Source organism: Amblyraja radiata, chromosome 46 (assembly GCF_010909765.2).
Source record: "Amblyraja radiata isolate CabotCenter1 chromosome 46, sAmbRad1.1.pri, whole genome shotgun sequence".
NCBI lineage: Eukaryota > Metazoa > Chordata > Chondrichthyes > Rajiformes > Rajidae > Amblyraja > Amblyraja radiata.
Window position 1 is genome coordinate 6,142,753 of NC_046001.1, and position 144,179 is coordinate 6,286,931.

Here is a 144,179-nt window from a genome sequence, read left to right on the forward strand (position 1 = left end):
ATCAGAGACATTTTAAGTACATTGCAAACTTCCAAGAGTTCTGATGCACAAATTCAACTGGGATAGACATGGTTGGACTCCTTAGCAGTGGGAATAGGCATAGGAAGAAGAAACAAAAACCAAGAATAATAACAAAGCAATGTATTTATGTGCATCTATGAAGGCTACAAATGCCCCAAAGATACCTTGCAATCTGGATGACATAGCTTTTCACAACTTGAAAGCACATTCATCATTTTATTGGATTGCTGTTTTTCCAAGAGTATCAATACAAAATTCTCAACAGCAAAATAAACCTCATAGGCATACAGAAAAGTTAAATATAGAAGTAGCTTGCCAAAATCAAAATGCCGCATCTACCAAAAAGAATCTTGATGTTAAACATACATATTTTAAATAAGGAAAGACAGAGATTGAAATCTCCTTGTGCAAAATTCAGTGTTTCATTCCATTGAAGGTCTTAACATTGGAGACCGAAGTGCTTCATCAAACCAACAGCCCAATTAATGCCCAAATCTTGTGTTAATAAGTAGTTTTTCTTTAACGATTCATTAAAAACAAACTTCATGACTAAGTTGGGGGGGGGGGGGGGGGGGGGGGGGAAGCTTGGTTGTTTCTGATCATTTCCTCTACATTTCGCAAATCTGGATAAAACTCATGGCTTTACATTCATGCTTTTGCAAATGAACTCAAAAAGCCCTTGCATATATTCACCACAGTCCAAATCCATGTATGTGCAGCAACATACAAGTCACTCATGAACTCAATACATGCACTCATCAAATAAGCTCACTATCCAGAGATCCTCCACGATCTTCAAATTATCTCCAAAATCAAAAGGCCAATTGAGATTTTTATCACCATTTTACGAGGGTAGTTTAAAAAAAAAAGACGTAGCATGGAAACAGGCCCTTCCGCCCACTGAGCTCACGCTGACCATCAATCACCCATTCACAATAGTTCTATGTTGTCTCGCTTGCTCATCCACTCCCTACGTATTGGAGGACAATTTACAGAGGGCCAATTAACCAACAAATGTCTTTGAGATGTGGGAGGAAACTGGAGCACTCAGAGGAATCACAGGGAGAAGGTGCAAATTGCATACAGTCAGGATTGAACCCGGGTCTCTGGCGTTGTGAGACAGCAGCTCCACCAGCTGCGCCACTGTGCCGCCCAGGATTTGAATGACAAGATTCCTTGATGTGTATTCAGATGTGCAAGACAGTACAAAATGATTTAGAAAACAGAGAAAAAGCCTGCATAAAGGTCACAGCAGTTACTTACAAGGTCAAAAAGATGAGGTCATTTTCACTGAAGATGAAGTTTTGCTGAAAAGAGCAGATTATCTTCACTGAAGCCAAGATTTATCACAGTGTCGAAGCAATGGTTTTGAGAAACACTTTGTTCATAATGGTTTGCGCAACTCTGAATACTTTCAATATAGAAACAAAAATGGTGCTGCAAGGCACTGTCTCGCAATCAGAAATCTTTTTTGTGGGAAACACATATTCAACCAGGTCCCTTTAATTAAAGAATAATAGAATTGCATCTGCTTATCTCTGGTGGAGACAGTCATATCAGTGTGACTAGGTGGGGTAACTAGATCAATGATTTATGATCCATAGTCCCACGTAGGGTTGAAAAATACACTAAGATTACAAATACAAAACATATTACAATGCTCTATAATTAAAGGCACAAAGGATATTTGTTTCAGGTTAAGATCATTTTGAAAGTGCTTCAAGATTACAATGAGATAAATTAAAAATAGTCACACTTGAAAAATGGGTTTCTTTCACATCGTACAGGGAGCCACTTTACTGGATAACTGACATTGGGTGAAGGCTGCCGATTCTTAGGGGGAAAATGCGAATCTAGCCCAAATGTACATCACCTGATTCGGACACTTACTGGACTGCTGGTTTGGTGCAGGATTTCCACCTTTACGCCACAATATACAATCATTTTGGAAAGGATGCTCAAGTCAGCCTTGACAATGCGCCCGGATTCCAAACATCCAAATATGTTGATTCTGAGGGTAGACGTGCCCCTTTTGTAAATGCTTGACCATTCTTGCCTTTTGCAGTAGGATTGCAAGTTTAGCGCAACACTTAATTTGCAAAACAATAGTACCATTAAGCGACAAGAGCAAGCACACAAAAAAAGGCGCATAAAAGGCCTGTGGGGAAGATGAATTTACAGTCTTAAGCACAAACATCTCCTTCATTGAACCATCATCCACCAGCACTGGCTGGGATTTCCTGCAGTTCAAAGCAACCTGCTGTCTTCATTTCCACAAGCAGCAACTTGTTCTGATTTTTTAAATCTTATTAACAATTTAAAGCTTGCTACCTTTGCGTCTAACTGAACTGATACAGAACAATAAATTTCATTTCCCTGGTTTCTGTCCCAACAGCTTAGAGGGCGGCAGCAGTAGAGGGACTCAAGCTCTCCCTTGCTAATTTGCAGTCAGACCCATTCCTTCAGAGACCAGAAACCCAAGACTGTATCAGAGCTCAGGGGTACATATTTCTACTAATGCAGCAGGGCTCCTTAAAGTAGATTTTAAATAAATGTAATTTGCACAGATTTAAGTATTAAATCTTAATTAAAAAAAAGGTGTGTTTGACATAACTGGAACGAGAAGGAAATGAACTGTGACTTTGGCTCTGCAGAAGAAATAGGAAGCTAACAAGCTGCCTGAACAGTGTGCAACATATGTGTGCATTAGAAACTAATGTGCAAAGATAATTTAAATAAAATCAGAAAATAATTCTAGAAGTGTCAGTTCAAAAGAGATTAAATAACTGAAAATCTTTTTAAAAACTTAGGGTTGGACAAAAAAAATCTACAATCCATGAAGCCCCTCTCCTCCTCAAAAAAAATATAATCTAGACTTTGCACTGATGTCTTGCAAACTGAAGATGTCACTGGGTTTCCTACTTTACAAAAATCTATTAACTCCATAAAACCATCCTGAATAAACTCTTGCATTCCATAATGGCTGTGCCCCTTCATCCAACATCCTTTACTAAAGACAAGCAGAATAGTCTCCTCCCAGTTCTCTTCATATTTTACCCTCCCCTCAAAGCCCAGCACCAAATATTATTTCCTGCATCTCACCACAGTGGAGCAGCTGACAATATCCAACTCCCATCAGAGATCATATCCAGTCAGTAGACTGAGAATTAGTTATTATTCACCATTAACGTGGCCAGTATGCACAAGCCTGGGACATGAACCTACAACCACAGGAGTGTGAAGTTTTTATGCTACAGAATTTTTAAATTATAAATATGAATGCAGACACTATTTAAAAGTCAACATCTGGAAAAGTCCTTTTAATAGATAAGAACACATTAATTGCTTAAAATATATTAACCTTCTTCCTGTAAACCTCATTTGGTCCAAAGTAAAAGTATTTATTATATGATTAAAGTTTCAAAAACTGCATATTCCTAGATAAACACCCAGACTTCATCACAGCTTCTTGGACAAATGCTGCTCCAGTGTTGGTGAGCATGAACACAGATGGCTACCTCTTCCCACAGAGTAAGAAGCACTGCAGTGTTTCAGCCAAAAAAAAATAAAGAAACTCAACATGCATGTGATAGTTAATGGATTGGAATCCTGACTTTGGAGAAGGTTTGAACTTCAGAAAGTATACACAGAAACTGTACTGTCGGGCTAAAAGTCAACATTTTATGCAGACGGGGCACTGTTTTCAAGCACAGAAAGTACTGAACAACAGACACCATCATGCACCAGTAAGACTGAGCATTTCAATTTGTGTACACTTTCTAAGTGGTTGGTGACACTGTGACATCTTCAAACAGCTTGGTGAGGGGAAGGGGAATAAGAAAGTCACCATTAGCCACCAATTCAAAGCCTCTCATCAGCCAATGTTGCGTCATGGTAGTTATTAGATCCAACAGCTAGAACGAGGTAGTTTGGATTGCTTATGACACTAATTTCATAAATTGTCTGAGTTCACCACAATAGTTCCTCAAATCCCATTTTCACGCCCACTGACAACCCTGGCTTAATTACACTACATAGTGCCAGGGTAGTCAGTGGCTCAGCATACAGGCTGGTCATTTGACACAGAACTAGATGGTGCATTGGTTCAACCCAGAATTTGCCAAACTCAACCAGACTTTCAGTAGGCAAGTACATGTGAACCATTGACAGGATATGAATTTGTAACCACAGTGACAAAGGAGGCACATTCACTACTACATTATTGGGCATCTTCAAACTGAAGCAGTTAAAATCTTCTGTTATTTTAAATTTCTTCTGTTATTCTTGCCAATAAATTACCACTGAGCCTGTGCTCACCCCTCCCTCCCCAAAAATGCTTTCACAGAATCTGGCTGGACACCCTAATTGTGCAACTGATAGCCAAGTCACAATGGTCTGGGATTAATCCACAGTTTTTCAACTAGTTTTAAGAAAACAATTACAGGCATCATCTATTTCACCATAAAAAAATGTCAAAATGCCAAGATGTTTAGATAGTTCAACTAACCTCATTAATGATTAAAAAGGATGGGCATTTATAAAACATCAAACTTCAAAGACAAATTCCACAAAGGCATAAACATAGGTAGTTTTCTTTGATACATGTCATTTGGATAAATTACTGCTACTTATCTAGGTTAAGAATTCATACGACACTAAAAGGGTCAGTAGTTTCCACTGGATGATTCTCTTCTAAAGTTACACAAGGTCTTTAGTATTAAAGAACAGTTGAACACTTAATTATCTAGAAGGATAAAATAGAGTTGAAGTCCATTAATTAGGGAGCTTTGATAGGAATTAAAGCCTCATTTTGAATTCATCCCTATTACATAAAATCCACCTATACTGCCTTATATACATTACAGATAAATCAGTGCTTGGAAAAAAAAGGTACCATAAGTCATTAACTGTAAAATTGGGCCCCCAGAAATATGGATTTTTCCTCCTCTGAAATTCAACTAAATAGAATTTAATTAAGCATATTTTTGTTAAAGATGCAACAAAAAAAATCCAGATGGAGTACACTTAGTTTTATTTGGAGCCGAATTTAACCCTCGTTATTCTGTAGATTAATCCCTGAAAACAATGATCTTGTCCAACCCTGGTAAGAACACCTCCTTCTTTAGATGAAGTCAGTGCAAGGGGAGTAGAAAAGTGTAGTCCATGTGGCCCTCTCTAACTCACTTTATGCTCTCCTCGGACAATGTGCGAGGAGAATTCGTACCGATCTTGGCTGTGGTGGCCACAGATGTTGCACTCAAAAGGGTCTCTGAATCCATGGCAACCCATGTGTATGGTAAACATTACATGGTCAAGAAAGAGAACCCGGCAGTGGTTACAATTATAAGCCTTAACTTGTTCTCCATCTTCATTTAAGACTCTAAGGACCTCTTTGGCTGAGCTTTGAGCTGCTTTGGCAGATGACGGAGGCTCCTGTGCCTTTGGGTCCTCTTTGGAATAGGCCGGGCTTTGCCTTGTGACATAGTTACTAGGAAAAGCATGGGCATTCCTGTCTTCATGGCTGCTTTCTGTATCTGTGGAATCATGACAACCATTGCTTGGAGACACCCCAAGCTCAACCAGTTGATTTTTTGCTCTAGAATTCATAATTTCTGGCACGTCTTCATGACCTTCTGCTGCCTCTCGCCCTCCCTGTGCCTCAGCTCGGCTGTGGATCGGATGTACATGGGAGTAGACAGCACTGATCACAGGCGTGATCTCCGGCAAACAACTGGTTATGGGCAGCCTCGGAGGCCTCATTGCTTCTGTTCCTAGATAGGACAGTGCACTGCCCAAATTCTGGTCCATGGGGTGAGGAGCCATCATCTCTACATCCTTCTCAAAACTGGAGTTCATCTCAAAGTGAACATCGGATAGGTTGAGGCGTATGTGTTTATCACCTGAAAAGAAAGGATTAGGGTTTAAAATCAGAAAGCTCAGAAAAATAAATCAGTCAGGCAATCAAAGGGTAAACTTAATTTACAATTTCACCCTCCCACCCACCAATTCTGTTGGATCCATTTGGTTTTAAATACAATGCTACAGTTCAGGCAGCACAGTGGTACAGCAGGTAGGCTGCTGCTCCAGCAATCCAGGTTCAATTCTGACAATAGGCTTAAAAAAAAAAAAAATTATAATTGAGTTTGTACATGACTGGGTTTCCTCACATCCCAAAGATACTCTGATGGGTTATTTAGCCACAGTAAATTATCCCTTAGTATAGATAAGTGGCAATAGGACAAAAATGCAGGCTAATGAAAATGAATTGGAGGGTACAGAGGACTGGGACTAATGAGCAGCTCTGCTGGAAGCAGACAGTGTTATTTTAGCACTTCATTGTGACCTACAGCATCTGTAGTTCTTTGCTTCTCAATAACTGAAACTACCCATTTCCAAATTAAATTCAACAATGTCCCAATATTCATTCAGAAATATAAAGTGCCTTCAAGGCCAAATGGTCTTGTCATTAAATTGATGATGTCTAAATTCAGGACCAAGAATGACTAAATTCTTGTCTGAAGAAGGGTCTCGACCCGAAACGTCACCCATTCCTCCTCTCCGGAGATGCTGCCTGTCCCACTGAGTTACTCCAGCATTTTGTGTCTACCTATGACTAAATTATTGTTGGACTTTTGTGTTACCAATGCAATGAAGATAACTGCAAAAGCAAAGTACATTGAAATCATGATTTTACAAAGGAGAATCTGTACAGTAATCAGGGGAATATGGATGAGCCAAGCTAAGGTTAGATAACGGTCAGGAATTTGAAATAGCTCTGGAACAAAAAAACAACCAAAACTTATAAATATAATCTAAAAGCAGCCAGAAAGATTTCACATTTCTACCTGGCAGTGACAGAAAACTTTGAAACAAATAGAATTCTCCAAATGTAGTCACTAAAGGCCCCACTCTAAATCCAAACAGAAGGTATTTGAACAGTGGATGATTAATATAACTGTTTCATTTGGGTCTGGGGTATTAATGAGCTTTTGTAATATTGTTGAGAATTGCATTGCATATTTAATATTTAATTTAATACAATCTAAATTTGTGCTTTTGGAAACCTTCAAACCAAGACTATGTTCATCCAAATGAGTGGATTAAGCAAAATGCCCAGAATGGCGTTGTTTAGTTTGTACAAATTAGTACAGGTCACTTCTGTCGAGTTTAGTCCCTCAAAATCAAGTTTCAAGTACAGAAAATCATTTATGTTACTACTGAGCAAACATCTTTAAGCTTCAAAAATGTGGAAAGAGTTGTGCAAACCCTAACCATCCACTGTCTTTCTAGCGAAATGAAAAAAATATAAATGAGTTCTTACCAACAAATTTCTGTGGAGTAGATCTTTTTCTTTTTGCAATGCTGTTAGCAAGCCTATCTATAAAAGAAGGTCTGTCAGGGACGGGCTGAAGAATATGGTCTGGCATCACGTCGATGTCACGGCACTCCTCCCCTGCTGATAAGAGAAAGCACCCTAAAATCTGGTGATCAACTGATGCACATTGTACAGGCGGCATTGGGAAAAACAGTGGAACTTGCTTTGCCCCAGCTTTAGCGATCATTTTATATTGCATAACCGTTTAAGTTCCTGTTAAGGAATTTGACTTTGGCAACAATCAGAGCTCCATTACATTTTAGAGGCATTTTGCGCATTTGCGCCATAATTAAGACGGCCAATGAACTGTCGGCCAGTCCATAGTTTTGCCAGCTCCTAATTTTAATGGTCCAAGGGTGTCATACAAGCAAAATTCATTTTAGCTTTCTTTAGAGAACAGTGCAGCATAAGAGATATGCAACATGAAGCTATAGTGAGGGCACTCAGCACATTCACTCCAAATGGCATGCATTTTCAATGCAGTTACAAATTATTGACTTATTTCATTTGTGCAGCGCCAGGTCTTAACTAGGTCCTTTGTGAAAATGAGTTTGAACCACTTCAATGTGGTTTCAGGTAGCTATGGACCTACAACATAAAACATTCCCATTTGTAACCTTTTAACACGTAAACTGCCAAGGAAAAAAAGAGATTGCTTGGGTGTGCTTGCTGCCAATACTGCGTGGAAAATGGAAAGTGCTCCAGTGCACAGCTTAAATATATTTTACCTTGATGAGAACTATATATATTTGCAACTTTCCAATATCAAAGTTATGCAATCTGAACTAATTCTGTTTAAAAACAAATTTTACAGTCTCCATTAAGGACATTAAATTTGATAAAGGTTCTGTAAACAAAGGTAGACCATTAAAAGACTGGAATGCTCAATCCTTATTTGTAACATCCCAAATAATGTTTCACCAATAACTTGGTGCCTTTCCAGTTTCTTTAAAAAGCTACAAATAAGGCAAGAGCTGCAAATTTGTATTGGTCATTATAATTTCAAATTTATGGCACAGCTTATTTCATTAACACTATATAGGATGACTCTCTTAAATGTCTGGGCCACACTAAACTGAATCAACTCCTAGGCTTAATTTCCAGTTTGGACTAACAGCCGGGGCTGTCACAGTTGAAGAGAGAAGGGGAGGAAGGGAAGAGAAAGAAGAATCGAGGGTTCCAGCTGCTAACTACAACTCCTGCCTTAACTCGCACAAAGAAACAGCAACTGCCAAAGCATTGGATGGTAGCGAGCATTCAGATCCCCTTTAAATCTTTTCATAATCACCGTGAATGTATACTTGCTAACTTAATATTGCTCAATGCGTGAAGGAAACAAGTTACGTATTCAATAAAAGTAATGGAAAATGTGATCCAAAGGGTTCAACGTGGTTATAACATAAACCATATCTTCAAGACAAACGATGGACCAACTCAATGTTGATACTTTCTTTGTAGTTCCAATGTTCAGATGTGCTATTGGATATAATTGGTGGGGTACGTTTGTTTTGATTTCCCCTCCAACCAATCCTGCTGAAGTTACAGACTCGTGCCTGCACACACCAGGTATCCTTTGCAGGTTCTGGAGAACTTGGTCTCTCAAAGTAACTAATTCATTTGTATGATGACAAGGGCAGCCCTCAGCTACCTCCGCCAATTGGGTCTGTTTAGTTCAGTTTAGAGATACAGCTAACTTATATGGACGGGAAAGGAATGGAGGGTTATGGTCTGAGCGCAGGTATATGGGACTAGGGGAGAATACGTGTTCGGCACGGACTAGAAGGGTCGAGATGGCCTGTTTCCGTGCTGTAATTGTTATATGGTTATATGGTTTACAGCGTGGAAACTGGCCCTTCGGTCCACCGAGTCCGTGCCGCCCAGCGATCACCCATACACTAGTCTCAATACTAGGTACAATATACAAAAGCCAATTGACCTTTCAAATCTTTGGAATGTGGGAGGAAACTGGAGCACCCAGAGAAAATTCACACGACCACAGGGAGAACGTACAAGTTAGCACCTGTAGTCAGAATTGAACTCTGGTTTCTGGCGTTGTGAGGCGCCACCGTGCAGCCAGTTCTTCAGGGATAACCCTAGACTGAATGTGAATTGAGTTCATGATTGGCTTTGCCATAAGTTTCACGATTGAGCACAGAACAGCAATCAAAAGCTGGAACCATGACTGATATTCCCTGTCTCTAAACATGTTTTTTTTCAGAAATCAACTGCTCTGGACAGCATTTTGCAGCAAGCAGCTTGAAGATTTAAACAATGCCATCAGATGCATATATTGCATTATATTACAGCATCAGCTGGAGCCACACACAGATATTTCCAACGGTTTTTTTGCGGCTTTAAATGTCCATAAAACAAATGTTAAAAACAATGTAGTGCAGGGATGAGAAGTGTTGTTGATGTTCCACTGCAAAATGTGCCAGTCAGTGGGAATATGTGCCTAATCACACCTGTATGCAGAAAAGTCCTTTAAAAGGGCTATGATTTTAAAAGTGGGCAGACAGTAAACAAATAACTCGATTCCAGAGAATCAGTGACAACTGTGAACTACTCAATTTCCAAGGAGTACAGAGAAACCAATTTATGAATATACAACAATTTCGAAACTTAATTTCTGTGGATAAAACTGTAAATTATCAATATTCTGATATCTTCATTAGTCAGTGGTTAAAAACTGCAGAAAACTTTCAGTTAAAACCATCATAGTGACAGCCACAGGAATCTTAGTAAAACTCAACTGCTCACTAATATTCTGTTTAGCAGATTCCTAAACACCAGTGCAAATATTCAAAATATTAGTAACAGTTTACAACTATGTTTGTTAATGCTGAGATATTACATCCATAGCACAGGTTTACTGCAAATGGCAATTACATTTTTGGTGTAATCTCAATTTATTGGATATTCACTAAAATGTCACACTGGAATTTGAATGTATAGTCTCCATCTTACTTGTCAAATTTATTATTACTATGCTACCACTCCTCCAGATCATACTGTAGATAATAATTTATTAGCTTACACGTGTTTTCACCAAACAGAACAACTTTTTACAATCATCAAATCAATTACTTATACAGTGTCATATGGTCATCTGTTCCCTCTTCCTTACAGTGGCCATATCCTATTCCCTGGTTAAGGTGGTGAATGGGCAACTAAATGTACTCACAAGACTTCAATGTGGAAATTGTTAAGGCAACAGTAATTTTTCTGTTCCCGTGTCCCCTCCTGTCAGAGACTCCTTCAACATTGCTGAAATGTGGGAGTCACAGGCAAAGAAAAATGGCCGACATTGTACAGTCTCCTTGATTCTTCACATGATAGCAACCCTCACAAGCCATAGGGGCTTGCCCATTCTGGATTTGTCCTAGAAATCACATTCTCTTTGATTAGGGCATCATTGAGAACATGGCCCTTGTGACGTCCTGCTCCTGCACTCTTTAAAAGGTCCAGGACCTCGGTAAAAAAAATCAGCTTTTTTTGATCTACAAAAACTTAGAAATGATTCCATTAACATATCCCCAACCACCTAACAAAATATAACGGGTAAGAGGGGATGGCAATGTACGAAGAATGAGGACGACTTTACCAGGTCACAACTTCTTCGACATTCAAGCAGCCCTCACACAATGAAGGAATCACATCAGCACAGCACTTGCAAAGAAAGGCCCTCACTGCAAAGCTATACGCTCTACTGCCAAAACAGACAAGAAAAACCTGAAGGCTGACCAAATTTCACTGTGTAATGTCTGGTAAATGTGCAAGAGTGCAATATGCCAAGAAAAACTGATGAAGAAAAGCCCAACATGGTTTACAACAAAGCAGTTTTAAAGCAATCAGTTTGAAAAATGTTTCAATTGCAGTCCATGGACTTTTTTCTTGAGAAACACAATGGACTGCGTCTCAAATATTTTGACAGACTTAAGCAAGGAACATTCCTGTAAACCCACTTTTGTTTTAAATAAATGGATGACCTGAATAACCCAATATTTATTTGCCATCTCCAGGAGAATCGAGTCAATAAAACAGTTTGAGACATATAGACAGGATTTCCTCCTTTGAAGGACATGAATGAAGCAGATGAGTCTTCACAAGAATCCTGCTGGTGCTAATCAATAAATTATCAGCAACTGAAAGATATCAATTACTTTCTGGGCTGTCTGGATTAACCAGTTGATTAAATAAGAATATACTACAGGTTGATTTACACAGAGGCAGTTGTTAGGTACTCCATAAAGAAGCTAAGAGGGTGAGAAAAACTAAAGGATCCTGTACACAATTACGGGTAATTGAGCAATACCCAAGAGATGATTGATTGCAGGATTAATGCATTCACAGGGATCAACCTCAAAACCAGAAGGGTTCTGTCACTTAATGCAAGCAAACAGGATTTTTGAGGAACTGATTGTTTAGCCAGAAAGTAGTGCAAACAGTGATTGTTGATCCAGAAAGTAGTGCAAAGGTCGTTTGACCAATTGGCCACAGGTTATAGGTGTGAAAATCCAATATTTAGGGCTAAAAAAAACATACTGAAAGTCAACGAATTTCAGAGACACTTTGTTTCGGATAGCGCCTTGATCAGAAGTGGGTATGCCAATAATTTAAATGTATAACCCATGAAAAAAAACTGGTGCAGAATGCAAATGAAGACAGCTATACTGGATAACTTCCCTTTAAGCTGATGTCCAATACTGACTGTGATCAGTTATGGTGGGTATGTGAGCTCAAAGTTGTAGAACTCATTAGAGTCTCATTAAAATCAATGGTGGGATAGATTATGCTGTCTTAATGCCACTGTAATTCTTTAAGTCATTCAGGACTGTGACAGAATGGCTCTCTAAGGCTGTCAGTAAGTGAATTGCTCAACAGGTTCCCCAAGGGGAGGACCTCTTTACAGATTTCATTAGAATCTGAAGCCTGAACACAGTAGAATAACAAGTGTTTTGAAAGCCAGACATGTTCCTATTTTCACCAAAACTGATAACAAAAAAGTTAATAAAAATAGCGAGTTGTGCACTAAACATGCATTACTGTATGTAATGAAATATACTTGGGGATCAAGCACAGCTCCTGGGACCATGCCAGGAATTTAGGTTCCCTACTTAATGCAGATTTATATATTTACACTGCCTTTTCAGTATAACCTCAAATTAAATTATACTGAGATATCTGTCCATATTGTAACAACCTTGTATTAACATATTAGAGTTATTGAATCTAAAATTATGTCATGGCTCAGCGACCTGCTTATTTATCAGACACCAACCATAATTCACTCCTTTGGTGATGTACTCTACCCTTCATGTAGCATAATGATTGGATATGGTTTTGTCACTGCACTATCAGGGAGACATTGGGTTTTTATACAGTTTGTACAGTAAGGGGTTAAAGTTTGTCACCCAAGAGGTGTTCTTAATAATGCCATTAAACACCGACACATTTGCAACTCCATTGTATCAAACCAAATTGAGACTGAACGAGCTCCTGTGATTTGCGAATTAATCCTGAGTGATAAAATGCACATTTTCAAACATGAATACACTGCAATGTATCTAAAGAAGTAGCTCTTGTTGACAAGGTATATAAGCTAAAAGCAAAATTATGCTGTTGGCTCAGCAACGGTTAGTAAACGGCTCACTATCCCTCTATTACCGACATTATTATGTACAGTCCTTTGTGACACTGTGATATTGCTGGTTACAGACCTTGCTGAGAAGATGGCTGTGGGGGCTCAGCATTCAGACTCTGCAGGTAGTTGTGGCAACGTTCCTTGTGCTCTTCCAGTGAACTCTGCTGCTTGTAACTCCGCCCACAGTAGTTACATTTATAAGGTTTGCCGACAGTGGGAGAAGAGACTAGAAAGAGAGAAAATGATCAGATGAGCATTAATCACGCACGGTCAGATTTCATTAAGATGCCACCTTGAATTGGACATTACGTATGAAATTAAAACAGAAAATGCTGGACATTCCAGGCTGAAAGCCTTCATTACCATGCACATACTTTCCCCTCGTAATAAGCATGTTCTAAAAAAAGCAGCATCTCTGTAGATTAACACGAGCTCTAATCAATGAGAACATTTATTAATCAATCCAAAATATGCAAGTCTCTGGTCAAGAGGGGTGACAATAAAATTCATAAGTTTGTCATAGGAGTAGAATTAGGCTGTTCGACCCATCGAGAATGAGAAATAAATGAGAATAGACAGCCACAGAATAAAAGGAAATAGAATTGTGAGGCAAATGATGATTCAACATGTCAAGGGACTGATGATCAGCAAAAAAGAGGTAGAATATATGTTACCAGGGTAGAATATCAGAGGTTTTTTTTTACAAGAGTTTAAGGAAGGATTGTCCTTGGTGTATTCTGAGAGTGTCATTAGGGCCTCTACAGAGCTTATGGTAAGGAAAGAAAGCCAAGCTCAGAAGTTTTACATTGTGACTGTGAGAAAGACTAAAGATGAATTTGGGACGTGACATCCTATTCTCTTGAGAACACAGTCAGTTATACCACAGGCAGTCATTGAAATTGACAAGCAACTGCATCTACTGACACTGGTGCAACTTTACTCTATTAAACAATGTATCATAAGTACTTTAGTATTTTTAGCTTGCAGTAACAAAAATAAACTTAAAGCTATTAAAAAGACCTTTATTTCTGAAAATTCTGCAAAGTAAAATAAATTGGTTATCGTGAGTCTGAAACTCTCTAGCATTCAACCCCCCATTACCCCAAATTACACTTGTTTTTAATCATGCGATTTTCTATAACACACGGATTCCTAGGAACGTGGCTAACACATTATAACTACCTGTATGCTAAAATGTGATACATCTCCAAAAGAACACAAAAGAACAAAAATCCAATATAATTCAATGCTCTCACTGTAATAGGACACTAATGTGAATTAATACAATGACTGGAAATGGATTTTGTTGTTCAGATTCAATCACATTTTTGTAACTTCCATAATAGTTATTTGTCAATTGAGAATCAGGGAGTTACATATTTAAGGCAAGCTGCAGAATAAAAGACCACGATATTAGAGAGAAACAGAAGGTAGACAAAAATGCTGGAGAAACACAGCGGGTGAGGCAGCATCTATGGAGCGAAGGAATAGGTGACGTTTCGGGTCGAGACCCTTCTTCAGACCCGAAATATTTTGTCTACCTTCGATTTTTCCAGCATCTGCAGTTCTTTCTCAGAGAGAAGCAGTGTAATAGTGCTGCAAAAATTCATTTTTCGAACAAATGTCATTGTCAGGCACATCTGAGCTCATTTGCTCGGGTGCATCCCAAATTCTCGTGGCTAGATTTCAATCTTATAGAACATAAAAAAGTGATAGGAGTTGAATTAGGCCATTTGGCCCATCAAGTCTACTCCATCATGGCTGATCTATCTTTCCCTCCGAGCCCCATTCTCCTGCCTTCTCCCCATAACCTCAGACACCCGTGCAAATAGTGCCATGTACACGGATTGATATTTCTGTCGTGCAGTATCAGTTCCTGATGCTTAGATATTCTGATAATATTTCAGGTCCGTTTCTGCAGAATTAGATCCAGATTTAAACGACCACATAGACATTCATCCTTAAGGTTTAACCTCAACCAACTTTTTCTTTCGAACACTTTGAGGGTGGGATTACTTTGGAGGTACATTAATGTGCATAGTCGTTCATCTCTAATTTAATAGACACTTTATCTCTAATTTTGTCATCTTGTGCATCTATGATTTTACAGAAACTACTCAAAGGTTCCAATTCAATAAGTAATACTAATGTAGCAAGTGTCACCATTTTAGGGAAATGCTTTTATTAATTTTTAAGCAATTAAAGCAAAGACAAAGCTGAATAATATCTGAATTTTTTAGGTAATTCACAAATACACACCATCTTGTCAGTTTTGAAAATCGTGTTCACAACATAAACATTCTGTTCTCAATTAAAGTTTATTCTTCATTTTCCTTTGTACTCCAAATCAATTAAGCTAATTTGAACAGGAGAAAAAATACCCCACTAGTTTTACTTAGTTTAGTTTTAGTTTAGAGATGCAGCGCGGAAACAGGCCCATCGGCCCAGTCTGATTCAGATTCAGATTCAATTTTAATTGTCATTGTCAGTGTACAATACAGAGACAACGAAATGCATTTAGCATCTCCCTGGAAGAGCGACATAGCAAATGATTTGAATAAATAATAATAAGTGTCCGGGGGGGGGGGGGTGGGGGTGATTGTCAGTCACCGAGGTACGTTGTTGAGTAGAGTGACAGCCGCCGGGAAGAAGCTGTTCCTGGACCTGCTAGTTCGGCAACGGAGAGACCTGTAGCGCCTCCCGGATGGTAGGAGGGTAAACAGTCCATGGTTGGGGTGAGAGCAGTCCTTGGCGATGCTGAGCGCCCTCTGCAGACAACGCTTGCTTTGGACAGACTCAATGGAGGGAAGCGAGGAACCGGTGATGCGTTGGGCAATTTTCACCACCCTCTGCAATGCCTTCCGGTCGGAGAAAGAGCAGTTGCCATACCATACTGTGATGCAGTTGGTAAGGATGCTCTCGATGGTGCAGCAGTAGAAGTTCACCAGGATCTGAGGAGACAGATGGACCTTCTTCAGTCTCCTCAGGAAGAAGAGACGCTGGTGAGCCTTCTTGATCAGAGTTGAGGTATTGTGGGTCCAAGAGAGGTCATCGGAGATGTTGACTCCCAGGAACCTGAAGCTAGAAACACGTTCCACCTCCGTCCCGTTAATGTGGATGGGGGTGTGCGTGCCACCCCTGGACTTCCTGAAGTCTACAATGAGCTCCTTGGTCTTCTTGGAGTTAAGGGCCAGGTTGTTGTCAGCGCACCATGCTGCTAAGTGCTGGACCTCCTCCCTGTAGGCCGACTCATCGTTGTTGCTGATGAGGCCAATCACCGTTGTATCATCTGCATACTTGATGATGGTGTTAGTACCATGTACAGGTGTGCAGTCATAGGTGAAGAGGGAGTAGAGGAGGGGGCTCAGCACACAGCCCTGTGGAACGCCGGTGTTCAGGGTGAGGGTTGAAGAGGTGTGCTTGTCTAACCTAACAGACTGGGGTCTGTTGGTTAGAAAGTCCAGTATCCAGTTGCAGAGGGAGGGGTCGATGCCCAGGTTACCGAGTTTGGTGATCAGTTTTGATGGTATAATGGTGTTAAATGCTGAGCTGTAATCGATGAACAGCATTCTTACGTAAGTGTCTCTGTTGTCGAGGTGGGAGAGGGCGGAGTGAAGTGCCGTTGAGATGGCATCCTCCGTACTCCTGTTCTTGCGGTAGGCAAACTGATAGGGATCCAGTGTGGGGGGTAGGCAGCTTTTGAGGTGTGCCAGGACCAGCCTCTCGAAGCACTTGGTGATGATGGGGGTAAGTGCAACTGGGCGGAAGTCGTTGAGGCTTGCCGCAGTGGAGTGTTTTGGCACTGGCACGATGGAGGTGGTTTTAAGGCACGTGGGGACAACTGCTTGGGCAAGTGACAGGTTGAAGATGTCAGTCCAGACGTCTGTCAGCTGCGCAGCACAGGCCCTGAGCACGCGCCCGGGGATGCCGTCAGGGCCAGCAGCTTTACGTGCATTAGTCCTACTCAGTGCCATGTATACGTCGTAGGGGGTGAGTGTGAGGGGTTGGTGATCGGCAGGTAGCACAGCCTTACAATACAATACAATACAATTTATTTGTCATTTGGACCCCTTGAGGTCCAAACGAAATGACGTTTCTGCAGCCATACATTACAAAACAAAAAGACCCAAGACACAACACAATTTACACAAACATCCATCACATCGCTGTGATGGAAGGCAAAAAAAAACTTATCTCTCCACTGCACTCCCCCCCCCCCCCCCATGTCAGAGTCAAAGTCAAAGCCCCCGGCTGGCGATGGCGATTGTCCCGCGGCCATTAAAGCCACGCCGGGTGATGCAAGGTCTTGTTGTTAGAGCCCCTGGCGTGCGCTCGCAAAGTCCCGCGGCCATTCCAAGCCGCGCGGGGCGGTGCTGTAAGGCCCCGCTCCAGGTGCTCTTCAACCCCGCAACTCGGGCGGGAGAAGTCGCCGTTGCGGAAGCCCCGAAAAGCGGTCTCCCAGCAGGGAGCCACGGGCTCCCGGTGCCGCCGTCCGCCAGACCCGCAGTTGCAGCCTCCGGAGCTCCGGGGGTCGGGTGGCAGCAGTGCTCCACCACCGCTCCACCTGCTCTGGACTCGGCCAGCTCCGCGACGGTGAGGTGAGTAGTCGGCAGCTCCACAACTGGAGCCCCAGGTCATTCCTGTTGGAGGCCGCTCCACGTTGCAGCCCCAACGACAACGGAGACCCGACAAAGAAAAGGTCAGGTCTCCCGTGCAGGGAAAGATTTTAAAGTTACCCCCTCCCCCCCACCCCCCCACACACATACCCCAACAAAAAAAATAACAAAAACTACATAAAAACGAGACAAAAAAAAACCAAAACAGATGGACTGCAGAGGCCGCTGCTGATAAGAGTCGCGCCGCCCACCGTTAAGCTGTCACTTGATGGCTGTCTCTAGATTGTCCCTGTCGAAGCGGCCATAGAAGTGATTAAGCTCCTCAAGGAGGGAGGCGTCGCTGGATGTGGGGGTGGTGTTGGAGGGTCTGTAGTCCGTGATGGCCTGGATGCCTTGCCACATGCGTCGGGGGTCGGAGTTGTTGTTGAAGTGCTCCTCAATCCTGAGCTTATGGCAGTGCTTGGCCTTCTTGATGCCCATCTTCAGGTTAGCCCTGGCTGAACTGTAGGCTCGAGCATCGCCTGACCTGAAAGCGGTGTCCCGTGCTTTCAGCAGTAGCCTGACCTCGCTGTTCATCCATGGCTTCTGATTCGGGAATATGGTCACCTGTTTGAGGGAGGTGACACTATTGATGGTGGAGTCTATAAAGTCCAGAACAGAGGATGTGTAGGAATCAATGTCCGTGTGGGAGTCAAGGGTGGCCTGGGCTGCAAACGCCTTCCAGTCAGTGTTTCCAAAACACTGCTGAAGTGTGAAGCCCGCTTCCTCTGACCAGACTTTAACTGTCCTCACAGTTTGTTTAACCCGTCTGATGAGTGGGGAGTACTTAGGGAGCAGGAACAATGAGACGTGATCAGACTGACCAAGGTGGGGGAGGGGGATGGCTTGGTAAGCTTCAGCCATGTTGGTGTAGACTTTGTCCAGTGTCTTGTCTACTCTAGTGGGGAAGGAGACATGTTGGTGGAATTTGGGGAGTACAGTCTTCAGGTTAGAGTGATTGAAGTCACCCGCAACAATGAAGGCTGCCTCGGGGTTGTGCGTCTGTTGATTGCTAATGGCAGTATGCAGCTCTTTCATTGCAAGCTTGGCATTAGCATCAGGAGGGATATAGGCTGCAGTCACAACAGTGGAGGTGAACTCTCTGGGCAGATAGAACGGTCTGCATCTAACCAAGAGGAACTCAAGGTTAGCTGAGCAGTGACTCTCGATGATGGTGGAGTCCGTGCACCATGCTTTATTTACATAAATGCACAGACCCCCACCTCTGGTCTTACCGGATTCTGATGTCCTGTCCGCTCGGAGTAAATGACGCCCCGATAGCTGGATGGCGCTGTCAGGAACGTCAGTGTTGAGCCAAGTTTCCGTGAAGATCAGGATGTTGCAGTCCTTGATCCAGTTGTGGGAGGTGATCCTTAGCCGGAGTTCGTCCATTTTGTCGTCCAGTGAGTCCGCACTGACTCCCACACACTAACACTAGCGTACACATACTAGGGACAATTGTACACATGCACCAAGCCAATTAACCTACAAACCTGTACATCTTTGGAGTGTGGGGGAAAACCGAAGATCTCGGAGAGAACCCACGCGGTCACGGAGAGAACATGCAAACTCTATAGAGACAGCACCCGTAGTCGGGATGGAACCCGGCTCCCCGGCACTACAAGCGCTGTAAGGCAGCAACTCTACCACTCAACCACCCTTGTGCAATTTGTGAAATAAAGCAAATATTCTACTTGTGCAATAAAGGAAATATACAGTAAATTCAGCTAATAATAATAATAATAATATTATATTTTATTGTCATTGCACATAAGCGCAATGAGATTTGGTATGCAGCTTCCAACCGATGTCATAAGGTGAATTTAGTGCAGTTAGAAACACAACCTTCCCACCACCAATGTGTTCAACATGTTCAGGAAATATTCTCAGGGTTCCCATCTGTCACTTATCAAGAAACTTAAATCCCTTTTCCCCTTATCAAGGCCACATCTCTCTACCTTTGTCTTTCCAGAACGGTTCCAAGAAAGGTCACCTTCTCCCATCCACGTGTAACAATGTATTCTTGTCTAATCTTTGCTGACCTAAGAAACCACCCATTCCTACACTTTTGTCAATTATGTGCCACCAATGGTCCCAATCACCCCCCTGGCACTGCCATCTCAGAGCCTCCACATCCCCGGAACAAACGTCCATTTCCCCCTCTGCCCCAAACAAGCATCTGCATCCAACAGCCCTTTACCTTCATCACAATGGTTAGTCCTAGAACTGCCATATCTCAACTCACCTTTGGCACTTTGAACAAACCAGTCTCCCCTATTCCGTATCTTCAGACACCCACAACTTCATCCAGTGTGCCTCCATGTACTACAATTCCTTTCCTGGTTTAACAACATCATCAGAAATGCTCCCACAACCCACCAACCACTCTTCAATAAACTCTCAACTACCAATCAACAATGCCACATCTACCACATACAATTCCTTCCAGTGGCCAGCATCACCTGCCTTAACTATCTTAAATATCTTGAATATTCTAATGCCTCAATATTTTGATCGCTCAAAGAAAATGATTGGGAAATGAATTCCAATGGTAATCAACGTGACTGATTTGGTTTCCACACAAATAACCACATAGTCTAATTTTACTCCAAAAATTCTAATAAAACAGGACACATTTTTCACATACCACCCATCTTTGGCATGTTATTTACCATCACACAATGCATTGCAAAAAATGCCACAGGACAGTCCCTAGTAGACGAAAATACTTTGGAGATGACTGGAAATCCTGATAAGAATCATGTTTTTAATAGCTTGTGAACAGTACACACGAGAGGAAGATAATTTATCGGAAATTTCAGTATCAATAGAGGATTGCATTAGAGACTGACCCATGCCATTGGAATTTGCATTTGACTCCAACTCTCAAGGACAGAAGGATGAGCAGTTCAAATGACAGGAGTCAGCCAGTTCAGACCAGGTCAGAGCATTGCCTTACTGAAATAAATGTCAACAAAGTGGGATGTATTAATAGCTTTAGAGCAGGCACTGGAAATTATTCTGCCCAGTTTATGGCCCTGTCTGGTGAGGATCATAAACTGATTTACTATTATAAACTAATTACAGGCCACTTTCCCAACTAATCTCATGATGCCAAATAACTGGATTTTTCATAGGCATTCTTGTCCAGTACATGTTATGTAGTAGTTGGCCAAAACCTCATCCTATGCCTCTACTCCGGAAAGGGGCTTTGTGTGGGCCAAGCACTTCCCATACCCAATGTGAAACGGTTTAAGTGTTTAAGAAGGAACTGCAGATGCAGGAAAATCAAAGGTACACAACAACAAAAAATGTTGCCTATTTCCTTTGCTCCATAGATGCTGCTGCACCCGCTGAGTTTCTCCAGCATTTTTTTGTGTACCTGTGACATGGTTTAACGTCTCTTTAAAGAAAAGCCCAACTAATTTACACTGTAACGTGCAATAGGAACAACACATTGATAATTTGTTGCACAAAGGGGACATGCAGGGTTATTGCATTTATCCAAAAAAGAGCGTGTCATACACTCCCTCAAACCTGCTCTGCCACTCAATACGATCAACTCTACTTGATTGCCAAATTCCAATAACGCTGGATTGCCCTGCAATCCAAAATCTCTCTAAACCTTGGAATATACATTAATTGACTTGGCATTCAAAGCTCTGAGCTAGAACATTCCAAAGATCTGCACAAACTATTTAAAAGATGCATGTGGTACAAATTCATCCTTAAAGGCTTTCACTGAAAAAAGACTTGACCAACAACAATTAGAGAGAGGAAAAATAAAACTCTTGTAATGCAGAAATTTAAATTAGGATAGAATAACACTGAAGAAACCAGCTGTAATCTTCAAATTTTTTTTTGCAATTATACAGATTATAAACTGATCTGCTACTTGAATACAACTCTATCGTTTAATAAAGCTCAAACCCCTCTATACCAAATTCCTGAGGAAATGCGATCTCACAGATTTGTTAAAAATTGTTATTATGGCAGTGGGAGCCCAAATGGCCTGTCTCTAGGGAAAGAGGAGGAAATACAACACGGGCACTGATTTCTATTTAGTAATTCACACAGGGCTAATAAATTGCATGTTGACGTCTGCTGAGAGCAGAATCAGGCTCAGCTGTCATGCTACTGCACTCAATTACTTTGCTAAAACCTAGTGAATAATCTAACACGTAGACACAATCACTTGGACAAGAAAGAGGATGTGAAGTCACATACATGTACACCAGCGTGAATCAGCATTCACGGGAAAATACGGGGGAAAAAACTAACTAGAAGACGAAACCGAAGATTTATTTTAAAAAATGGGAATAAATTATAAATTCAAATTTTTAACGTTAAACCATAATTTACAAAAGCGACAAAATGACAATGCTGATTAAAAACCCCAGATAGAAGATAGAATAGGATTAGTTGTAAAGAATTTGCAAAGATAGAAAGAATCATAACACCGAGCAAAATAGCGTACAATCTTGTGGTTGCATGCAAAGAACTATCCTTCACGGTGAACAGGCTGTCTGAATTTTCAGCATCTTCTGAAAAATGTGATCTTTGAACCTCATGTGACACTGATATGACACTCACTGGCTTACAGACAGGTAGGTGACGCATGATAAAGTGCACAAATGGCAGAAAGTACCATATATTTACAGTAAACTTTCACCAATGAAGGCAATGTTATCATAAAGTGATGAACAACAGTGTGACAACAGCACACTCAATTGAGAATGAAGTTCTTTGCTTTTTATCCCAAAATAATCGTTTAGAATACCGAACAATGGAAGGTAGTGCTGAGAATACTTCAACTCAATCCTCTGTCTCGCTGGTAACATTTAATATCGTGCATTCAATTGCACTGTATTTTATCTGGTTTGCGCATTAAGTTTAAACTTAATGAACATTTTAAATACACCATTAGGCCATAGTAGTGGTTAATAAGATTGGTTAGTTGGAATTGTTTTTTGAAAAATGACCTCCTGCGATTGCACAGAAGATGCTGCAGGAAATGCAGTGAATATTGGGAGCGATTGAAAAGTTGGCCAGCTGGTCCCCTCAAATTCAGAGGGGGGAGAAAACGTTTTTGGTATTGCCACTATGCTGGAAGTTGCAAAAATGGCATTGGATGATGGGATGAATAAGTGTGGGAGCTAACAGCAGGCAAGGTCCATTATGGTTTGGGTAAGATATGACAAAACAGCTTTGAAGACCACAGGCATAAATAAGTCTTGTTCTCCAATTAATTTCACTGGGAAAAGACAATTCCAACACAAGCTGGCGGGTCAAACGAATGACATGAATAAACACCTTTCCTTCAATAAATTCCAAATAATCACAAATGTATTGCATTCACTTTTGCCAATCACAAGGTGGCGTTAGACAAATTCATGCAGATTTGCTATAGAAGCTCGGTTGATCAGCAATACAAACCCGCAAAAGGAACAAGCTGCATTGAGTAATTGTATGCCAACTAATTTAATTAACTAAAACACATATTGAAGTATTCTAAACAATGGCCTGCAGGAGTCACAGATCATTTGCACAAGCGTTAAATGATCATCTACCGCAGGTAGTGAACTAACTATGAAGTGCTTTAGGATGTTAGTTTCATCAGCTATGAAAGGCACCATGTAATCTCCCCAAATTCGGTTTTAATGTTAAGCCGGCAATTTTCCCCATTCTAGAGGTAGAAGAGGCTCCGGAGCATTCAATTCAAAGAAAACATCTCACTGGGTGTGGGCTCAGCCACAATAAAATATACAGGTTTCCATCACCCAGCAAATCGGCCATTTATCATCACCGCCCACCCCAATGCACAAACGGTATTTAAGACAGTGGCAGCACTTGCATTAAAGGTTAAAGAGCACTTTGGCTTACCTTTTTTTTCCTAAAGTAAATCATGTATTTGTAACCCAGCTGATTTTATCTTGTGAACTACCACCTAGCATGGCTGTATAAGGTAAAACACAATAATTTAGGGGATTTTAAATTTAGGGGATTTTTTTCTTCTCAGTCTGTTTTTACAGAAAAAAAAGTGGCAAGAAAGAAAAGACCACAGATATCTCCATTTCAGAACTGCATATCACAACCAACTGGCACAAATCAGTTGAGCTGCTACCCAAGGGCATATTTACGTGATTGAACCTTGTAAAAAGATTCCAACGAGAAAATATTCTTAATTTAATTTCCTCCCTTAAAAAATATGTAGATCTAAAATTGAGTGTTGGCAGTTGATGCAAAAAATTGGGACGCAAAGCTACTTTACTACCTAGCTTTCTTTCAACAGACCAGTTAATATGTATTCTTCAGAAATTCTACTCAATTTCAGTAATTCATGTGGAAATGGGAAACCAGAGAAAAATAGGCAACAAATATCTCCCAGGGAGTTAACAGCAAACTTGCAAACCTCCCAGACATCAACCCAACACATTACAATTTGCACTCTTAATTGTAGCTGCTAATGTTAATTGTGTGTAAGAAAAAGCTATAGATGCTGGTTTAAATCAAAGATAGACACAAAATGCTGGAGTAACTCAGCAGGACAGACAGCATCTCTGGAGAGAAGGAATGGGTGACGTTTCAGGTCGAGACCCTTCTTCAGTTAATTGCGCATGTTTTCATGTCCTTTGTGGCACAAGAATCATCAATTAATTTGTGGCACAAGAATCATTATTAATTTTCCAGGTATGTCTGCTCTTACCCTTGACATTCTTCAGTCTGGTTTTTGTTTGGTTATTTAATGAAGCTCCTTTACAAGTATATCAACGAGCTGTGAAGTGCCTTTGCCACACCTATTCCACTTATTCTATGTGAAGGATTGGGCATGGAAGTTATTTTACTGTAGTCTTATGCTCAAACCAAGTTCTAAGTTTACCAATAATTACACACCAATGCACCTCATCTTCTATCCTGTAAGAATTACTTATTATTCAATCGGGGTACTGATTGGGGATGATCATCTCTGATCCCTCCCACCCAGCTCACCACATCTTCCACCTGCTGCCATCAGGAAGGCGCTACAGCTCACTGCCCGCCAAGACATCTCGATTTAAAAACAGTTTTTACCCACACGCAATCCGAATTCTGAACACACTATGATAACAGCACATATCCTCCCCATGCATGTACTGTATATTGTATGATGTTGTGTTTTATGTTATGTTTGACGGGAATCAGCCTACCTTGTAACATCCTGTACTGAACCTGAATTCCACCAGCTTGACTGTGTGGTCATTAAATAATCTAATCTAATCTAATCTAATCACATTGAATGGCGGTGCTGGCTCGAAGGGCCAAATGGCCTACTCCTGCATCTATTGTCTATTGTCTAATCATGCTCCCTGCAAGATTAGATAATCAATTTTTATCCCTCTCATTTTCAAACTTAAATGTTTGCAGTTGACAATTGTTGCTTGAGCATTGACAAAAACAGGTTGGCAAGTGCGAGCTTCAAATGTAAACATTAATATACATCTTGCCCTGGTAATGTCCATATCTACAGGAGCCTCAAACATCACCTCATGGCACTCATAGAGATAACAATGTAAAGAGGTTTCATGGGGATATAGCTAACATATGCTAATGGATGAGAGTACAGCAGATAGAACATAATACGAGATCTTTAACTTTGGTAGATAAAACAAAAGAGCAGATTTTTTAAATGGTGGCAGATTAGGAAACATTACTGCCAACTATTCAAGGAAAGTAAACGTGCAGATGCAACAAGCAATTAGGAAGGCAAATAGTGCGCTGGCCAATATTACAAGAGGATTTAAATACAGAAGTATATATGTCATGTTTCATTGTTTTTGGAGTGTATTAACTTCCCTTTTAATCTTTGAAACAGCTGCTGTACAAAGAATTTAACATGAAGTTCACTTGTTGCCCCTCTCCGAACAGGATTCCACCCACTAACCTGCATGTGTTCTGAGGTGTCCACTGAGTGCATCCCTTCTCCGACAGGCATAATTACAGAAAGGGCATTTGAAAGGCTTCTCCCCAGAGTGTAATTTGATGTGCCGCAGGAGGTTTCCTTTCTGTGTGAATGAGGCACCACACTGGTTGCAATGGAAGGGGCGTTCACCTGAGGAAGAAAGATAGGCAAAAGGGTCAAAGAGTGAAGCAGAAAAATAGGTTGAAAATATTACCAGCTTTTCAACAGAAAATGTCTGCGTTCAATGAAGTGAAGGATGACAAGGCTTGAAAGCAAAGGATTTTTCATTTTCTGGAATTCAAAGTGATGTAGAGCTGGTACATACTTTGAAATGTGAAAGACATTTTAGAACGTGTCAAATAGACCAAGTGGCAATAGTAAACTAAAGAAATAATTTGTGTGCAGAAGACATGATCATATCTCAGGGCACTCCAATTAATTTCTATGGACCACAGACACTTGTTTAAATGCAGCAGCCATTTTATGCACAGTAAAGATATCACATACAAATGAGCAAGCAGTTGACGATTTGCATTGCAGCTAGATACGCTGGTTACATTTCCTGGCTTTTAACTGGTGCCCTTCGATTCAACATCCACCTGCAACACTTAAAAATGTGCAAGTGTGATGCTGAAGTGTAATGCAGGAAGACTTATCCAAAGATTTGACATTGTGGCACCTGTCTGGTGCTGCATTCCAGACTTTGTACTCAAGTGTTGGATGAGGTCTAGATAGAGAACCTTCAGAGGCAAAAATTCTGCCATCTAAACCAGTGAATGGAGATAACTTCCAGATAAACCAAACACACCAACGTGATGTTAATGTCCAGTTAAATAGTTGGTCAGACTGTCAGGTACAACCTGGCCCTTATGCTCTTGACAATAGCAGCATTTAAATATCTACAAGGAACACAGTCAAAAGATATCGAAAGCGCCAACCGAGCCTTTTAAGATGAGTAGCATCAAAAGTGGCTACATATTTACGTCAACCAATCTAAGAGATGCTCAATTCCAATCATTTCAAGTTGCAATTAGATGTAGACATAAAAATACAGGTGCTGGAACCTGGAACAAAAAATTTGAACCCGCCAAGGAACAGTGATTTCAGCGTTCTTACCATAGATCGGTCAAAACTGAACAGAAAACACAATTCATTAGCAAAACACAAAACTGCTGGAGGAACTCAGTGGGTCAGGCCACATTTGTGGAGGAAAAATGACAGACAACGTTTCAAGCCGGGACCCTTCTTCAGACTCTGTCAAACTAGTTGTCGCACAGATCACAAGATTAAAAATGCACTGGAAGTATTTATATAGTGCTGGCTCAAAATGACACCTGTGCATCTCCCTCCATGGATGCTGGCTGGCCTGCTGAGTTCCTCCAGCAGTTTGTTTTTTTGCTCAAGATTCCAGCATTTACAATCTCGTGTCAACACGTTTCATTAGACATCTTTCTGTGAACACAGCATGGTGGTAATAAACAATTCTAAATTTCTTCCAGTAAATTTTGTGCTCATGCTGAGGGACACCAATACTGGGAAAATAATTTTATTGAGGGGAAAAAAACCTTGCAATTGACAACCACAGGTCTAATATTGCATAGGTCTGGCACAGGATAAAACCTTCTGCCTCAACAACTACATAAGAACTACTCCTGCTGTATCAGTAATTATTTCCATTCCCCATGCCGCAAACCTTCACTGAATTTAATGGCAACTCATTGTAGTCGTGCGCTGTGAAACCAAAGCGGCCCCAAATTGGTTACATTTTATGTCGTAGTTACGTTGCAGATGTCCGCTTATAGGTCAAGAAAGAAAAAGCAAAATAGCAAGAACCAAAAAAAAGATGCTGCAAGATCATTTGCAGGAGGTTTTCACAAAGGAAATGTATATATGTGCAAGCTGAATTCTATTGTCCTCAACAAGTTCAGCTGCCAGAGCTGATTGAACATAGCAACTTCCATCTGTTTGCTCCAATAAGTGCCTACATTCTGCTCCCAGGGGCAGAAAGAAATGCCCAAACTTCATGGGAAAATAAATCAACAAGTGAGTTCAAACAACTGCCACCACAGATAGAGACTTTAAATCCCCACGATACGTCACTCCATTTCCTTATTTGTGTAAACATACTTACCAGTGTGGCTCCTCTTATGTACCATAAGAACATTCGGTCCGATGCAGACCATTCCGCATAGATCACACTTCAGTTTTCCATTTGGAAGGCGAATCCCTCCAGGAGAATGAGGTCCCTGCCCCGTCCCCTCACAGAATCCTAGCGGCTCCGTCAAAGACTCATCCGCAATGACTGCTTCATCTTTATCACTAGCGCCATCCTCCTGTGCCAGAAGTTTCCCTGCCTCTTCATCGCTGCACATCTCAACCTTGATGGAGTTGGCTGCAAATGAACATCAGAAATGTCAGATGGAGCCATAAGATGACAGGGCTAGCTAGACACACACCAAGTACGGGTGTTGTTCAAGGTGAGCCAGGTGGCAACACGTGTGCAGCAATCAAACTTTCAGCGCCCTCGTGGAGTCAAATATCTGCAAGCTTGAAGCAAGAGAGGACCCAGCACTACAGGTGACCCAATGCCAAATCTCACACGGGAGATGACTGCTCACAGAAAATGTGGGAAGAAAAAAAAAATCCAATTCTACAGTACTGTTGTCCTTCAGCTTACGAGCACACAGTGAACATCTATCTATATATCTATATCTATATATCTATGTGTATGTATGTATACGTATATGTATTTATGTATGTATGTTCCCGAAATATAGCCAAAACGGTACATGATAGATAGCGCAACAATTTTAGGGCGCCTTACTCACCATTCGCCTGCGGTGTGCAGTAGCAAGTTTCGTTATATTTTAAATCACTTTATAAACTTTAATGAACTTTATACTGTGAATGGGACAAGTTTCAACGTGGCAGTCGCACTTGCGCAGTGCGCTCCCACTTGCCGGGCCCATCAGCCCCGCCTGCGCAGCTGTGGGAAGGGTTGCTGGGCCCGGTGGCGGCACACACAGAAGGAATGAAGAGACGGAATTTGCACAGCCTTTTAATTGAATTGAGTAATTGCAACATTTTAGCGACTTTGGATCATACCACAGCAGACCTAAAATCCTTCTTCCTAGAATGAAGCTATACACAGAACAAAATACACACAGATCCATTCAAAGTTCGGAAATGGACAAAACTGGACTTGAGTATATGATAATAGCAAGTTGAGAGCACCAGAGAGCACTATGGGGCAGTTACAACAGCAGAAGCATATTGAAATGAAGACCACTTGCTGAGAAAAGAAAAATGGAACTTTCTACAACTGCCAGAAACAACTAAGCCTGGAACACTTGGGTAGCTTACAACCCAGCTGTATGACCTGCTTATGTAGCGTACAATCCAATGGTATGCACAATAAATTCTCCAATTTCAAGTACTATCTCCACTACACGTCACCCCGTGCACACACATTTATCCCACTCCCACATTCACCCTACTCCTTCCCCTCCTTTGTACATTCATTTCCCTTCTCCGGGTCCCACATTTTCCTTTTATCCCTTCTTTCCCCTACTCCAACCAACCCAAACCTCCAGATTTACATTTCACTCCTTTTCTTTCCACATCTGACACCCTTTTGTCCCTCTTTCATCTCCAGCTGTTGTCACTATTTCCACCCATCTGCCAATCTACCCCCTCGCCTGTATCCACCTCTCACTTGCCAGATTTTGTCACACCGCCACCTCTCTCTTCCAGGTTTAGCTCCCTCTACCCATCCTCCCCACCACACTCCAATCAGTCTGAAGAAGGGGGCCGACCCCAAACGTCAGCTGTGCATTCCGTCCACAGAAGCTGCCTGGCCCACTGAGTTCCTCCAGCACTTTTTTTTTTTAACTAGAGCCTTTGCCTGTTTACTTGCTCATTGCCTCGTGTTCTCAACTGCTTATCAGTGATTATCTGTCTTCAGGTAAGAGGGAATAGGTACGGAGCAGTAATTTTCCCACAACCACAATAAATAGTAAAACAATCTAAAAGAAGATTTGCACAGAGTTCAGCATTTGAGATATGGCTTATTTTACATAAACACGACTATGCTAAAAATGTATATTTTGTTCTGGTCATACAAAGTAATACAAAACAATGCTGGGAAATGAAACATTTCCACCTTTGGAAATCTCTTCTCTGCATCAAGCATACATATTGCGAATAAAATTATGACCCCAGTATGGCGCCCCAAATCATCATCAAGGTAAATTGTCGGCTTAAAGATCCCAGTAAGAGGAGCTTACAAAATGCTAGTGCTTTAAACCTATACTGCTCAAGAGATGTATAATACATTTGAAAATGATTTCAGGGGGAGCAGGTAGGAGGAGGTTGGGGTGGTGGGGGGAGGGGGGTGGGGTTACTTTTAAGGTTTGAGCTGTGCGGTAATCAGTCTGAAGAAGGGTCTCGACCCGAAACATCACCCATTCCTTCCATCCAGAAATGCTGCCTGACCCGCTGAGTTACTCCAGCATTTTCTGTCTATCTTCAGTGTTCGTTCCGACACAATCCATTCTTTGATTTGGTAGTAACAAATCAGCTGTGAATATGTGTTACTCAAGAAACAGACCATTTCAGAAATAATCCACATATCCAAAAGAACACTTTTACAGATTAAATTGTTCCAGAGAACTTCACCACCCACTTCCCTGCTCCCTCCACCAGCATAGTGGCCACCTATCAAAGTTCATCTTTCAACCAGGAGATTGGTCAGTTTGGACTAAAACCTTCATTACAGCAACATGTACCACCACTCAGTAGTCAGAAAACAGAGCTTCAGACACACACACTACACTCCTATTTCTTTCACCTCCTATGAACAGAAGCCGAGCATTCACTATATTAAGTTCAATCTCGAGAGCAATCACGTGACACAATTAGTGCTGTATCTGGACTACAATAACATTTTACACAAAATACTTCTTTAATCTCGACTGCTTTCGACCAACACAAAAAACAAGCAAAATAAATTTAAAATAACCCAGGTTAAAGATAAAACATTACCTGCAATTTGAAATTTATTTTTCTTTAAAATTCGATGAAGATTCATAATTGGACTTTACAAGCAGCTCGAAGGTCAATGAAATAACAGGGGATTACAATTGTAACAGCTAAATTTGAAACAAAAACACAAAAATGCTGCTTCATAGAATTCACATTGCTTTATAATTGTCCAGGAGAGAATTTATCCAATTTAACTTCAGGGATTAAATTCACAAATGCATTCAGTTTAAAAGGGAAAAAAAAAGATTCTAACAGATTCAATCCCGTGGATGAAATGCATCCATGTAATTTATCATTGAGCTCGAGTCATAAGCCAAACTGACAGAATCAACAAACCATCCCCATAGTACAATTCCCATAATCCTTGGCCTTTCAGTTCTACGAATGCAAAATTAGTCTGAATAAAAAACAAAGACTTTCTACTTTATGTATTAAAATATCCAATTCAAAAACTGTCATGGCAACCAGTGGATTTGCCATGGTAGCAGACCACTCTGGTCCAGTAGTAAATGCCTGCTGAGAACCAACTGGAAGTCTCAAACATAACGAGCAAAAACAAACTGCCATTTAAAATGCAGGTCATATTTTCCATCTGTTTCTTTTTATCTATTTGTTTCTTTCCAATTTTCTCCTTTTGTGTATTTGCTAGGATACGATTCTATTGCTGATGCAGTACCTTGTCCAGGTGGCTATTCATTTGAGAGCTTTGACAGGAAGTTAACAGCTTATTTATTGAATTTTAAAAAAAAAGATTCAAGAAGAGGCAAGAGGAAAGTGGGGGTTCGAACAAAAAAATGAATATTACAGCTGAGCTCAATTTGCTTTCACCATAAAGGAGCATCCGGACGGAGCTGGAATCATGACTGGTTTAATAATACCCTCCTAATCACAGGAGCACCAAGGCTCACATTACGGCAGTTACGTTCACTTAATATGGCATATACTGCCAGTAAAATCTGGAACCCTGTGTTTGGTACAGCTTTGGATGACACCCAAGCTGTGCCCAGATCCATCTTGGTTGCCAGGTGGGACCCATTGTCCTTTACCATTTTAAAACCTCTCTCATTTTTGTTTCATCATTTTGATTTACATTGCCCAACTTTAGTAAGACTGCTCTTAAATCAGCAAGGAGTCCCAAGATCATCTTGGGGATGATTCAGCTGGACATTGGCATCCCACTCAAGCACTATCCAACAAGGTAGCGCATATTTGAACTTAAAGCTTTCATTAGTACAGAGGAAGAGCAAACCCAGGCTAATTCCATGCAAAACTAAGCATAAGGAGCAGAAGTGCACCATTGTCCTGTCGAGATCACTCTATCAATCATTACGATCTTGGCCGATCATGTACCTCCGCGCCATTTTCCATCGTTACCCTCATAAACCTCGATTCTCTTGATGCCTAGATATCAGACTTCTGTTTTGAATTAACATAATGATCAAGTCCACATAACATTCCGTGGCAGAGAATTCTAAAGGTTCACCACCCTGAGGGAAGAAATGTTTCATCTCTACTCACCAGTAATTCTAAAAAGCTGCCAATCTCAGCCAACCTACTACCATTGCTGGCAATAGACACAAAATGCTGGAATAACTCAGCGAGACAGGCAGCATCTCTGGAGAGAAGGAATGTGTGACGTTTCGGGTCGAGACCCTGGCAACTATATATGCCTCTTTTAATTTAATACCACCCGCATTCTCAAGTCAGTCTACTGATGAATTACTTGCCCTGTTGTTTTTTTGTGCATTCACTTTTTTTTTAAATGTGCACTATTTCTTTAAAATGCTAATCACTGTCTATCCACCATCCTGCCTTTCAACGTGTTCTCCCAATGTACCACAGCCAACCCTTCTACCCTCATGCCTTCATTGTATTCTTTGTTTAATTTAAACCCCTAGTTTCACAATGTTTTACATAATTTATCACATTATGGTCACTCTTCCCCAAAGGCCCCTTGACAAAAGTTGTCTAACCATTGATAGACACAAAATGCTGGAGCAACTCAGAGGGTCAGGCAGCATCTCTGGAGAATAGGAATAGGTGACGTTTCGAGTCGAGACCCTTCAGTCTGGATGAAGTCATCAGACTTCATCACTCATCAACTATCTAACAATTGCATCAAAGGAGATCTAAAATAGCTTTTCCCCAGTTGGTACTTCAACATATTTTATCTAAAAAATCTTAAATACATTATAAGAATTCATCTTCCATCTTATTAAAGTAAACTTGATCCGGCCTCTATGTAGGTTAAAGTATCCCACAATTAAAGTATTATTCTTGTCTCACATTTCCAATTTCGCGATTCATGACATGACCAACATTACAACCATTTTGTGGTCAATAAATAACTCCTTCCAATGCTTTTCTGCCTTTTGTTATTTCACCACTCAATCCAAATTGATTCCAATCGTACAATATCATGATCTGTTTTGTCAAGATCATTTCACGCCACTGCACTAATCACTTCCCTTATTAGTGCTGGATCACTCCTTTCCTTTTTTTGCCTGCCCTTCCACAAAGTCAAATCCTCTGGACTAATTTGTTTCCAGTTTTGGTCACTCTGGAACCATGTTTCTGTAATGGCAACAGGATCATACCAACATTTGTACCTCATTGCAAATGCTGCAAACATTCAGATGCCATGTATTTTCTGTACTTTAACCCCTTTGTTGTTCAACTTTGTTTTTACCATCAAGACGCAGTCTTCGCAGTATCTTGTCCTAGCACGCCTGAAATTAGTGTTTAGAATTTCAACCACAATCACGTTATTGAACTGTTACACTCACTCGCTCCCCTCAAAATTATGAGCACTATCATATTCTGGCTTGCTGAATTGAATTCAATGGTCAGTTAATTTAAGGCCTCTGTAGGACTTGGACACCCATGTTTGGCTTACACTTCAGTGCAGCACAAAGGAGATGCTGCAGAGCCAGAGGAAAAAATCTTTGGATAATCTGCAGAATTGTGATGGCCATCATGATTATACGCTAAGCATTGAAAAGCAAGAAGTTTATCATGAACCTCAGTTAGCTTTCTTAATAATAGCAGCTTAATTGATCATTTGTTGCACTGCGGATTGTCAGCTCTCACTTTGTATAACCCACTTCATCAGTTGCCTGCGTAAGCAGTCAAGGCACTTCAAAGGGATTGATTGTGTCTGAAACACTGATATTTCCAAGAAATGTTAAAACGTTACATGATTGTTTTTTTGTTCTTTTGTCTTCCTTGGTGTATAACGTTGTTTTGCATGTTAAGATTATCAACAGCAAGTAGGAAGCACTGTTTGCGAGTAATTTCACTTGGAAATGGGGAATTTGTAAAATAGGATTTTAAATAAACTGGTCCAAGCCCAACTGTAACCAAAAGTAGTAGTAAAATGGAGGCAGACAAATGGTCTGAAGAAGGGTCTCGACCCGAAAGCTCACCCATTCCTTCTCTCCGGAGATGCTGCCTGTCCTGCTGAGTTACTCCAGCTTATTGTCTACCTTCAATTTAAACCAGATCTGCAGTTCTTTTCTACACATTAAAATGGAGGCTTCAGCAAGTATTCAAAACAGAACAGCTCTTTTATTATATATAGATAGGAAATTTAAATTTATGAACTTTACATTCAGCCCTGAACGATTGCTGCCTTGCCTTGCACCTTGCTGCAGAAAAATGATAATCTTGATTTAATTTAATTGTGCAAAATAATCTTCAAACATTTTTCAGTCAAAACCACTTCAAAAATGCTGTTAAAATGCTATTTACATTAACTAAATACGTCAGGAATATTACAATCAGTAACAACCTATTCATATAGTGAAAGGCTTTTATTATGAAAAAATTTAACAAAGTGCATTTCCCTTCTGAAGGGCTATATCTATTCAAATTGACAACATGAAAAAAAGGTCAACATTTTGAAAAGCCAATTGTGGAATCTTGGATTCCCAAGCAATTGTGGTCATTTGAACAGCGCTGAATGCATCTGGTAGCTCGGTATTTGGGAGTTTATAGTACTCTACTCAACCTATATGGATGCGAGGAAAAGAGGAAGCATGCAAAATTGAAGAGGCTTGCAATTTTCTGGGTTGTCCGCCAGGGAAAGATGCAGTCGGAAAGATTTTTAATATGCATCTATAATGGCACCAACATTTATCTGGTGAATGGGTAAGATAAACCCAACCAGGTTGTCACCAAAGATTATAGAGCAGAGCAAGATAGACCACTCCTCCGAAATCCAATGGACTGACGTGTAGTACATAACGGAACGTCACGGCCGCCATTTGTTTATGCCAAACGCAACATCTTTGGTAGCGGGGACGGACTCCACAGTTATACAATCTGCTCTTATATCAGGGAAAAGCAAAGATACTAGAGGCTCCTCTAGTATCTTTGGGGGAAGAGGACGTTTCCTCCACTCCTGAGTTGACCCAGGACTGATTTTCGGTCCCCCCGATACCAGATGAAGGCGGCTGGCGGGAGAGCCTCAAGCGTCTGCCCACGGTCGGCGCTCCCGAGGCAGCGGGCAATGCTCCTCTAGTATCTTTGGTGTAATCCGTTCCAAAGATTGATCCACTCTAGTATCTTTGGTGTAATCAGTGTTGTAGGGAACAGTGTTTCATACAGCATGGATCACTTCACATATTTAGTTAATATTATTGTACATTTTATTAATATTATTGTAAATTGCAGCTCAATAAAATGGCGTCATGTCATACTACGCTTTTATCGCAGAGTGGCGCATCTTGTTCTGCTCTATAATCTTTGGTTGTCACAGTTCAGTTTCAGATCTGTGCTTAACAGAACAGCAGCTGTCAACTACAACTGGCTGGGTTGGAGAAAAAGGTTGTTGTTCCCAATCCCCCATCCAGTGATCCCTGCTGGAAGTACACAAGTATCAGGGGAGAAGTCAATCAGGAATAACAGAGGACAGCCTCCCCTGTGGTTGGGCTGCCTTTCATATGTGTTGTTGTCCTAAATGGGTACTTTGATCAAGTACCAAGGGCAATCAGTGACAAAGAGACAGAACCACAACAAAAAAAGCCAACACCTTGTCAAGAAGGCAAGGGAAAAATCAGCTCGAGGAGAAAGGATTTCTCAGTTCCACAAGGACATGTGCTCAGTTTTTTTCATTTCCAAGCCCAGCGGTAAACTATGACTGTAGATATAACTTAAAATATATTTTAAAGACTGCAAGCAGCATGCAACTATGAAAGCACTAACCACACATCAAATTTAAAGATTATACAGACAATGCATTGCACAAATTGGTCAACAAAATTATGCTAAGAGCGGTACAGTAAATATACCAATAAATTATACTTCTTAACTGCTCTTAGGAAGTTTGCCGATTAAATATGCGATTTGTTTGTCATCTCTCGCACTTAAATACAAATGTTTCCCGAAACACCGCGACATTTAATCACAAAATATCAGGAAAAAAAGCTTGAAAATATAACTTGGGTGCATGAGAGTCCTGAGTCCCACAACAAACATTTTTCCTTTCACTCAATTGTAATGATGTTGGCAATGTCCAATGCAAGCTGCGGACCACATAAGTCTGTCCTCTTGGTTAAATCCTTTCAGCTCCTTTATGAAGGACCCCTTTACAGATCATTTTAATTTTGACAAATCAGATCAGAAACAATCTGCAAGAAATAAATCCCATAAAATTGGAACAGAACCAAAAAGCTGCCTGCAGTGCACCACAAATTTATTTTGTGCATCTCCTCGTAATGAATTCCAGAGCTCAGAAAAATGAGACTGCTGACCACTTCATGGAGCGACCCAAGTATACAATTCAATTCCTTCATCTGAACAAATGAGTGTTTCCATTGGAGCACAATTTGTCTGCATTGATCAAAGATAGACACATTTAACTTCTAACTCTTCTAAAACAACAGAAATGAGCAAGAACAATTTTTAAAAATCCTTCAATTCTCTCATGTCTTTCATAGCCACAAGATAACCCAAAGTGTTCTACACCCCATGAAATATTTTTGAAGCAAGTCATTGTTTGAAAGCCAAAGGGTATGGGGTAATAGATCAGCAGTAAATAGGGTCAAATGGGTTTAAAAAAGACTAATGGGTCTTTATGTAGGTGCATGGAGGATTCATAACATGATAGACAAGTTTGCAGCAAAAATAGAGATAAAATGGGCTTGATCCCTTTGCCTTTATAGAGACATAACTTCAAGGTGGACAACCCTGTAAATTGAATGTTTCAGGGTACTTGATCTCTTGGAAAACTAGGCAGAACGGAAATGGAGGGGGTGGGGGGGGGAGATGAAAAATGAAAGAGATAGCAACTCTGATAATAACAAATAGCATGAGGATAGGGAGATACGCACCTCGGCTAAAGATCGGAGCAACACAAAAAGACAATTAAAAAATACTAGTGAGAAGTCTAGAGATTCCTTGACAGAAACAGTACTAATGGACACGGCATCAATCATAAAATAATAAGGACTGTAATAAAAGTTGTGTAATGACCATTGGAAATCTGAATATAAAATGGTACAGCACAAGAACAGGACCTTTGACCTGTGCCGAACATGATGCCAAGACCATCTCTTATCTATCTGCACCTAATCCATATCCTTGCATATCCATAAGCCTCTTAAATGCCTCAATCATATCTAAAATCTTCAGAGACTGCTCAAATCAAATTGACAAAAGGTGATCTTGAGGATGGGTTCATGAAATGCATTTCAGTGTCCCACAGCAATACTGGATGCATTGATGAGCAAAACACTGCAGGATGTTGGAAATCCGATACAGAAAATGCTGAAAATCACAAACAGAACGTGCTGGAAATGCTTAGCATATTAGGTAGCTTCTGTGGGGAAAGAAACAGTTAATGTTTCAGCTCAACAACCTTCCAAAGAGTATAGACGCAATGTGTGGAATGGGACCACACCTCACCAAGGAATCCGACGAATGCTATTGACCTGAAATGTCAACTGTGCTTCTCTTTCCAGTTGATGCATTGGCTGCCATTTTCCAAAATCCTAGATTCTGGAAAGGTTCCAGCAGACTGAGAATAGAACAGCAAACATGACACCGCTGAAGAAGAAAGGGAGGAGGAAACAGGAACTTGCCTGGTGCCGAGCCATCATGGCTATTACATGCATTGAAGGCTGGAAAAGATTTTTTTACTACAAGTGAAATCAAGGGTTGTGGGCAAAATGCCAGAAATATTAAGGAAATGATAACCGAGCATGTAGAATAACACAGTGTAATTATAGAGAATGAATATAGTTTTATGAAACTTTAAGAAACAATAAGCAGGGCCAACAGTGGATGTAGAGTTTTTGGATTCCTAAAACATCACTAGCTGAGCCGACACCTGACCTCAGCATGGCCTATCAGATTGCAATGGCACTATAAAAATATCATATTTGACATGGTAAGCTGTGGGGTTCCCCAAGTGTCAAGCCTCAGCTATTAATCTATTACAATGACTTAGATAATGGGACAAGGTGGAATGCATTTATGTGCACTAACAGTACTCGGGTTGGAAAGAGCATATAAAAATAACTGACGGGAGAAACTAGAGACTGCAGATGCTGGAATCTTGTGTTAAAAAAAACTGCTGAAGAAGAATCCTGACCAGAAATGTCGTGTGTCCATTTCCCTCCACAGATGCTGCCTGGCCCACTGAGTACTTCCTGCAGTTCTTTTTTAAATCTACAAAGGGATATAGGCAGATTAAGTGAGTGGGCAAAGTGATAGCAGATGTAAAATAATTCTGTGAAATACAAAGTTACCAACTGGTACAAAGATGAGAAGGCAGAATATTATTTCACAACGTGAGATGATTAGATATTGGTGTTTGGCGAGATCTGGGTGTACTCGTACAACAAACACAGTTAGCACCCCTCTGAAAAGGAAAGACATTGGTCTTCATGTCAGGGTGGACGGGGTACAAGAGCAGGAGTTTTGTTTTGTTTTTTAAACTACACCTCAACAGGACTTTGGTGAAACCATACCTTGAGCATTGTTTTTGGTCTTTATAAAAATACATTTGCTTTGAGGGCAGTGATTGCTAGGATGGAAGGATAGCACCCTGGGCCAACCCACTGGGTATTCAGAAGAATCAATGATCTCATTGAAAGGTACGAGTATCTAAGGGAGCTTAAGGCTGCAGATATATTGTGAGGATATTTCCTCTAGTGGGAGGGTGCAGGACTAGAGTACACTCACATAAAGTCTCAGTCACTTGATTGAAATGCAGAGGAATTTCTCCTCATTAAGACTGTGTATCGTTTCCCCAGAGAGTTGTGAATATTAAGTTATTACATGCATTATGGGAATATGGCAGAAAAAAAAGATAAAGATCAGATGAGCAACAAACTTATTGAATAACAGATGATCTGCGCCGGTTCCTATTTTCCACTTACGACAAGTTCTCATAAACAACCATATAACAATGACCAGATAGCCCTTTGTAAAAAACCAGAGAAGCATTAGTTAGGACCAGAGGTCTGTTCGGTTACAAAATTAAACCCAAATGCATTTTTTTTTCTAAATCCAACCATCACCAAATGCCTGCCTGCTTTCTTCTTGCTGAATTAGCAACAACTACACGAATGTGAGATGTGCCACACTCCGACTAGTTATTCATAAAGAAACTTGCTCAAAGGTTTCAAACAATGCTGTTTTAAAACAAAAAGAGGCTACATAATGGATGGACTGTGTTGCTGCTGCAAACAAGATTGTTATTGTACCTCACCGTACATTGTGCAAACGACAACAAAACTGACTCGGCACAAAGTGTGGCACAACCTTTTGTTATCAAGTATGCTCAAACGTAACTTTAAGCTAATAAGGAATAATTCTTAATTTCTTTAAAGGGAAGAGATAATTGAGAATAACTGAAGCACCAATGCCATTATTCGTAACTCACAATAGAACAAGAAGCAGCTCAAATGTTGTCATCACTGCAAGAAAACGTGTGATTTCTATCTGCATTGTGTGAGCATTTGAACTGAGACTTACCTGGACCAGGGGCATATGGAAGGAACGAACTATGAAGCAGATACATAATTTAATGGAAGCAGAATTGAGTATAAAAGTCATGCATGGCAAAGAAATCTGCCCATGGCAGTCCAGGGTTACTCATTAGCCAACTTAGGAAATATGCCAATTTCTGAAATGTTGACCTCCACAGTAATGCCACCCTTTTCAAAAGGCGACAATTTTAACCAAGCATTTCACAGAACTTCATTTCTCAGAATGATAATAGTTTTCATGTCTGGACAGGGACTATCGTCTGACAAAGTACTATTTTGTGGAGTCAATTCAAATTTGCTGCTTTCTTCCTTGCTCACCCAGCTTCCCCACAAACGGATGGACCTTCCCCTCCGACAAGCATGATCACCCTGTGTTACTGGCAAAAAACACAATTCAGCACACAGACTTAACTCAGCCCATCTCACTGAATGTGCAGGAAACAAAGACACAACACAAAGCTTTTTGCTCAAGAAGGAACTGCAGATGCTGGAAAATCGAAGGTAGACAAAAGTGCTGGAGAAACTCAGCGGGTGAGGCAGCATCTATGGAGCGAAGGAAATAGGCAACGTTTCGGGCCAAAACCTTTCTTCAGACTGATGTGAGGGTGGGGGGGGGGGGGAAGAAGAAAGGAAGAGGTGGAGCCAGTGGGCTGAGGGAGATCTGAGAAGGGGAGGAGAAAGTAAGGACTACCTGAAATTAGAGAAGTAAATGTCCATACCGCTGGGGTGCAAACTGCCCAAGCGAAATATGAGGTGCTGCTCCTCCAATTTACGGTGGTCCTCACTCTGGCCATGGAGAAGGCCGAGGACAGAAAGGTTGGATTCAGAATGGGAGGGGGAGTTGAAGTGCTGAGCCACCGGGAGATCAGGTTGGTTATTGAGAACCGAGCGGAGGTGTTCGGCGAAGCGATCGCCAAGCCTACACTTGGTCTCACCGATGTAGAGCAGCTGACATTTAGAGCAGCGGATGCAATAGATGAGGTTGGAGGAGGTGCAGGTGAACCTCTGCCGCACCTGGAAAGACTGCTTGGGTTCTTGAATGGAGTCGAGGGGGGAGGTAAAACGACAAGTGTAGCTATTTGCTCCACTTTTTACGGGGATGCTGATCCAGCTTCCCCACAAACAGATGGACTTTCCCCTCCTACAACCACGAGCACTCCATGTTACTGGCATAATTCAGCAGATGGACTCGGCCCATCTCGCTGAATGTGTAGAAAACAAAGAGACTTAATTTACAAGCAAACAACAGCACTAAGGTCATCGACCCTGAAGGGACTCAACGCTTTGGAGTCTGCAGGAATTGAAGGTTAATGTCCATAGACACTGTTGGGAGCAAAACTCAAAAGACAGGCAGACATGACTTATGCTTAAGAAAGAACTGCAGATGCTGGAAAAATCGAAGGTAGACATAAAAGCTGGAGAAACTCAGCAGGTGAGGCAGCATAGATGCCGCTTCACCCGCTGAGTTTCTCCAGCGTTTTTGTCTACCTTCGACATGACTTATGCAGTACTTTTCACAACCCCAAGCTACCCAAAAGCATTGTAATCAGTGAAGCTCTCCTCTGAAGTGTAGCCACTACTGTAATGTAGGAAGCACAGAAGCCAACAGGCTCCCAGAAACGACAATGTGATAATGGCCAGATAATCTGCTGGGAGGTAGGCTTAGACAAAGTCAGGCCAAACTTGGCAATATTGCAAGCTGGGTCCTAACTTGCTTCAGAGAGGTACATGCGACACGGATCAACCCTCAAGTAAATGATTGAACGCATCATTCCAGCAAGGTAAACAAAACAAAACTCGAGACCCACAATCTCATCATCAAATCCATCACCTCATAATCATCAAAAACATATTTAACTCCAGGGCAAGTTTAGAATCAATTACAGTTATCACTCTTTTGTCTTCCTTTTCTCATTTGTCAGAGTTACCTTTACAATGGACAAACATCCCAAAGATCTGTGGTTGTTAGGGAGTTTAAAGGAGAATTGATGTGTGGTGTGGGATGGGGAAAGAGGAAAGGGTGGGAAGTTGATCAGTACGTGAGAGAATAGATTATAGGATTGCTCCGAGACCAGCATAGATTCGATAGACTGAATAGCCTCCCATCTCAGAAGGAAACATGAAAAAACGTAAAGGAATCAAAACACGTGAGACTGTAGGTGCTGGAATCCTAAGCAAGAAACAACAGCTGGAGGAACTCAGCGGGTCAGGCAGCATCTGTGGCAGGGATGGGCAGACAACGTTTGGCTCGAGATCTTTCTTCAGACTGGTGGATCAGAGGGAATCGATGATTCCCCAAACTCTCTCGTAAGAACCCGACGGTATTTGTAATGTACCACATCCTGATAAGACTTCATGCAGGCCTTTGTTTTCAGCTGATTTATGAATGCTGAAAAAGCTTCGTGTTGTAGTCACAGGTGTACCAATATATCATTGCTTAGAATGGCAAGTCATGCCATTTCTAACTTGAAGGCATATCCTGCTCAGTAATAAAACAAAAACAGCTTGGCAGCGATTTAAAATAAATCACAAATAGGAACAAGGATGAAAATCCCAAGGGTTCTCCTAAACCATGGAAGACGTACCATACTCAGAATCAATGCACCTGTGTTTAATATGCCCAGATGGTGATGGTGATTTCACGAGATGCAAGCCCTGTCCGGAACAATATTTTCATCGCTGGTGCACTACCATTTTGGTACAAAATTGATATACTGACATTGGAAACAGCAAATACAAATGAAAAATCCAGCCATTCAAGCCCAGCTGTTCTCAGTCCCTCTTCCCTTTTAGAAGTCCTGTCAAGATCTAAAAGTAAGATTTTTTAAAAATGCAGATTTAAAAAAGATAAGCAACCAGAATTAGAGCAGTGCAGAGATCTTGAAGGGTTGTATAGCGAAGGACAGTGGAGTAAAAGCAGTGAAAAATTCAAAAGCAGGGTTTTGCTTAATTATGAGTTAACATTGGTCAGCAAGCCCAACAGTGACAGATGAAGGGGCTTAATCAGAGTTAAGATGAAGGAACCAAAGCTTCTAAGAGCCGAAGCTTACTAAGGGTAACAAGGAAGAGCAGCCAAGAACCCATAGGAATATTGTCCAGAGATTTAAAAAAAAAAGTCACAGATATTATTCGAGTGGATATGGCATCCAAAGATCACAAAGACTTCACATTCAAGGACTTCAGTCATGTCAAGACTCGGTTGAAGGATATTTCTGTTCATCCAGCACTGGACAAGCAATCTGACAGCATGGAGACAGTGTAGTCGTGGCAAGAGGTTCTAATGACGTGGAGTTGGGCGTCACCATGGTGCACGTGGAAGCTAATATATTTTAGGCTGCCTGACATTGCCAAGGCACAGTGTGTAGATGAATAACAGATGGTGGTCAAGGTCTAATCATTGAAGGACACAAATATTAATGGTGCAGGAAAAGAAAGAGAAGTCATTGCAAGTGATTCTCTGTTCCCAACTGAAGGGAGAGAAAATGAACCAGGTGCAGCCTACACAGCTGGACGATGGCCAACAGCCATTTTAGTGAGACGCTGTCACAACCAACGGCAGCAAACTGGGCAAGAAAGGTAGAGAGATTGCATTTGTTATTTCATCTTTGATAAGAGATGTTTTCGTACCTTGGAAAGATTCAAACGGAGTTTCAGGAAAGATAGACACAAATTTGAGCAGCTACAACACATCCTTGGTCTTGAGACAAAAGCAAGTTTGGAATTGGTTTGCAAGGTTAAGGGGTATAGTTCATGATTACGGATCAGACTTCAAGTGCCATGTGTCTCAGAGCAATATCTAATCTCCACCAAAGCTGAATATTCAATGGAGATATTGGGAAATGGTGTTCATGAAAGTAAAAGTGAATAATTAATAATACACGAACACGAATATTTGCATACTCACCGCTTAATTCACCATGTTGTTTGCCTGGTTCCAAAAGGTTTGGAATAATAGGCACGCAAGTGTATCACTGCGTATTTGAAAATGAATAGATTGTAATGTTTCAATTAAACTACATCAGTCAGAAAGTAACTGCTTGTTAACTGTACTTCCAGCAACTTGAGGCAATTCATAATTCCAATTCGTCACCACCATATCAGCAAATGAATTGTGGCTGTTCCGCTTTGTACAATAAGGTGGTCACCCAAGTCTCAAGAAATTGTTATAAAAGGAACTAAAATGCATAGGAGAAAACTTGGATTTGGATTTAAACCCAAGATCCTTTCAAGGATGAGAATGATGCCCTTGCTATGTTGTTCATCCTCTCCAGGCAAGGAAGAGAGAACCTCACCTCTGAATCTCACCTCTGTAGGTAGCAAATTATTCTGAGATGTTTGAAAATGCTGTTTGTTTTTTGTTTTTTTTGTTTCGTCTTAAATTTCTATCCCCACAATCAAACTATTTCTTTCTGGTGTGACAATTTCCTCCTCCGCTTGCCCTATTCATTTCTTATTCCTCCTAAATTAACATTGATTTGGTCCCATCATTCATCACGGTTCAAGATCCATAGATCCTAACCTTATCAATTTTCAGCTGCATAACATCTTTCAGCTGACAGGAGGGGGAAAAAATTGATGGAGCACACCGAAGAGTATGCTTCTCCAGCAAACTCTGAAGCACTCTTTACTGATAAGAGGTCCAATGCCACGATCAAATGTCTTAACCACACACACGTAAATACAAGTTAATCTTTCACTAATGGAAAAGACCAAGAACAGTTTTAACGGAAATAACCAAGAACTGCAAATTTGCAACAACTACATAAAATCCCAAAGATTATATAAAGAATGATTCTACCTCCTGTTGGAACTAATCATTTTAAATAGTTTCTTTGTGCAGCATGTGCATTTCCTGCCAAGTCAAACTGCACAAAAGTGTCATCCATATTTAGTTTTAGAAATAAACTCAAACCAGGTTCTTTATTCATCCTTAGTAAATTAATTTTGCCGTCTAGAGATTTAATTGACCTAAAACTATCCAAGAAGGGTTAGATGAGTGAAGTTAAATGAGTGAAACCAACAAATAATTAAAAAGAGAACTTAGACATACCACTCAGAGAACGGCTGGGTGAAGAGTGCTGACTGTTGGGTGTGCTCACTGTGGGACCCACCATTGTCCCAGCGAATTCTTTGTCCATTGAAGAGTCACCGCTTCCTGCACAGGGAAATAATGTGGTTTAGCAATATTGTCATTTATTGCTCAAAACACATTTACACATAGAAAAAACTTGTAAAATACATTTTAACGCAACATCGATGCAAATATCAGTATGCATTTGGATTTGCTTTTTCAAAAAAAAAAAGCTTAAAAGGGTTCACATTAACTTTTGATCTGATAATTCAACAACATATACAGAAACAAGTTGGCCAAACAAAACACAGTGCCACCAACACACAGCTTCAAACTTAAGACAGTCACTCTGGATGCTTTGGGTCAATAGTAGGCCCCCTTCGGTCATAACTGACCATGGGTGATGCATCCTAGTTTGCAGGTGACGTGTGGTCGGATGCAAGCCTGGGCGATGTCATATGGAGGACAGGCTGTTGCCCATGCAGCACATCCCCCCTCTCCACGTCGCTGATCGATCCAAAGGGACAGCAGGGCCGTTACAGTTTGGCACCAGCGCCGTCGCAGGAGCTGCCAGAGCGAGGTTGTAGACAACGACGAACTGCCTTAGGGGCTCCGACTCCGGATTTTCTTGAGGTTTACTCCAGGAGCCTTTTCCTTGACTGGATATGGCCACAAGGCAGTGGAGGTTTTAAAGTGGACAGTTTTCCCTCTCCTAGATGGACTGTCTTCCAAGGCTGATGTGCCCCATCTGCCTGAGGCTCATGGGTGCGGGAGCGTCTACCTTCCCGTGCAGGTCTATAGCATTTGCACACTATCAATATATGTCAATACCATCACTGCAAGAGTAACAATAATTCTAGATAAGTCAGTCACTTATACACTACCAGCACAGATAAGTTCATAAGTGATAGGAGCAGAATTAGGCCATTCGGTCCATCAAGTCTACTCCGCCATTCAACAATCGTTGATCCATATTTCCCCCTTAACCCCATTCTCCTGCCTTCTCCCCATAACCCCTGACACCCGTACTAATCAAGAATCTATCTAGGTGTGCCTTAAAAATATCCATTGACTTGGGCTCCACATTCTTCCGTGGCTGATGTTGAATGTATGGCCAAGACTCAAGATACAGAATACTGATAAAGGTTCAACATATTTCAGGATCTCAGTACTTGATATCTTCTAAATTCATTGACCAAATTTGGTGAGGCACACAAGGTGGACAACATTTCACTTATCAATAGTGAGAACATTTTTTTTGTATTTATATTCTGGGGCAGTGTCACCGATCTACTGAGCGGAGGCAGAAATCTTGCACATCAGGCAGTCAGCATAGTTCCACACAAAATTATTGATCTCTATATAGTATTATTAATCATGCTTTTATCAGTGTTCATTTGGATTTGATTCCCTTTACTTGCCAATTGCACCTGTACAGTCAGAAAACCTAATTAACCATCTTACACTTTTGTAAACAAACGTATTTTTTGTGTCTTCGAAATCCATACACCTCAAAACCTTTATATTTTCTTTGTTTCAATGGACAATCATTACAAAGGAGTGAGATGACCAAAGGTAGACACAAAATGCTGGAGTAACTCAGTGGGACAGGCAGCATCTCTGGAGAGAAGGAATGGGTGAAGTTTCGGGTCGAAACACTTCTTTTGAATGTCATCCATTCCTTTTTCCAGATATGCTGCCTGTCCCGCTGAATTAGTCCAGCATTTTGTGGCTATTTTCGGTTTCAACCAGCATCTGCAGTTCCTTCCTACACAAATAGGGGTAACATGAGGGGGAACCTCTTTACTCAGAGAGTGGTGGCTGTGTGGAATGAGCTTCCAGTGAAGGTGGTGGAGGCAGGTTCGTTTTTATCATTTAAAAATAAATTGGATAGTTATATGGACGGGAAAGGAATGGAGGGTTATGGTCTGAACGCAGGTGTATGGGACTAGGGGAGAATACGTGTTCGGCACGGACTAGAAGGGTCGAGATGGCCTGTTTCCGTGCTGTAATTGTTATAGGAAAAAAAAACAAAAAAAAAAAAAAAGTGAGATGACCAAGTTTTTTCCAAATTTTTTTTTCTGCATTATGACATGAGCTAATTAAAAAAACGAAATTAACAGCTTAGTTAATTCTCACACACAACTTTTTCTCATGCATTATTTAAATTAACTCAGCTGAAGAGACGCTAGCAGTTGATACAACCACAATCTTGTTCAACGACTATCATCTTCATAAAGGCGCATTGACCCCAATTGCAAAAGTCCAAATTAATTTTAAAACCAAATAAAAGCACAGAGAATCTGGAATGAGCAAGGCTTAAAAAACAATGACAGAAAAGGTCCTTCAACCCTTGAGCAGCAGATTTCAGTTTGCACAACTGTTACCCAAAATATAGGGTAAAATTACAACAAAATCAACTTCTGCCAAAACAAAATTCCCTTGAATAAAGTTGTCCGCATTCATAAATTGAAATCTTCCAAATTATGGTGTGTTGGACAAGTGTGACATATTTTCTGTTAAGGGCATGTTATGAAATGTCCTACATCACTTCAGGGTGCAGTCAAAAGGAAGACATCAGGAGTTATACAATTTCGCAGGATTTTTTAAATAAAATAGACTCACAAACCCAACAGCATAGAAGCAGTCAAGAGTAGAGTGGTAGAGCTGGGTATCATCAATGCAAACATGGAAGTTATGCTCATTTGAATGAGCGCAGCTTCCATATTTTGGGCATATAAAGTCCATCGGGCATATAGAGTCAAAGTCAGAGTCATTCAGCACAGAAACAGGCCATTCAGCCCAATTTGCCCATGCCGACCAAGATACTTGTCCCACCTGTCCACATCTGGCCCATATCCCTCTAAACCTTTCCTATTTGTGTACCTGTCCAAATGTCTTTTAAATGCTGTTATAGTACTTGCCTCAACTGCCTCCTCTGGCAGCTTGTTCCATATACCCACCACTCAATGTGTGAAAATGTTGCCCCTCAGGTTCCTATTAAATCTTTCCCCTCTCACCTTCAACCTATGTCGTCTGTGTGCGACAAAGGCAGCAACCAACTGCAGATCCTTGGAAATTAAGAATACGAATGGAAATGGGACATAAATAAATCTTGACACAGTTGGATGCAGTAGAATGAAACCAGACAGTCCCACTGAGACAGAAACAGATGAGGCATCATAGGAAGATGGTGTAGCCACCACACTGAAGACGGTGGCAATGTTAAGAAAGGATAATATGGTATGCTCACAATTACAGATGAAGTTTGTGATTTTGATTAAGACTACCTTGGTCAGTTCTGTTAGAGTAGCGATGCTCTAGCAATGGTGGATATGCAATTGGGAAGTAAAGCAAAACAAACACATTTGAAGGCTATGAAGGAAATGGAGACTGAAAAGAAAAACATGCAACTAGCCAAGGGTAGCAAGATAAGGGAGAGATTACACAATTTTTATCAGGCATGGGAATTATGTGTAATTTAATTAAGATGGTGCTAGTTAACTAACTATATTTCAAAATTCAAGCTGTACCTGAAATATGGTGATTTTGTTTCTGTAGGTGCTCGTAGAAACATTTGCAGACTATCACAGAATTGGTTTCTCAAATATACGAAGTGGAAATCCAGTAAATGCAACACTGTTCAGAATTTGCTACTCAAGTTTCAGGGTTGGGCACTTTAAAGCTACGAATCCGTTGGTATTATTTGATGCTGTAGGTCATTTCCTCGCGATCAGTGCAGGGAGACACTAAAGAGGCTGGCTCAGTTTCATTTCTTGGAAGATGCATTTCCAGGAAGATAGGTTACCAAAAGTATGAAAATACCTGGCAGTGGTGTGGCCCGATTTATTTTCTCCTTGAGGCTCGAGTTACATTATAAAATGGAAGAGCAATTTTCCCTCTGAGCATCAAATCTTCTGTGTTTGACTGTCGATTTCATCCCTCCCTATTTAATAAAAACAGTTGAGGAATGCTTGCTGACAAATAATACTGTACACATTTTTTTTAGGGAATCCTATGCGCTTTTGTCACTAATTATACAATGCACTGTGTATAGCCTGCAGTTGACTTGAAATATGCTGCAACAAAACATTTCTACAGGTCACCCTGTGACTTTTAACAATAGTCTTCTATTTGTATTTAGAAACTCCATTCTAGGACTTTGACATCCGGTGGGTGTGTTTGTGCTGTCAAATAGATTTCCATAGCTTGGCATCAAACTTGGACATCTTGGGAATAGATGTACAAAAAGAGATTTGACAGCATTAATGTAAGGAGGCAGCTCCTGGATGTTGAACTCAAAATCCCAATTAATGCAGCTGTTCTGTAATTTTTCTTTTATTAACAGGATAAGTTAAAGAAAATATTTTTTATTAACTCCTCTAAATTTGCACTCCTCCTTTTGTTTCTGAAATTGGCAAATCATTTAAGTATATATTTAGTGGTGATTGGCATTTCCATTATGACCTACAATTCAAACCCCTTGCTTTGGAAATGGCCAAACAGAGTATAAAAATAATATACGACTTGGGGGTTGCAACTGAATGTCAATGAGTCAAGAATGGCATCCGGTAATATTTCTTCCACGTATCAAAGGTATGAGATCCATTGTATGAGTCTCAGAGTCGTACAGCATGGACGCAGGCCCTTCGGGCCAACTCGTCCATGCTGGTCACAATGCCCCAGTACTGCAATAATGTTCTCCTTGATCAATACTGCAATGTCCCCTCCTCCTGCATTCGGCCCTTCCCCTGTCATGAGTGTAAATTCTATATTGTGCAACACTGCATACACCTGCTTTTCATTCAGCCGCGGCTCATTGATGTTCATGTATAAAAGGTTTCATTAGTATTTTTTTTAATCTTTGCAAACTCATTTGGAAATGAACATATTGAATTCATGAATTAAGCAATTTTTGATTATTCCTGCGAGTACCAGCAATAGAAACGGTGAAGAGACGTTTTAACCTAGTTTATATGCACAAAATTCCAATTGGAGTCATTCAATGTTTGTGGACAAGTCACAAATTTAACACAATAACAACACTTTTTAAATTTAAAAAAATGAAGTTTGATTAATCCAGTTCTAGTAAATGTCGAGGTGCAAGTGTAATAAATACTGGCAGGCTAGAGTACCATATGTACTCTGGTGTTAAAATTTGGCAGCTTTCACTCCACTTGGCTTCTGACATCTTGCAGCTGTCTGGTTTCCCTTGCAGTTGAAGGGAATCACTTGAGCTACTGTTACTTTAAAGATTTAAATGTTTATAAATCGAAATTGTGAACATTTCAATTAATGCATGTGCCAACTGTGCTCAGACAGAATTATGCCCCTTTATTTAGAGTCATACAGCATGGAAACAGGCCCAACGGTCCAACTTGCCCATGCCAACCAAGATGCCCATCTACCCTAGCCCCACCTGCCCACATTTGGCCCATATCCCTCTATACCGTTCCTATCCATGTACCTGTCCAAATGGCTTTTAAATGTTATGGTACCTACTTAATCTGACAGCTCATTCCAATATTTGCCAAAAAAGTGTTCCTCCTGTGGTGAGAGGATGCAGAACTGACTTTGCACTTCAGATCTGCATTTGAGATATGCCATGTGAGCAAGAAATGATAACTCCAGGCTTTTTTTAATATCATGGTGGCATCAAGCATTGAGCTATTGTTAAACACCACCTTGTGGCTAAAGGAAGAACGCCTTTAGTTATGGACAGCAAAGAGACCCTCCGTCAGCCCCTTCGTGCTTAAACCACGTGGATTGCAAGGGGAAGGAGAACTTGCTTTGGTCAACTTTCGCCAAATGTTTTCCATATTTTCTCATTTAGCCAAAACCTTTATTCTGCAAATAAACACAATTTCTTCAGGACCCATCTTTGGAAATTTCACAGGCTTAGAAATAATGTTAATCACAATTTTGTATCAGGAAGATTCCACTCCACTTTGATCATGCAATTTCATACATTCATCCTTCTCCACTCCGAAAGTAGATAGCCAATTTTGTTAGTCAACCTGGGAACTAGGTAAGAGTGGACAAGGTAATTCTCTATTACTCCTTCCTTGTGAGTACAATTTTTAAACTTGCAGATTTATGGTGCAGTAGTTTTTTAAAAAAAATTATCACAAATTAAGCACGGCATTATATTATTTTGCTTTTATTTTTTATTTTTAAATGTGATGGTCCCACCTTAAAATTAATATTGAGCTCTTCAAATTGTCCAAAAAATTAATTCAAAAGAAATTATGGATTGTCGTGTTTCATTTATGGGCACTTGTATTCATGAGCAAGACTTGCTTCTTGTTAAGGACATGTAGGATCGCATGCATTGATGGAAGAGGAGCAGGACGTTTTCTTGTGTCCTTGCCAACATTCCCGAGGATGCTATAATACACTACGTGTTAATTTTCCTTTCTCAAAAACAATTTTTTGCAAAATCACAAAAGAATACATCTTTAAGGAGGACTTGCTGATAATTTAAAAGTATTAATGGTGCTCAATAGTATCACAAGGTGCGTAACACATGCACTGCTAAAATATTGAAGCTTCGGGCCTTCAGAACTCACTGGTTGACGAGCTACTAATTTTGTTCACTGCTGTTTGATCGTAATGCTTGTGGTGCGTGCATGTGCTTTTTTTGGCAAAACATTCAGGCAGGATTCAGTGTGATACTTGACAAAGATTAAAAAGATTGTAGTCTTTCATAACGTGGATTTTCTGCAAACAATGTCACTTTATTCATACTTTGAAAAATAAATACCAGAAGATAAGTTTACAAAAGACAAATATCACAATTCAAGCATAAAAGCAAGCTTTTGACACTTTATTACTTTAAAAAGCCTAAAAACTACTTACTCCAAGGCAGGGAACCACGTCAGGATTAGGCTGGGATGAATTGGCATTGACAAAACTAAAACAAAATTGCTACCTAATCACAATAACTATTCACCCATAATTTTAATTTGCAAAGAAACTCACATTCTGCTACTGAAAATGAAAAATACCAGAGAGAAGCACAATGTCTCAACGGCTTTAACATAATGCAGTAAGTTTAGAAAACCAGTAAGAGATGTGAAAGACTGTACAAAGTATTCAATTTTTCTTTTATGTAAAGTACAGAAAGATTAGAGATTGTGTCTTTAGTTCATACTTCAAGTTACAAAGTGGAAAGCAAACAAATAAAAAAGGTTAAGGAATCTGTCAGAGGTACAATTTCTATGGCTCCAGTAATGGGGAAGGCTCACTTCCAGGAATGCACAGTGCATATTATCTCAAGAGTTCAACAATAGAAACGCTCCAGGAAAATATGAAGCAGTATGGTGGCTTCAGCCCTGAGAAATTCAAGCAGTAAATCTGCCCACACATTCACCTCCAGTAGTGTGGACAGCAGAGAGTGTTCCACGATTTCTTCCAAGTCACGAGAAATATTCTAAAGCGCACACACAATGCTGGTTTGCTAGTTGTTATTCATGGTGGTCAATCGTACCCTCATGCTCGTTGGAGCACTTATGCAAGGAAAAAAATTTGAAAATTAAGATGCTTCAGTTTTTGTGCATCTTTTCGCTGATCCAAGAACAGCATTGAAGAGACTTGGGAATATAGCTACCTCCCCACTTCTTCGTCAAAAATGTAATATCATTATTAAAGTCATTCCTGAAAAGAATATAGCTCCAGAGACACAAAGACAATGGTGGTACCATATCAAAATGGCAATATTAATGTCCACACGATATCAGCAGACTATTCAGCCGAGGTCATCACCCAAATCATATCTCGTCACCCGTCAGTGCCATCTTACAATATGGATCATTGTATGATAAATTATGAACTAAAGCCTTGCACAATTTACCCACTCACTAGCTCTGTAGCAGAGGGGTCAGTTTTGATACGCCAGGTAGGACTAAATAAGTGCTGAAGAGCAGATAACCCAGCCAACTTTCCATTCCCAGCACCTACAGTCAACCTAACAATCCCCAAAATCCCTGGTCGAGTCCATCTAAACAGACCAACTAATCAAACCCGCGTAAAAAGCAAATTTAACCAACCTCCTCAAAACAGACACATATAACGTGGTGCTTTTAGGAGGTTAGACAAACAATACGTTGGAACTTTAGCACACATTTAACCAAGACTGCACAGATAAGGAGGATATGTTCGCAAGGAGCGATCCCTACCAAGTGGTTAACACATAGTATGCTAGTTTTGAACAGAAGGTTAGTGGAATTATGTCACCCGCTTCTACAACCTTGGGTGCACCTGCGCCTATGGTCACCATCATAGATGTCAGGTCGGCTTTTGAGAGTGAACTCTCAGAAAGCAATTGGCCCAGATGTAGTCCTTGGACGCGTGCTCAGAACCCGCATGTACAAGCTGGCAGAAGTATTCGCGGACATCTTTAACCTCTCCCTACACCAATCCGAGGTTCCCACTTGCTTTCATAAGACCACTGTAATCCCATGCCAAAGAAAAGTAAGGTAGCGTGCCTTAATAACTGTCGCCCAGTGACTCTGACATCCACTATCACAAAGTGCTTCAAGAGATTGGTCATGGTGCACATCAACCAGAGCCTCCCAGACAGCGTTGATCTACTGCAATTCACCTATCACTGCAACAGGTCCACGGCAGACACTATCTCCTTGGCAGACACAAAATGCTGTATTAACTCAGCGGGACAGGCAGCATCTCTGAAGAGAAGGAATGGGTGACGTTTCGGGTCAAGCCCCTTCATCGGATTATCTCCATGGCCCCACACTCAGCTCTGGAACATCTGGATACCAAGGACACCTAGGACAGACTCCCATTTATTGACTGCAGCTCTGCCTTCAATACTATAATTCCAACCAAACTCATCTTCAAAAACATGGCCCTTGGAGTTGGCACACCCCTCCAAAGCTGGATTCTCTTCATCCTGACACACACCACAATCATCAAGGATAGGCGACAAAACATCCCAAATAATAATTCTCAACGCCCGTGGCCCACAAAGATGCGTTCTCAGTCCCCTGCACCCCCTACATGGCTGTGTGGCCAAATTCAGCTTTAACTCCATTCCCAAGTTTGAAATGACACCAGCGTAGTGGCCGGATCTCAAACAATGATGAGATGGAGCACAGGAAGGAGATTGCGTGCTTAGTAGCATGGTGTCAAGACAACAACCTACCCCTCAATGCTAGCAAGACAAAGGTGCTGGCTGGTTTCAGGACGTGGGGTGACGTACACGCCCAAGTCTGTATCAATGGTGCTGACGTGGAGATGGTCAAGAGCTTCAGGTTCCTTGCTGTAAATATCACCAACAATGTGTTCTTGTCCAACCATGTTATTGCTGTGGCCAAGTAGACCAACACCTCTACTTCCTCGCAAGACTAAGGAAATTCAGCATGTCTCCACTAACTCTTATCAATTTCTACAGATGTACCATAGAAAACATCCTATTCTGAATGCCACTTACACTGTTTTAAATCTGCACTTTCTTTGAAGCTGCACTATTTTATGATGTATCGTATGATTTGCCTGGATAGCATGCTAAACAAAGATTCTCACTGTACCACTACATGCAACAATAATGAACCAATACCAACTGTTCACCAGTGGCAACATATCACACCTCGAATAGCATAAAATTCAGTAAAACAGAAATACATGGAATCATGACATTTAAGTTTGCAAAAAACATTCCAAAAATATCTTGAGTGGAAAGTTAGAGGAAATTAATTGCTCCATGATATAGCAAGTTTGAGTCAAAATATTCTGACACTTGGAAAATGAGCACAATTTTCCCTTACCAGAGATGTAACCACGACCATTGCAATCTTCTATGTCCATTGTCAAAGTGCTGTGCTAGAAAGTTAAAAAAAAAGGGTTTAAAAACCATTCCTGACATGGAAAGAATCTTTCACATGTAACGTTTAAGAGACTCTTAGTAAACTACAAAATCGTCAGCCATCCCAAAAATGGTAAAGAAGTAGAAAGTCGTGGTTGAACTCCTGGTTGTTGCACTGAATTGCTATGTGGCTGAGCTGTCACAAGTTTGTTTGTGGATAACTGACCTATCCATCTTCCAAAGCAACGCACGGACTGTGGAGAATATTTGGGGAAAGACATTAACGGATTTGCAATGATTCATGTTATATTACTGAATGATGGCAATGTTAACCCATTGTCAGAGGAAGGACGAAAAGATTTTCCTCAAAAGAGATTCATCCGTTTATGGAAATGGTGAATACAATGTCTCGGGGGGGGGGGGGGGGGGGGGGGGAGCTTGGGCTGTGAGTGGTATTAGCATCCTTCGTACGGATTCAATTCAAAGCCTCATTACAATTTTTTTTTTTTAATAAGTTGAAATCAAGCTGTACAGATAACCCAAAAGTCCATGATCTCAGATTGGGCGTGTTGTACCGAATCCCAATGAAAGGCTAACTTGTACGTCACTTAAAAAAACATGCTTATCAGACATTTATGCGAGTTAAATCCACATTGATTATACTTAAAACACATACGGGAAAATTTATGCTAATTTACAGAATACTACAGCTTGAGACTACTGAAATTCGTGTTAATAAAAGCAACTCACTCACTTGAATCATTCTACGATGCAGGTGAAAGAGAACATACCAGCTACTGGAATTCTAGATTTAGATCAGGTATGTGTCTCTTCAATCTGGAAATCCAATGGCACATATGTTCTTTTTCACCGGCATTATAGAATGATTCAAGTGAGCCAGTTGCTTTTATTTACACACAATTTCAGTAATTTCAACCTGTAATATTCAGGTAATTGTGTGTCCGCTGACATGCACTATTTAAAAAAAAGTATACCAAGGTTACATGTCAACCCCAGTCAAGAAAAAGCAGTAAATTATATCTATAATACGCAACTCTCATTTAATGATCTCCCCCCCCCCCAAAGGGAACATTAATCAGCATATAAAATTAAATGATCTTCCACAGTTATTTAATGCTTAATCATTTCATTATTCAATCGAGTTGGTGCATATGACTGGCAGATTATCTATATGGAAACTTGATCAAACATGAAAACATTCAGTAACACATCCAAAATTAGTCAATCTTATATAAATTAATTGTTTGAGCAGTTGCAGCACAACCAGAAAGTGACTAATTTTTCCAAAAATCTAAAAAAAAATTGCAGATATAGGAAAGTCTGAAATAAAAACAGAAAACGCTGGAAATATTCAGCGGGTCCGGCAGCATCTTTGGAAACGGGCAGAGCATTTTTCAGATGAAGAGTCTGAATAAGGGTCTGATCATAAATGCCAACTCTGCTTCTCTTTCTGCTGACTGCGAGTCTTTCCAGCAGTTTTATTTAAATTTGGAAAAATAAGTGATCTAAATGGCGCCTTTGAAAATGTTTAATGAATACTAACTCAGATCAAGGGTATATTTTGAATGTCATTTTTTAAATGGTTCAGAGAGTGGCCTCGAAACACACGTCAAAGAATATGTCAACACGTCATGACTCTATTGCAGAGAAGAATGAAGAAGCATCCCCTTTTCAAGTGAACCACATTCTGACAACTAGTTAAGATTTCAACAAAATATCATGTTACTGTTTCAACTTCACCAACATTGCTGCAATGTGGTTTAATGTGCTAAAAGATACACCAATTGAAATACAGGCAAAGGGTATGTTTTCAGGTTGTGGACAATGTGCCTTGAATGTTGAGGGAAGATGTTGCATGCCCTCGTCTCATTATTTGGCATCTGTGCAGTGTAATGCCTATCCACTGCTTGTCAATCTAAGCCTGGAGTCTTGATGTGGGTTGGCACAGGCTATTTCACTTTGAATTAGAACACAAAGTCAGTGAGCAGCCCCACTCTCGAGTAGGATGTAAAGACAGTCTTCGGATCAAACAACTGATGTTGGATGCCAAGGATATTTCCTTGACAAACTCCTATACATATGTCCTGGGAGCACTGGTCTCCATCAACCACTGTCACCTGCTTAGATCAAAATAACTGCAGCCACAAAAGGTTTTACCATTAACCCATAATCACTTCATCTTTGCTGGGCTTCCTGCTGCCTTGATGTCAAGAGTTGCTATTCTCAACTTCTCTGTAATATTCATCAAACTCGTGATGAGCTTATTCAAACCCTCTGAAGAAGGGTCTCGACCCAAAACATCTGAAGAAGGGTCCCGACCCTTTAGTTTAAAACTAAGCTAAAAGACCCAAATGTTACCTATCCATGATCCAAGTCCTCCAGGATGCTACCTGACCCATTGGGTTCCTCCAGCATTTTGTGTATTTCCTTGATAAACCAATATCTGTAGTTCCAGGTTTCCACATTATAAGCTAGTGTGAGCTGGTTATTTAGCAGATGTCACAATGATTCCATTTCATTCACAATTGAGAGAAGGCTCATCTTCTCATTTGGTTGTGTTAAATTAATAACAATTGTTACAGCACAGGATTCCATCATTCTGTTCCCAATCATAGATCATCTTATTCAGTCCCATTTCCTCTCAAATCATGAAAGGACACAAAGTGCTGGAATAACTTAGCGGGTCAAGCAGCATCTGTGGAGAACATGGATAGGTGATGTTTCAGGTGGAGACCTTTCCTCATACTCTCCTGCACTTTGTGTCCTTTCGTGCAAGCCAGTATCTGCAGTTCTTGTTTCTACATTTTGATTCCTATCAAATCATGTTCCAAGTGGTAACCGAGTTTTGTTTGATTGGCTGTTTCCACCATCCTTACGGGCAGAAGTTCAGACCACAAACATGTGTACAAAACATTTCCCTCACATTCTCCACGTTTACCCATGAATGAATGAATTGATTTTATTAGGGACAGTGCATATTAATAAACATTTACATGTAATACGCAAGATTGTAGCCAGTAGCTAATTTCCATCTTTAGTCCCACACAAGGTAAACACATCCCAAACAAGGTAAAAACAAAAGGCAAAAACAAAACAAACAATATGGTTTAGCCTGCAGTCATAACATAGAATAAATAACAAACACTCAACACAGTTTAAAGTCCCAAAGTCATTGTCTCTTCCCTCCTTGCTTTCCCTCTGCGCTGAGGCAATCCAAGCCTCCGATGTTATGACCCCGCCGGGTGATGGTAGGTAAGTCCCATCACTTTGATTATGTGCCCCCATCCTCGAACCACCTGTCAATGCAGATAGCTTTTCTCCAGCCTGCAGCTTGCATGATCACATGCACCATCATCAAATATCCTCTTAATCTCCTTTCCTCCAGGAATAACTTTTGCATCTCAGGTAAAATAGTGTAGCAGAAAATCTTTATTCCTCAAACAAATGATTCTGACGTCAAATGAGAGGACAATTTATCTTCTCACCTTGAGTTAACTTAAGGGTAGATAGAGAGATGTATTGGTTGGTAAGTTAACTGGCTGCTGCAAATTACCCATACAAATGGGATTGCACCGAGCGCTGGCGTCAACTCAATGGACCGAATGTCCCCCTTCTATGTGGTTCAGAAAAATGAAAACTCTGTGAATTAGATCTTTTGTGCAGGGAAAATGATACAAGCTAAATGGTGCAAAGTTTAATACACCATTATCATTTAAATCATTTAGTGATTTGCAAGAGATTTGCCATGAATGATCACAAATTGTTAGATGATTTGCATCACTAAGTGTTTGCCATATGAAAACAGTTTACCATAATCTCCCCGTGATATTCACAAAATTGTTGCATTTGTACACTAATTGCAAATTAAACTCCATGTAGAATGTTCAGGGTAGTACTTAGCAGTTCAAACCTTGTTGTATAAAATAGGACTTGTATTCCTGTTAAGCCACTGAACAGATGAAACAAAAATGCAGTCTCAATCTGAGAGATGTCAAATTGTTGCGCTTTTATTTTAAACATCATATACTTAAATTTATTTTCGCTATCAAATGAATCTCCATTTCCCATTTATTTATTTCTACACCCAGTTTGACAAATTGGAGCTACTACTTTCTCTAGCTTTCGTTTCTCAGCTTTTTGATCTTTTTACCTATAAGACAGATAGATGCTCTCACTTTCAAAAATGTGGAGTGCATAAAGTTTTCTATCTGGAGGATGAGGGGTAAGGAGTCTAACTAATGAGCCACATAAATACATACAATCAACACATTGAGCTTACATTTTACTAAAAAAATATCAGAATGACATTATGAACATCACAATCAAATTAAATGTTATAAAGGGGGGGGGGGAAGGCATGAAACACCGCAAGCAAAAGCATTTTTTAAATCTATACTAGCAGCATGGGAACTGGATTTTAGGTATCAGACAAAAAAAAACCTTGGAATAACTGGTTTCAGTCACCTGAGAATTACTCGATGCCAACTCTTGAACTGAAGTAAATTGAAGGTACTTTTATATTTCACGCTCCTGCAGACCAGGTCACGGGAGCCCAAATTTGTGATCGATCTCTCCTCATTTACATTGCTAATATCAGCTTCCTCCCCCACAGGCAAAATCACAGACATAAATTTTCATGGGTCTGTGAATCCATCAGTGGTTTAAGGAAGGCAGTTTATGCAATGTATGCTGATGCAAAGACAGATGGCTATAACCCAAGTGAGGGAGAGGGGGGGGGGGAAATGTCAAAGTGTCTTGATTGTTCATCCACTAACAAGGAAGGAAAGCTGGATATAGATCACAAAACATGTTTGGTGTTGTCCAAGTGATGTATGGTTGCAATCATTATGTTGTACCATTTCAGGGGAACCACAAATTCATTCAGTTGATGTGTACAATTGTTCATGGAGCAACTCTCAGTAACAAGGGAAGAGAGGCCATGTGAGTGGTAGGGTGTTTTGTTTAAAAGATAGGTGCAAACACAATTAACTATTGAATGTAGAGACACTGAGAATATATGAAGAGTTCTTGTTCTGTATATATTTTTTTATTCTGAATAAATTTCGTTTTGGGGGAAAAATAACACATTATTGGACATACGCTGGTCAGTGACAGTTAACTATTTGCAACTTGAACTTGATTGGTAAACCAATCGGAACAGTTATTCATGCCATTTATGAATCATATTAAAACAAATCTGAACAACTCCATTAGTTTAGTTTTAGGTTTATTATTATTGTCAGGTGTACAGTGAAAAGCTTTTGTTTGCATGCTATCCAGTCAAAGACAATACATAAATACAATCACGCCGTCCACAGTGTACAGATAAAGGATACAACATTTAGTGCAAGATATAACATTGAAGCCCTATTAAAGATTGTTCAAAGGTCTCCTGTGAGGTAGATGGGAGGTCAGGACTGCACCCCAGCTGATCAAAAAATGATTATAAATCAAGGTTTTATGCTCTTGACCGGTGCCTCAGGTCAGCTGATCAGCTGTTCCTTGAGGTACCAAGGTCTAAGCGGAAGCTCAGAGGGGATAGAGCCTTTTCTGTTGCTGCTCCGGCACTCCGGAACACCGTGCCGTTGCACATCAGACAGACCCCCTCACTGTCCATCTTCAAATCCTCCCTAAAAACTCATTCTTATTCTCTGGCTTTCGACACTGGCTGAGACATTGCTCCTGTTCTTAGTGCTTTTAATGTCTTTTAATTTTTACTGTTTTTTAGTCCTTCGTTTTACGGTTTTTAATGGTTTGTAATAACTTTTTGTCCATGAGTTCTCATGTACAGCACTTTGTGGCAACTGCGGTTGTTTAAAGTGCTTTATAAATAAAGTTATTATTATTATTATTATTGCATTTGTCTGGTTTTGTTTAGACTGTGCTCAAAAGTTCAAGCCCTGCTCCAATGCAGTTAGAGAGCAGAACCCACTTTTCAAATGAGATATTAATCTGGGGTCCGAGAAAGTATATTCCCGATTCACTTCAGTGTATTGTGGTGGGTAAAGTAAGGGGATAGAAGAAAAATGTAGAAATGCAAATTTGATCAGAGCAAGGGGGGGGGGGGGGGGGGGGATAAATAAAGAGAGAAATAAATGACATTTCTTTCAATGAAAAATATCCTTTCATGCAGACTACTTTAATACCCAGCCCGTTGAGAGCAAGTTTAAGCGGGGATCTTAAGCAAAGATGTTCTGCATTTGAATTTGAAACACTCCACTGTTGAAAGAATCAATACAAACTACCCAAGTTTGTACATGAATGATAACGACAGTGGAAAGCTACATATAAAATACTAATGTAGGTGCTTTATCTTCACACCATAACACTGTTGCTACCCTGGATAAGTGAAAAACAGGTTTTCACTTTGGAAATTACACGTACCAGATGGATTCATCCTCAAGTAGAGTAAACATTAACTGATCAAAGATGGATTAAAATAGATACATTTACATCACACTACGAGCATTCCCTGTAGTTGGCACTGAATGGCTTAGTTTTACAAGTACACAATAAATGCAGATTCCAAGCTATTAATTAGCTACTAAAAGCAAAATATGAAAAACTATCAATTTCAACCAAGGTTCCAACCAAATACACTTGCACTTGGCAAAATTTGAATCCAATTACTAACTTGCTAGAATGGGCCAATTCAGCACGATGACTTAAGACTTGCTCTGTTAACAGGTTTAGTACAGACCTTAACTCTGTTCCAGATCCAATCCGTTAACATTTAATCTCCAATGAATTTTAAAAAGATCAGGCTTTCAATTAAGCTGGGCCAATAGCAAAGTCAATCAGAATATAATTCAAATCAGTGGGTTTTCGTAAAAATATAAAATTAGAATTCAGGGATCAGTGTTAAATTAAAATCACAAAGACGATGGAAACTGTTTAACACTGACATTATTGGAGGCTGTGGCTATTATAATTTTAGTAATAACTACACAACAAACACAGGTGAGGAGTGGAAATTAGTTTGTAAAGTAGCATTTGTAAAGTTAATTTTAAAATGAATCATTCTTACATCTTTTGACCAAATTATGGACAAAAGATAAAAGTTCAGATCTGAACTGAATATATATCAAATACAGAGAATGCACAACTGTGAAAGGTGGCACTCCTCGAATTGAAAACATTTAGATAAAATATTCAGAACTTACAGGGTTACTATGAGAGTTTGACATGTTGACTTGTCTCTTTGCTGCTGTCGCACAATGGATACTTTTGGAGTCCTTGTGCAATGTGCCGCAGCTCCAAATGCAACAAGTGACTTTAAATGAAGGAGCTGAATGGTTATGAAAACTCTACGTAATTTGAAGGCTGACTCATTCCCTCTCTCGCTTTTCATGTTGCAAATTACTCGATGCAAAGAGTGTATACTTTGGTCTCATTCCATTTAATGGAAATGTTTTTGCTTTAAAAATAACTTTAGAAAGAGGAGAGAAACATTTAGAAACAAAAGTGCTAGATCCATAAAATATACATTTGCATCATATGGCACTTTAGGCACCAATCCATGCACCTTGCATGAGGAAGCACACACACAAAATCTGGAAATGTCACAATCTTAAACAGCCCTCAGTGCTAGGCGAGTATTAAATGGAATTGTTACCTTCTGTGTCCACAAGGACTTGCCATTTTATCGCAAAATAGCTTAGGAGACCTGGTTCTTACTAAACAGAAATTCCAATCTATTAGCGATGTTCATGAATTATAGTAATCCTTTGCAGAACATGATTATACTCTTAGTGCAACCCTGGTGTGAAGAGAAAATCCATTAACAGTTTAACAGTGAAACCCTTGCTTAGTCTTCCTGCTAGTTTCAGTGTTTGTATCTTTTTGTTATCACCTCTTTCACAGCCAACAATAGGCCATTCTGTGCTCCACCTTTTCATGATCAGCGGTGCCGGCTCCGATTTGTTCTGTACCTTTTCATACCTCTAGTTTCTCTCTTCACCGAGTCTCAGTCTGAAGAAGGGTCTCGACCTGAAATGTCACCTATTCCTTTTCCCCCAGAGTTGCTGCATGATCCGCTGAGTTACTCTAGCAATTTGTGTCTATCTTCGGTGTAAACCAGCATCTGCAGTTCCTTTCTACACATGTACCATTGCATTGATTTTTCATGGCATAAAATCTTCAGATTCTAAATGATACAATTTGTTTGTGACGCTGTGTACAAAGTTTCAAACTCACATTCTATCCATTGCCACAGCAACATCCATCTCTTGCGCATTGAACACTTTATCCCCCAAAGTGATGCCAACTTTATCAAATTTTCCTTATCCCAACTTTCACCAATATCCTCATTACTAGCATCCCAAGCACAAAGTTCAAAGGTCTCAAAAACTCTGCTGCCCGTCCCAAACCATCATACTCATCAAATGTCTCATTCTTTGCCATTTCCACTGGCACCCAAATCCCTGTGCTCATTCAAAAGAAAGTCAGTCATTGCCTCAATTTTCTGTTGCCAGAACCCCTTCCAGTCTATGTCTTGGGCTCCTTCTATGTTGATGTTCCAAGGAAGAAAACTGTCACAATCAATTAGCAATAACAAGATTTGGCCCAAAGAGTATTTTTTTTCCTTCCTCCTTGCAACTCAGCAAAATGAAGGAGCTGATTCACCACTTTAATATCCATCAAATTGGCTGTAGGAGTTTAAGTTATTAAACACTACATGTGCATAACAATGCTTATGCTAGAAATGAACAAATATCAATTATATTTAAGAAGTGCAAACTGAATTACAGCTGCATTGCGGTTTCAGGATTCAAATACACTCAACTGAGAGTTTCCATATTCATCCCATCCGGAGGACTGACTTTGATTTGAGTGTATTACATTTAAAAGGAAAAATATGGAGTAGAGAAATTCAGAGGACTCCAAATTATTACTTCATCATTCAACCAAGCTTCTCTGCATTATAAGCTTTCAGAATGAAGGCAGCAAGAAATATCTTTCAGCAAGAGATCTTTTGCAGTTGTCATCTACAATGCAAAGCACTAAAAAGGTTTAATTTTAAGAAGAGCTCTCATTCATTCTGTAAAGCCCAATTTTTTTGAAGCTACTAAAAAGGTACATCTTTAAAACTGCAACGCTTTGGTTTCAGTGTTTAAATGTCAGCTTCACCACACCACACTCACTTCATGCTCATTCCATGACTGAGGGGAAGTTCCAGGTGAAGTTTATTTTTGATTTAAATTTTGAATCCATTCTTCATCAAATATCAGATTAACAAAAACGATTTTACTCTTAGAATAAAGGTGAAAATTACTCACCGGGATACAAATTATCCAATGCTTATGGAAAGGCAACAGTAGTACAAGCAAGTAAGCTGTGCTGCATTTCTGACATATAGAATTACTTGCACGCAAACCTTTTTTTCAAATCACATTAAATTAAGTGAAACTGCCACATTCTGAAGATAAAGAAAACTGGTTATTCCAGTTATAGTGGCACATACATTTACCATTAGATCAGTATTATTTTACTCAATAGAAATTTGATAGGAACAAGTGGAAGTGTCAGAGGGAACAGTCTTGCACTCCTCAATCAAGTCTCAGGCATATGTGTATTTCTTTCAATTGTTTTTATATGCACAACACTGCCAGGACAATATAAAATTCAAATAAACTATTTTACAGTCACTTAAAGTGTTGAATCTAATTGAATAACAGCCTTACTTGGGTGTCTGTGCATTGTGGTTCCAACTCAATGGCTTATGTTGTACAGGTTTAAATCTGATAGAGATTTCTAGTTAGAGTGCATGGAACAAATTCTATTTACATCATGCACTGCAAAGATTAGACGGCATCTCTGAATATCCTTACACAAGTCCGCAATAGAAAGAGGGAAAACATAGGTAAAAGGCTGTCAAAGCACAGACAGACAAAAGATTTTCTCAACCCGAAACGTCACCCATTTCTTCTCTCCAGAGATGCTGCTTGTCCCACTGAGTTATTCCAGCTATTTGTGTCTATCTTCAGTTTAAACCAGCATCTGCAGTTCCTTCCTCCACAAAAGGATTTTAAAGTTGTCTCAGAGACAGAGAGATGGCAAGAATGATTATACATTTTGGAAGGGAGTTACAAAACCAAGGCCTAAGAACAGAAATAACTTTCACCAATGAAAAGCACATTCAGTTTTGGAGCCCAACTGACCTAAAGAAGACTCAAATCTGCTCAAAACTTTGCATGTCTTGAAAACATTCCAATAATTTCAGAAATTACAACCAAAACAAATTTTAGAGCGACACACCTCATAATCCTCCCTTTAAATAAGATGGATTGCAAGAACGTTTATCAACCAAAACAACGCTGAGAAATAATAGTGCTGCAATTGTAATAAGGCAACACAAAATGCTGTCATGTTTTTTTAATATAATTAAGAATTCTTTCAAAGCTGACCAGTTATACCGGCAAGTAAACCTGTATCTCTTAAATAATCATAATCATACTTTATTAGCCAAGTATGTTTTGCAACAAACGAGGAATTTGATTTGCCATAGAGTCATACCAATAAAAAGCAACAGAACACACAAAATACAATTTAACATGAACATCCACCACAGTGACTCCTCCACATTCCTCAATGTGATGGAAGGTGAAAAAAAGTTCAATCTCTCCCTTCTTTGTCCTCCAGCAGTTGGGGGCCACTAACCTTCCATTGACGGGACGATCTTACTTCCGTAGCCGGCGGCGTGCCAATCAAGCTCCTGCATCGGGGGGGAATCTCATCTCCCCCGCGACGGGCGATCTACCCAGGGTCGTGGCTAGTCGAACGTCATGCGCCTTTTGGAGCTTCCGCCGTCAGTCTCAAACAGAGACTGCGAGCTCCTTTATGTTAAAGTCCGCAGGCCGCGGTTGCAGCGTCAATCCCAGGCAAGGGATCGGCTCTGATTGCAAGTCCATGCCCCGCGGTGGGACTCAAAGTCAGTCCCGAGCAAGGCCTCCAGCTCCACGATGTTAGGCCGCAGAGCAACCGGAGATACGATCCAAAAATCTCCGGCAAGGTAAGAGATTGAAAAAAGTTTCCCCCAACCTCACCGCCCACCCCCCACATAAAACAAACCAGTGAACATTAACATATACTTTTTAAACACACTAAAAAGAACAAAAAAAAGACGAAAACAGACAGACTGTAGGCGAGGCTGCCATAGAAGCGCCACCCTCTTCACCCTAAATCAATCTATTGCCACATAGCAAGGTGAAGGGAGGAATCTTGAAGATTGATAGTGGATTTAAAAAAGAAAAACACTTCTGACAAGTTTTGGAACCAAAAACTTCTGACAAGTTTTGGAACCAAAAAACATCTTAACTCACGAAATTCTGTATTTGTACTCCTTGAATAAATTATTTAAGTTCTTATTCCTTTCCACCAGTAATTTAGTGGCAGTAAATAGACATTGCTGAGCAAGAATGTAAAGCTTACGGTTTTCACCAGGTTAGAGCAGATTTTACTTGTCCTCATGCCCCAGAGTAGGGTGAGAAATCATATCAACTTCTCATGACTCCAAATGATGTGCAGTGACACTGTAGAATGTGTACACATGGACATTAAATGAGGCAGCTTTGAGATGTTTACTGTCCAGGATTATCCAATTAATGGCTACTTGCAAGATACTGTAAGGTTGCTGCTCTTGTCACCTGTGAAACTTTACACCAGCTTCAGAAGAGACAAAAACAACTTTCTGTAGACCCACAAAATGTCAACACATCAGGAAAGAAAAGGGGCAAGTTAAAAGCCAGTTTCATACTGGTCTACAAGCTTTGAAGCTCAGTGCCTGTAAATAGTCAGGCAGCATTCCTGCTGTTACATTTAGTTTCTGCTTATTGCCGGCAGGTTTGTAGACCTGGATTTACCTTTAAGAGAAGAATTAGAATTACCTTTATTGTCATTCAGACCTTACGGTCTGAACGAAATTTCGTGCCTGCAGTCATACATACAATACAATAATAAACAACAATAAACACAAATTAAAATCCACCACAGTGAGTCCTCCAAGCACCTCCTCACTGTGGTGGAGGCAAAAATCTTAGGGCTGCAGTCTCTTCCCTCCTCTTCTCCCTCTACGCTGAGGCAATACCCCACCGGGCGATGGTACAAACAGTCCCGCGGCTCACCGAACCCCGCAAACGGGCCGGCTCAAACACCGCGGCCGGGGGTGGTCGAAGCTGCCGCCCTCCAGTCCAGCGGACGCAGCCGCTGGCTCGCGGCTGAACCCCGGACTTAGGTCACCGCCGCCAGAACGCTGTCCCAGCCACCGGAGCACCATTCCAGCCCCGAGCCGGATCGCCCTCACGTGAGTGCCGTTCCTCCCTCGAGCTGGGCCGCTCCGATTGGAGCGCCGTACCTCCCTCGAGCTGGGCCGCTCCGACGAGAGTGCCGTACCTCCCTCGAGCTGGGCCACTCCGACGGGAGCGCCGTTCCACCCTCGCGCCAGGCCGCCCTCACGGGAGCGCCGTTCCAGCCCCGAGCCGGACCGCCCTCACGGGAGCGAGCCCAGGGCAAGTCCTGACTGGCTCTGCCTCCGGCGTCTCGAGGTCGCCAGCTCCGCCATTAGGCCTCAGCGCAGACGGAGGCAGAGAAGGGGGATACGACAAAAATGTCGCCGCCATTAACATAGAAACATAGAAATTAAGTGCAGGAGTAGGCCATTCGGCCCTTCGAGCCTGCACCACCATTCAATATGATCATGGCTGATCATCCAACTCAGTATCCCGTACCTGCCTTCTCTCCATACCCTCTGATCCCCTTAGCCACAAGGGCCACATCTAACTCCCTCTTAAATATAGCCAATGAACTGGCCTCGACTACCCTCTGTGGCAGAGAATTCCAGAGATTCACCACTCTCTGTGTGAAAAAAGTTCTTCTCATCTCGGTTTTAAAGGATTTCCCCCTTATCCTTAAGCTGTGACCCCTTGTCCTGGACTTCCCTAACATCGGGAGCAATCTTCCTGCATCTAGCCTGTCCAACCCCTTAAGAATTTTGTAAGTTTCTATAAGATCCCCTCTCAATCTCCTAAATTCTAGAGAGTATAAACCAAGTCTATCCAGTCTTTCTTCATAAGACAGTCCTGACATCCCAGGAATCAGTCTGGTGAACCTTCTCTGCACTCCCTCTATGGCAATAATGTCCTTCCTCAGATTTGGAGACCAAAACTGTACGCAATACTCCAGGTGTGGTCTCACCAAGACCCTGCACAACTGCAGTAGAACCTCCCTGCTCCTATACTCAAATCCTTTTGCTATGAAAGCTAACATACCATTCGCTTTCTTCACTGCCTGCTGCACCTGCATGCCTACTTTCAATGACTGGTGTACCATGACACCCAGGTCTCGCTGCATCTCCCCTTTTCCTAGTCGGCCACCATTTAGATAATAGTCTGCTTTCCTGTTTTTGCCACCAAAATGGATAACCTCACATTTATCCACATTATACTGCATCAGCCAAACATTTGCCCACTCACCCAGCCTATCCAAGTCACCTTGCAGTCTCCTAGCATCCTCCTCACAGCTAACCCTGCCCCCCAGCTTAGTGTCATCCGCAAACTTGGAGATATTGCCTTCAATTCCCTTATCCAGATCATTAATATATATTGTAAATAGCTGGGGTCCCAGCACTGAGCCTTGCGCTACCCCACTAGTCACTGCCCGCCATTGTGAAAAGGACCCGTTTACTCCTACTCTTTGCTTCCTGTTTACCAGCCAGTTCTCTATCCACATCAATACTGAACCCCCAATGCCGTGTGCTTTAAGTTTGTATACTAATCTCTTATGTGGGACCTTGTTGAAAGCCTTCTGGAAGTCCAGATACACCACATCCACTGGTTCTCCCCATCCACGCTACTAGTTACATCCTCGAAGAATTCTATAAGATTCGTCAGACATGATTTACCTTTTGTAAATCCATGCTGACTTTGTCCAATGATTTCACCACTTTCCAAATGTGCTGCTATCCCATCTTTAATAACTGACTCTAGCAATTTCCCCACTACCGATGTTAGACTAACTGGTCTGTAATTCCCCGTTTTCTCTCTCCCTCCCTTCTTAAAAAGTGGGGTTACGTTTGCTACCCGCCAATCCTCAGGAACTACTCCGGAATCTAAAGAGTTTTGAAAGATTATTACTAATGCATCCACTATTTCTGGAGCTACTTCCTTAAGTACTCTGGGATGCAGCCTATCTGGCCCTGGGGATTTATCGGCCTTTAATCCATTCAATTTACCCAACACCACTTCCCGGCTAACCTGGATTTCACTCAATTCCTCCAACTCCTTTGACCCACGGTCCCCTGCTATTTCCGGCAGATTATTTATGTCTTCCTTAGTGAAGACGGAACCAAAGTAGTTATTCAATTGGTCCGCCATATCCTTGTTCCCCATGATCAACTCACCTGTTTCTGACTGCAAGGGACCTACATTTGTTTTAACTAATCTCTTTCTTTTCACATATCTATAAAAACTTTTGCAGTCAGTTTTTATGTTCCCTGCCAGTTTTCTTTCATAATCCATTTTTCCTTTCCTAATTAATCCCTTTGTCCTCCTCTGCTGGTCTCTGAATTTCTCCCAGTCCTCCGGTATGCTGCTTTTTCTGGCTAATTTGTACGCATCATCCTTCGCTTTGATACTATCCCTGATTTCCCTTGTTATCCACGGATGCACTACCTTCCCTGATTTATTCTTTTGCCAAACTGGGATGAACAATTTTTGTAGTTCATCCATGCAGTCTTTAAATGTCTTCCATTGCATATCCACCGTCAACCCTTTTAGAATTAATTGCCAGTCGATCTTGGCCAATTCACGTCTCATACCCTCAAAGTTACCTTTCTTTAAGTTCAGAACCATTGTTTCTGAATTAACAATGTCACTCTCCATCCTAATGAAGAACTCAACCATATTATGGTCACTCTTGCCCAAGGGGGCACGTACAACAAGACTGCTAACTAACCCTTCCTCATTACTCAATACCCAGTCTAAAATAGCCTGCTCTCTCGTTGGTTCCTCTACATGTTGATTTAGATAACTATGCCGCATACATTCCAAGAAATCCTCTTCCTCAGCACCCCTGCCAATTTGATTCACCCAATCTATATGTAGATTGAAGTCACCCATTATAACTGATTTGCCTTTGTCGCACGCATTTCTAATTTCCTGTTTGATACCATCTCCAACTTCACTACTACTGTTAGGTGGCCTGTACACAACACCCACCAGCGTTTTCTGCCCCTTAGTATTTCGCAGCTCTACCCATACCGATTCCACATCCTCCAAACTAATGTCCTTCCTTTCCATTGCGTTAATCTCCTCTCTAATCAGCAACGCTACCCCACCTCCTTTTCCTTTCTCTCTATCCTTCCTGAATATTGAATATCCCTGGATGTTCAGCTCCCAGCCTTGGTCACCCTGGAGCCATGTCTCCGTGATCCCAACTATATCATAGTCATTAATAGCTATCTGCACATTCAACTCATCCACCTTATTAAGAATGCTCCTTGCATTGAGACACAAAGCCTTCAGGCTTGTTTTTACAACACTCTTACCCCTTATACAATTATGTTGAAAAGTGGCCCTTTCTGATTTTTGCCCTGGTTTTGTCTACCTGCCACTTTTACTTTTCACCTTGCTACCTATTGCTTCTACCCTCATTTTACACCCCTCTGTCTCTACGCTCACACATTTAAGAAACCCTTTCCCTTTAACTCCATCCTCCACTATCCCATTCGACACCCCACCCCCCTTATTCAGTTTAAAACCACCCGTGTAGCAGTGGCAAACCTGCCTGCCAGAATGCTGGTCCCCCACCTGTTAAGATGCAATCCGTCCCTTTTGTACAGTTCCCCCTTACCCCAAAACAGATCCCAGTGATCTAAGAATCTAAATCCCTGCCCCGTGCACCAGTTCCTCAGCCACACGTTCAGGTCCCGTATCTCCCTGTTCCTGCTCTCGCCAGCACGAGGAACTGGAAGCAAACCGGAGATAACAACCCTGGAGGTCCTGCTTTTCAGCATTTTTCCGAGCTCTCTAAAGTCACGCTGCAGAATATTCATCCCCTTCTTTCCGACATCGTTTGTGCCGACATGCACTACCACTTCCGGATGTTCACCTTCGCCCTTGAGGATTTTCTGCACTCTGTCCGTGACATCCTGGATCCTGGCACCAGGAAGGCAGCACACCATCCTCGCATCCCGTCTGTTGCCGCAGAAACCCCTGTCCGTACCTCTCACAATGGAGTCTCCCACTACAATGGCGTTGCCTGCCTTAGGCCTTTTTGGTTTTGGCTCAACAGCCCTATTCGCATCACAAGCCAGTCCGTCGCCCAGTGTAAACGCCTCTTCTGTCCCGAAGGCTTCTAAGTGGGTGAACCTGTTCACAAGAGGTACAACACCCGGGGACGTTGGCATTCCATGCTTCCCTCCTGTTCTCACTGTCTCCCACCTTCTCTCTTCCAGTACCTTAGGTGTAACAATCGTACTGTAGGACTTGTCGAGGAACGACTCCGTTTCTCGGACGAACCGGATGTCATCCACTTGCTTCTCCAGTTCCCCAACACGGCCCTTCAGGAGCTCTACCTGGATGCACTTCTCGCATTTGTAGCAGCCAGCACTAGCGGTGTCCTTGACCTCACACATACTGCAAGCATCGCACTGAATCAGCTTGTCTGACATTTCCTTCTTTTAACTCCAAGTTTGCCGCCAGTCTACCATAATCGGATTTAGCAGGATAAAATAGAGATCAGCTCATAGATGTTAGGCTTCTGATATTGACTTAGAAGCCCAATATTGAAGGCAATAAAGTAATATTTTACTTTTAATAGATAGATCTCCACTGACACTGTCATATTCATCTGGCCTCTGTTATAGATGAAAAACATTAAACACTTAAAGCATTGTAAGAATAAACAATCTTCAAAGAACCGTCAGAATATCAGCAGTGCCAGGAGGATGGGCAAATTTCAACTCCCACAAGCAGACTGTCCAAACTCAGCCTTCAGGCTTGAATTACATTCATTTCTTCTGCTGTGCTGGAGGTAGGAGTAAATATGAAGTCAAACAAGTTTAATAACGAAAAACAACTCTGCACGCTCAAGAGTTTTCATACTTGATGCTGTTTTGGATTCAGTGGAATTAGATCGATAATGTTTATCAGCCAGCTGGGAAGGTGGGGTTATTGAAGTAGTAACGAGGAGTACAATTTCTGATGGGAACTTCGGGCTATAAGAAAAAATTATTTCTGGAAATCTGTCATATTCTGGAAATCATACAGAAGACAAGGAAACTATTTGGCTTAACCATGCACATACTGGCTCTGACAGAATTCAAAATTAATTCCACCAACTTCCTCATAGCCTGCAATTATTTACAAGTATTTATCCAACTCCCTTTTTGAAGGCTACTATTGAATCTTCTGCTATCTTTTAATGAGTGCATTATTATCTTTTCTCTGTCTCCTTTGGCAACAATCTTAAATCTACACACTTGCGTTATCAACCTTCCTGACAAAGCAGTTTACTCTAATAAAAACTCTTCGTAGTTTAAGATATTGTAAATATCCCCTGAACATTCTATAATGCAAGACAAAACTTCAAGTTTCTGTACACAACTGAATTGCTTCATTTGCTCTACCATATATTTTTTTCAGAGGCTTCAACATCCTTGTTCAAGTATGGTGGCCTGAACAGCACACAGCACTCCATTTAGGGCATAACCAAGGATTTAGAAGGTTTAGTTTAACTTCCTCGCTTTTGCACTCTTACAGCTCAAAGTATATTACTGCCCAGGAACCATTGAGCTTCATATTCTAAAACTGTTACCTTCAATTTTTTGAATATCTGAACTCGCTGGTCTCTAACCAGCAGCCTTCAATAGAAATCGTAGAAGTTACAGTCAAATACAACATTTGTGCACAAAATAGCAGAATACTCAACTAAACTTGAACAAAGAGTTTCATCAATAGAGGTTAAAACCTCATTTTAATTTCAAGTAAATGTTCAGCAAAATACAGTGGATTATAAAAGCCAATAAAATGGAATTTTTATTATTGAAACTGAGCTTACAAAATTTCACTTGGTCAAATTCTAGAATTGAGCAGTTCTTCAATTCATTGCCCAACTCTACCTTGTCTTTTGTGCAATTTTATTCATAAGAAGCCACCCTGAAGGGCATCATTTTCTAGTTATGCCAATTTATATCTAAAGCTTGAATTGTTTTGGATTGTAAAGAAGAATACTGTCTATTACCAGCACTGCCAAAATGGGAAAGGCAAATGTGTAAGCAGCTTATTTAAAGTGTAATTAGCCTATTCAAAAATCTATTCTCCTCCCGAATACCAGCTAAACCAAGTATTGTGCATTTCTATTACAAATACAATTGTTTCCTTGTCTCTTCTCCGACCACATCTTTGCGTAGCTCGTTTCTAGACAAAGTTTCATTGATTATATTAATGCCATACTATAGGGGTGGCAGTTAAAAATGGATTTCATTACCAAAGGGCTGAATGGTTAAAAACAGAGCTCACCGGGAAGCAAGAATCATTTCTCATAAAATGAACAGTATAAGCTGGACTGCTGCCAAAGGGAGGCGGGCACATTTAAAACCAAATAATGCAAATATCAATTATTCTATTAATAATCCTCCACAAAGTTTCAGGTTTGTTGCTCACACACCACATGGAAAATTTGAGATTTTCTTCATTAAAGGAAATAAATTAACTCAAATGGTATATTAGAATAAACAAGTTAGCCAGTTGTCATTGCAATACTGCCCGATTACCCATTAAGACTTTTCTATCAAGCGGCACCAAATTCCCTTTGTCACCTTCAAAAACTGTGACTTATCAGTTATAGAACCTTTGAGGAAAACAGTATTCTCTTCAAATTTCTAATCAAGATTTAAGTTCTCACTTGGAGAGAGATGCAAGGGACTAGCAAACATTTATCCACCTCTGGCACAACAGAAAGCAGATAAACAAGTGGCGCATTCAAAAATAAATACTTGGATTGGAATTGCAAAAATGTTTTTTTTTTTTTTAAGCAGCACATTTACTCACTCAGATCAACCAAACTTGAAACCCTATTGTAGGATGTATATATAAAAACTAATCAATATTTATATCATGAAAATATTGCACGGATTTTCCAGGCGCACTTCCCCATTTATTTTGGTGAATTAATGCAACTTTTGAAGCTAGCGACAATAAATGAAAAATTTAGCCAAGTAATTAGACAAGTTTGTTGTTTTACACTTGTACTTGCTACTGTATTTATTATTACTGTTTGCAAGCTTCATGTGAACAAGGAATTTCATTGCACCTTGGCATATAGGTCAATAAAGTAATCTGAATCGGTAACAGGGTACACAAAGCCACTGGCCATTAATTGTCATTAAAGTTTTGACTGTGTAGCATCGGCTATATCTTCAGAGGATAACTCCAAATTTCAGAATGAATGATAGCAGAATTACAATTTAGACTTTTGGAACATCATTATTAAAGAGATGTATTTGGTTATGTATCTGAACCTGTGTGATGATATACAAAAGCAAAATGTTATTTAAGAAATTAATCACATTCTATGAAACACTGAAAGATATTGACAGTGTATTACATCAAGTAAAGGGCCTGTCCCACTGCGGGGACCTAATTCGCGACTTTAGAAGAGTTTGCCCTCGACTCATTCTCGCAGCATGGCCGACACGACGTCCTAGGAGGTCTTTGTAACTCCCCTTCATGCTTGAGAGTAGTCCCTGCGTACTCGAGGCATCAGTTAGGTTGCGGCGTTTTTTTCAGCAAGCTGAAAAATGCCCGCGAGTAAAAAAAGGTCGCCATGGGGGAAAAGGGGGGGGGGAAGAAAAAAAAAATCAATATTTTTTTACTCGTAGATTTAGTCGAGGTAGGCAGTAATGCTATCGTAGGTAATCAAAGGAAATCAAAGGTGAAGCTTGTTGAGAAAAAAGTAAACTGACCGGTATTGTTTAAATGCCCGCTAAACTTTATTAAAAGTTGTCTGGCTTCTTAAAAGTGTCTCCACTCCTTCTTCCCCCCCCCATCTCCGCGCTCTCTGAAGGACTTACCATAACTGTGCCAGCCGTCTTTTATCCTCCTGTTCATCGCAGGTGTGAATTTCAGACAGCGCTCCCCCGCTTTCCCTGGCCCCCGCCGCGTGCGTGCGCGCGCATGTATGCATACGGTCGATCCGGCTCGCGGTTTCATCGCTGACGGTCGATTCAGCTCGAGGTTTTTCAGGCGAGTGCCATCGAGCTTGAAGGTCGAAAACAGTCGCGTTAGTGGGACAGGCCCTTAAATTATCTATCGTTACAATTTCCTTGGATCTCACGGGCTATGACAAGTCAGCTAAGACATAATGGAATTAGAACAGAAAATGTAAACATAAATTATGTAACTCCACATTCCAGATGTGTTTTGAGCATTAAATTCTGAAAAGGATAATAATGCATGGGAGAATACAGAGAGCATAACAACTCTCGGAGGGTCGAAATTACGTGCACTGAATTGTAAACCTGAACTCTCATTCAAAAAATAGGTTTTGCACAACTCAAGTCTGATGTTTAAAATTGCAAGAGAGCTTAAACAATAAGGTTATTAGACCATAGACCACAAAGAATTAAAAAAGGTTTAAAATTAAATCATGAGCAAAATTAGAGAACAAGGACCTATTTCCATGGCAAGCAGGGTTGATATCTAGAGAAATGAAAAGTAAAATTGGCAGAAAGTTTAGAAGGGAGTCAAGAAAACCTTCCTCCTTTCTACCCAAAGGAGCAGTGGAAGTTTGGACTTTGCAGCTTGAAAAGATAGCTGTGGCAGAAACCGTACATTTAAAATGTACCTGCCATAACCACAAGGACATAGACTGTGGGAATCATCCAAATAGTTCAATTTTTGGTTGGCAAATCTGGACTCTTGAGTCTGAAGAAATAGCCTCGTAAAACGTACTCCCTCAAACTTTCTCAGAATTGCCAAGAGATCATTTCTTTGACCTCTAAACCAGTATGGGTCATTTTTTAATTCATTCTCTCTCCAATAAGGCAACCCCTTCATTCAGGAATCATTTTTGTGGATCTATCTTGCCAAAATCTTGCACATAGTACTCCAGGTGCACGCCTGGTGCAATCTCAAACATATCCTTAATCTTGCAATTCAATCCTTGCAATGAAAACAACATTCTATTTGCTCTTTGAATTGCCTGCTGCACCTTCAAAGTTACCTTTGTGTACCAGGAAACCAAGATCCCTCTGTATATCAACATCAACAAAATGTTTTACACTTTAAAAATGTTCCTTTTTCTAATCTTCTCAGCAAATGAATAATCTCACTATTCTTTTTGCACTGGCCCCTCAAGGTATACAGGTAGATCGCCAGTATATTTTCAAATATCAAAAACGGTATTCTTGAGACTGCAACAAGAAACATTACGTCCGATTACAATCCACCACCCACTAATCACCTGACATGTCCCTGCATGCCTGGCTTTCGTGGCACATTCATCTGCATTGTTTAGGATGGAACTGCAGATGCTGGCTTAAAGCAAAGAGAGACACAAAAATCTGGAGTAATTTAGCAGGACAGGCGGCATCTCTGGAGAGAAGGAGAGACTGACTCTGCCCGAGTCTCAACTCGAAACGTCACCCATTCTTTCACTCCAGAGATGCTGCCTGTAAGTTACTCCAGCTTTTTGTATCTATCATCTGCATTGTTTGATGGAATTGACTTGGATTGAAATGGTTGACACACAGTGAAAATGAAACAGTTTCTGGCGCACTATAATTCCACAATACACAATCACGAGGCATCCATTATTTTTTAATGAATACCCAGTTAACAATAATCTCTTTCCCTCCAAACTAATCCATCACAATCCATCACAATTTTCTTATTTTACGGCATGTAAAATATACAATTCCTCTCCCTTTTAAAAGATCACAGGAAATTCATTGCGTTTGATTACAATTTCTATCCAAAGATTTGCTCACTTTCCAAAAACTAATACCTTAAGGGATGCCCATAATTGTTCCAGTCCACTCCTTTTGTCCAACACGTCCATGCCGACCAAGCTACCCCATCTGAGCTAGTCCCATTTGCTCATGTTGACCCCATGTTCCTCTAAACCTTTCCTATACATACAACCTGTCCAAATGCAAAAGGATTCCCCAGAATATGCAAATTTTCATACAAAGCAAGTGCAGGAAAAAAACACACAGCATTAAACCATAAGACAATTTAATCCATCAGAACTTAAGTTTTCATTCAATTGGCAGACAACAAGAATGTCTCATGTCTCAAAAGCCAGTTTTCTTTTTGCACAAATTCTGATCTTGTTTAACCACATGGTTGGGGGAAGAGACCCCTGGGCCCAGCAGTCTGTATAGCTGCCGCACAGCTCCAGCAACCCTCGTTTGATCCAGATCAAGATTGCTGTTTGTGTGGAGGTTACACACTCAGCCAATGACTGCATGGGTTTCTACCCACCTCTCTCCCTCTGTCCGTGCTCCAGTTTCCTTCCATATCCTGAAGATGTGGTTTGTTAGGTTAAGTGGCTGTGTAATACTGTGAATTACCCCAGGTGAAGCCAGATGGCAGGAGAATCCAGGTGGGGTGGGGAGGAGTGGGTGAGAGTAAAGTTGATAGCCATGTGCGAGAGAATAAGTTTCCGGGAAATACGTGTGGGGGGGGGGGGGGGGGGGGATGGGACTGTTCTGACAGCTGACACGGTAGGTTATTTGGCCCATCAAGACCATGTTATAAGGAAATATAAATATGACAACATTAAATATATACATACAAACCATCATCAGAACTTTACAATTTCCTTTTTAACAAAAACATTCAAGTAAATGATTCAACTTGCAAAATACAGCAATTAGATTCCTAGGTCAGAAGTGTAATTACACAGGACAGGAGATGTGAAGGGGGATGATGGAAATTTCTGAAACTATTTAAAATTGTGAACACTACATTTTTTGCTGGAGATTAAAGCATTCCTCTGAAAACAGAGAGTATTCCAGCAGCTTCCAGACAAATCCTGAAAAACATATGAAAGAACCCTTTCATATACTTCAAAAAGTTATCTGCTGTCGCAGCTCAATTTACCGAACATCATTCACAAGCTGTTTTATAGACTAGCATTTTGCAAACTTAAAATACAGTTGAGAGCTTACTTTATTATTTTCTGAACATACACCATTGACCATCCCATCACTGCACCCTTCAAGCATGGGAAGGCATTCTGCATCAAAATTACAAATACATTTACTTTGATGACTCCTCTTTAGAATCAATAAATATTCAAGACACAAAATGCTGGAATAACTCTGGAGAAAAGGAATGGGTGACATTTCGGGTCAAAACCCATCTTCAGACTGAGAAGGTCTGCCATTCCTTCCTACACAATAGATATTCAAGTGCTTTTTGATTCCCCTGGGTAATCCAGTACCTACACACCAGCCTTTAAACCCAAGTTTCGCTTATCTTTGTTTCATGCAGGCATTGTGGCTAAGGTTGGAGTTGTGCTTGGTCGGAAGCAACGCTCTCCCTTTCAGATGACCAGTGACAAGTCACTCTGAAACAATGAACAGAATAGGCTATTTTGTACTAATGACCCATGTCCTCTGGGATGCCAATCAGTTCCCCTTGGCTTTTATTTGAGATCACAACTGTGATACGAAGCTCTACAATAATGACGACAGATGCAAAACAATAGCTTGGGCGAGTGATACAGCCTCTCTGAAGAACCAGGGAGATGCTCACCTCACCAACCTTCAATTTGATTATTTTCAAATTATTTTATTTACAGTAGAATGCAATGGGCCAACCCTTACAATGTACTGGGCAAAACTGTACATGCTACCGAGTAACAGTGTTACTTCTGGAGTCTGAATGTTGTGGGCTAAAGACAGTCAAGAGATTTGAGCACATAAATCAAAGTTACACAACGATCCAGTGCAGGACGGGTGAAGCTAAGCTGCCAAGTTGTGCCGGAGATCCTGTCTGCAGAGAGATGTTTCAGTTTAGTTTATTGTCACGTGTGCCGAGGTACAATTCTGTTGCGTGCTAACCACTCTAAGGGGGTTACAAATTACTCTGTAGCACTAGACAGGAGACACATTCGCCCAGTGTCAAGTTTAATATTTGACCCTTAATTGACATCCCTAAAACACATTATTTGGTCATGATCACATTGCTGTGAGGTTCTGCACAAGTCTTACAATGATTGGACTTCAAAAAGATCTCAAAAGCCTGACAACCCCGAAAGTCATCAAAAGTGAGATAAATCTAACTCTCTCTTTTCAAGAGAGAGTTAGATTTAGCTCGAAGGGCTAAAGGAATCAAGGGATATGGGAAAAAACAGCAACGAGGTACTCCTGCACCTACTTTTCTACGATCCACCCTTGATGAGCCACAGACAGGGCAGAAATTCCAAATTTTCTTAATTGGACTTTCTTGCCTCAATTATGACACACTTGGAGACAATGACAACACTCACCTCTTATCAATTGATCCCCAATGCACATCAGTCAGGGGAAATTAGCTTTGATATGGTAGTGTACAGAACCATTCTTTGTCTAACTCAAGAATTTCAGCACAGAAATGGAGAGGACAACAGAGAAACACTGGAAAGTAAGATGCACTTGTCAATTTCCTCCATACGTAGTTCAAGAACACAAGTTTTATCAAATTAACCAGATTTTCACCTTGAACACTAAGAGAAGCCACGTGGAGGGAGGGGACTTGGTTCAGGCTGTATTTTATGCTGAGGATACAATTTTGAGAGTAAAAAGTCAGTATCTACAGAAGCAGACATTATCAGGAACATTTCTAGATCTGCGCAGATCCTCAAGGCACCATCGTGGCTGATACAAGCTGGCAAAAAGCCCTGACATCAGTGAAGAAGGGTCTCGACCCAAAACGTCACCCATTCCTTCTCTCCAGAGGTGCTGCCTGACCCGCTGAGTTACTCCAGCATTTTGTGTCTACCTGTCAAAATAACTGTTTGTTCTTTGTGTAGTTTGGACCTTCTGATAGATAAATTTGTCTTACAGCCATACAAGGATTAGCATCACCTTTTCCCCAGATTTGATTGCATCGGGCGCTTATAAGTCAAGGCTGTAGGATAGCGACACAGCAAGTCTCTGAAATGCATAGCTGTTGAAAGTATGAGGCTAAAGATTGCAAATGTACTAAGTTACTATACAATGCTAATATAGGGAAACAGGTTGTCCAGTCTTTAAATAAGCTCAGGAACTGTACCCAAAGTTTACATGTATTATCTTTTGAGTTCCATTTCCTCTTATAAAGCTATAACCAAAAAATTCCAGATCTCTGATTCCTGCCAAAGAAATGACTTCAACTCCATGACAATTAGAATACAAGTTCCTCTTTAATTTAGTTTAAAAGTAAAGTACAAACCAGCATAGGTTGTGCCCTGAATTCAGTTGTTGATCTGACAAAATAAAAGACAGTTCAACGTACCTTAAGAGTTGACTTGATAAATTTGCTCAGCAACATAAATGAACACTTTCTCTCGTCGCTCCAACTGTGTATGCTTACCAAAAAATATTCCTCTTAAACATATTATGAGGTTTAAATGTAGTGTCCTTACGTAATGCATTTTATGTTTGCTTTAACAGAGACCTGCATTGTTTTAATCTGGATTCAGTCAAATCAATACATTTAATGCCAACTGAGTTCCACTTAACCAAACCATTTCACATTCATTTTAACAAAAGATTTCTTGATTCAAGCATTAATTTTACATAATTTTTAAGCTCAGCATCCAAAAGCCAACTGACAGCCAAGTTCCACATCAACACCGAAGTGCATTTGGTGTTAAAAGTCCACTTGATATTTCCTCCCCTGGCTCCACCTACATGAGACACACCCTCTTTCAGGAATAGTTTCAGAGGTGCATTTCATATCACCCGAGTTATAATTCTCCACACAGAAAATTAACTGAGTATTGGGCCGCATTTGGCCCTCAGATGAATGCAAAAGATTTCTCTGATCGGCACAGCTTTGTTACTTCTAACCATGACCAACCAGAAGAGATCACTTAATTATCTTTAGATTTTATTGGGAGCGACTGAAGCCCATTTAGCAATGTACTCATTTATCTTGGAGTCCTGGATATTGCACTCAGCAAGTTACACCAGTAAATCTGTTACTCGTCACAAAAACAGAATAATAAGCTTATGAAAAACTCCATCTAGGATTTTGAAAATGAGTGAGATTGGTTTAGTGCTCAATTATGTATCATGGCCTGGTCAAATCCAAACCATTCAAGGGCAACTTTACTTATGAAAATACACATTCTGTGCAAAAAAACAGATTACTAAGGCGACACAAAGAGACGTTTGGAAGGTAGCTGAACAAGGATTCGCTTGGGACACAGCCCTGAGGAACTATTGCAGCAACGTCCTTGGATTGAGATATCACAACAGCTGAATGAATGAATATTGGCCAAGTATTCACATACAAGGAATTTGCCTTGGTGCTTCACCCACAAGCGACATGACTTATAATGACAGTTAGGAATGACACATAAAACATTAATCATTAAACATTGTGACACTTAAAACATTAATCATTAAACATTATGGGGCGGTGCTGGCTCGAAGTGTCGAATGGCCTACTTCTGCACCTATTGTCTATTAAGCTACAACCATCTTTGTTTGTGATCGATATACCTCCAGGTTGTAATGACACCTCCCCCACCCCCTCAGTGCCTGCACCACCCCCCTACCCCCTCAGACCCCATCCAGTCCCACCCCACCACCTCCATATTTCACTTGAGCTGTTTGATGTCAAACTCAGTCAAACTTAATTGGATTGCATTTTGACCAAGGACAGTCATGATATCGTAAATTCAGCACTAATGCTTAATTTGGGTTCTGCTGAAAATTTCCCAGGTATGTCCTGTGAAAAGCAGGTTATTGATCGAGTAAATGCTGCTTGATAACATCCCTCCCATGATTAAAATCAGATTGATCAACTGGTAATTGGCTGGATTATATTTGTCCTGCTTTTCACAGACAGGACGTACCTGGGCAATTTTCCACATTGATGGGTCTATGCCAAGCACTGTAGTTGTACTGTTAAAACGTGGCTGGAGGCACAGTTAGTTCTGAAGCCCAAACCTCCCCCACTACAACTGAGACTTCAGAAAAGCTCAAAGCCTTGGCTGTTTTTCAACCCTCTCTGATATCACATGGAATTAAATGAGTTGGCTCAGGACAGGCTTCTATAACAGTGGAGACTTCAGGAGGAGGCAGAGTTGAATCATGCCCTTGGTACTTCTGGCAGAAGATTGCTGTAAATTCTTCAAGTGTTCTCTTTGGCACACATGCTGGGCTCTGAAGAATGGGGTTGCCTTTTTTGACCGCCTCCTCTTGAGCCATTTAATTGTATGCAACTATTTATAACCATACATAGCTTGGCCGGACAGGTTTGATTTGACCCATTGATTGTACTGTTATGTTGCTTTCACTGTTTCACCCACATTGTCCTTTGTGGTAAATTCAGCACATGGGCACATTTTAAAAAGTGTGCCTGGCGCTCCTCCCGACATACACTTCCACACTACTTAATGAACCAGGGTTGAACTCGGTTTTTCCGGCACTTTGCGTTTTTTTTTTAAACCAGCATCTCCAGTTCTTTGTGTCTACCACGGACCCCTGGTTTGATGGTACTGACAGAGTTAGTGACATGCTGGGCTAGGAGTTGTAGCCGATGATTGATTCATCACTTTTGCTCAGGTATCATAAGGTCATATGTGTTTCTGTGTTGGACGAATCTGACAGATAAGGTGGATGGAAATTCTGCACAATTTCATAAGTCATAGGTGCAGAATTAGGCCATTCAGCCTATCAAGTCGACTATGGCAGATCAATTTCCCTCCTGGGATAAATAAAGTTCTATCGTTTTGTATCTATCTCTCCCTCCTAACCCCATTCTCCTGCCTTATCCCTATAATCCCTGACACCCATACTAATCAAGAATGTATCTATCTCTGCCTTAAAAATATCCATTGACTTGGCCTCCATAGCATTTTGTGGCAAAGAATTCCTCAGGTTCACCACCCACTGGCCAAAGAAATTCCTCCTCATCTCCTTCCTAAAGGAACGTCCTTTAATTCTGAGGCTATGACCTCTAGTCCTAGACTCTCCCACTAGTAGAAATATTCTCTCCACATCCACTCTATCCAAGCCTTTCACTACTCTGAAAGTTCTAATGAGGTCCCCCCCTCAACCTTCTGAACACCAGCGAATACAGGCCCAGTGCCGTCAAACGTCAAAGCCCAGATTTATACTCCAGTTTCTGAATCTATTCTTTTAGCATGATGGCAGTGCCACACAACATGCAGGATGAACTTAGTGAGAATACAGGGTTTTACCACATTCACTCCTGTCATGATATAAAAATGTGTCTTATATGACTGTGACACAGGTATCACTGCTCATCACGTTGGTTCCACCACCACCATGTGGAAACACATACTGGGAACTTTTTCCTTCAGCACACAGCCATCTCATTTGTGCTGCTATCAAGCTATGTCAACTACATTGCTGTAGCTAGACAAGGAAAGGACGGGACCTTCAGGCTCTTCCTCAGATGGGGCAGGAGGTGCCAGACAAGGCAGATGGGTGGATAGTTTGCAAGGTGGTTCACTCATTCCACCGTTTACGCAGAGTTTGTGTGGGCTCCATTGTATGCACTCTCAACATTACCCTGAATGCTCCTTCTCTATTTTGAGGGCCCAGGGATTCTCAAGAGTCAGAGAAGTAATTTGCTGCATTTCAAGACAGCTTTGAGCATATCTTTAAATCTTTTTCTGTCTACCCGGTAGTTTTTTCTCCACGACAGAGCTTGGAAGAGTGTTTCTGTTTTGGGCATGTGAACGATGTGTCATGCTCCATGAAGCTGACCGAGTGTAATTAGGGACTCAATGCCTGGGACGCTGGCCTGACAGAGACCACATGTGTTAGCTCACTTATCTTTCCAGTGTATTTGGGAGATCTTGCAGAGACAATGTTGGCAATATCTTTCCACTAGTGAAGTGCAATGTTTGAAATGCATACTAGACATTCAGAAACCAAAATGTCGGTCATGAATTAGCTTCTTGGGTAAACATTTTTTCCCTACAACGCGGAGTAAAATTAAGGTGAAGTAGTTAATGCTTCTAACAAATGATTGGCTGCACTTCAAAACATGTTGCTAAAACATCTCCTAATCTGGTAAACACCAAATAAATATACCCATTCCTTGATCGAAGGATAGTTTGGTCCAATGGAGCTGAGAGGGTTATATTTTTTCCATTCAGTTCCATTATTTGACAAACTCTAATGACCAAATCCCTTCCCATGTACACCCACTGACATTAAATTCCAAAGGACCAAATCATTTCCATTCACTCAAATTCTTCAACTATAAGCAAATTCCAAAGGATCAAATGGATGCATTCATTAGTCCTGCAAGTGAATGCCACTGGGCTAAATCTTTCAAAATCACTTCTGTCATTTGAATTCCTAATCCGAGCATCAAGTATTCCCAGTAACTAGATCCATGTGTTTGTAGTGCAAAATACGGAATATTCAGCGCACCAGTTACTTCTCAAAATGACACTTTAAAAAAAAAAGAAACAGGAAAAATTATTTATTTCACTTGGATATTGCAATTAAATTATATTTTTGTATACACCTACATTATACATGGCAAAAAGTGTTTTAATCAAGAATCTACAGAGCAAAATATCAAGGCTGTGAAGAATGAAAGATAACAAGGGAAATCAGAAAGTGGTAGTTAAGCCAGTGCCTGCGTGGGGTTTTAAAGCATTTTGTTGCCAGAAATAACGAAACTGTGTAGTATGAATGAGCAAGTAGGGGACTTGTGATCAAGCCACTGGAATCAGTTGCTGCAATGTGCTAAATATAAGGAATTATATGCAAAACACTCTTATCAACCTTGACCCTTCCATTCCCAAAAGGCAAGATAATTTGTCGCATTTTTAAAAAATGACATCAAGGCTACCTCGCGTGCACAATATTTTTTCATAAACACATCAAAACAACAAGATATACAACTCCTGCCTACATCACAACACAGTCCAATTCTATCTTCCTCAGATACTTAGCTTTCTTTCAGGAACGAAACAGTAATAATCAGCAATTGGAGCAAAAACCCCCCACTGTTGCCGGAAAGTTGAAACATAAACTAGAAGTGTTTGGAGCAGCATCAGTTGGGGGGGGGGGGGGGGAGAGGCGACATTTTGGAAAAGAATAAACACATGAATTGAGTTGCAGAGGGGGAGGGATAGAAAGAAGAAGGAGTGTCAATGATAGGCTGCACATATCAGGAGGTAGTTACATTTGCATCAATATGCTGTGGCTAACTGCAGCACCATAGCCAAAATCAACTGAGTCACAACAAACCGAGGATTAAACGCAAGAGCAGCAGTCACACCTGACTGGAGGTGATCGCCATCTGTGCAGCAGTTAGTGCCGCTGCCTCACAGCTCCAGAAACTCAATTCGATCATCGCGTTTAGTGACGTCTACATCGTGTTTGTACATTCTCCATGAGACCTCACGGATAATTCCCTCGCATCCCAAAGACATGCCAGCTGGTAGTTTAATTGACCACCCCTAGCGTAGGTATGCAGCAGGAAAGTCAAGGAGTAGTTGGTGAACGCAAGAGAATGGAACTGACGTGTTTGCTGGAGGGAGCCAGCACAGACCTGATGAGCTGAATGGCCTCTTTCTGCATTGCAAGAGGCGATTCCCACGCTATTGAGAGAGTGGTAAAGATGGCATATGGTATATGAAAGAGTACTTTCCAGCAACAAAATACAGTTTGGAGTCAAAACCCTTGTATCCTCACTGATAGAAAGTTAAGATCGGTTATATCAACAGAAGTCATCCCACTTGTACTAAGCAATATATTTACCAGGAAGTAACAGATTTAATTCTCAATGTATTACATTACCAGTCTATGGCAAGCAAGATGCTCAGCTACAAATGAATTCAAATCAAGAAGAATGAACTTAAGAATTAAATTAAAATTAAGCAAAGTTAGGAAAGCTTGGTGAAATAGACAAGTTTTAAGGCTAGATTAACAGAAGGGTGCATGGTAGGAATGGACCAAGTTTATAAAAAAAACAATAAAATAAATGAAGGCATGCACAAAATGACAAAGTCAGGGGAACTTATGGAAAAGTGAACAGAGAGGAAAATGAGTGCAGGCATGATTAAATTTTAAAGGCCATGTTTTGTAAACATATTGGGAGCTAGGAAGTCAGTATGAATCAATAAGTAACACGACGGGAGAGTAAGGTTCAGTGCCAAGCATGTGTAGCAAAACTAAACAAGAAAGTAAGATTGCTAATTGGCAATGCGCAGTTATTAGTCTTTCACATTTAGCAACACCATTGATAGCAAATTATATGCTTCAACCCCCAAGAGACGAAGTTGAAATAGTGATTGCTCAGATAAAAGGGTGAGCAATTTACCTGGAATTGTAATATAAAAGTGCCTTTTTGTTTACAACTTTGACAATACGAATCTGCTAATTAAATATGATTCAGTGCTATGATTCAGCAAGTGATCGTCACATCTGCTCCCGATTATTTCAAGTCTATTTGTTTTCAATTCACTGCACATGCATAAGTAGGCATCGTCTTTTTAATTGACCTTTCAAATTTGCTAAAGCATAAATTGTTATGAAACATACAATATTTGTTTACATCAATAATGATTTTCTGCTTAGTTTTGTTTCTGCTAAAAGCAAACAGTCATCTGGGAATAGATGTAGGAATTTCAAGTCTCAAATAAAATTCCTTTAGGAAGAGGGCCAAAATCTCACGACAGTCACTCCGATCTTAAGAATGACTGTGAATAACATACCTCAAAGCAAATACAAATTCAGAAAGCAAGCACCGCTGGACTGAGCCGTTAACTTTCTATTAGATCGATCTGCCTCAATACTTTCTCTCAAGAATTTCAGTAGCCATTTTAAAATCATGGGGTGCAGATAAGACCAATGGAGAGTACCGAAAGGGGCAAAAAGTACAGAATGGGACAGTAACACAAAAAATAACTAGTTAAAATTATCATAGCTGGACAGCTTGGAATATTATGTGTCAGTAACACAACAGAAGTTTCACAACAAAAGCATATTGTGTTAAAAGGAGCAATAATCCAATAAATTGATCTATGAATTTTCTTCAATGCAAATGTAACTGTGTTGCTTCACCCAATGAGATGAAAGTACCTTTTCTACATCATATCAAACAATGATGCAATTTTATTATTTTTTGGAGGGAGACTACGAGTCAAGGTTACAAAATGTTCACTGTCTCAGAAAGAGTAGAAAAAGTCAAAGCCAGGCATCCACTTCCATTTCTTTTGTGTGGTAATTAATTTGCCTTTATTTTGCTGTGTTGCTGAATATCATAGATTGTGCTTGATGCCCTCAGTCCACAGCACCAGATATAATGTAGTGAATTGTGCAATACCAAGATTTAACAATTGAGCTTTGCCCCAAACCCTCATATCGCAAATCTGATATTTCCATTGCTCTATACCAAGCTAATGATGCCTAGGAATTGAAGGAAAATTGCAGAGATGCTGCCATACACATGGGTGGGATCGTGGAGAAGGGAGGAAGGTGCAACAGCTTTCATGTTTTCCCCACTGCAGTAATTCACATGGAGTGGTGGTAACAGTAAATATTTGTTGAGACATCTCAATGCTAATATTCCCTCAAAAGATTCCAGGGTTTCCCACAAGCCATTTTTTTCAGGTTCTCGTGTGCTTTTCATAAAATTAATTTTGAGCATAGTGCAACCAAAGAACAATTGAGGTTAAAGAAAATGAATTCAGGAGCTACCTAATTTGAGAGATGTTCTGATTTTCATTGCAAGACGATTTTACACCATAGAGAGGAATTGGATAAGTGTATTTTTACAAGTAGTTTTGCATGCTTTTGTGAAAATAGGTGCTCCAGCTGGCAAACTTTAAAAGGAATTGCTAACCATACACAACTGTAGAGCTAATAGTTCTGTCAAGGATCCTGCATCATTTTTTTAAATCTCAGAAAGAAATATCAGGAGGGGACTCAAGGGTGTCTGTGTTTCGCTTCTAGTGATCCGGAAAACTCAGTCAGCTTTCTCGGTCACTGTGCCTGCCTGCTACTGACTATATCCTGTTCCCAGTATAGGTTCTCCAAGCCATGGTACAATTCCTCTTACTCTCTGGTGAACAGATCAAAGGGGAAAATTATATTAGTAAATAGTAAAAACCTCCAAGCAGAAACAGCTCATTTGCGGGCCAAGAAAGCGATGGTGCCAGTTTCCAATAGTGCTGTTCTTTCCCTTGTCAGGAACCATCTTCGGAATTCATAACACAGGCCTTGATTTCAGGAAACATTGAGACTTTTAGTGGCTCACAAGGGGCGTTTAAAGCTAAGCGTGTTACCACCATCGAACATAGACACAAAAAGCTGAAGTAACTCAGCGGGTCAGACATCATCTCTGGAGAAAAGAAATAGGTGATGTTTCGGGTCCAGACCCTTCATCCTACACATGTTACCACCATCCTTGCGTTGTGCAAAAACAAAGGAATCTCACCAATCAGCCAAGAACAAGGACCAAATCTTTGCAAGTTAGCTTCAGCAAGGTCCAGACTTCCTGAACTTTACTCTTCCACTGTACTCCGAACCACACTGATCAGGGGGAAGGTCTTTCGTGAGAATTTTTAGTGAGATTCACCAGAGAGCTGTATCGATCTACTAACTTCACTTCATTCTATTTGGGTCCAATGGACAAGACCAGTCCACCCCCTGAGCTAATATAATTTGTTGCTTCTGTCCAATATCAATATAAACCAAAAATAAATTCTGGAAATGTGTTAAAACACCAGAAAACCTTGGAAATACTCAGCAGATTAGGCAGCATTTGTGGAGAGAAAAAAGTGAACATTTCAGGCTGATGACCCGACAGACCACTTCACTTCAAAGAACTCGCATCAAGTTCACTTCTGAGAACTTCCTTTTCGCCCTCGCCACTTAAATATCCTTTCCAACCCTATGCCCTCTACCAAAACAATCCAATACAACCCAGCATCTCGGAGGGAGGTCTTTTCTACACAACCAATAATTTCCTAAAATAACTTGCTCCCTTCCCAAACCTGCTCACGAAACGCCATACATTTTTTCTAAATCACCAACACTGAGACCATTACCTCAGTTATCTCACTACAAATCCACAGTTATCCACTGCAAACCGTCAAATGTTCTTCTAATCGGTCTTGTCCTTGCTCTCTTCCTGTATCCACGTTTGTGTTTCCCTTCCAACTCTCCAAATTCAAATATTGCACAAGAATCATATCTCTCTTTAATTAAACTACCAGGTGCTCACCTTTCTTTTCTGGCCCCATTCTAACCATTAACACAAATGATTCCCCTCGTTTCAGGTGCTGCACCGCATACCATTCACAGCCAGTCACATCATTCCCACCAACAAGCCTATCCTCCATTTCCTCTTTCACAAACATCCACCTGACAACCAACCTCTTTATCCTATCCAAAGACCAAATACGTCACCTCCCGAATACATGTCTACCTTTCCCCAAAAAAAAAATCTATGCCGGTGTTTCTCCAATAAGGTTCCAAAATGCTGAAATAGCTGCAATTAGTGTCAAACAGTACCCCATATCACAATGGGTGTACATTTCCTATCAAAGCTTGACTGTCCCACGCATTTCCAAGCCCTCTCTTCTGTGATGCAGATTATTGGGAATTCTCTCACTGGTTTCTACTCTTGTCCATCAAATCAGTCAGATCATGTTAGCCAAGACTTCTCTTGCCACTTATGCTTTGTCACGCCAGGAGTTCTTGTTTTCCCCCTACCCCCTTGACCTGCTCTATCTACATTGTTGTCTCTTACCAACATCTTCTGAGCCAGTTTTGAAAATACCTCAATTGCCTACAGTTAAATATTGAAAAGACCAACGCCATGGTTACAATTTCTGTCAACATAAATGCTATTCCATTGACAGCAACTACCAGCCATCTCCTGGTCACAATCTTGGGTTGCAACCTCAGGATACTATTCAAGTCAATTGAGTTTTCAACTGTCCATCACCAAGACTTCCACTTCTGCCTTCAACTGTATCGGCACTGCACTCTGCAATTTTCTTCCTAAGTCCTCACGACTCCTCCCATTCAAGACATTCGATTCCCCCTCCCAATACTTTAATTAGACTCTTTGGCTCAGCTTTCCATTTCTAATCTATTTGCCCCTTTGAGAAGCACTTTGCAGCATTTTATTATGTTAAACGCCTCGACAAATACAAGTTAGATGTTGTTAGTGAACTTATAGATTCATTCATTGTGGCGCTGCGGTAGAGTTGCTGCCTTACAGCAAATGCAGCACCGGAGACCCGGGTTCGATCCCGACTACGGGTGCTGTCTGTGCAGTTTGTACGTTCTCCTCGTGACCTGCGTGGATTTCCTCTGAGATCTTCGGTTTCCTCCCGCACTCAAGACGTACAGGTTTGTAGGTTAATTGGCTTGGTAAATGTAAAAATTGTCCCTCGTGGGTGTATGATAGTGTTAATGCATGGGGATCGCTGGTCGGCGCGGACCCGGTGAGTCGAAGTGCCCTTTTCCGCACTGTATCTCTAAATTGAACTACATTTAAGTTCCCTGCTTAACCATACAGATAGCACAACATTGTTGAAATACAAAAACAGCTCAAAAGGCAGTATGCATGAAACAAAATATCCTTGTTACAAAATGAATCCTTTAGCATATGACCAGTTTGAAAAATGTTACATTTTGATCAGAAATTCCAGATAAAATAAGGATAATAATGCAACTCTGCTGTACAGCTTATTTTTTATTTATTTAACAAGTCAAACAAAAATATCACACAAAAGCAATCTTCGACACCAAAACTGACTAAGCTTCCACACATGCCGTTGTTGATTCGGGTAAAGTGCAGCAGTACAGAGTTTTCGGAATCAGAAAAATAGGTCGGGTGAGTTTGGGGGAGGGGACAGATGGAGGCATTGTAGAGAAGGAATATTTTATGCATAGATCAGGAAGGAGATCTATACAAAGATAATGAATAGGGAATGTTTTGTCTATTTGAATTCTTTGGAGTGGGAGTGCAAGGCAAGTGCTTTGCTCTATTGGAATTTTATGCTTTGATCAAATTTCACTCGGATGGAGTCATCCAGATGGCACATTGAGGGTGTTGGGTTTTTTGGGGCAACTGTGAATATCACAACAGTCTTCCACCCAGACAATCTGGAGAACTGGCTTTGATTATAAAAAGCAAAGAAACGAAAAAAATATACAAATACAGAAAATGATAGAAGCACGAGCAATGTAAACAGCAAAGGGAAAGACAGACATGAGGTGAGAGGGTACATCACACGAGCAAGAGATCTTGACTCGGCGAAGGGGTGGGGGGAGGGACTCATTGGGAGAATGGGTATTAAGGTGTGGCACCACAGGCACGAGGGTGAGTGGGCACGAGCCAGTGGCACTAGCCGGGCAAGAGGGGTATCAGCTAGGAAAGAGGGCAGTCATGTGCCGGCGAGACAGCAGGCAGGCAAGACGGTGGGCAGGCATGTGCTTGAGGTAGCTGGGAGGCGAGGCTGAACGCACAACCCACGGGGCAGGCGCTTGAGGCAAGACAGGGACAAATCTTTAGGTTTATTATTGTTACGTGCACAGAGGTACGTGAATGGCTTTGTTTTGCATGCTATCCAAACAGATCAGATAATACTGTACATAAATATAATGTTCAAACTTAAGTACAATAGGGAGAGCGAAGGGGAAAATACAGGGAAGATGAAAGGGGAAGACTCCAGGGACTTGCAGAACCTCTGCTGGAGGGGTATTTGAGTGGAAATGGCAATGTATCAGACAATTAAAGTAAAACAAATACCATAGAACAAACATGGAAATTATCAATTACTATTTTCAGTAATGACTTCACAATATTAATAATGTAATTTTACTATTACATTAGCATTTTTAATACATTAAACTTCTTTCATGGGCAAAATTTTGATTTTAATGGAAAGACTAAAAATCATATCAGTGCACGTCATGTTGATCTTTTCCATTAAAAATTTCTATGGTTAAATTGACAAAATGGAAATTTTTGATGTAAACATCACAATACAATTCCATCCCATCACTAATGGCGGCATTCCAGTGTAACACTGGCAGAAGTGCATACCTTCAATGTGACAAGTTTATCCAAATGAGGGAATGTCAGTAAGAATGAATAACTTTAAAAGTGAATAGGAAATCACACCTGCACACCCTGGTCAAATTACAATTCACTCCACCATTCTCTCCACCTAATGAATGTACATGGTTTCAACTGCACGCACAATGGAATATTTTTGACTTACAAATTTATATATATCTAAAAATCAGAATGATAGGAACAAACAGAACTAGTTAGAAGACAAGGAAAATAAAAGATAGTTAAGCAGTTAGTTTTTGTTCCAGGCAGCACAAACACCAAGGTATTTATAAAAGCAGACTATACACCTTTCAGTCTTACATCAGCATTTATAATCATATGCACACAGCCCCCCCCCCCCCCCCCCCCCCCCCCGCCCGCCCCCCGTAAGTCTAGACTTAGTAGCTGAAATGCAGTGCCGTGTTCCTTGGCAACAGGAATACAATGTGGTAAATGGTCATCAAATTGCTGCTCCTGCACAGAATAGAGATGCCCATTACCCAGAACTAACTGATTGAATGCTAATATAAACTGGTCGTCAGTCCTTGATCTTAACCAAATGGAAATCCGCTATAACCACCACTGTGAAAAATCTTTCCCACTGCTGCCAACTTCAATCATCATTTACTTTCATCCCCACCACTTGGCAAACTGTTCAGAGTTCAGAATACAGAATATGCTTTTCAAAGCAGCAAAATATTTCAGGAATATTAAAACATTCGTACAACAACAATAACTCCAAATATTAGTGAAATTTTCAGCACTGATATCATCAAAGATCTTAGCGTGACACAACATACCAACACAAGATGCTGTAGAGAATGTAACCCAGCAATCCACAAGTTGCCATCTTGGGAAATTATCGTAAGTTACGTAACACTGCAGTAAGTAGCTTCTAAGGTCATGAAACAATGCTATTGCTAATTGCTGCTTTCATCCGTAGAATAATGTAAGCTTAGTAAAACTTTGCAATTTATGTTCAAATTTATAGCAGCCACTCAAAAGAACAAGACACCTAGTTCCATTTAATAGCTTTGCTGTGTTTGTCAACAGAAAATGCATTTCTGATCCCACCAGAAGTGTATTTTAGCGTTAAGGGAAGATAGGTAAAGTTTAAACGATGTGCAGGGCAAGGTGGGTGCCTTAAATGTGCTGCCAGGGGTGGTAATGGAAGTGGATACAACAGTGCCATTCAATAATCTTTTTGATATGCACATGGATATGCAGTGAATGGAAGGATATGTATTACATGCAGGCAAAGGAGACTAGTTTAACTTAGCATTATTAACTTGGGGCCCATTCCTGTGCTGTAATGTTTAATTCAAAATCTCCCCATATTCCCATCAGCTTTTCCCAGGTTCTGTCACTCCCCCGACAAGCTTGGGGTAATTTACAGAGGCTAATTAGCCTGGCAATCTGCGCATCTTTGTGATGTGGGATGAAACCGGAGCACCAGGGAGAAACCCATGCAGTCACAGAGAGAACGTGTAAACGCCACATAGACAGAGCCCAAGGTCCGGATTGAACCTGGGTCTCTGGCGCTGCGTAGCAGTGACTCTACGAGCTGCACTGTTCTGCCAGTATGCAAACTTGCTGGTTGTGCCACTTTCACCATGGACATTTGTCATATCTGATCTAAGTCAGGTAACTGAAGGTGAATTGCATAGGCTGGAGACACAGACGTGGAAAAGTAACTTAACAAAAGTAAAATCAAACTCAGGTCTTTATCACATCACCCAAGTAAGTTATATATATACATTGGCAGAATCTGGAGGCAATTTTGGCACCTGCCTTAAGACATGTGAAATGATATAGACGTAAAGAACATTTTTTAGAAAATTTTTAAATAAATAAATCTCATTCTCACAACTGAAATAATGTGTGGTGAAAGAAAGAATTTCTAAACACTTCAAAATATAAGCCACTTATGATGTGGATACATATTAATGCAAACGCACCCAATGACAGTTGCTATAATTTAGATGTCAATATCATAAGAATGGACAGAACGTTTAATCCTTATTCTTGCTCTCTTATACCTGTAAAAATAACAGTAATTAAACTTGAAACTTAATTAAAATACTGATCAATGGGCTAACATGCCACATTCCATTATTTGTGTTTAAACACTATATTTTAGCAATCAATTACTGAAACCGCATACAAATTTTGGACAGTACTTTATTGTTTCATTCAATTGCAATACGAGTTTCACCTTCACTCAATGTATTCGGAAATGCCTTCTAGACTAAGGGAATTCACCCATTACATTTGTGTGATCAATACATCAGACTTCCAAAGATGTGTTGATCTTCTTAACAATACCGTATTTAGATCTTGATTTCCGAACCTTCACCGTGTAAAACTTTTGATCCCGTTCAACAATGGTTGTTTTGCGAACAGGCGAGGGTTTGCTGTTACACAAAAGGCCTCACTCTGGGCAACTGAACAACGGGGGAGAAATACAAATACATACGTGAATCATCAAAATAATCTTTCCAAATGGATCTGATATCAATCTTGAATAATGGCCGTGGATAAAACGCCGTGCATTGCAGCTGATTTTAACTTCTGAGGGAGATCTTCATGACTGACAACACACCTGCAGCACTCAATAGCTACAGGTCTCAGAGCCATTATGGGCCATCATCGGATTCCTCGAGGGAGAAAGGGAAATTAGCTTGCTACAATACCTATAATCCCACCACAACAGAACCACACTTTCAACTAAATTAGACGCACATTCCTTTTATTATGAACCCATTGTAAACTCACACTAATTGCGCCAGACATCCCGCCCCTATTCCAAGAACTGACAGCTCCGCCGTGCAACCACCGAGCGAACATTCCCCAGAGGCGCCAATGACCACAAAGGAAAGGCGGGACCTCCGGTAGCAGGTGCGGTTGACTAAGAAAAGCAGACAAATGCCTCCAAAACCAATTTTAAATTGCACTTCAGTTTTTTCAGCAAACAGAGAGACCAATGCAAACAAGGTAACCGGATTTGTTATGAGAGCAGGTTCACATCCAAATGGAATCATCCCTCGCTCCCTCGAAGAGATAATAGTGGAATAAACCTTAGGCCCCAGGTTCGTTCGCTTGACAGCGCGACGCACGCCGACATTTTATGGGCCGCCGGCTTTAGGAAGGAAACATCGCCTTTCTGACGGATTAAGACACCGTTTTTACCTCAGGAATTAGCGTTTACGGGTAGAGCAGCATTCCCTCCGCTCAGCTTCGAGCGATTGAATTCCAGTCAGCGAACAACTTCCGCCATAACTTCCGAGCGCCAGGGCAGCGAGCGGAGAGACCAAAAACCGATTCATAGCAGCGCCAGTCCAAACGGTCGAACGCCGCCGCATCCATTCATTCCGGGAACAAGGGCAGCGAGCTGATTGCGGAAACAAGGATAATTCTGGGAACCAACGCCAATCATTGAACCCCTGAAAGACACCACATTGGATCTTGTTTCAACGCAAGAAACACATTGTTACCAACTGAACTGGAACCGAAAGTCCAAAATCTCTTTTTGTTCTCTTTATACGTCCATCAACACGGTCAATATTTAAAATATATTAAAAACGGCACCTATTCCTATTCTCCGGGGAAGCTGTCTGACCCGCTGAGTTACTTTAGCATTCTGTGTCTTCTATCATGTTCTCCAGTGATGCTGTCTGACCCGCTGAGCTACTCCAGCATTTTGTGTCTATCTTCAGTTTAAACGAGCATCTGCAGTTCCAACCTGCACATTTAAAATATTATCGCCCAGCCAGAGATTCAGAGAGAAATAATTGTATTAAGATCAGGAGAAGATTGACTGGGAAATGGACAATATGCAACACTGTAATCTGGCTCCAGGATTGATGTGGAATTACCTCTATATCAATCAACTGCCATATAGGTTGTTTTGCAAACATCCATCACTCAAATCCAGGATTAGAACATAGAGTGGTATGACTCGAGAACAGGCCCTCTGGCCCACAATGCCTGTGCCAAAACATAATGAAAGACCAAATCTTATCTGCCTGCACATAATCCACATCGATCCATTCCCTGCATATCTATATGCCTATTGGAAAGTCTCTTAAATGCCACAAAATCTGCCTCAACCACCACCCCTGGCAACATGTTCCAGGCACTCACCACCTGTGTGAAAAATATACTTGCCCTGCACAACTCCTTTATACTTTGCCCCTCTCACATTAAAACAGTGCCTTAAAGTATTGATTTTTCCACCCTGGGGGAAAAAACTTCTGTCTGCCTTCGCTATCTATGCCACTCATAATTTTATACACTTCCATCAGTTCTCCCCACAACCTCCAGCATTGCTTGGAAAACTATACAAGTCTGCCCAACCTCTCATTGCATGAAAAAAACATTATTTATTACCTTTCTATTTGTTCACATATTTATGAAGTTTAGGCATGAAAAATATGTTGTATCTTTTTGAATACTAGTGATGGTGATGAGAGAGTGCAGAGTTAGGAACTTGACACTATGAACAACTCAGTTGTACAGGAAGGGAAGAAGAAACCAGAGGGAGAAATTGTGATTAGGGATTCAATTGTTAGAGGGGCAACAGGCATATCTGTGGTTGTCAACATGACACCAGGTAACGTTGGCGATGAGAAAGGAACATTAGCATGGGAATGGAAAACGATGAGAGAGCAGTTTCCCTGAAGCTGGAGAATTTGTTGCTCATTCCAGAAAGTTGCAAGATGGAAGATAAGATATTTTCCTCCAATTTATATTGGGCCTCACTACAGCAGTGGAGGAAACCACAGACAGGGCAGAATGAGAGTGGGATTGAGAATTAAAATGGCATGCAACAGGGAGCTCTGGACCACTTTGTGGCCCAGGTCCAGGTGCTCTGCAAAGTGATCACCCAGTCAGTGTTTGGTTTCTCCAATGTATCATTACTGTTCATAATGTCGCCTCCTCTACATTTGGGAAACTTATATTTGAGCACATAAGTGCTACATGCGCTAGGAAAGAGGTTACAAAGCAGGACCTCAAAGGGAGTAATTTCCAACGGAAATAAGAGGATAGAACAGATCAATGTGTAGCTGGAGAGAAGAAGCAAGAAGAAATGATTCATCTTCTTGATGAAATGGGACTGTGTCTGAGGGAATTTGCATGAAGTAATCCTGGTTTCAGTGTTTAAGAAGGATAAGGATAAAAAAGGAGGAGGGGTAGCAGTATTAATTAAAGAGAGTGATGGAGACAGTATATGAAAAGGGATCAAATATAGAATCTGTTTGGTTAGAGCCAAACATTGCTGAGTGTACTCTTATAGGTCACTGATGAATGATAGAGATGTGAAATGCCAAATATGCAGAGGAAATTACAGAGCAATACAGAAACTATAGGATAGTTATACATTCATTAGTTGATTTGTCTCCTTTCTTTCTATGGTATGATGCTATTGTTTGTTAAGTTACTAGATCAGATTCAGGTTGCCAATTAATCAAATAAATCTGGAATAAAAGGCTTGCATCCATACTGGTGACCAGGAAACTTCCAATAACTCATCTGCTTCACTAATGTCTTGAGGGAAGGAAATCTGCCCTATCCATCTAGTCTGGCCAATAGTTGACTCCAGACACACAACAATGGGCTCGGCTCTTAACGGCTCAACGAAATTGCCCAACAATACACCCATTAAAATGGAAATGAGACGAGTAATAAATACTGGCCTTGCCAACGATGACCACCATTTATCACCCGTCTTTCAAGAAGATGCGTACCAAAGATGTGCCCACAGTAGTTCTGGGAAGTTACAGGTTCAATGAAGGAACTCATTTGGAATTTACATCTGCCCGTTCAATTGTCATTTTGCTCTTTTTTATAATTACAAATTTGCCTACGTGTCGAAAGAATGCCTGAAATGCGATACCAAACCTGCAACATGGTGATATAAATAATATATTTTTCCAGCAGCAGTCCTTAATCATTTGGAATTTCTGACAAGGCTCTCTTGACCATCCACTGTAGCTTCAGCAGCAGAATTGTGGAAGCCTCAGGGACACAGCTGTTTGGTTATAATTGCAACAGTGAGAGCATTTCAAATGTAATTAATTAACTAATTGTAAAGCCCTTGCTGACACCCCCGAGGATGTTTAAAAATTATTTCAAAGCAAGAAGCTGTCAGCTTCATGTAGCCAGCAGTTAGGTTACTGGACTAGTAACCAGAAAACTAAGAACTATGTGGAGGCATTGAATTCAAAGCATGGCATGGCAACTGGAAACTTTAATGTAGTTCGAAATACATCTGAAATGAAGGGCGAATCTCAGCAATTATAACACTAACACATTGTCATTTTAATTTTGAGATGTAGAAACAAGGAACTGCAGATGCCAGTTTAATTTTTAAAAAGACACAAAGTGCTGGAGTAACTAGTCGGTCAGGCACCATCTCTGGAGAACATGAATAAGTGACGTTTCAGATCAGGACCTTTCTTCAGACCCTTCTTCATTAAAATGTCATCTGATTTACTCAAGGCTTTAGGAGAAGGGAATCTGCTGATTTATCCATTCTAAAGTACATGCAACCCAGATCCACTAATGTGCTTGATTCTTTACTGGGATCTATAATGGCTCAGCAAATTACTTGTGAAATCTAATTAGGGAAAGGCAATAAATGCTGGCCTTACCAGTGATGCCCACATCCCAAAATGAAAAAAATAAACAAAAGCTCAACACTGGGGGAAGATAACGTTTTTTAAGAGACATTGGTTTAAGCACAGGTTTGTTTTAATCCAGTCAACAAATAACCAGAATTCATAAATGATGTGAATAGATCCATTCTGTCAAATATTCCAGTCTTACAACAATTCCCAAACGGTCAAATGGTCTGCTTGAACAAAAGGTCCTGATATTCAGAAATATATGCTGTGACTCACATCAAATCCAACACTTAAATCTCCTTAGGAGCAATGCAGCAAGTGGAAAATCATGGGTTTACACCACCAAGCTGAGGAAATGCAACTGGTGCCTGCTGTTCTTTCTTTGTTGACCAAATGAGGAGAGGAAAGATATAATTTGATCTTCAAAGAAAAAGGCTTCTTTTTAATAAATGATTTCAACTGCCTTCATGAAGAAATACTGAGAGCTATACAAGTCCCAAAAAATATATCGCAAGATTCTGTGTTTGAAAGAACTTTATGAAAAGAGCTGCAAGAACTATGTTGGCTGCTGTCAAGTCTGGTTACAGCATAGATACCATCATTTTATCTGGAAAGTCTGGGCAAGTAGTTTTAGCCTTTACAGTGTGGACCAAGGTAGAACATGGTAGGCATTCTGCACAAATTACATAGGTGGAGTAGACCTAATGGGCCGCAAGGTCTAATTCTGCTCCTATCAGGTATGATCTTATAAACTTATAGAGGTAAACTTTGGGAACTGTTGTAACTGAACAAAAGCAGTGTGGTGATGCCAAATAGGAACATGGACATTGTGGGCCGAAGGACCTGTTCCTGTGCTGTCTTGTTCAATGTTCCATGGAGGCTTGTTCTCCTCAAGCTTTTGTGAAGAGATGGGTAAGTGTACAGGAGCAGGTCAGCTGCGTGCTTCCTTGTACAGCCTATGAAGAGGACTAAGAAAAAAAAATCAAAGACATGAAAGTACTTCATAGAAAACATGATGTGAGAAAATGTGAAGATACATTTCACAAAGATACCAGCACATTTTACATGGATATAGCCAATGCCTTCTTACATCATGATCAGACACCGAGCACACCACGAGAGCTATGAGGAACAAAAGTCCAACACAGTTGTTAAGACTCGGTCATAGACAGTTATTTCAGTTGGAAGACCAGTTGGTTCTGGACCAGGGAACCTCTTTCATTGCTGGTGATCTTCCAGCAGAAGTTCATGTCTTTCAGCGGGAACAGAACAGAGAATGCTGTGTTATGCAGTTGTTGAGGATGAACCAGAGCAGATACTGTACATATCTCCCCACACCTTCCAGACGAAGGGAGTCTCCAGCAGGAGGGGGGGGTGAGGAACTTGTTCCTGAAGGGTTTCGGCCCGAAACGTTGCCCATTTCCTTCGCTCCATAGATGCTGCTGCACCCGCTGCGTTTCTCCAGCATTTTTGTCTACCTTCGATTTTCCAGCATCTGCAGTTCCTTCTTAAACACATTGTTCCTGCAGTAGCCTCGAGGGCAGCTGAGGCTCTGTGCACGTTGGAAGAAGCGCACAAACATACCTGATGTGGCGTGATCAATGATGAAATGACTTAACATTTGACTGTAATGCACAAAGGCATCAGTTGTAATTATGTAACATATTGCTTTTGCATTTGTTGTTATAATGAATGTTTTCATAAGAAAGTGTGTGCAATGAAGTACTTACATTTGTATTGAAAAAGCTAAGAATAAATGGAAATTATATCCTGACAGAAGATTTAATGGACCAGACTTTCCAATTTGACTCCTCAGAGCAACCCAATTACTTTAAATGGTTGTGGCAGAGCCATTTTCTACTCCTCAAAAGCTGTGACAGCTGCAGGATTAATAAATTAAAACAAGCAGAAAACAGAACAGCTCAAAATTAGGTGCACATGTAGAAACTGAAAAGTTCTCTTTTCAGAAATGATTTGTAAAGCAGCAGCTGTGAGCATTGTAATAGCCGTATTCAGCTGCACTCTCTCCAAAATGATCGCCCTTTAAACAAAAAGCACGTGGCAGCACTGGCTGTTTGCAAACCCCACCTTTGTCGCAGTGTGGAAAAGAGTTAAGACATTGTTCAAAGCGGGGGGGCAAAGTTTGATGCAAATGGTTAGTCTCAAGACTGTTGAACAAGGAAAATTCTAGATATTCTTGTGACTGGTATTGATTGGACATTTAAACGACACCACAACAAAACTAGAAAATGATTTTTTAAATATTTCTTTAGCAAGATGATTATTGTACCATGTACTTTGTCATACATTTAGAAATACTAGAATTATTTCTGTTTAGTTAACATTCATCTATGTTTCAGAATACACATACCCAATTATGTCTTTTTGCAATTAACGCATTCCCAGTTGATTTCTCTTTTGTAAAAGTATATTACTGGATAGAAATGGCATAAATCTTACCAATCAACCAGGTCGCTCCATGGCCACTTTTCTCAACTTTCCCCCTTTCCTCTCCTGCCAACAAGTTGTGTCACAGCCAACGTCCCACAAGTCCCTTAGCAGAATGGCCACGATTCAAGCAGAAACCAAGAGCAAATTGTCTATTTTCAAGAGTCACAACTCTATGCCCAATCCTATCCTGATCATTCTTGTAGAAGTCACTGGGATAGCAGTTGGGAATAGAAAACCTGTACATTGTTTCCTTTCCAGCCAAGGTTTATCGTAGGCAGAGCTGCCACCACATTGGCACTCTGCAAACTGCGCTCAGACATGGAATAGAAATGGAGTCATTGTCGCTCTATGTGGTTCAATAGGAAACAGTACAATGCATTTCTCCCAGTGTGGTTCCTCGGCACCAATGAGTGCATGAAGGACCCAGACTGTCAGTGGTTCCTGGGTCTAATCTTTCATTCCTGCACTCCATTATATTGGGTTCCATATCTCAGTGTTACAGTGCCAATAAAAGATTGGCTCAAATGGTTGGCAGACCAAGCTGTTTGCAGATACCAAAAGCCAAAATTGACAAAAATTAATGTCAAAGGAACAGTTTACTCTGCTCATAAAACATATAGCTAATTAGCCTCTGAAATATATACCCTAGTCCATCTTTGCTTCTCAGTTTAACTTATTGCTAAGGAAGAACATTTTGAATAATATTTACTATATACAGTACGAGTTGCCAATTTTAGTTGAGAAGAGGTGAAAATCTTTCCCTCAAAACTTTCTTCCTCAAAAGATCAGTGGAAGAAGTGTTTGAATGTATTTGAGGCAGATAAGCAAGAAGTGAAAGGCGATTATGGGCAGAAGGGAATGTGGAGTTGATATTAGCTATGATCTTATTGAATGGCAGAAGATCACTGCTAATTTGATTGTAATGCTAACTCCACATTGCGTGGCTGAGTGGCCTTATGCATACTTCTCAGGTTTGAACCACAATTAATTTAATATCTCCAATATGTCATTACTCCAATGTATGTGCTTGCTAATAGCAAAATCATTCCTTCTCCTAAAACAGTGCCTCAGGTGTATAATAAGATCAAGATCTCTGTGTCCACCTCAGCTAAGTGTTACAATGGGGTGGAAGATTGCAACCTTCCCTGTTTCAATGAATGCAATCAACCCGGCGTGCACAATCAAATAAGATCAAATAGAACAAGTTGTCCTACAACTTTAGGCTGTGCACGCCATACGCAAGAAGAAGAAGTGTTACAATCAACTTCAGTGTCAACGTGCTTGGAAGAGGAGCAACAGGTAGGCTTCTCACTCCTAATTATATCTGGCCGGACTCACCATCCAAACTTACACACAAAGAATGGGTGAAGTTTCATCTAGAAGCTCTGATTAAGTATGGGATTAAAGACATCCATTTAAATTAAACTCAAGTTACTAACCTAAGGTAATATATTGCTCAAAAATGTGCACCATGTCATGTAAAACGAGTTAATTTTCAGCTCAAGCTTCATGAAGCTTCTATAGGACGACAGATGGCACAATGGGCTAAGTGTTCGGCTGGCAACCGGAAGGTAGCTGGTTCGAATCCCGCTTGGAGTGCATACTGTCGTTGTGTCCTTGGGCAAGACACTTCACCCACCTTTGCCTGTGCGTGTGGATGTAATTATGTGAAGCACTTTGGGGTCAATGCAAGTTGACTAAAAATGTGCTATATAAATAAAGAAATTTAAATTTAAATTTATAGATTTCCCCAATGGCTGTGTATACCCTTCATATTTAGACAACCCATGCATTTGACTTTATTGTAAACAGAAGATGAAGTACTGTAGAGTCAAAACGCAAACAGGAAGACAGAAATTTAGCACAGTAAATGTCAGCATCGTATACTCCACCTGACCTTTTTCAATTCACAATATTTCCAGTGAAATCATTAATCAAGGGGTTTACAGAGGAAGAGTCTGATCAAGATTAGAAAATAAATTTGTGTAAATCCAACCACAGTGTTCTAATAAGTTTAAAAAACAGAAAACAACTTGCCTACTGTGAGCAGCTTCTCAACACTGAAGCATGCCAATCGATCCAGAAATGGAATAAGAATAACAATATTCTTCCAAATGCAAAAAAAATAGCATGCAGATCAAGCTTTTCACATAATAGACTAAATAATGATCCTGCATTTGCAGCTCCTTCAGGCTTTTTTTTCCCTATCGCCAACCCCCCTTTCAATCTCCCAATACATTAACTCTATCACAGGTCTCTCCTTAGAGTCAGTGTTATAGCATGGAAACCAGCCTTTTGGCCCACCAAGTCTACAATGACCATACCCACCCATTTACACTTCTGTTCTCTGACTTGCTCTCCTGAGCCTTTCTTGCATTGTCTGGTTTCATTTCAGACTTTCAGCATCTGCGGTATTTTGCCCTTGTAAAATTTCTCTGTAATCTCCATGTCGAAGATGGAGGTTGCCCACTTACACAAGTTGCTTTTCTAAAAACAAAAGAGATCATTGTATTTGGTTCAGGTTCAGGAATAGCTACTTCCCCACAGCCATCAGGCTATTAAACCTGGCTCGTACAAAACTTTGATTATTAATAACCACTTTCTGCTATTTGCACTTTATCAGTTTATTTATTCATGTGTGTATATATTTATATCATGGTATATGGACACATTTATCTGTTTTGTAGTAAATGCCTACTATTTTCTGTGTGCTTAAGCAAAGCAAGAATTTCATTGTCCTATACAGGGACACATGACAATAAACTCACTTGACTTGACTTGACTTGTATTTTGCAAAATAAAAGTGCTGCAGGGACACAGGGAATAATTTATGCAGCAACAGAAGTACAATATACGCATGCTTCCAAAATTTATTTTCATTGTTAAATTCCTGGTGTCAGCACTTCTGTCACAGGAGAGTCACTGAATGGAAGTTGGATATTTCTTTACTATAGTGCAAGTGCGCAATTGGCAACTTAAATTTGCTGGCAGAGTCTGGGCTTTGGCATACAACTGGCAGCAAATGTTTGTCCATTTTCTTGATCAAAAACCCATGTAGAACCAAAACTGAGAAACTTAAGTAGGATAGTAAAATACGTACCTGTGATCTTATCATAGACACCAGATCATAGGACAACGCAAGCGTTATTTCCCCATAAACCTGCGGTAATGAGATCACGAACCTGTAAAATCCCTCCTGTGAACCTTATGGTCGACTGCTGTCACAAGACACAAGTTAAAAAAAGGTCTGCGTTTAGAAAAAGATTGCTGCTTTCATCTTTTTAAAATGAATGATGAGCTTTTCTAAAAAAAAACATTGATCTAAAATGGGGACAGCAGCAAGCTGCAAATGAAATATTGCCAATGTTCTGTGTGAAAAGCATCTGCAGCCCACAGAATGCAACCATGCAATCAGCGACCTGTTCTCAGCATTGAGGTGTTGAATGGACCAATGCATTCTATCTTAATTAGTGTTAATTATATTCAGCATTATGAACAATGGATATTTACTCTGGTAGGAACAGAAAATTAATTTCCTCTTGGAACAGTAAGAAACATTAGTTTGCTCAATGAAATAACATTACGGTGTAAGTCCAACCAGCAATTAGAAAGATAGACAGTGAGGTGTAGGAAGGAACTGCAGATGCTGGTTTACACCAAAGGTAGACACAAAATGCTGGAGTAATTCAGCATGACAGGTAGCGTCTCTGGATAGAAGGAATGGGTGACATTTCGGGAAGGGTCTCGGCCATTTTACAACTTGCTTTCTCTTCCAATTCTGATAAAGGTCATCAAAATGAAACTTTAATAGTTTCTGTTCTCTTGCCACAAATGGGGCCTGGCATGAATATTTGCATAATTTCAACCTTATTGACCCGGTTGCAAGATTCAGCGATATTTAATATAAAGTACAAGGTTAGTCTCGATTAAAATTATGGAAAAGTGAATAGTGCCTGGATTTGGCACACTTAAGAATCCCAACAAAATAACCATAGGACAAAAGGCCCAAAGCAAATAAACATAACATGTAAGTAATTGTATCTTTACATTTTCATCCTTAAGGAACCCCCATCCTAAATAACTTAAAGATGATAAAGTCAATTATTTTTTCCAGTTTCACATGCAAACCTTCCTTTCTTATTTAAGCACTGCCAGTTTCATATCACTCATGGGTAAGAATTAAACATCCTCTCCGTCTAACTTGGGGAAAAATAGAAAATAAATGGGCTGGTATGCACTTGTGCTGCTGAAAGAAACAGCTCATAGATGCAATAGAGATAGGATTTCATTTATCCATTGTCTCCCTGATAATCCCATACAAAAGGAGGACTGAAAATAGCATATCCATCTAATGCAACATGGAATATGCATTATTCCACAAAGAATGACTGCCTTCGAAAAGTGTGCTTTAGAAATTGTGGATTGACCTTGCTGGATGGAAAAAAAAATTGGAAAGAAAGAGAACTCTTAATTTAAATCGGTATACTCAAGTCATCAACTGTTAAGATTGCTTTTCTAAAGCACATATAGAAAAAAAGTTTCCAGGAAGAGGGACATACTTTTAATAGTGTAAATTGTTCAGAGCCTTGAATTTTTCAATTTGAAATTGCATGGAAAATTTCATTTGAGAATTTTTATTTTTTTTAAATATTTTTATTTTTGTTAGAAGCAATTGTACAAAAAATATGATCGACATAGCGGTTATACAATTTTCGTACAGCTTCAATTTTAACATTTTACAAACTATTGACTAGATAGGAAAAAAGGGAAAAAAGGAAAGAAGAAATGAAAGGCAAAGAAAAAAAACAGAACTAGAAGAAGTGAAAAAGAAGCAGAGATATATCCAACTACCCTTCTGTACACCCGCTCACCCAGCCCGACCATCGGTTTTGTTCAACCGTTATGTTGTTGAAGAAATTCAATAAAAGACCATATTTTTGAGAATTGATCCGGTTTGTCAGTCAAGACGAACCTTATTATTTCTAGATGTAGTGCCTCGGTCATTTCTGTGATCCACACCTTCACTGTGGGGACTGTTATCTTTTTCCAGAATTTAAGTGTAAGTTTTTTCGCAGTCATTAAACCATAGTCAAGGAAGCGTCTTTCAAATATCGTTAGATTAGCGCAGCCCTCTGACATTCCTAATATTATTCGTTTTGGATCTGGCTCCAATGGAGTTTTAAGTGTTTTAGAAATAATATTGAATATTTCCGTCCAGAAGTTTTGTAATTTTATACAGGATACAAAAGTGTGAGTTAGGGTGGCTTCTTGAAAGTGACATTTATCACAAGAATGTTTTTTTTTAAATCAAAAGTTTTAGCAACTAGTTCAGCTGTTGAATGCAATCAGGGAGTCTGAGGAAGGGTCCCAAACAAAATGTCACCTTTCCATGTTCTTGAGAGATGCTGCCTGATCTGCTGAGTTGCTCCTGTACGTGAATGTTTTTGTCTTGTTTCAGTGTGGGACAGGATCAATTTGAACATGTCATACAAAATAGAAACAGGCTCTTCGGCACATGCATCATTTGGTAGGCCAGTTGAAAACAATAAAAAGCTGGGGTGGTGGATATTTAAAATTGTCTCCAGGCTGTCAAAACCTGTCCAGAACAGTGGGACTCGGTGTATGTTGTCCACTTACCTGTTATTTGATGCAGATCGTTGTCCTAGCTCTCCTTGAAGGATTTCAGAAAAATCATTTATATTAATAATCTGCTGGATCTTTCATTTAATCCCCCTCAAAGGCTTCAGGTATGCTTTTGCTGCAGATCGTTGGAAATTTCATTTGAGCTTCTTTGATGCTAGGATTTTCCATGTCTTATGAATATTAGGATGCTTCAAAATCCAACTAAGGAGAGCTTTGGGCAGGGGGAAATATGTTACAAGAATAAATTGTATTTATAATAATGTTCACAAAACCAAAAGCTCAGTCGTACAAAAATAGAAATTTAATATACTGACTGTGTACTGGGAAGAGTGGTAGGAGGCAAGGTTTCTTAGAGGTAGATTATGAAATATACATTTAATATTCTTAGTTTAGAGACAGAAACAACTTTTTGTTTCATCATTGTTCAGGACATGCAGGAAAATCACTGCCAAGGCCATCAGTCATTGACCATCTCAAAATTGTTCTTGAGAAGGTGAAGCTGAGCCAGTACCTCAAACTATTGGGGTCCTTTTGGTGAAGGTACTTTAGCATGTTGTTTCAGTATGGAATCCCAAGTTTGCCCTGACACAGAACAACAGTGGTGTGTTTCCAAATCAGAACTTGGAACACAGAGACAGAGTTTCCACAAGGTGGTGCTTTAATCAACTTCTACCAGCAAGGAGGACAAGATCAGAAGGCACTGGATTTGGGATATTGTTGGAATGGCATAGGTGGGTAATGCAGTGCTTTTTTTTGATGGCACACACTATACCGATTGTGGAGGGCGCATCTAGCATTGTGGAAAGAGCTGCTTTATCCTGGACAGTGTTGATATTGCACTTAGTTAAGCAAGTGAATATCACATCAGACTCTTGATTTGTTTCTTGCAGATTGAAATGATTTGGGGCATCAGGAGTTGACGCACATGTCACAGGATATCTATCTTCGACTTGCTTGTGTAGCTACACTACTTATGGCTGATCGAACTGAGTATCTGGTTAAAAGGTCATCCAGGATGTTGATGATGAGCATCCCGGCAATGGTAAATGCCATTGAACATCAAGGGTAGCGTTGAGGCTTCCTTGTTTGAGACGGTTCTCGCCCAACACAAATGCTACTCATCATTTATAAGCCCAAGCTCTGAATGTCGTTTAGCTGCATGCAGATGCGGTCTACTTCATTTTGAGGATGTCAAATAAACAATTTAAATTCAAAAGCAATCTTTGATAACATAAGAGAAGAATTCAAAAATAAAGGAATAATATAATTTACTGTAACATTTTAATGCTAGATTGTGAAAGTACAAACAGGAGAAAAAAAAAGTTGGTAAATGCATATTACACAGGTCAGTCACACAGTGTGGAAACAGGCCCTTTGGCCCAACTTGCCCACACTGGCCAACATGTCCCAGCTACATTAGTCCCACCTGCCTGCGTTTGGTCCATATCCCTCCAAACCTGTCTAATCACATTAGAAGAATTAGGATTAAATGTATGTTTTTATGCAAATAACCTGTGAATTTCTACAGTAGTCGAGTAAAATGGTTCATGTTAGCTCCTTCAGTCTAGGGTTTTAAGTCATACAATCCGAGAAATTAAATAAAGATTCTTTTAAGTTCAGAAAAATCACCCCAAAATTGATCGTGTACACACACCCTGCTCCAACCTCAAACTTTGATGGCTTCATTCTTTGTCCAGCTCCTTATTTAAATCCTTGACCTCAACATCTCTCGTACTTAAATAGAAATTAGAGTTACCAGCAAAAAGCTATTTGCTCCATAACTTCAAATTCAACCAAGTTTTTCATTCTGCTCTCGCATTCCACAGGGCCCCTTCGAGCATTCCTCAGGACCCACTAGTCATTTGATCAACAATATTTCTCCAACCTCAGGAGGGGTTGTAAGCTTTTCCTGTCTTCACAACACAAACTCGGGGATAGAAAATAATCTTGAGCAGTTGCATAAAATGGCTACTTGATACAAGCCATCTCCCCTCAACCCCCTCCCTCCTGCACTGGCAACAAATTATTTCTGCTGCAGGACCAATGATAAAGGCAATTCTTCATGTAGGTCTGTAATGTAATTTTAATAGAACAATACCATCAATGTTCAAGGATTCCTACTTTTTTTTTAAACATTTCCTCGATTTAGATATTTTCAAAATCTTTTCACACAATTGTTTGTTAAAATCTAAAATACACCCTGAGAAAGCAAGCCAGAGAAATAACATGGAATTGGTTTCTTCAACGTGCAAGTTTAAAAGACGAGAAGGCAGATACATATTTATCAAGCACAAGAGGCACCTGATTTGGCACCAAATCAGGCAGCAGGTTCCAAGCTCAAAAAAAAAAATGTAGGTCTCTGCTGCCCTCAGATGTCAGGTTGATTTAAATCTACTTTGATCAAATGACAGTTCCATATGCCCGCTGTTGATGGCATCCCTGCGCCGTGACAATGCATTTGATTCGAACTTCTGCATATTCCCTGGTTTTATTACATTGTTTTTATTGTCGACTTGAGAGGTCTTATTACTATCTAATGCACAATGGAAAATTAATCTGCAGACATTTCCACTTTGAGAGAAGATATTATATAGAAGATATATTTGTTTAATTCGCTGTACAATCGGTAGCTTTTCCAACATTTCCTCACATACAAACTAATCAAAAAAGTTAAAAGACTCGGGCATTACAATAATGTAATGTAATTACATGTGGGCGGCACAGTGGCGAAGCGGTAGTGTTGCTGCCTTACAGCGCAAAGACACGGGTTCGATCATGATTACGGGTGCCGTCTGTACAGAGCTTGTACATACTCCCTGTGGCCGCGTAGGTTTTATTCGGCTGCTCCGGTTTCTTCCCACACTCCGGGTTTGGTAAAATTGTAAATTGTCCCTAGTGTGTAGGATGATGCTCGTGTACAGGTGTGATCGCTGGTCGGTGCGGACTTAGTGGCCCGATGAGCCTGTTTCCGCACTGTGTCTCTAAAGTCTAAAATCACTGTACAAAGTCCACATTAGAAAGTGAAATAATTAACTAACATTATTCACAGAAATTTTAACATTAATGATGAAAGATTTTCTGTTGAAGGTTTAATGCAAGCTTTATTCTTATTCGAATCACAAATTACTTTGTCCTGAACCAATACTTAACATTACAATTTGCATAACTTTCTGTGCCCCACTTCCTCCCTGTTTTTAGATTTTCACTTGAAAAGAGTGAGATTTTCTTTACAAAGTATCCATATAGAAATGAGGAAAACAAAGTGCTGAATGCCATAAAACAGTGGGAGAAACATGCAGATAAACTCTGGATGCTTATTTCAGTCCCATCTCCAGGAAGAAATTATCAAATGGTATTGGGTGTTTAACTGATGGATGGCCAATATTACACCAACGCCACTTGTGCAACTTCTACACCTGGATGAAATCCTTGCATAGGGACAGAGCCTGATGGGCCGAGTTACTTCATCTTGTTCTGCAAACTTCTATGAACAAAGGAGAGCAAATACAACCACCCCCAGCCTCATTCTTGATGAGCATGTCAAATTTATTTGAATCAAGGCATTTATAGCTTCACATCTATTGAATAACCAAGTGGAGTCATCACTGTAAAATAAAAAAATATTCATTATCTTCCCTACTGCTTGGAAAATTATGTAGTCATCATTTATGTTATCATTGTTGTCGCTTCATTGCTTCCTCCACTTATGAATTTTAAAGATAGGAAAATCCATACAAATGCAGGAGAGAACTGCATTGTATCTATATTCAATTGAGCATTAATTTCCCTACTGTTAGATTCAGATTATTTTGAAAAAGGCTTTTCAAATTAAAGTAATTCAAATTAAGCAGAGATAAAATAACACTAACCATTTTGTGCCAGTTAAATACTGAAAAGTACAAATAGAGTGGTTTTAAAAGTAGACCAAACGTGTAATTAACGCTAGGGTGGAAATAGGTACGTCACGATGCAGGAGCAATATTTCAAAAGGATGGACACAAAGGCACTGCGTTTATATAGTATTGCTGACAATTTTAGGATGTCCTAAAGCATTTCATAATCAGTAAGTACTTTTGAATGGCATTGCTCCAATTCAAGAAAGAGGCAGACAATCAGCACATATCTAGTTCCCAAAAAACAACAATGCAATAATAATCAGTCTATTTTAAATTTCATGCTTAAGGTGGGATAACTGTTGACTAAGATGCAATGGATAACAAATGTTCCTCTTCCAAGAGTTCCACAGGACTTCTAATCCACACAGGGAAAGCAGTTGACAGTACCCGTCTATCCTATTGTTCAAATGACATTAAGTCAACACTGTGTGTAAGAAAGAACGGCAGATGCTGGTATAAATCGAAGGTAGACACAAAATGCTGGAGTAACTCCGTGGGTGAGGCAGCATCTCTCGAGAAAAGGAATGGGCAACGTTTCGGGTCGAGACCCTTCTTCAGAAAATCCTTGAAGAAGGGTCTTGACCCGAAACGTCGCCCATTCCTTTTCTCCAAAGATGCTGCTGGTCCCGCTGAGTTACTCCAGCATTTTGTGTCTACCTTTAAGTCAACACTGCACTGAAGTGCCAACCTGAACTAAGTACTAGCCTCTGGAATGGAACAATTTTCTCACAATTTTCAGAGGCAAGAGTATTACCAAATAATCCACACTGACAATTAAGACTAAATTACTAGCCAGCTGTAATTGTACCCAAGTCTCTCAATGTTATGGAATCAGTAACAGTTTCTAATCATTTCTATTTGATTGTAACGTTCACTCGACTCCAAGAATTATTGAGGACCCCTCGTAAATTCCAGATGGGCGCAACAGTGTCCGGCTGCACATTGTACTGGTTATCCACAGCTTTGGAAATTATCTCCAGGCTTTTCTCGTCCTTCGGCATAGGCACAGTGAGTTGCCACAGTTTCCAGGCCCAGGCCTGCCCCTCATTTTGCTTCATCTCACTTAAGTCAGCCACTTGCCATGTCTGTCCACCATCCACTGAGACATCCACCCGGATCACTTCTCTGCCACCTCCACTCCACGCATAACCTTTCACTGTGATCTCATCCAAGTCTGAGCTGAGACGTTCGTCTTTGGAAGGCGATGTGATGGCAGATTGGATAGGTAGTTCTTGGATCGCTGGAGCAGTGGTGAAGTCAACAGTATCCCAATCCACAGAGGGAGAAAATCCCTTATAGTCATTCACTTGCCAATGGCTCTTGCTTTCTTCTTTACTTACGATGATCTTGCTCAACCACTTCACATTACGTGCTCCTACCACTCCTGGGACAACGAGACGTAGTGGAAAGCCATGATCTCTGGATAAAATTTCATCATTCATTTCGAAGGCAAGAAGCACGTCACCATCTTTGGCAAGCGCCTTACGAATAGTAATAGAGGCTCCGTAGGGAGTCCCACTTGTATCCTTATCAAGTCCCTCAAATTGGATATGTTTAGCATCTGTGTTCGCTGGCAGCCTTGCATACTCAAGGACATCAGAGAGTTTAACCCCAGTCCATTTTGCATTACCAATCGCTGCTGACCCCCAATTTAGTCCCTTCACTTCACGCACTGCATTCATGTCTGAGCGACGATTGCCAGCACATTGCAATGTAGCAGTTATTGTGTGCTTTGGGAACTTGGTTTGAAGGTCATGGAGGGACAGTTGGATGGACTTCAGCCCCTCTCCCTTAATCTCCAAACTGAATTTTTTTGGATCAACTTCTGGGACAGGCAGGTGGTTTCGTATGAAGAACAAGTCATTTGGGGTAAGATAATTTTCAGTTAGAATCTCTGCTGGCGTTTCTGCATTAAATGGCTTTAAACTATTCACCTTCAAAACCGGATGTCTCAATGGGTCTTTCCCATAAGGGTCAGTCACAACAGAGGCTTCCAGCACAGCTTCTGGGCTCAATTCTCCTACTTTGTACTCTTCAAGAATCTCGTAAACATGTTTTTGTTTATGGACGGCATACATTGACCAAAATGGTTCAAGGGCACCTCCTGCAGCAAGCAATATCTTATCACCCCCAGGATGCAGTTCCACAAAGTTTGTAATATCATACACGTCAGATTTGTAGGTGACCCATATTCCACTTTCCATAGTTTTATGCTTGGCCACATCTTGCCTGGTGTAAACAGGATAAGATTGTTGAGCCTCATTGTCAACCGATGTTTCTGGTTTTGGCTCCGCTTCCTTTACCAAAAGACAAAAGAAAAGTAATTTATCTTTCATGAAGAAATAAAATAATGTAACTCAACCTTCTGTCCGAGTATGGCAACTGGAGCAATGTGATTGTTTCTCAGCATTTAGATGTAGAAAAGAGGGCAGTCAGCCAGCTCCTTTTTTTTGATTGGTTCCATTTTGGAACCATTTAATACAAAGTTTAAAGAAGATGTACAGGTTTCTGCAGAACATGGATAGGTGACGTTTTGGGTCAGGACCCATGTTCAGACTGATTATGAGGGAGGGGGGGGGGGAGAAAGAGGAAATAAATCTGGGAGGAGAGACAGGACAAAGTGTGTCAGGTGGACATGGGCAGGGGGGTGGGGGGGGGGGGGGGGGCTTTTGATAGGCAGATAGTTAGAATAATGGCCAGAAATTAAAACAGAGGGTGTGAGACAAAAAGATTGAAGATGACTGATTGTGAAACCAGAAGAAGGAATGTAGGTGGAGGAAAAGAGAAGAAATAGGCGAGAGACCAGGTGGGGCACAGGGAGGGGGGTTGTTAGACATTACCTAAAATTGGAGAATTAAATGTTCATATCATTGGGTTTTAAGCTACCAATGCAGAATATGAGGTGCTGCTCCTCCAGTTTGTGTGTGGCCTCACTCTGGCAATGAAGGCGGCCCAGGACAGAAAGGTTAGTAAGGGAATAGGAATTAAAATGGTTAGTAACCAGGAGATCTGGTAGGCCTTGGCAGACAGAGTGCAAGTGTTCAGCAAAACGGTCGCTGAGTCTATGCTTGGTTTCACTGATGTACTGGAGGCCACATCAGGATACCGGATGCTGCAGATGAGGTTGGAGGACATGCATGCAAACCCCTATTGTACCTGCTTCCATTACAGCCGCTGCACTGCAGCAACAGTGGTGGAAGCAGATATATAGTGGCGTTTAAGAGACCTTTAGATAGACACATGAATATACAGGGAATGGATCATGTAAAGTGATTAGTTTAATTTGACATTATGTCTACACAGTCACTGTGGGCCAAAGGGCCAGTTCCTGCGTTATATGTTCTATGACCAAAATGATCCATACATCAATGGCTGAAGTCCATTGAGGTGCAGTGCAGAATTGACCTCAACTACATTCACCACCTCTATGTATCAAGCACCATCCATAAATAATGGTTACTTTGCCATAAACCAAAGCGTTTATCATTCTCACAGAAAAATGTATCCTAAGCATCGTGTATCTCCAGCAGAGGAAATAAAATCACGTGGAAGTGGCAGGAGCAGGTATCTATGATATGATCTTTCATAGGGAATATGGTACTTAATCGTTCTTTAAAAATATTGGTAAGGATATTAATGAAACAAACATGTTAGTAAATCAACAATACATCTTTTCCTACATACCTGTTTTCTGTATAAGCCATAAGCTAGGATAGCGCCAGTACCGGTGATGACCCCGAGGACCATTTGCCTCCAACGTGCATTACTGAACTGATAGTTTGCTTCTTTCTCCTGGTTAGCAGCGGTGTTGTTCCATCGTACTGAGCTGCAAACTGAGCATGCAGTGGTTTCTAGCCACACTCTAAAAAGAAAGTATGAAGTAATGCACACCTACATAGCAAAGATTTTAAAACAATTTTTCATCACAATAAGCATCATAGACAGCTTCCATGCTCTGCTGGACCCAGTCTTTGGAATGAACTGCAGGTTCCTGCCTCCACACATATTGTCATGATCACTAGTACTCATTAACATGATGAAAATCAAGAATCCAGATCACTGAAACTTTTCAGTTTATAAGTGCACAGAGAGGTTAAAATCAGTTGTCAGTCCAGGGTCAGTTCTTTATTTACATTGACGGAAAACTATATAGAAGTTGGTGACAATTCTTCATTTTACTACCCATCACTCCATATGTACTAACAACTTGCTGCTGAGGCCATGCTATTTCAAAATACTTCAAGACGAGCGGACCAATTAACCAAAACAGACTCATTCAAATAACTAAGATGCTGCGCTGTTACTAGGATTCCAGCATTACTGTACTTTGCCTTCCAATTATCAGTAAACTAAATTACTCTACAGCAACTTTGAAAAATCAAGTTGCTTCCTGGAGCTCTTTCTTTTTGCTCCAGCTCCATTCATGTTGTACTAGTCTATGGTTCTAAAGACCATCAGAGATTCAACTAGCAATTATGGAAAAAAAACATCTAAAGATTGCAAACTCATTTGTTATTGCAACATTTTAATCATGTGCTTGTCAGGTCTTGTACTGACAGTGAACTGTATTCTGTTCCACAAATTATCCCCCTTATTGGTATATTTGTATCACTGCAATAACCCACACACTAAAGATACTCAGGCTTAAGTTGTCGTTCCAAATACATGTTACTATTTAAATATCCCGAACAATTAAATGCTGCTGGGAAAACTTCAAAGGACAATGCTATGGCAAGTTTTGGGGTGAGATGGTAATGATAAAGATATTTTGATAATCTTTTCAAAATGTACTTAGATATTGCAAACTGGAGTCGCCTCTGTGGGTGGTGCTGGGCAATTGAGCTGCTGCAGTTCTTGAGACGGTGGTGCTTGGAATAAAACATGCAAAACTAAGCTAGCCGGAAAGCCAGATTGATTTGTAACCAGAAACTTGCACATTCACAAGTGTTGTGACGTTGGCAGAACTTTTCTCTTGTTCTCTGCAGTCTTTGACCTGGTCAGCTCTCCATTCTCCTTCCAATACTTCTTCACCATCAACCTACTCAATATGACTGTTCTTGGTTTCAATTTAAATTATCTGAGCACAAGTTTTCCAATCACAGCTTCTTAACCCACTCTCTGGTCTCATTCTTACTTTTCCTATTCTTGGTCATCTACTTGCTATCCTTGCACGATATAATATTCAGACAGGGGAAATAAATCAACTTTCAATAATCCTTGCATTATTTCATGTTCTTTCGTGAGGAAGCGTGCAGCCATTTCAGTCAAATATGTTGTTGTGGAACGTTGACGAAGTCTTAGTTTTTTTTCAGTTGAATAGTTATATGGTTAGTTTTATCTATACAACTAGTCCCTCCCCCCCCCCCCCCCCCCCCCCCCCACGAAAAATCAAATTTAAACCTACTGAAACGGTAGGATTTCAATTGACAGTCTAGATTAATTGTCTAGGTCTCATACCATAACATTCTAGGTGTGTGTGTGTATCCTTGGCATACTGTGATCACGCTGTCTCACCTATTCAGAATTCTGCACTTAAAATGCTATTTAATCAAGACCATTTCTGCAAGATGACAAAAGTGATTGCAGAAGATGGGAACTGGAACAAAATGCAGATCGTTGGAATAACCTAGTGGGTCAAGCAGCATCCGTGGAGGCAAGTGGTCCAAATCTATGGTTTGGGTCAAGACCCAGCATCATATCCTGATGCAGGGTCTTAACCAGAAATATTAACTTGCACCTCTTGCTGCTTTCCAAGTGCCCTCCTCGACACCCAAATCCAACACGCAACAAACATACAAGATCTTCATGAGAAAGTGAGGCAATTAATCCGATTGTAAAAGATTACATATACAAATATTCAGCAAAATAATTAACACATAAAAGATCACCCATGAAGATTGAAAACATTACTCATTCCTCCATAAGCAACCTATAAATGAAGCAGAAATGCCAAATCTTGATTTCTAATCAGGTTTCACTTGGTGTACAGAGCAATTACCCATTTATGCACATCCCGATTTAGAATAAGCATGCAGAGCAGAAAGGAACTTTTAAAAGTGAAAAGCAAGCTTTAGGGACCATCTTATAAAAGCACTGTAAATTAACTGGTTTTCAATAGCATGCACACAAATGAACTGAACATTTTTTCTACCCATAGCTGAAGCACAATGTCGAAATGCAAAAACCAATTACACCAACCAGTTCTTTTGAGCTACCTAGCTTCACGAATAAAATACCTTGTACATCTATAAGTTCAGTTGATTCTTCCGTGTACATAAGGGCATAAGAATGGTTTAAAAGCCAACAAGATTAAACATTTTCCACCAAATAGAATTGCTTCCTACCACTAAAACCATTAGAACTTAATAATAACAATGTTAATAGCTTTGGCAGGCTGAATGGATAGAGTGCTTTTGATTTGTGTCTGAACAGAACATTCCCAAATACAACATTAAAAAAAGCATGTTAAAAAAAGTGATCAGCCATGATCATATTGAATGGCGGTGCAGGCTCGAAGGGCCGAATGGCCTACTCCTGCACCTATTTTCTATGTTTCTATCCCACAAAAGAGAGACTTCATACAGACATTTTTTCTGGCACTACTTGCTGACAATATTTAACTGACAAAATATAATTTGCAGAAAGCAGCAAAAACTAGTTAAATGCTGCAATATGCCTTATAACTATCTTGTTTACAGAACACATGCAAATCTACATAACCATATAATTTATTATGATGCAATCTTATTTCACATCAGCTTTATTATTCTTTTCTCTTTTTTTGTTCCAGCTGAACAAAAGGAAATAATATTCAAGATTAGAAAACAAGCAGCAATAACTACATTACCAATTTCATTTGGGGAATCCGGCCACATTTTTACAAATTATTAAATTTTCCCGTTAAATCATGAACGCCATTAAATGCCATTTGAAGAGCAACTCAAATTGGCATCTCTCCATTAACTAGACTATCTTGAAGTAATCTGTTCACACTTGTTACTTATACAGCATATATGTGTGTGGTGGTTAGCTGACTTCTTGTTATTATAACATCAAATGTGATCAAATACGGTCAAATATTGTGCAAAGTTTACAGCAGATGTAATATTTATTGAAAATTACCTACAAAGATCAAGATCAAACAGTCGTATTTTGAGGGGCAAGGCATCCACAATCCTAAGGAACTGCCCAAGAAGGTGATGTTCAGTTGAAGCGCTGGCACATCCATTATTACAGCACTCCACGAGAACCCACTTTCATCTGGGGCAGGACTTGAATCCACAACCTCCAACCCAGAGTTGTTCCCAACTGAGTCAAGTTGGGAACTAATGAAACGTTAGTTTCTCAGTTACACTTGTGGAAAAGGGCCTCATTAACTGGCTATTTCAAATCTACAAAATGAATTAGAGTTGTTCTCCTCAACAAGATTAAAATTACCTGCTTTGTATCTGCCAGATGCCCAGAGCAGACCGTGTACACTTAAGGAACGACATCATAGTACCTAGAGACAGAATAACATTTCAATTTTAATCAGTTGATTATATTTTAATCTATTGTATTTTAACTACCTACTTCAATAAGGGGTTGCAATCAGAAAACCAATGGCATAGAACTTGATCGGCCAGTTTGTTAATTCTTGGAGTTTAAAATGCATTAGAGGAACAACTTCAGGCTGGAAGTCAATATATTGAATATATTTACAGTTCTCAAACAGTAACTTGTATCAGTGCTTCAAACATGAAACATTTGTAACAAATGGAGAATAGTTAATGCATGCGAGTAGTCAGAGGGAACAGATATGGAAACAACGTGTTTGCTGTCCCTTTCGCCAGCAGAGTGCATTGCTCACTAACAACAACAGCTCATGTTAAATCTAACTGTCACCAATACTAAGTCACACACAAAACAGCACTTGGACTGTCAGTTAAAAAGTTACCCAACTCAAAAATCATTGCAGCAGACTACTGAGGTAATGCTCTATTTAAAACAATTTGATTTGCATATTAAGCCCTGTAAAACAACTATGCAAAATATTTAAACCCATACATGATTAACATGTGGCATGAGGTCAATGGGTAAGACTTCCAAGTTTGTACACTGGAACAAAGCAAAAGTATAGAATTTCCTGAAGTGTAAAATATCCCAAATAAAATGTGATTCTCACTTGACTCCCAAATACCCAATGCTTCAATAAAACACTGAAATTCACAAAGGATCATCTTTTCAAAACATCAATAAAAATGGAAAGCTGTCTATTTCTCTTGGCAAGTAGACACATTTACCACAGTAAATTTATTTCCACCAGTGAAATGTTGTAGCCCCAATGTGTAATACTTTGCTGCAAAGGTTAGACCAACATTGGAGTCCAAAGTCAAAGTACAAAATCCTGTGGTCAGAGGGGGAGGAGGTTGACTCACTGGAGTCAGCAGTTTCAAGGTCAGTTATGGAACAAGACCATCCTTCTGAAAGTATCTGGTGCCCGAGCAACATTGGAGGATCCTTTTACCCAGTGAAAAATGGAGAATCAGCCATGAGTCGCAGAGATCGGCAATTGCAGTATTAATAGTGCAAAGTAGCATTTCGAAAACATGTAAGATTCTTAACGGGCTTGACAAAGTAGACTCGAGGATAATGATTTCCCTGGCTGATGCATCTAGACCCAGGAATCAGGTGTAAAAAAACCAGGAGATGTTTCGATATATGGAATCAAAGGATGTGGAGTTAGTGCAGGAAAGTGGCACCGAGGTAAAAGATCAGCCACAATTGTACTGAACAACTGAATAGTGGTGGGTATCCTTGGTTGGCATGGACAAGTTGGGCCAAAGGGCCCGTTTCCACACTGTATGACTCTATGAAAACAGGTATATGCGGTCTATTCCTGTTTATATTCCTTATGCTGCCTTCTCAGCTTTATTGTGCTGGAATACAATAATAAAACCTTGCAGATCAACCCTGAAGATGTTCGACACAGTTTGCATTAAAACTGGTCGAAATAGAATGGCAGAGCAGCTATAGCAACCAAGACAAGTGGCAATGGATCGTGGTAACCAAGATGAAAAAATACAGAGTTGTAGACATGGAAAAAAAGTTCCATCAAAACAAGCAAAGTAGGCAGTTTGCTCTCTAAAGATGGCTATCAATTTTCAGTTTGAGCCAAAACATACCCACCACGGGCCAATGAGAGCAACAGAGATTTTTGAGGAAATAGTAGGAATTGGAGTTCTCCACCCAACAAAAATCACAGCTGATCTTAATTGTCATTACATTTATGCAACTTGGTTCTGTAATAATGCCCTTGCCTCAGAAAAATACGTGGCAGGAGAAGAATTAAATTAGAAATTTTCAGCTGACCCCATGTTTTGTTTAAAGTGGGGGTGGAAAGTTTTAGATTTGCACTATCCTTTAAGTGGTGACATCCCTACTGAAGGGTGTTGGTCTACTCAGAAGGTTGCACCATCTTGTTCCTGATTCTTCCACTGCAATTAAAAAATAATCTTAAACAACCCTTTTAATTATCTGAAATACACAGATTAGATTAGACCGCAAATGTTCTGCAGTCATAAAAGTAATACAAGTTTTGTCTACAGAACCTGACCTTTAATTTCATCCTTTCAACTCTGATATGTAAGTGATGTTGGCATTGCTGCCAAATATGACATTTATAACCCATCTCAAAATATATTTTAAAGGTGTTGGTGCCCTGCCCTTTGAACCGCTGAAGTTCTTTTGGTGAAGGTACTGCTGTAGCATTGTTAGGTGTAGTGAGTTCCAGATTTCAACCCAAATGAAGGAATGGCAATGTTTTCAAGTCAAGATGCTGTGAGTTGGTTAATCTGTGCTACATTACCCCCAAGTCTGACACATCCTTCCCAGAGGCTCAGAAGTGAGCTGAGTAGCTTAAACAGTCAAATCCTATTCATATCCAACTTTACAAAAAGCACAATCTGGCTAATTACTGTCCAAATGAGTCTCTCCTCAGCAGAGTGATGGAGGGAGGGAGCGGTCTTTGCGGAAGGCAGACATGGGGGGAGATGGGAAGATGTGGCGAGTGGTGGGGTCACGTTGGAGGTGGCGGAAATGGCGGAGGATTATGTGTTGTATTTGCCGGCTGGTGGGGTAAAAGGTGAGGACCAGAGGGACTCTGCCCTTGTTGCGAGTGCGGGGATGGGGAGAGAGAGCAGTGTTACGGGGTATGGATGAGAACCTGGTGTGAGCCTCATCTATGGTGGCGGAGGGGAATCCCCGTTCCCTGAAGAACGAGGACATTTCCGATGTCAATATCTTGATGACCAAATTGTCCTATTTTAACCTCTCTTTGAGTACGATGAAATGGATTGAGTCATATATGGTACAGAGAAAACAATGTGTTAGAGTGCACAACAGTAAATCTGCAACTTCTAAAAACCCTCTTGGTGTACCTCAAGGTTCAATCTTGGGACCGCTATTATTCAGTCTGTACATTAATGATCTACCAAGTAGCTGTACATCAAATGTAACTTGCCAGATGTATGCTGACGATGCAGTTGTGTATGTACATGCCAAAAACAAACATCAAGCTGCACAAGACCTATCAGCTGCTATGATTAATGTGTCAAACTGGTTGCAGTTTTCTGATCTACATCTTAATGTGTCAAAGACTGTCTGTATGTTTTTCTCCAAAAAGGCAAGTACTGATGGAGATCCTGATGTGTTTGTACATGGAACAAAACTTAAAATTGTACATGAGTTTAAATATTTAGGAATCGTGATCGATTCACAGCTCTGCTTCAAACAACAGGTGAAAAGAACAGTAAATTTAATAAATACTTTGCTGCAAAGGTTAGACCAACATTGGAGTCCAAAGTCAAAGTACAAAATCCTGTGGTCAGAGGGGGAGGAGGTTGACTCACTGGAGTCAGCAGTTTCAAGGTCAGTTATGGAACAAGACCATCCTTCTGAAAGTATCTGGTGCCCGAGCAACATTGGAGGATCCTTTTACCCAGTGAAAAATGGAGAATCAGCCATGAGTCGCAGAGATCGGCAATTGCAGTATTAATAGTGCAAAGTAGCATTTCGAAAACATGTAAGATTCTTAACGGGCTTGACAAAGTAGACTCGAGAATAATGATTTCCCTGGCTGATGCATCTAGACCCAGGAATCAGGTGTAAAAAAACCAGGAGATGTTTCGATATATGGAATCAAAGGATGTGGAGTTAGTGCAGGAAAGTGGCACCGAGGTAAAAGATCAGCCACAATTGTACTGAACAACTGAATAGTGGTGGGTATCCTTGGTTGGCATGGACAAGTTGGGCCAAAGGGCCCGTTTCCACACTGTATGACTCTATGAAAACAGGTATATGCGGTCTATTCCTGTTTATATTCCTTATGCTGCCTTCTCAGCTTTATTGTGCTGGAATACAATAATAAAACCTTGCAGATCAACCCTGAAGATGTTCGACACAGTTTGCATTAAAACTGGTCGAAATAGAATGGCAGAGCAGCTATAGCAACCAAGACAAGTGGCAATGGATCGTGGTAACCAAGATGAAAAAATACAGAGTTGTAGACATGGAAAAAAAGTTCCATCAAAACAAGCAAAGTAGGCAGTTTGCTCTCTAAAGATGGCTATCAATTTTCAGTTTGAGCCAAAACATACCCACCACGGGCCAATGAGAGCAACAGAGATTTTTGAGGAAATAGTAGGAATTGGAGTTCTCCACCCAACAAAAATCACAGCTGATCTTAATTGTCATTACATTTATGCAACTTGGTTCTGTAATAATGCCCTTGCCTCAGAAAAATACGTGGCAGGAGAAGAATTAAATTAGAAATTTTCAGCTGACCCCATGTTTTGTTTAAAGTGGGGGTGGAAAGTTTTAGATTTGCACTATCCTTTAAGTGGTGACATCCCTACTGAAGGGTGTTGGTCTACTCAGAAGGTTGCACCATCTTGTTCCTGATTCTTCCACTGCAATTAAAAAATAATCTTAAACAACCCTTTTAATTATCTGAAATACACAGATTAGATTAGACCGCAAATGTTCTGCAGTCATAAAAGTAATACAAGTTTTGTCTACAGAACCTGACCTTTAATTTCATCCTTTCAACTCTGATATGTAAGTGATGTTGGCATTGCTGCCAAATATGACATTTATAACCCATCTCAAAATATATTTTAAAGGTGTTGGTGCCCTGCCCTTTGAACCGCTGAAGTTCTTTTGGTGAAGGTACTGCTGTAGCATTGTTAGGTGTAGTGAGTTCCAGATTTCAACCCAAATGAAGGAATGGCAATGTTTTCAAGTCAAGATGCTGTGAGTTGGTTAATCTGTGCTACATTACCCCCAAGTCTGACACATCCTTCCCAGAGGCTCAGAAGTGAGCTGAGTAGCTTAAACAGTCAAATCCTATTCATATCCAACTTTACAAAAAGCACAATCTGGCTAATTACTGTCCAAATGAGTCTCTCCTCAGCAGAGTGATGGAGGGAGGGAGCGGTCTTTGCGGAAGGCAGACATGGGGGGAGATGGGAAGATGTGGCGAGTGGTGGGGTCACGTTGGAGGTGGCGGAAATGGCGGAGGATTATGTGTTGTATTTGCCGGCTGGTGGGGTAAAAGGTGAGGACCAGAGGGACTCTGCCCTTGTTGCGAGTGCGGGGATGGGGAGAGAGAGCAGTGTTACGGGGTATGGATGAGAACCTGGTGTGAGCCTCATCTATGGTGGCGGAGGGGAATCCCCGTTCCCTGAAGAACGAGGACATTTCCGATGTCAATATCTTGATGACCAAATTGTCCTATTTTAACCTCTCTTTGAGTACGATGAAATGGATTGAGTCATATATGGTACAGAGAAAACAATGTGTTAGAGTGCACAACAGTAAATCTGCAACTTCTAAAAACCCTCTTGGTGTACCTCAAGGTTCAATCTTGGGACCGCTATTATTCAGTCTGTACATTAATGATCTACCAAGTAGCTGTACATCAAATGTAACTTGCCAGATGTATGCTGACGATGCAGTTGTGTATGTACATGCCAAAAACAAACATCAAGCTGCACAAGACCTATCAGCTGCTATGATTAATGTGTCAAACTGGTTGCAGTTTTCTGATCTACATCTTAATGTGTCAAAGACTGTCTGTATGTTTTTCTCCAAAAAGGCAAGTACTGATGGAGATCCTGATGTGTTTGTACATGGAACAAAACTTAAAATTGTACATGAGTTTAAATATTTAGGAATCGTGATCGATTCACAGCTCTGCTTCAAACAACAGGTGAAAAGAACAGTAAATTTAATAAATACTTTGCTGCAAAGGTTAGACCAACATTGGAGTCCAAAGTCAAAGTACAAAATCCTGTGGTCAGAGGGGGAGGAGGTTGACTCACTGGAGTCAGCAGTTTCAAGGTCAGTTATGGAACAAGACCATCCTTCTGAAAGTATCTGGTGCCCGAGCAACATTGGAGGATCCTTTTACCCAGTGAAAAATGGAGAATCAGCCATGAGTCGCAGAGATCGGCAATTGCAGTATTAATAGTGCAAAGTAGCATTTCGAAAACATGTAAGATTCTTAACGGGCTTGACAAAGTAGACTCGAGGATAATGATTTCCCTGGCTGATGCATCTAGACCCAGGAATCAGGTGTAAAAAAACCAGGAGATGTTTCGATATATGGAATCAAAGGATGTGGAGTTAGTGCAGGAAAGTGGCACCGAGGTAAAAGATCAGCCACAATTGTACTGAACAACTGAATAGTGGTGGGTATCTTGAACAAGTTGCCAGAGGAAGTGCTAGAGATGAGGAAATTACAAAGTTTAAAAGACATTTGGACAGGTACACAATAGGAAAGTTTAGGGGGATGTGGTCCAAACACAGGCATATGGGACCAGCTCAGCTAGGCTCCTTGGTTGGCATGGACAAGTTGGGCCAAAGGGCCCGTTTCCACACTGTATGACTCTATGAAAACAGGTATATGGGGCTGAATGGTCTATTCCTGTTTATATTCCTTATGCTGCCTTCTCAGCTTTATTGTGCTGGAATACAATAATAAAACCTTGCAGATCAACCCTGAAGATGTTCGACACAGTTTGCATTAAAACTGGTCGAAATAGAATGGCAGAGCAGCTATAGCAACCAAGACAAGTGGCAATGGATCGTGGTAACCAAGATGAAAAAATACAGAGTTGTAGACATGGAAAAAAAGTTCCATCAAAACAAGCAAAGTAGGCAGTTTGCTCTCTAAAGATGGCTATCAATTTTCAGTTTGAGCCAAAACATACCCACCACGGGCCAATGAGAGCAACAGAGATTTTTGAGGAAATAGTAGGAATTGGAGTTCTCCACCCAACAAAAATCACAGCTGATCTTGTCATTACATTTATGCAACTTGGTTCTGTAATAATGCCCTTGCCTCAGAAAAATACGTGGCAGGAGAAGAATTAAATTAGAAATTTTCAGCTGACCCCATGTTTTGTTTAAAGTGGGGGTGGGAAAGTTTTAGATTTGCACTATCCTTTAAGTGGTGACATCCCTACTGAAGGGTGTTGGTCTACTCAGAAGGTTGCACCATCTTGTTCCTGATTCTTCCACTGCAATTAATAAATAATCTTAAACAACCCTTTTAATTATCTGAAATACACAGATTAGATTAGACCTCAAATGTTCTTCAGTCATAAAAGTAATACAAGTTTTGTCTACAGAACCTGACCTTTAATTTCATCCTTTCAACTCTGATATGTAAGTGATGTTGGCATTGCTGCCAAATATGACATTTATAACCCATCTCAAAATATATTCTAAAGGTGTTGGTGCCCTGCCCTTTGAACCGCTGAAGTTCTTTTGGTGAAGGTACTGCTGTAGCATTGTTAGGTGTAGTGAGTTCCAGATTTCAACCCAAATGAAGGAATGGCAATGTTTTCAAGTCAAGATGCTGTGAGTTGGTCAATCTGTGCTACATTACCCCCAAGTCTGACACATCCTTCCCAGAGGCTCAGAAGTGAGCTGAGTAGCTTAAACAGTCAAATCCTATTCATATCCAACTTTACAAAAAGCACAATCTGGCTAATTACTGTCCAAATGAGTCTCTCCTCAGCAGAGTGATGGGAGGAGTCGTTAACTATTAAGGGGCAGATATTCACTAATAACTAGTTCTCCAATGCCCAATTTGACTTTCCTCCCGAGAAACACTTGACTCTCGATATCATCTCTGCTTTGATCCAAACATGGACCAAAGAGCTGAGTTCCAGAGATGAGAGCGATTGCACTTGACATCAAGGAACCCTTGTAAAAATGAAGTCAATGGACACCAAGAGGAAAACACTCTACTGGTTGGAGCCATGCCTTATTCAAAGTAAAATGGTTGTGATTATTGGAGGTCAATCTTCCTAATTGCACAACATTATCTCAGAAATTCTTCATGTCAGTGTCCTAGGGCCAACCACCTTCGACTGCTTCCTTCCACAAGATTGGAAGTGGGGATGTTTGTTTAATGCTCACTTAGCTTTATGTCAGCAGCAAACTCAAATGTTCCACTTGCTCTCCTCCAGCATCCCTTTGAGGTACATTGTGAATAGTTGGGGCCTCAAGCATCAATCCCCTCTATTCACAACTTGAGAAAGAACCATTTAATCCTCCCTTTGCTATTTTCTTATGTACTCTTTATTTTGTGTCTGTTAGTTAACTCTCAAATTCCATGCTAGTTTATAACTTCCAATTCCATGTGTTCTAATCCCATTGACCAACATCCTTCCTATCAAAAGCCTTTTAATAAATCTAAATACCCCACATTCAATGGCTCCCTCTCATCTATTCTACTGGATACATCTCAAAGATCACACAAAAGGAACCAGATACACAGACTAAGGCTCATCCATTTACCTTATTCACCTTGTCTTGATTAAAATAACTTGAAAAGAACAACCTGTTTTTAAAAAAATGTGTAGCAAGGAACTGCAGATGCTGGTTTAAACCGAAGATAGACACAAAGTGCTGGAGTAACTACGCGGGACAGGCAGCATCTCCGGAGAGATGAAATGGGTGACGTTTCGAGACCGAAGAAGACTCCAGAGACTCCAAGTCTGAAGAAGGGTTTTGGCCCGAAACGTTACCTATCTCCTTCGCTCCATAGATGCTGCTGCACCCGCTGAGTTTCTCCAGCATTTTTGTGTACCTTCGATTTTCCAGCATCTGCAGTTCCCTCTTGAAGACTCCAGAGATGTTGCCTGTCCAGCTGAACCACTCTAGCATTTTGTGTCTACTTCTGTTTTTTTTTTAATACAGGCAGAAGATTGAAAAGGGGAAGAAGGGGAACTATTTTAGATTTCTATTGTACCATCACATTTATTTGATTGTCTTTTAATTTTAGCTGAGAAACACTGGAGTGCAGAAAAGCAACCAGTGCATTCCAAAGATTCACCGTACTTTGTGTGAAGACATCTTGTAATTCAGCCCAAGTCAATATCTTAGGTACACAAAATTGCTGGGGAAACTCAGCGGGTGCAGCAGCATCTATGGAGCGAAGGAAATAGGCGACGTTTCGGGCCGAAACCCTTCTTCAGACTGATGGGGGGTGGAGAAAGAAGGAAAAGGGGAGGAGGAGGAGGAGCCCGAGGGCGGGCGGATGGGAGGGTGGGAGGAGACAGCTAGAGGGTTAAGGAAGGGGAGGAGACAGCAAGGGCTAGCAAAATTGGGAGAATTCAATGTTAATGCCATACGGACGCAAGGTCCCCAGACGGAATATGAGGTGCTGTTCCTTCAATTTCCGCTGTTGCTCACTCTGGCAATGGAGGAGACCCAGGACAGAGAGGTCGGATTGGGAATGGGAGGGGGAGTTGAAGTGCTGAGCCACCGGGAGTTCAGGTAGGTTATTGTGGACTGAGCGGAGGTGTTCGGCGAATCGATCGCCCAACCTACGCTTGGTCTCCCCGATGTAAATCAGCTGACATCTAGAGCAGCGGATGCAGTAGATGAGGTTGGAGGAGATACAGGTGAACCTTTGTCGCACCTGGAACGACTGCTTGGGTCCTTGAATGGAGTCGAGGGGGGAGGTGAAGGGACAGGTGTTGCATTTCTTGCGGTTGCAACGGAAAGTGCCCGGGGAGGGGGTGGTGCGGGAGGGAAGGGAAGAATTGACGAGGGAGTTGCGGAGGGAGCGGTCTTTGCGGAAGGCAGACATGGGGGGAGATGGGAAGATGTGGCGAGTGGTGGGGTCACGTTGGAGGTGGCGGAAATGGCGGAGGATTATGTGTTGTATTTGCCGGCTGGTGGGGTGAAAGGTGAGGACCAGAGGGACTCTGCCCTTGTTGCGAGTGCGGGGATGGGGAGAGAGAGCAGTGTTACGGGGTATGGATGAGACCCTGGTGTGAGCCTCATCTATGGTGGCGGAGGGGAATCCCCGTTCCCTGACGAACGAGGACATTTCCGATGTCAATATCTTGATGACCAAATTGTCCTATTTTAACCTCTCTTTGAGTACGATGAAATGGATTGAGTCATATATGGTACAGAGAAAACAATGTGTTAGAGTGCACAACAGTAAATCTGCAACTTCTAAAAACCCTCTTGGTGTACCTCAAGGTTCAATCTTGGGACCGCTATTATTCAGTCTGTACATTAATGATCTACCAAGTAGCTGTACATCAAATGTAACTTGCCAGATGTATGCTGACGATGCAGTTGTGTATGTACATGCCAAAAACAAACATCAAGCTGCACAAGACCTATCAGCTGCTATGATTAATGTGTCAAACTGGTTGCAGTTTTCTGATCTACATCTTAATGTGTCAAAGACTGTCTGTATGTTTTTCTCCTAAAAGGCAAGTACTGATGGAGATCCTGATGTGTTTGTACATGGAACAAAACTTAAAATTGTACACGAGTTTAAATATTTAGGAATCGTGATCGATTCATAGCTCTGCTTCAAACAACAGGTGAAAAGAACAGTAAATTTAATAAAATTTAATTTGTCCAACTTTAGATATATTAGAAATAATTTAACTATTGATTCAGCCAAACTATATTTTAATGCAATGATTGTGCCATACATGACCTACTGTATAACAACTTGGTCACTGGCATGTAAGTCCACACTAAAGCCTGTTGAAATTGCTTATAAACAAGCCCTATTTATTCTTTATGTGTTCTTTATTATTGTATCGCTGCAGACAACCCAAATTTCCACCAACCTGGCTGTGTGGCAATAAATTATATCTAATCTAATCTAATCTAATATCTAAAAACTCTTGACAAAAAGCCCAGAATGTACCATCACTGTAGCATCCTGAAGAAATTTGATCTGCTGAGCTGGGAAAACGTAATAAAATATTCGGACTCGATTTTGGTTTACAAAATCTTCCGTGGACTAGCCCCACCTCCGTTAAAGGACTTCATAAAGAAAAACACAAATAGGTCGACAAGAGCAGCCTCCAGGGGTGATTGTATAGTCCCGTTTAGGAAAAGTGTCTTTGGGCAGTCAGTATTTTCATATCGAGCGTCGCAGACCTGGAACGCGATAATAATAATAATGGATGGGATTTATATAGCGCCTTTCTAATACTCAAGGCGCTTTACATCGCATTATTCATTCACTCCTCAGTCACACTCGGTGGTGGTAAGCTACTCCTGTAGCCACAGCTGCCCTGGGGCAGACTGACGGAAGCGTGGCTGCCAATCTGCGCCTACGGCCCCTCCGACCACCACCAATCACTCACACACATTCACACACAGGCAAAGGTGGGTGAAGTGTCTTGCCCAAGGACACGACAGTATGCACTCCAAGCGGGATTCGAACCGGCTACCTTCCGGTTGCCAGCCGAACACTTAGCCCATTGTGCCATCTGTCGTCCCGATGATCATGATCACAATCACTGCTGTCTGGTGATAAACATGCACACCTATACATTCCTTCTTCCCTGCCCTCCCTCACAGGGATTTTCCAAACCGTTGCCATTCACCTCCACCTTCTGCACAGACTGAAATAGAATTCATTGTAGAAATTATGTCAAAGCAGCTAGCAAAATTCAATTGTTCACTCCTAAACTCAAACACAAAGATGCAGAGTGATGGAGTAACTCAGCGGGTCAGGCAGCATCTGTGGAGAACATGGACAGGTGACGTTTCACAGAGTGCTGGAGTAACTCAGCGGGTCAGGCAGCATCTGTGGAGAACATGGATAGGTGACGTTTCACAGAGTGCTGGAGTAACTCAGCGGGTCAGGCAGCATCTGTGGAGAACATGGATAGGTGACGTTTCACAGATACCATGCGTCATATGGGATCTGCCAACCCTTACCTCATTTACCAAACATCTAAAAACATGGTTACTGCAAAATCAAAATTGCAATCATAATCTACCTTAAAATTATCCTATGGTACTCTTTTATTGCTACTTTTTTACTTTATTGTTTGTTTTGTTTTGTTTTTGTCTTTTGTTTCGTCTTTTTTCTTATTGAATGATTGTGTTGTGATGTGTTTACCTTGTTTACCAGAGGGACTAAAGATGGAAATTAGCTACTGGTTACAATCTTGCGTATTACATGTAAATGTTTATTAATATGCACTGTCCCCTAAATAAATAAATTACAATTACAATCTATTCGTAAAATAACAAATAACACTGAAAACTGATTAGCTGGCCATCATTCCTGACAGCGTTTGTGGGAACTTGCTCTGAAGGCGAATCCAACAGTGATTACATTCTACAACTCCGAAATGCTTTGAGATCCCTTGCGTTACAGAAACTATTCTCTGACCGCTTCCGCTAGGTGTCAAGTGAATGTATGCCTTTTTGGGGAGTGGGATAGGAAAATAGAAAGTGTGGAGGATTCAAGCAATATTTTCTTTCCCTTCCAGTACCAATTAAGACGGAAAAAAACTTTTCTCCCCCAGAAATGATCCATATGTTCTCAACCCTCAGGAAGGCATCTGACGACAGGATTAACCGTGTAACTGAAAGGTTCGAATCGGTGATTGTTGAGAATATATCCCTCAAAGTGTGTGGAGGACGGACTGGGCAGCGGCCCTTGGTCTGAACGTCCCCCCATAGGTCTCACGTTTTAATTTCAAGAGGGTTCGGTTTGTGGTGTAGATACAATAATTACCACGTCGTCCGCCGTTTAAAATCAGGCGTTACTCCGCTGCCCTCGGTCTCCATCCACTCAAAGCCATTATAAATGACATTCCACTCACATTTAGTCAAAACGCCGACAGAAATTCTCCTCCAAATCTTCGCCGGCTGGAAAATTCTTTCTCTTCGCCTCACTCCACCGCCCGCATCCCCATCACCAGCTCACTCGGGCGCTCTGCGCAAGCGTGGTCTGCGAGCCGTTCCCGCGGGTGACGAGCTCTGATGGCGGCGGCGCCTGCGAGCAGCGTCTTCCATCGCGCCACGCCTCAGGGCACAATATGGAAACTGTGAACTCGACACGGTCGCGCGGTGAGATGGCGGATGCGGGCTTTTACACTGAAGCAGCAGCAGTAGTCCATTCGGCCCTGAGGGCTGCTCTCCTGTCAGCCAGATATTGATCCACACTGTCCAAACATAGACAATAGGTGCAGGAGTAGAGGCCATTCGGCCCTTCGAGCCTGCACCACCATTCAATATGATCATGGCTGATCATCCAACTCAGTATCCTGTACCTGCCTTCTCTCCATACCCCCTGATCCCTTTAGCCACAAGGGCCATATCTAACTCCCTCTTAAATATAGCCAATGAACTGGCCTCAACTACCTTCTGTGGCAGAGAATTCCACAGATTCACCGCTCGCTGTGTGAAAAATGTTTTCCTCATCTCAGTCATAAAAGATTTCCCCCTTATCCTTAAACTGTGACTCCTTGTTCCGGACTTCACCAACATCGGGAACAATCTTCCTGCATCTAGCCTGTCCAACCCCTTAAGAATTTTGTAAGTTTCTATAAGATTCCCTCTCAATCTTCTAAATTCTAGCGAGTACAAGCCGAGTCTATCCAGTCTTTCTTCATATGAAAGTCCTGACATCCCAGGAATCAGTCTGGTGAACCTTCTCTGTACTCCCTCTATGGCAAGAATGTCTTTCCTCAGATTAGGAGGAAAACGCTATCTATCAAAACATACATTACTCATCAGGTCAGGCAGCAGGTGTAGTTCGAGAAACAAAGTGAATGTTTTTGGTATGAGACCCCTTTGTCAGCCCTGTTCCAATGAAGGGCCCCGGACCCGAATCGTTAACTTCCTCTCTCCACAGATTTGACCTGACCTGCTGAGTGTTCCCAGCATTTTCTGTTTTTTTAAATTAATTTCAGGCATCCAGCATCTGCAGTTTTGTTTTGCCCTATCCCTGTATTCCTTCATCCTCATATTCTTTTAATTCTCACATTGTCTAAATGTCTATCGGCCTCAGCATCAATGACTCTGCAATAGACGTTTCCAAAGATTTACAACTCAAACTATAATATTAAAGCCTAAGATAAATTAAATGAGACATTAAAAAAAATGCTTTCAGGCACAATTTCTTATGTCTACAGCATTAAAGAAACTGGTTTTTAGTTGTGTTTTTTTTTTGACAAGCAACTTGTTTTGGAATGTTCACATCCTTGGGTGGTTTGTTTAAGAATTCAAAACAAGGAAGATTGAAATGTACCCTCAGTAAAGTTTACTTTGACAGAGAGAAGGTCTTTGACAGTTGTTCTGCGTTTGGATGGCTCCATTGGAACGTTACAATTTCCTAGGTGTAAGCCTTCTCGAATGACGTGTCCTGGGCTGGGCCTAGCACATATATGTATGTAATCACAGAGTAGGCATGGCACGCCTCTACTTTCTTAAAGCTGAAAGAGATTCGGCATGTGGCCAAATGCTCTGACAAACCTCCACACATGCAATGTAGAAATTATCCTGGCCGGTAGTATCATGACCTGGTACAGTTATTCCAACGCACAAGAATGTAAAAGGCCACAGAGTCAACCAGAGTAACACATACTTCCAGATTCAGGAACAAATAGTTCCTTCCCACCTGTTATCAGGCAACTGAACCATCCTTATCAATGACTAGAGATCGGCCTCGAGCTACTATGTACCTCATTGGAGACTCTCGGACTATCTTTAATCGGAGTTTACCTTGCACTAAATGTTATTCCCGTCATCATGTATCTGTACATTGTGTAATCATTTATAGTCATTCCGATGACTGGTTAGCATGCAACAAAAAGCCATTCACTGTAACTTGGTACACGTACAATAAATCAAATTAAACTAAAGATGATTAATATTGCCAATCATTAACTTTTTTGTATTAGTTTAGTCAACCACAGAGGGGCAAATGCCAGGGATTTCAGTTCAGGTTTCAAGCAATTGCTACTTAATAAAATACAGAATTTTCAGTTCATTTTCTCTTTTCCAACTCTGCCTGTGGTTCTTGATTTATGCTTGTAGATGATATGTGCATGTACCTTTAACATAGTGACCTCACCACTACTAACCACTCCCCATATCACAAGTATAATTACAACCTCCCCACCCATTGATCTCTCTCTAGTTCCCGTGACAGACCACATACAGCTAGGGCAGTAACGTATGTATATCATGAATAAACAGTAGTAAAGACACAGTGTGTTGATGACTCATCTTTACATGGTGTCGAAATCGTTCCTTTGCGCCTCCTGTTTGTTGGGTTTTATTTAATTTTAACCCAGTTCCCTATCCCTTTTCTCTATTTCCCTTGCCATGGCCTCATCTTGCCGCAAGCCCGATGTGCTTGTCTTTGATTCAGACATTGCCCATCGGTGGAATGTTTTTAGACGTGTTAATGTTTTAATATAAGGGGTGCCAACGAACCAATTAAGAGGGGTAAAATTTTTGCCCAACTAAAATCGTTGAAAAGCGACATAATGTTTTTGCAGGAGACACACATGAAACAACAAACACAAATAAGATTAAAGGCGAATTGGATAGGCCAAACATACTACTCCTCATTTACTTCTAAATCTAGGGGTACAGCTATTCTTATTAGGAAAGGTATTCCTTTTAAATTAAAGAATACCATATCAGATAAAGAGGGAAGATATATTATAGTTTCGGGTGAAATTTATGCAACCCCACTATCTTTGATAAATATTTATGCTCCGAATTTTGATAACCCCCACTTTTTTGATAAAATTATTGACATAATATCAGAGTTTAATTACCAAAATGTGATAATAGGGGGGGACTTTAACTGTGTTTTAGATTCATATCTAGATAAATCAGCAAAACAAAAGAAGAGTAATTTAAAATCTAAAATTAGCGAACTTCTAAATACATATATAAAAAATACTAATATAATAGATGTATGGAGATCTGCTAATCCAGTTGGAAGGGAATACTCGTTTTACTCTTCGGTGCATAAAACTTATTCAAGAATTGATTATTTTTTAGTGGATATGAAATTAATGCCATATACAAACAACCCAACATACCACATTAGTAGTATCTCAGATCACTCCCCGTTGACATTTTCAGTAAAATTTGAGGGAATGCCGGGTAAAAAATTTTTTTGGAGGTTTAATACACATATTTTAAATGACGTGCAAAGCTATCAATATTTAAAACAACAAATGGAACTTTTTTTCGATACAAATGATATACCAGGTACTTTGCCTTCTTTATTATGGGAAACTTTTAAGGCATTTATGAGAGGAATTATAATTTCATATCAAAGTTTTCAAAATAAAAAGAATAAGACAGAACAATTGTTGTTAGAACAAGAAATCAGACAGTTAGAGTTGGATAATGCCAAAGATTCCACGACAGATAAACACAATAAGATAATATTACTGAAATTTAAACTTAATCGAATTTTATCGGCAAGAGTAATAAGACTATTCCAAATTACAAAACAGGAACATTTTGAGTTTGGTGACAAACCACATAAGCTTTTAGCTCGCCAATTGAAAAAACAAGAAAAGGAAAATACTATAACCAAAATTAAATCAGAGAAAGGTGAATTACTAATACTACCTAAAGATATTAATAATAGATTTGCCCAATTTTACCAAAACTTATATACATCTAAAATTAAAATAGAAGATAGTAAAATAAAAAAAATTCTAGATAATTGTAATCTTCCAATACTGGACCTTTTGGAACAAGAGGAATTAGGAGCTCAAATTACAATCAAAGAAATAGGTGAAACAATAAAATCGCTGAAAAATGGTAAGACACCGGGACCAGATGGTTTTAATAATGAATTTTATAAAAAATTTCAGGAGATAACAACCCCTTATTTATTTAATTTATACTCCCATGCTTTTAAAGAAAACAAACTACCTGAAACACTAACAGAATCAACTATTACGCTTATTCCAAAAAAAGATAAAGATTTAGAAGATCCGGGCTCGTACAGAGCTATATCACTTTTAAATACAGATCAGAAAATTTTAGCAAAGATTTTAGCAAGAAGATTAAGCAAATATATTAGTAAATTGATAAACCCTGATCAAACGGGGTTTATACCTAAAAGATACTCATTTAATAATCTGAGACGCCTGTTTAATATAATGTACTCGCATAAAGTAGAGGAAGAAGATATATCAATTATTTCTTTGGATGCAGAGAAAGCATTTGATCAGGTAGAGTGGCAATACTTATATAAAGTACTACAAAAATTTAATATGGAAGAGAATTTTATAACATGGGTAAAATTATTATATGATAAACCGATGGCAAGAATTTTAACTAATAACATGTTATCTCAAAAATTTCAACTATCAAGGGGTAATAGGCAGGGATGTGCACTATCACCCCTGCTATTTGCCCTTATGATAGAACCCCTGGCTGAAAGTATAAGAATTCATCCGAATATTCAGGGCTATAATACCAGGGACTCAAAGAATAAAATCTCATTATATGCAGACGATATACTTTTATATATTACAAAGTCACAAACGAGCATACCAAATTTATTAAACTTAATAGAGGAATTTGGGTCTTTTTCTGGATATAGAATAAACTGGAATAAAAGTGAAATCATGACATTAAAACCTCAAGAACCTACACACTTACTGAAGTTCCCCTTTAAAATCGCAACAGAAAAATTTAAATATTTGGGTATTCAGATTACTAGAAAATATAAAGCATTATTCAATGCTAATTTCATGCCTTTATTAAATAAACTTAATACGTTGATTAAATTTTGGAAAACACTTCCCTTATCATTATTAGGTAGAATAAATGCAATAAAAATGATCTTCCTACCACAATTACTATACCTATTTCAATCTATACCGGTATATATACCAAAATATATATTTTTTAAATTAGACTCTAATATTACTAATTATATTTGGGACTATAGATCACATAGAATCACAAAAAAACACTTATGTAAACCAAAAGAGGTCGGGGGACTTTCACTTCCGAATTTTATGTATTATTACTGGGCAGTGCATATTAAGAATATGATTTATTGGTTGGATAGTTCTACCCAACAGACAGAATGGATAAAAATGGAGAAGGAGGATTGCCATCCTTGTAATATAGGAACGATCCTCTTCTCCCCAAAAAAACTGAATAACACAATATATAAGAAGAACCCAATTATATATGGTACAATAAAAATTTGGAAACAAATAAAATTATCTTTAAAATTAAGAAATCTATCACTGTTAATGCCAATAGCGAATAACCCTTTATTTAAACCATCTCTTATTGATAAGACATATAACCAATGGGAAATTCTCGGAATTAGAAGGATCGGGGATATGTACGAAATGGGAAACTTACTATCATTCCAACAACTACAATTAAAATTTAAATTGAAAAACAACCAATATTTTAAATATCTTCAGATTTGCGATTTCGTGAAAAAATATATACAAGGATATCAAAAAGTAACTCCTGACTTATTGGAAGAAGCAATGAATATTGAAGCTGACTCACAAAAATTAATATCATATTTATATAATAGTATTCTAAATATAGACCTACCATCGACAGAGGTACTTAGAGAAGAGTGGGAACGGGAACTAATGATAAAAATTACGAAGGTTAAATGGGAAAAATACCTGATATATATTCACAAATGTTCAATTAATGTAAGACATAATCTAATTCAATTTAAAATTGTACATAGATTATATTATTCAAAAACAAGATTGAACAAATTTTATCCAAATATATCCGCCACTTGTGATAAATGTCTAGCCCAAAAGGCAACTATAACACACTCCTTAGTTTCCTGCATAAAACTTTATAGATTCTGGAATGATATTTTTGAAATATTTACAAAATTATTCAAGACAAGAATGGAACCTAATACTGAAATGATTATATTTGGCGTAATGGAAGATGGGAATAAATTGAACACATCTCAAAATCTATTCCTTAATTATGGTTTAATAATAGCAAAAAAATTAATTCTTAAATTTTGGAAGGGTACATCAATACCAACGCTTAAAATGTGGATTGCAAGTATGTTGGACACCGCTCATCTTGAGGAAATGCGATTCCTCCTAATGGATAAATCAGACCAATTCATAACGAGTTGGTCTCCATTCGTCGTTTTTTTGGAATCATATGGTGCAACACAATTGTAAAAAATAACTGTTTCAGGACTGGACGAGGGTTGGTCAAGATTATAAATAATGATCTCCTTTTCTTTTTTATTTTCTTTTCTTTCCTCTATTCTCTCTCAACTTTCTTCATTTACTCGTTTTCTTTTTTCACACACTATACATTTCACATCTTTCTATCCTTTACTATCTAACTTCTTTTTCTTATTCTAATCTTTTTTCAGTGTAACAAAAAAAAAAAAAAAGAAGTTGTACATAAAATGTATTATGAAAATATATTAGGCACTTTGGTGCCATATGACTGTACTTACTTCTAATAAAATAAAATATTAAAAAAAAAAAAAACTTCCTCTCTCCACAGATTTGACCTGACCTGCTGAGTGTTCCCAGCATTTTCTGTTTTTTTAAATTAATTTCAGGCATCCAGCATCTGCAGTTTTGTTTTGCCCTATCCCTGTATTCCTTCATCCTCATATTCTTTTAATTCTCACATTGTCTAAATGTCTATCGGCCTCAGCATCAATGACTCTGCAATAGACGTTTCCAAAGATTTACAACTCAAACTATAATATTAAAGCCTAAGATAAATTAAATGAGACATTAAAAAAAAATGCTTTCAGGCACAATTTCTTATGTCTACAGCATTAAAGAAACACTGGGTTTTAGTTGTGTTTTTTTTTTGACAAGCAACTTGTTTTGGAATGTTCACATCCTTGGGTGGTTTGTTTAAGAATTCAAAACAAGGAAGATTGAAATGTACCCTCAGTAAAGTTTACTTTGACAGAGAGAAGGTCTTTGACAGTTGTTCTGCGTTTGGATGGCTCCATTGGAACGTTACAATTTCCTAGGTGTAAACCTTCTCGAATGACGTGTCCTGGGCTGGGCCTAGCACATATATGTATGTAATCACAGAGTAGGCATGGCACGCCTCTACTTTCTTAAAGCTGAAAGAGATTCGGCATGTGACCAAATGCTCTGACAAACCTCCACACATGCAATGTAGAAATTATCCTGGCCGGTTGTATCATGACCTGGTACAGTTATTCCAACGCACAAGAATGTAAAAGGCCACAGAGTCAACCTGGTCCATCACAGGCACAACTCTCCCCATCATCCAAGAATCTACATGAGGCGCTGCCTCAAGGAGGCGGGCTATCTTCAGGGATCCCCACCATCCATGCCCTCTTCTCGCTGCTACCATCAGGTGGTACAGAAGCCTGAAGTTGCACACCACCAGGTTCAGGAACAGCTACTTTCCTACAGCCATCAAGTTCATGAATCAACCTGCACAACCCTAATCCTACCTCAGTGGATTACTACAGACAACCTATTGCACTACCATTGAGTATTTTGTACATATCTTGTTTTTATGCATGGTCCTTTTCTTTTTCATAGTCCCCAGCAACTCTCACCAACTTTTATAGATGCGCCATAGAATTTTTTAAAATCGGGATCCATCACAGCATGGGAACAGCTCCATCAAAGACCGCAGGAAATTGCAGAGAATTGTGGACACAGCTCAGACCATCTCACAAACCAACCTCCCTTCCATTGTCTCCATCTACACTTCACGCTGCCTCAGCAAGGGCATCAGCATAATCAAGGACCAGTCTCAATCCAGTCACATCCTCTTCTCCCCTCGCCCATCAGGCAAGTGGTACAGACGTTTGAAAACACATACTTCCAGATTCAGGAACAAATAGTTCCTTCCCACCTGTTATCAGGCAACTGAACCATCCTTATCAATGACTAGAGATCGGCCTCGAGCTACTATGTACCTCATTGGAGACTCTCGGACTATCTTTAATCGGAGTTTACCTTGCACTAAATGTTATTCCCGTCATCATGTATCTGTACATTGTGTAATCATTTATAGTCATTCCGATGACTGGTTAGCATGCAACAAAAAGCCATTCACTGTAACTTGGTACACGTACAATAAATCAAATTAAACTAAAGATGATTAATATTGCCGATCATTAACTTTTTTGTATTAGTTTAGTCAATCACAAAGGGGCAAATGCCAGGGATTTCAGTTCAGGTTTCAAGCAATTGCTACTTAATAAAATACAGAATTTTCAGTTCATTTTCTCTTTTCCAACTCTGCCTGTGGTTCTTGATTTATGCTTGTAGATGATATGTGCATGTACCTTTAACATAGTGACCTCACCACTACTAACCACTCCCCATATCACAAGTATAATTACAACCTCCCCACCCATTGATCTCTCTCTAGTTCCCGTGACAGACCACATACAGCTAGGGCAGTAACGTATGTATATCATGAATAAACAGTAGTAAATACACAGTGTGTTGATGACTCATCTTTACATGGTGTCGAAATCGTTCCTTTGCGCCTCCTGTTAGTTGGGTTTTATTTAATTTTAACCCAGTTCCCTATCCCTTTTCTCTATTTCCCTTGCCATGGCCTCATCTTGCCGCAAGCCCGATGTGCTTGTCTTTGATTCAGACATTGCCCATCGGTGGAATGTTTTTAGACGTGACTTCGATCACTACGTCACGATCGCCCATCCTGCCGCCACCCCTGCGATACAGGCTTCTCAACCTGGCTGGTCCCGATGCCCTGGAACGTTCTGAATCATTCGTCTACGGTGTGGGTGAAGATGCTCGGGACCCGGTATGTCTTATGGCTAAGTTTACCGCGATGTGCGACATCCCCACTAACTGCATCTTAGAGCGTTTTAAAATGTTCAGTCGGCGTCAGAACCCTGGAGAGTCCGTTGATAACTATGTCGCTGTGTTGCGGCACCTGGCCAGGCGTTGCCGCCTGGATGCGCTCACCCCCGATCAACTGACCCGGGACATTCTAGTGTATGGTCTACTGGATGAGAAGCTAAGGGCTGAACTTCTGCGGAAGCCCGACCTGTCTTTGGACGAGGCTCTGCACACCTCCCGCATGGCTGAGGCTGTTGCCTCGGCGGTGTCGCCGTCATTAACTGATCATGTCATTAACTTTGCCGGTGTTGCTGGCCGCTGGCGGAACGCTGGCCCGCAGCGGCAACGGGGTCCTCCCACGCCCGACGGTAGCGGCCCACAGCGCTGCCCCAACTGTAACTTTGCCTCTCATCAATTCAATGTGTGCCCTGCCTTAGGTAAAACGTGTAACTTCTGCAGGAAATTAAACCATTTCTCTGCTGCCTGCCGCTCCTGTGGGAAGCCTGTTCCTGCTCCACGGCGCATGTTAAACAATCATGCTCAAGCTGATAGCGCGGTTGGTTCCCAGTACCAGCCTGACGAACTCCCTCTGTCTGATACAAGTTCCTCCCAGGGGGAGACCAGCATATTTTCACTGTTGGATGTACCTGCACTGATAACAGACCCTTCGGTTCGGGTTACTGTCAACGGCTCGACCTTCACCGCGAAAATCGACACGGGGGCCGTGACAAATGTAATGTCAACAAGCCTCTTCTTGAAGATAAGGACTGATGAGAAAGTCACTCCCGACAACTCCCTTTTGCATGCCTACGGGGGAGGCGTGCTCGTTCCTGTGGGGAGGGCTACCCTGCACTGCAAGGTACTTCAGGCCTCTCGGCCCCTCACTTTTTATCTACTGGATACAGACAACATCACCCTGTTGGGCGCCCGGGGGTGCCAAGTCCTGGACCGGGCCCGAAAAATTAACGTCAAGCTAAACCCCAAGAAGTGCCGTTTCCGCGTCCCGGAGGTCACCTATGTGGGCCATGTCTTTACAGCCTCGGGGCTGAAGCCCGACCCGCAGAAGACGGCTGCGGTCTCCGGGATGTCCTCACCCACCGACGTGCCCAGCCTGCAGCGTTTCCTAGGCATGGTCAATTACCTGGGGAAGTTCATCCCCGACCTCAGTGAGCTGAGCGCGCCCCTGAGGGAGTTAATCAAGAAGGACACTGCCTGGGCCTGGTTCCCGCAACACCAAAGGGCTTTTGATGTCCTGAAGTCCAGACTGGTCAGTACCCCCACTCTCAAATTCTTCGATCTGCAGCGTCCCATTGTCCTCACCTGCGACGCTTCCAAATTCGGCCTTGGTGCTGCCTGTCTGCAGCTCCATGATGGCCTGCAACTGCCTGTTTCCTACACGTCCCGCACTATGACCCCTGCAGAGCAGCGCTACGCTCAGATAGAGAAGGAGCTGCTTGCCGTGGTGTTTGCCTGCTCCAAGTTCAAGGACTATATTCTGGGCAACAACTTCACGATTGATACCGACCACCAGCCGCTGGTCACCATCCTCAACAAGCCGATCCATGTTGCCTCGTCCCGGCTGCAGAACATGATGCTGCAGCTCCAGCGTTTCACGTTTAAGATCGTCTACCGCAAGGGCAAGGACATGTTCGTGGCCGACACTCTGTCTCGCGCACCGCTAACATCCACCGATCGCCACCCATATGAAACATCTGACCTGATGGTGCTTAATGTTAATATTGTGCCTTCACAGCAGATGCAGTCCCTGGTCCAGCACACTGCCAAGGATCCTGCCCTGCAGCAGCTTGCCGCCGTCATCCAGCAGGGCTGGCCAGACCGACGTTCATCCTTGCCGGCTGGTGCCGTGCCCTACTTCCTGGTCCGTGACGAGCTCGCACTGCACGACGGCGTGGTTGTGAAGGGACACAAGGTTGTTGTGCCTGCTGTGCTGCGAGACCACTACTTTCAGACCGCCCACCGCGGTCATCCTGGGGCCGAGGCCACTCTATCTCACGCCCAGAGTCAGTTCTACTGGCCCGGCATGGCACAATACATCCGGGAGAGGGTCTCTGCCTGCTCTGCCTGCAACAGCCTCGCTCCCCATCAGCAACGCCAACCACTTCTACAACAGCCTGCCCCCGAGCTGCCCTGGATGGCAGTCGCCTCTGACATTTTCGAGTGGCATGGCAAGCACTTCCTGGTCCTTGTCGACTCGTACTCCAGCTGGTTCGAGGTTGACCAGCTGCACTCCCTCACATCTGCAGCCGTTATCGGGAAGCTGCGCCGCCACTTTGCTACCTTCGGCTCCCCGGCCAGCCTGCAGTCGGACAATGGCACCCAGTTCACGAGCGCCGAGTTTCGGGATTTCGCTGCCAGCTGGAACTTCCGACACTACACCAGCAACCCTGAGTACCCACAGAGCAACGGCCTGGCCCAGCGCGCTGTCCGCAGTGCTAAGGACTTGCTAGAACATTGCAGACTGTCCAATTCTGATTTCTACCTGGCCCTCCTTAACCTTCGAAACATCTCCCGCGACCCTGCCTTGGGCTCCCCGGCACAGCGGCTGATGTCTCGCACCACGTGGCCTCCGATCCCGGTGACCCAGCGCTCCCTCGTGCCCTCCGTCCTCAAGCCCGCGGCCGTCCAGGAGCGCATTGCCCTCAAGCACGACATCCAGAAACGCTCCCACGACAAGTCCTGCCACCCCCTCCCGCGTCTATTCACCGGTCAAGTCGTCCGGATGCAGTCCCCCTCCGGTCACTCCAGGCTTGCCACCGTCGTCGGTACAGCCGGCTCGCCGCGATCCTATCTGGTCGACCATGACGGTACCATTTACCGCCGGTCCCGCCAGCACCTGCGGCTTGTAAACGAACCTCCACCACCGCCCGCCGACCCCTTTGCTCCTCCGCTGCCGTCAGCCACGCTGCCTGCCGCTCCTCGCATGCCTCGGTCCCTGCCATCTCAACTCTATCAGCCGCAGTCCCCTACGGCTCTTCCCCCCTCGCCTGCCCGTGTGCCCGCTGCTGCTCCTGCTTCCCCTCCTCCATCTCCGTCTTCTCAATCTCCGCCCGGGTCCCCTGTTCTGGTTCGGTCGCCTGCGCTTGCTCCTGCCCCTGCTCCTGTCCTTCCTGCGGGGAGAGGAGATGGCGAGCTGCGGACCCGGTCGGGGCGGGTGGTCAAGCCGCCTGTCCGCTATGGCGAATTTGCTTAACTGCTCATAGCGTATGAGACGTGGTCGCCCTGTCACTACTTGTTGCCTTTATTTCCAAGGGGAAGGATGTAGATGATATGTGCATGTACCTTTAACATAGTGACCTCACCACTACTAACCACTCACCATATCACAAGTATAATTACAACCTCCCCACCCACTGATCTCTCTCTAGTTCCCGTGACAGACCACGTACAGCTAGGGCAGTAACGTATGTATATCATGAATAAACAGTAGTAAAGACACAGTGTGTTGATGACTCCTCTTTACAATGCTGGAATATTGTTGTATAGTCACTGGTCAGCTTCAGTGCCTCACCTGTCCAAATTATGCCAATCTTACCTTCAAACAGCAACATACTTCCGACAAATATTATCAGTTCACAGAGGATCATAGTCATACAGCGTGGAAACAGCCCTTTGGCCCAATTGTCCATGCAGACCTTACCCATCTACCCGTTCCGAAGCACTGAGATTTATGTCCAAGTACTACCCCAACTGAAATCAGTTGATCTACCAGAAACAGACTGTCTACCCTATCTATGCCTCTCATAATTTTATATACTTCTATCAAGTCTCCTTTCAGCCTCCAACGTTCCAGAGAATATAATTAAATTTATCCAACCACTCCTTGTAGCAGAAATCGTCTAATTCTGGGAAAACATCATCTGCACCCTCTCCAAAGCCTCCGCATCCTTCCTGTAATGGAGCGATCAGAACTGCACACAAACTCAAGTTCCAGAATTTCAGCACATAATCCACAGTGACACTTCTTTGCATCGTCGACAAAATGCCACGCTGTTGTGATGGGCCAAATGTTTATTTACCTGTTCAGCTGAAAGTGAAGGATCTCACATTGTATCATTTGGGGTAGAACAGAGTGTTCACCTTTAACTAACGCATCAAAAAGAGATATTTGTTCATTTATTGTTTGTTGAACTTGCTCTTCACAAATTAACGAGAGCACTTGAAAGAAATTTATTGATTGCAAGCCATCTTGGAACATACTCAGTGTTTGAGGTATGGGGCTCAATCAATAAGACCATACCAGCATCATTACATTCTATCTCATTTTAAAAAATGTGCTTTGTTAAAAAAGGTTTAATTATATTTTCTGCAAATGTTGTGGTCCGAGAGGAGTTAAAAAACTACCAAGCAGCATTCAGTTCCATTGTGAAAGCACTGCGATGGAGTTAGGCTACATTTTAACAATAGGGTTGTCCTATAAACCTTTTGTTTCAAGCAGCCTGACTGTGTTAAGATGAAAAAAGGAATTTTCACCAAGATCTTTTCCACAATTGTTGCAATATTGGTAAGTACCTATCTGTAAAA

At 40.8% G+C, this 144,179-nt stretch overlaps 2 protein-coding genes across 4 annotated transcripts; both read right to left on the reverse strand.

Moving 5' to 3' along the window:
- Positions 1-1,065: 1,065 nt before the first annotated feature.
- ikzf4 (IKAROS family zinc finger 4) lies at positions 1,066-95,237 on the reverse strand. 3 transcript variants are annotated; one of them, XM_033015841.1, is made up of 8 exons: positions 95,046-95,237; positions 54,530-54,584; positions 44,724-44,828; positions 27,766-28,026; positions 25,617-25,784; positions 13,117-13,266; positions 7,343-7,474; positions 1,066-5,921 (listed from the first exon to the last, which is right to left on the reverse strand). In XM_033015841.1, exons 2-8 carry the CDS (start codon positions 54,567-54,569, stop codon positions 5,197-5,199), a joined length of 1,581 nt encoding a protein of 526 aa, XP_032871732.1. In that variant the 5' UTR covers positions 54,570-54,584; positions 95,046-95,237; the 3' UTR covers positions 1,066-5,196. The 3 variants fall into 3 exon arrangements, with proteins under 3 accessions (XP_032871732.1, XP_032871731.1, XP_032871733.1); XM_033015840.1 differs by having other exon boundaries at positions 7,343-7,477; XM_033015842.1 differs by lacking the exon at positions 27,766-28,026 and having other exon boundaries at positions 7,343-7,477.
- A 15,814-nt stretch (positions 95,238-111,051) lies between these two features.
- Positions 111,052-130,768, reverse strand: suox (sulfite oxidase). The gene is made up of 4 exons (XM_033015507.1): positions 130,629-130,768; positions 117,910-117,973; positions 114,157-114,334; positions 111,052-112,769 (listed from the first exon to the last, which is right to left on the reverse strand). The coding sequence occupies exons 2-4, from the start codon at positions 117,966-117,968 to the stop codon at positions 111,327-111,329; spliced, it is 1,680 nt and encodes a 559-aa protein (XP_032871398.1). The 5' UTR covers positions 117,969-117,973; positions 130,629-130,768; the 3' UTR covers positions 111,052-111,326.
- Positions 130,769-144,179: the final 13,411 nt, after the last annotated feature.

What these genes read in the sequence shown, in the direction of transcription:
- suox (XM_033015507.1), bottom strand. Translation starts at nt 117,968, where the DNA reads ATGATGTCGTTCCTTAAGTGTACACGGTCTGCTCTGGGCATCTGGCAG. An exon ending in ATCTGGCAGATACAAAGCAG is followed by an intron (nt 114,335 to 117,909) that starts GTAATTTTAATC and finishes CTTTCTTTTTAG; the next exon opens with AGTGTGGCTAGAAACCACTG. An exon ending in ATGGCTTATACAGAAAACAG is followed by an intron (nt 112,770 to 114,156) that starts GTATGTAGGAAA and finishes CTTTTGGTAAAG; the next exon opens with GAAGCGGAGCCAAAACCAGA.
- ikzf4 (XM_033015840.1), bottom strand. Translation starts at nt 54,569, where the DNA reads ATGGACATAGAAGATTGCAATGGTCGTGGTTACATCTCTG. An exon ending in TGGTCGTGGTTACATCTCTG is followed by an intron (nt 44,829 to 54,529) that starts GTAAGGGAAAAT and finishes TTCCCTGTGCAG; the next exon opens with GAAGCGGTGACTCTTCAATG. An exon ending in ACCCAGCCGTTCTCTGAGTG is followed by an intron (nt 28,027 to 44,723) that starts GTATGTCTAAGT and finishes GTTCATTTGCAG; the next exon opens with CCAACTCCATCAAGGTTGAG.